Consider the following 144,179-nt stretch of genomic DNA (forward strand, 5'->3'; position numbering starts at 1 on the left):
CTAGAAAAGCCCACTCAAGATCAAGTGTCTTAATTAGTTTCTCAGTGTACTTTGAGCTAGTAATGATAGAGATCTAAGCTGAATGTAGTTATGGTTGCTATTGATAAATGGAGATAAATATGCCACAAATATTCTTGAGAAATATGTATGAAAAAGAGCCTAATGGATAAGGACATCATCTTGTATCTTGAGATATGAGCCACCTATGTTGGGTATGACTCCTAAGTCCTCTCATATATGGTTTTCATGAGTTATCAATTGGTGGTCTTGTTCTATACAGCTCAATCCATGACTGAATATATGCAAATTTGGTGACATTTGTAGTTTCAATTAATACCAAATGTGCAATTTCCTAATTGTGCAGGCTATAATGATTCTGATTTCATCCTGATAGTTTTTGTAATGATTTAAAGTAATTTTCAATTTTTATTGGATTGTCATATGCAATTGATTTGAGATTTTAAAACTTGAATCCTATTTAGCATCCATATTTCCTATTCTAAAATGTTATTCTAGCCTATATATTTTTGGAGTATTGTACCCTGTTAACACTAGCAATCTTGCAGGTCCGCAGGCTTAATGAATTATAGTGATCAAAGATGCCAAGTATGTTAGTTACAAAGTTCAAACTCCGAAGGTGCAATGCAATGATCAAGAGCTACTCGAGACATTACTAGAAGGTGGATCAAGTATTAACATAGAATACCATAATTCACGTACAAATGCATGAATCACTGGCGTCTGGATCTAACCCCTTTCAAATGAATATGTCAAATTAGCAAAAAGCTCAACATTAGCACAACTAATCACTATCTAGGGCGTGCTAATTTTATAATCCTTAAAATGGAGAAAGGAGATTCACCACATCAATGCTTTTAGGAAGACTGTGGTTCAAAGCCACCCGTGTCAAAAAAGATTGAGGTGCATCCAAGCCTGCTATTTAGAGTAGGAAGAAGAAGTTGAAATAAGATAGTGTTCAAGAAGGAAGTATGCCCGTTGATGGCTCAAGGTGTCAACATGATGTCAGAATGTGATGGTGGTGAGGAATATCAATTCTTAAATGCCAATAAATCCATTTTTTGAAGTTGATGTGAGCCAAATCATTCAACAATACATACGGGGGGGGGACAAAAGCCAATTTATGTCGTTGTTATTTCTGCTATTACTTCCAAACAAAAACGGACAAAAATAAGAGAACAAATGGTGGATTCAGAACTAGACTCTACTAGCAAGGAAGTTTCACATCATAAGAAGTGGAATGAGGATGTCATAAAAAAAGTTAAAGTATGAAGAACAAATGTGGAGAATATAGAGTGTCAAAGAGGATCATGTCCACGCTCAATTTGGGTATGGACAAAAATCCTAGAACTATAAAGATTAATGTTCATGTGTGTGGAAGGACAGCTATTTCGGAATATCCTGATAGCAATGCTAAAGAAATTTTGTGACACTTTTATATGGGAATACATAGATATGAAGGGCATCGATTTGAATGTGTGTGTGCACTAGATGAACTTAAAGAAGGATGCGATTCTTCTAGTCCAACAACAAGATAAAATGAATCCAAATTTTACCAAATATATCAAGCAAGATATTGACAAACTATTGAAGGTTGGCTTCATTTACCCTCTTGAGAAAGTAACATGGCTCTTACCCATCATAATCTCCCAAAGAAGAAAAGAAAGTTGTAGATTTGTGTGGATTATAGAAGACTTAACATGACTACAATTACAAAAAAATTCTTGCTTCTAAATTTGTGATACATTGCTTGATGCTATCACCAAAAGGGAAGTGTACAATTTATCGGATGGATTCAGTGGCTAAAATCAAATTCAAATGGTGGAAGAAGATGAAGATAAAATCACTTCTGTGGGAGAGTGTGGAGTGTTTGCTTTTCATATTATGGGTTTTTGTTTGAAGAACATATCTTTGACATTTTCAAGATGGATATACAAAAAGTATTCACCCCATTCTTGACAACTTTCATGTGGGTCTTTCTAGATGACTTTAGTGTGTTCAGAAAAAGGGACGACCACATTGATCAACTCAAAATTTGTTGCCACATTATTTGCAGAGATGGAATGGCAATTCATCCTAAAAATATGGAGGCCATTCAGGGTTCAAAAGAACCTATGAATATTAAATATTAAATGTAGTGTATTGGGTAGGTGAAATGGCATAACAGGTTTCTCCAGTAGTTGGCATATGTTTTCTAGCAACTGGAAAAATTTGCAAAAAAAGGACATTCCATATGTTTAGACAAAAGGATAAGAAAAGGCATTCTAATTACTCAAGAGATGTCAGTCATGGCCCCAATATTGCAATTTTTGGACTAGAACTTGAAATTCCATGTCTTTATTGATGCATGGAATATTGTAGTCAGAGTAGTGCTGATGCAAACAAGATAGAAAAGATGGTATCAGCTAGTCTATTATGCAAGTTGGTGCCTTGACACACTGGTAGAACATAATTACTCCATTCTAGAACCAAAATGTTTGGGCATGGTGTATGTGCTTAGCAAGTTCCATCACTTTTTGCTTGAAAATAGGATAGTGTTTCATGTGGATCATCAGGTGATGTCATACCTCATGAATAAGCCCTAGCCCACAGGGAAACTTGCATGATGCATCTTATTTTACTATGGGAATTCAATTATATAGTGGTTCACAAACCAAGAAACCAACATTTGTTTTTGGATTACCTAAGAAAGCAACATTTGTTTCTAGATTACCTAAGCTACTTGGATTCCAAAAAGGTACCAACAAAAGGCATACTCAATGATTTATTGAATGTAGAATTATTTTTAGTGGAGGCTATCCGTGGTATGTACTAGCATTATTAGATGTTGCAATTCCTTACAGATGGTATTTTCCCAAAAACCATGTCAAGAGATCAAAGATCGAGACTTGCCTTGAAGAGAAAGATATTTATAGTGCTAGCAGGAGTATTATACAAAAGTGGTATCGAACAGGTACTCCAACACTATGTTTTGACACATGAATAGAAAGCCATACAACAAGAGGCACGTCAAGCCATTTCAAGAGGCCACTTTTTAGGTGAGGTATAATCCAAAAAAATATCTCAAGAAGGTTTGTGGTGGCCTACATTAATCAAAGATGCCATGAATTTGCAAAATAAGGTTGGTATTGTCCAAGAGAACAACATCTTGTGAATGTAGATCAGATGCCACAGAATCCAATGTTACCCCTGGAACGTTTCCAAAAAGGGGGAGGTTGGATTTTGTAGGATCTTTCAAACCAATTGAAAGATTTATTGGTAGCAAATACATTTTGGTCACAATAGATTATTATACCAAAGTGGGTCGAGGAGCAAGATCTTAGAGATAATTCTATGGAAAGTGCAGCAAAGCTATTGTGTTGGAATATGACCTAATTTGGATGCCCTATCAAATTAGTTTTGGACTAGGGTGGACATTTCCTTAATAAGGTGATCAAAAATTGTAGGATATGCATATGATTTTGCATATTAAATCTACAACTTTATCAAACAAAATTGAATGGTCATGCAAAAAGTATTAACAAGCTAGTGAAGATATTTTGAAATTAACACTTTTTAAATATAGGAAAGATTGAGATATGAAATTGCATTTTGCTTGTGGGTGTTTTGCATAGTTTTCAAAGTCAGTATAGGAATGACCCCCTTCAAACTAGTTTATGAAGTAGAAATGAAGATGCCTATGGATTTTGTATCATCCACTATATGGATTGCAGTTGAAAAACTATTTTTAAAAGAATTGGTGGAGTTTTGATGATAGTAGTTGTTGTAGTTGGAGTAGTTGGATGAAGACATGACTACTTAGTCAATATATAGCTCAAGTTATCTGGGAGAGGAGAAAGGCTTGGCCGAACCGTAGCATTAAGTTTGAAATATTTAAAAAATGGAATTTGTTTTTAATGTATAATTCTAGATTGGGAATATTTTTGGGCAAATTGAAACTCTAATATGATGGGCTGTTTTCAATAATTTAGGATCTGGGATAGGGAATATCTCGGTTCAAGGAGGGGACATCTCGGTTCAAGGATCTTAATGGTAATGTGTCGAAAAAAACAATGAACAAAATCATATGTTAGGATCTATGAACTATTACACAATCAAGGCCTATGGTCGGATGTGTGTATGTGATAAGACATTGATCATATTGTTATATTTCATTAAATGACTAGTAACATGTATGGAGAAGCCAAACTAGACGTTTGAGTTTAAATTTTGCCCAAGGTCAGTGTCGATTTTGATTTGTGTATGTCCTCACCCTCATTTTTATGGTGCAACCAGTTGAATTTCTACTAGCTTTGTCATGTGACCTATCGAATTGCTACTAGCATTGTCTAATAAGAGAGGAGTAATCAAGATGTTGTTGTGCTCAAAGAATCATGATCAAAGTGAAGCTAGATGTAACTCATAGAATCATGATCCAAGTGAATTTAAGAGTAACTCATCTAGCAGGGAAGGACCTTATAATTCTATAATGCTTTCACAAATCAGGTGGTGAACGACAATGATGCAATTGTGGAATCGAGCCACCAATTGGCAAAAATGCTAGCCCATGATGATACAAATCACTCTTATGACTTCAAATTTCATCTAGATAACAACAATGCACAAAACATAATCTGGTTGAGGAAGATTGGATTGCATGAATATAGTTCTTTACCTTGGTGGAAGTGTAGTCAATCTATAGGCTACAACATAGTTGTGTGTTCTATGAAATGTTGGGGAGTTTCTAACTTCATAAATTTATATTACTTAAGATATTATGTAGAATTTTTCAAATTATCATTATTCCCTGATGCTCCTAGTCAAACACCCATTAAGTCTACACAAGAACTAATGACGATTAGGAAGATTGGTAGAGTGGTCAATGCCTAAAATTATTAGTTATCAAGAACTGTAGAAGTACCAACAAGACAAAATAGCTATTGTGGTACTTGGAGAGAGTTTTACTCCTCAAAAGTATGACTATATGTCTATAGATAATGATTCATAATTCATTACTTTATATAGAAAACCAAGGGGGGAAATCCAATTGGGTAAAAAGTGCGCACTCACATATTCTATTTGAGATACAAGGGAAGGATAAAAGAGATCAATAGAAAGTTGAATATGTTGCTCTAAGGGAAACATAAAGGGACCTCTATAGAAATGGTCAAGGAGGTCAATAGTAAACTTGTCAATAACAATCATAAGTATAATCAGTACATGGAATCAAAGCTAGAGAAGGTGAAAAATGAAAATCATAAGCGGTGAGATGCCTTACTCACTTACATAGGGTCTCATTCATCTTATTCCAAAAGGCAGTTGCAAGAATTTAGTGTCCTAATGGAGACCTATCACTCTATTGGGCACTCTTTATAAGATTTTGGCAAAAGCATTTAGCCTTCATTTGCAGCCCATACTTCCAAACCTCATTCATGATTTGCAAATGGGCTTGTACATGGCAAAAGCAAATTTGATAACATCTCATTTTGGGAGAAGCTGCAAATGGGCTTGTACATGGCAAAAGCAAATTTGATAACATCTCATTTTGGGAGGCTTCTGAGTGGTTCATGCATAGTGGTACAAGGCTGGCCATTATACTTCTGGACTTTGAGAAAGCTTTATGACAAGGTAGATTGGAGCTTTCTGGAGGGAGCTCTTCTTCGTTTCAAATTCATAGATGCTTGGATTAGAGAGGTCTCTACTCTCTATAGATCAGCCCACCATTAGGTACTTATTGGAGGAGTCAGGGGAGACAGGTTCCGGATCTCTAGATCAGTCCACCAGGGATGTCCTTTAGCCCCCTTTCTTTTTTTGTTTGTGGCTAATGCTATGAGTATGTACATTAGATCTCAAGCTAATGTTGTTGGGCTGAGACTTCTATTAAGACAAGAAGATGAGATTTTGGGTAGTGAGCTGGCATCTATTTTTTTGGATGTCACACCACAGACGTTCACTTCTTTCAGGAAAGCCTTGGATTTGTTTTGCATGGCAGCAGGGGCACATATAAACTGGCACAAATCCAATGGATTTTTTATCAGAGATGAGGACACTCTAGACTGGGGAGCTGATTTTGGTTTCACATGGATTTAGAGGGATGTTTTTTTCAGATATCTAGGATGCCAGGTAGGTGTGGGCATCTCTCCTACACAATAGTTTTCTCTTGTGCTAGAGAGCATAAGGAGGAAACTCCTCTTTTGGAGTTCGGCCAAATTGGACTTGACTTCTAGGGTTGTGGTGGTCAATCAGGAGTTATTGGCCACTGCTTGGTTTGTATGTCCATGCTGGTGCCAATCCATGGATAGTATCAGTTAGCTCAAGAGACCTATAAGAAAATTTTTATGGAGTGGACAAGATGGTATGACAGATGCCATAGCCAGGGTGGCTTGGGAGATCCTCATACTCCCCACTAGGGAAGGGGGGTCTCAATATCATTGACCCAAACTTGCAATGCAAGGCTCTTCTCTATAAGATGGTGGTGAGAGGATTGATGCTTGGACAGGAGCCTTAGAAGGACTTTTTCATACGAAGCATACAATCTTGTACTCCCACCTCGGGAGGAGGCTGTATGGACAACATTAGATGGATTTTTACTTTAGCCTTGCTCAGACCTCCCTCCTCTCCTCTTATGGCTGCCATTATGAAAGCTTGGGATAGCTTCAGAAGTACACTTTGGAGAGTTCTACCCTCCTCTCATGAAGAAATTTAAAGGTAGCCCATTATGTGGTATGAAAGCATACTTGATGAGCATGACAGACCACTAGGCACTTCGCACTATATGTAGTGGTCCAGATGGGAGAGAGGCCTTCCATCCACTATGGGATCTTGGAAAGCTTTCAGAAATGTTCCAAAGCATTGGAGAGTTTTATCAATGGGCCATCTCAAAGGGAGTGCAGGGAGGATTCAACATATTAATGCAACCATTCTAGTGGAGTGGATGGATACAGATGATATGCCCGTTATGGATTCCACTTGGTTGGGTGCTTTCACTGGGATGGGTATTCCTATTCAGGTTATTGCTTTGAGGGATGCACATGAGGATGCCCTAGTTTTTGATATTCGGTTTGGAGGGAGGCTACATATGTCTTCTGATGATATCCTCCAAGGGGTTCCCTTCCAACCGGTCAGGATTGTAGGGTAATGGAGCAGGGTACAAATTCATAGTGGTACCTAGATCCAGACCCTATTCTTCTAGCTCTGGGTTCATGGAGACTTTGGCTCTATGGAGGTATCCCTATCATATCTTTGAAGTGGGACCCTAGAAAGTGGAGTGGATTGATGAAGGGCACTAAGAGAAGATCATCCCCTTCTTTCGTTACATGGTTAGAAATGCCAAGAGATTTGTAAAGGTTGGAGGCCCTCCAAATGTCCTCATTGGGACAACTTTCACATTTCCGTAGATGTGTAGAAAAACTTTTGGAGGAGACTTTGGAAATCCTTAGGGATAGAAAAATCAATCTCTTCTTTTGGATTTTTATTCAAAAAGGGATCACAGTGAACTTGTGGAGGTACATGTTTGGGGCTGACCCTACATGTCCTCATTGCCATTCTGCTATTGAGATAGGTCAGTATTGTCTTTGGAGGTGCAAACAGGCGAGGACGATCTGGAAGGGTGTTGCGAGGATCTTATGTACTTTCCATACTTCACCCTTCTTGATGACCTAGGGCTCAATGGCTTGGCTTTCTCTTACAGGCCCTCAAGACTTTTTCAAGGGACATGATTTTGATGGGGCTTTTTTGGTTCATCAACTTTTAGTAGAGTCATGTTCCCTACTACATGATGTTGCATTTACTCCTTTTAGAGCTGCACATGCTTTGGTAGACACATCATTGGAGATTCTGGCTAGTATTACAACTTGGCATATTTGGAAATCCAAGTGTACAGAGGCATCGGATGGAGCCCTCTCAAACTTTGGCTAATATTTGGATTGATACTATAAATACCTTGATGGCCATCTAGGCGAGCATCCATGGGTCATCGAGAGCAGCCTGTGCTAGGAGGAACGCTTTATTTAGAGTTTGAAGGAGATCTCCTTGCTTTTTAGATTATGTTTCAGGGTTGACTTGGCATTTTCAGCCTAAACCCTGGTTATTTGCTAACTCTTTTTGAGCTTTGATTTCTCTCATGTATTTATTGGCATGATGTACTCCCGCATTGAGCTTGCTCTGCAATTTTCTTTCATAATAGAAGTACTTATTTGCAAAAAAAATAAAAAAATTAGTGATTGTTTAGTGAAAATCAGAGAATAAATTCTGAAACATGATTGAAGCTAGAAGAGGATCAAGTTATGATCCAATAAGAAGAATTTAGAAAGTAGTAGGCCAGTTGAGAATGCACAAAACTTGCACGGTAAGCTAGAGTAGAGACTAGTATGTTGTCTAAAATCAAAGCACGGTTGGATGATACACATGATGGTTTTTTTTTAAGCGAACAAAATTAGGCAAAAGAAGGCTGAGACAATGTCAAAAAAAAGGTTGTTAAATGAGAGATACCGAATTCTAGATAAGAAATATGGCAGATGATGAAAGCCTATAATTGAAGGGAAGTTTATACGTAACACAGAGTTAGTAGATATGCAATAACAATTGTGTACTTACATGAAGAATATATGGTAGAATATGAAAAACATATTGTTGGACCTACATAGAAAATCATTTGAGGTCCATCTTAGGGTGGAAGTCTTTGAAGAGCCATATCCTACAAGACTGGTTGAACAAGTTCAAAAAGAGTTGTATGAACAACCTACTATAAGTGAGTAGGAAGGTTTGGATCAAAAAGCTCAAAGAGATTGTCTAAGTTTTCTTATACGCTTCACATTAATGTTAACTCTAAAATTTGTACTTCTTTCTTAGTTGATGCTACAAGTGAACAAGACACAAATTCCAAGATTGAGAAGCATGTTGTAGTTGAAGTGTTAATGAATTTTTCTAATCAACGAAAAGAGGTTCCAAATACTATATCTGAAGAAGATGAGTTAGTTGCACAAGGTCAAGTAGAAGAACATGTTAATACAATTTTGGACAAAAGATTCTCACATAGGATGAAGAAAATAAATATCTAAATAATGTAGAATTAGAGGAGAGATTAGGAGCCTTCAAGTTGGTGGACTATGACAATTTTGAAAAGACGAATTCAACAGATGGGTCTTTATGAATTCCATTACTTACAGATTTATATATACATAAGGAAGTAAATTAAGGCCTAAATGTTAAAATACAAAAGGGTAGTGTAAATTAGAAGCTTGAGAGAATCTCCCAGCATGCAACTTGGACATTTTCAAAGTCTTTAGGAAGAGTGGTTTATGTCCTGTGATGTAAAATGAACCCAAAACATTAAAGAAGAGTTGAAATCCCTACCTTGGATTGTTGTGGTGATATGTAGTTTTTACCTTGTGTCAAATCACCTAAAATTTTCCTCTTACATTGTCTTTATAGGAAGGCAACATCCTTTATTATCTAGCCTAATTTTGAGTAACAAACTTTTATTCCTTATAGGATAAGAGGTAGATGATAGCGTTTCCAAGCAAGAGGTAGGTAACATTATTTAGCATTATTTATTAGTGACATAAAGTTGTTAAAAAAGGTTTGAGGTCATAAGAGGGAACTAATGGCAGTGGTTTGTTTCATACAATAGGATATTAGTGAGTCAGAGCCTAGGGAAATTCCACAAGGAGAAGACAAAGCAAGTATGCCCCTAGAATGTAATGGAGGTGTAATGGTCCTATAAGAGAATTGGAGAGACTAGATGGTTTGCCATCTTGGGTGGTGGGGTGGCTTCTCATTGGTTGGAACCACACTTTGGTGGTAGTGGACCCTCATTGGTTAGAGCCACACAACACTTTCACCTTACCTTTATGCACCTTAAACGAGCATTAAACATTAATGAATGATGGGTTTAAAATACACCATACCCACACCATGATAATGTGGTTTAGACTCAGGTATTGGGAACCTTGGTTTTCTTCAAGCTCTCCTATCTACTTTCTAGCATAGTCTTGGATTGATTGGATGTTTACATCATGAAAAGGTGTCTACTCATTTCTAGTAGCTCCCAAGCCACCCTGGCCACAGTATCTGTGGTGCCATCTAGCCCATTCCACAAAAAATTCCTTATAGGTCTCTTGAGCTAAGTGTGCAATTCTTAGAGTTGTACCAACAAGAGCAAACATACCATGATGTGGCCAGCAAAACCTGGTTAAAAACCACCCTGTTTGGAATGAGACGAATGATACCCTCTATGAGTGCAGGGTTAAGGTAATGTGATCCCCAATCTTATCCCAACAGGCAATAAAGAATGATGGTGAAAGCCCATCTAAACCCAAGCAATTGCCCTTGTGAAGAGCAAGTAAAGCAGTCTTGAATGGAAGGCAAATCTAACAAGATCCTCATATCTTGCTTCGTTTTCAATTGATGTTATCACACATAAGCATCTTTGTTCAAAAATGTTGTGGCCTTCAACAACACACTACTAACAACATGTTCAAATTGCCCAGATAGTCTCTTGACTTCATTTTACGATTTAACATCCCAATTTGAAATTTTATGTGTGCATTCTTCTCTTTGTGTATCTTGGAATGCTTGCCATCTATGACCTCTCAAAGCATATAAGCACTATTCTTGTCTCTTTAGAAGATGATATTAAATCAGCTAAAGAAACCTTAGGATAAGATATTGTTGGAGATCATGGTGGAAAAATGGCAACAATGGAAGTTTAAGGGGGTCATAATAGAAGCATTGCTAAGAAGAAATGAGAAAGAGGGAGTGGTTATAATAAGAGTCTATATATGAAGCCTGTGCACTCGTGGTTATAATAAGAGTCTATATATGAAGCCCATTTTTTATGAATAAAGAAGTGTGTTATTTTGTGTAAACGCTTGTGCACTCCCTCACTCTCAATTCACTCCTATGACCAATCTCTAAAGTATCCAAACTAGACCAACTCAATCACACACACATCACAGCTATCATCACTCATGTACATTCATACATAAGAACTCATAGAGCTCTTAGAATTCATACCTAATACATAAATTTTTCCAACATATCCCCCTCAAGTTGATGACCTCAGCCATGGCAATAGTCCATGAGAAACATCATGGTTTTCCCACACTTCTAGTGATAACACGCATCATCCCAACCTAGGACTCTCTAGTTGCATCAATAGCAAACTCATTTGGATGCTCTTGCTCCATCGTGGTCTCACTCTAAATTGGTCTATTGGTGTACATATACTTAGAGGATGACGAGATGAATAGGGATGAGCTTTGAGCCTAGTCAGTTTTGATAGAGTTGGCCTTGATGTTGGCCTCAACACAACAACTAGTTCTACTTAGTATTCATTGTTCAACAAGGTTTGCAAAGAGCCTTTTCTTGTTGTACGAATCCTTCTAGTAGTGGTCTATCCTCCCACAAAAGTGACACTTCATGTTGCTTTTATACTTTAAGATAGACTTCCATGTAAATCCTTTAAATGTTCTCTTGGTGAGGTAAGGCCCATCATGATTATAATAGTACCCTCGTCATTGTCAAACATTATTCTCTTCTTCTACGAGAGATCTAATTATGTCCACTAGCTTTGGTAAAGGAATATTAGTGTAATAACAATGTCTCAATAACCTTCCTGAGGTAAACTTATAGCAGTACTGCTATACATACATCTTCCATTTCACACCCAAGAGGTGGGTGGTTATAATTGTCATTTGATTAAGATGGGCAGCAAGAGAATACCCCCTTTTTAGGCTTAGCTCAAAGAATTACATAAGGAGTCTTATCTCGGAACTCTTGGCTTGAGTACCATTTTTTTTAAAAAGCTCTTCCCATGCTTCGAAATATGTCCCCTTTCCATCAATGTGATGAAGGAACAATGAACTCATCACTTAACCCCAAATAAATAATGGCAAAAGAGTTCTCATCGTTGCAGATCCATATTGATTTTGAGTCTCCAGTTGTAGGCTTATTCTCCTTGGCCATTTGCAATATTCCTGAATCTCTTTTTCTTGAGGGTAAATTTGACCTTAGTTTGCCATGTATGGAATGAATTGCCATCAAATTCTTCTACCTTTACTCAAGTATCCATGATAGGAAGGTCTTATCTTTGAGAGTGTATTCTCAAGGCAGTGTCTAATCCCTTATGCTTCAGTGTGCACCATGACCATATAAGTGCAAATTATAACTTAAAAAATCTGAAAATAACAATGATACTTGGTTGGCTTGGTCTTGATCTTTTTTACTTTTAAGGTACTTTGTGTTTGAAGACTCACATGAGGATGACATTGATTGGAGTAGGTCTTACTGCTTGATTTCAAAACCAAGGGCATTGTCTAGAACTCCTTCGGACCATACAAGTGTAGAGTTTTGCTCAAGAACCAAATAGCACTTCTCACATTAAAAATGCCTCAAAACATAAGGATAAATATAACTAACACTCCTTATATCATCAAGAAACATTGCTTAGCTTAGTGGTATAAGCCCTTTGTGTGAAGGGATGGATGCAATGTATGAATCCCAGTAGGAGCAAGAAAAAACCTTTTTTTTAACCTTCACAAAACTCCACTAGCTATCCGATTGAAATTGCTAGAATTTAAAAAATATTGTTCATCCCACTTGTAGCTATCTACAAGTCATAGTATCTCAAGCTACCTGGATTCAACAAAACAATTATGCTGACATTGAATATTCTCTAGTATTATCCTTTTAGTGCCTGCATGCGATGAGTTTCAAAATTTTCAATTTCTTGTACGTGACATATCTTCTACCACTTCCATGCCAAAATTCAGCCGGTAGCTCTGAATATCTTCATCACACTATCTGCAGGTTTCAAAAATTGCATCTTCAGTCCAGATTTCTATTCCCATGAACATAGAAAGAAGTCGTCTCTGAGTCCACTTCTAGAAGAAGAACTTAACCGACATCCATTCCTCTCACTCATTAAGCAAGAGTATCTCTTGTCCACACAGAGAATAAAAACAGCCGAGCCCTCAGCCGAAGGAAGGAGGCTTTGATACCATGTTGAAAATCATGGTAGAAAATTGCAGCAGAGCGAACTGATAATGTAAAAATACCCTTGCTCATCCTGCCAATCAAGTATGCAATAGCATTCTTGATTTTCATTGCCTCCCTGCAGTTCCAAATGCAATGCTGAATGGACTCTCTCCCTGCAAAACATCAGTTTCAGATTGAGCGTGTTTAGAAAAAATGGTTTAACTTGCAAAATCTCTTATGATTGTTCTTCCATCTGGTAAACAGCCCATTTCCCTTGCTTCCCTGGCTTCTTTGACTTTCTCAAGTTCCATTGGTTGAGAGAGAGGGAGCGACAGGTGTTCTAGTATCAGCTGCTAAAGAACAAAATGCCTATAAACATGCCAACTATCTGACATGGCTACAAGATATTCTTGTTTGCTCTTTGATGAAAAGATTGAAACGTTTTAGAAAGATACAAGCCCCAAGCTATGATTGTGTTACACATGTTTCCGTGTGATTTGTAGTTTGATATCTGACCACCCTCATAATTCTATTATCAATGTTTGGCTATATAAGATCATCTTAATACAGTTGCATCGAAGTAGGCACAAAAGAGAATCCACGAGAAGGATCATACCTGGGGAGAAAGGATTGAACAAGAATCTGAATGGTGTTCAGGTGCGTGACTCGCCAGAACATTTCATTTTACATCTTGAAACGTTAGTAGATTTAATAAAAATCTTGTACACTAATCCATAATTTTCAGATTGGAAACAATGCTGGACCTTTTACAATATTCTGACACAAGCTTTGAGAATAAGGAAGAACTATCTTCAAGAAGGCTTGCTGGTGAATTGTATTCTGCAATTTTCCCTACGAGTTGAAAACATCAACAGTTGGTTACTTATTTCAGGAATTAGCCATAACTAATAATCCAATCCATTCAGAATATACGGGCTTAATCTAACTCCTCAATTAACTTGACCTTTAGAGACTCCATTTCATGAAAAGATGTATTTTGACAAGTCTAGGGCATACCATCATTCAATACCAGAACCAAATCACTGTCTATCACAGTTGCAATACGGTGGGCAATTGTGATGACTGTCTGATCTGCAAATTCTGTTTGTATTGTGTCCCGAATAACACCATCAGTGATAGTGTCCACTGAAGCAGTAGCCTCATCTAGCACTAATATCTTTGTGTGCCTTAATAAAGCACGCCCAAGGCAAATCAGCTGGCGCTGCCCAACACTCCAATTCTCACCATTTTCCTTTACTGCATGCAATTTGCATTGAAAAAAGGGAAAATAAGTCCAAAGATGATTAGTGATCTGGAACTGTTTTTACACTTCCTTATGGTGCAGGATAGTTCCTGAAGCATGCACATCCTTTAGGAGTCAATTTTAACAAGCTTCAGCGAGTGTCTTAAACAGGACAAGACAATGCTCAAATCTTTGAAGCAAAGGGACAGCTCAGCGATTTGGTGATAGGAGATCACAATTTCAGTAAAATTCTCCGATAAACTTTCTATGTTCATTTGATGTACACCCTCCTTTTTCAAATCATTATAGCATGTATAAAAAAGAGACATCTTTGCAGTATTAGGAAGGAAATTCCACGTAGGCCTTGAAAATTTTGAGCAACCACCAAAACCTTGGCTCTTTTTTTGGGCATAGAAGACCTTGAGGCAATCCATTCCCCCCCCCCTTCCCCCCCAAAAAAAAATCATACCTTCTATTGATCCATTGAAAACAATACAAAAGATCACCTACTATCCAGGAGGAGCTAAAAGAGGAAAATCTGGCTTCCTTGCCTGCTACTTCTCTGAGTCCTAGCTCATTGCATGTGATATCCCCAAAACACGTGCAAACATCCACTGTGGTAGAGTTAAAAACCAATGAATTCCTTGATCTATGAAAATATTAAATACCCATATGCCAAGCCTTGCAAAAATGCTCTCCACACTGAGATCTTCCTAGAACTATCTATACGTTGCTCCCAAATTGTTCAGAAGTTGTAAATAACGTCCAGCCATATGTTGACAAGAGTGGTAGCAAGACATACCCCTGTCCATATGTCCAGCCATATGTTGACAAGAGCGGTGGTGGCAAGACATACCCACAGTCCCCGAATCACCAAGATGCATTGTGCCACCCAGATCTTCTAGGCAGTGATGTTGATAATCGTATCCAAGACGCTGTCATTGGGGGAGAAATTAAGGCCCTATCTGGGTGGGATGGGGTGTCTTCATGGATCTTCTAGATTAATTTAATGATGGGCAAACAGTGAATTCAAATATTATATGCTTAAGAGACAAGATTGGGTCAGGTTGACTCCCAACTTGAACTCCCACTAGGAAAAGTTAGAACCATCTTAACATTTCAAAGCATGAACCAAATATAAATTCGTCTTAATTTGATCAAACAAGGACCCAAAGACAAGTTCATCTTAAAATCATGGACGTCCCAAAAATCAATTTGTTAATCCCGTAAGACACCCCAAAAGACAAGTTCGTCATAATATTCCAAAAGACGCCCAAAGATGTTGTCTTAAATTGCCAAATGCCCTACTCCAAATGAAAAAGGCAACTTGTCTTAAAATATTGAGAATCTCCAATGACAATACCGTCTTCTACTACCATATTTGCAAAGACAAGGATACTTTCTAGAGGTCAAATATCTTCAACATCCATCGCACAAACTCGTCTTCTACCTTAAGTGAACTTCTTCACCCTCTTTGGATCTGTTTATTTTCAGTCTTCAGTGAATGCAAGCTACTAAAAGCAAGCCACATCCAAGCCATAATTTGTCCATCATTCTCCATCGTTCGCCTCCCTAGCATGCATTTCAGTGTCATCTTTATTCTTCTTCTAGTCATGGGACATGGTATCAATATTCCATCTAGGTACACAAGATATTTTATTGCTAGATGGACGCAAGGTTGGTTTCTCAATATCTATGCACCCAACAACAGAGGAGGGGGCAGCCTCTTTTGGAAAGAGTTGCTCTCTTGCCCTTGATTCATGGCTTATTTGTGGAGATTTCAATAAAGTGGAAGAACCCACAAATACGAAAGGAAGAGGAAGGATGCATTCACTCTCTTGAGACGGCCTCTTGGGATTCACCTCAAAGGTAGAGATTGTTGGTTTGATGATGTTTTCATGTCTACGACCCCTTCCTCATATTTTCATGATTAAATAGGACACTACACAACCCATTCATGTATGGATTGACAGCATCAACACTGATAATTAGGTATTGATAGAGGTGGAGCCATTTATAATGCTCCAAGTGTCTCTGCCTTTGATCACTTTCTGGTCATTCTTATGCTTTTTGAGCCCCATATCTCCTCTCACTTGACTACTATCAAGATTCCTAAAAGCTTTTAAACAGACGAAGAGCTCACAATGTCAATTCTTCGGATTTGGGGTTCCTACTTCTAAAATGATGCCTATTTTCTATATGATTTGGCAGCAATACTCCTTCATATAAGTGATTCTTTTCATTTTGTTTAAGGACGTAGGAGACTGGATGCTATTAGGAAGGAAGTAGGATGTTATTAGGAAGGAAGTTGCCATTGACTAGTGGCCTTATATAGAGAAGAGCAGAAAGGACCTATTGATGCTTGGGTTCAATTGCGCTTGGGTCTGGACAAGGCTCATTAGTAGTCATTTTTGGAGCAAAGGGCTAAGTTCTCTTATCATGCACAAGACTCATTTCGGATTAAGATGGCAAGAAGAGTCAATAAACACTTTTACTTTGTGAGTTATGCAAATTTTTAGTGAGTACTATGCCTCTCCTCTTCTTATCGTAGACCTTGATTCCCCAAAGGACAAGGCACGCCTGAGGGTCTGGGAGATCATTCTACTATCTGTCACTCAAGATATAAATTTGGTCTTGATGCACCTTATTTATAGAGGAGGATAAGGAGGCGTTTTCGCTCTTCATCAGGTTTCCCGAGCTCCCCCAAGTCTACCATTGCCTTCTTCATGTGATTGGGGAGCACTTTGGTATGGTCATTGAGATCCCCCCCCTCCCTGGGTCGCCCTTGACAGCTGCAGGCAACTAGGTCTAACGGGGTCCCTAGAGTTCGGATCCTTACGGAGCACCCTAACATTTTGGATGATCATATCTTGCTTCAATGCCTGCATGGGTCTATCTTTCGGCAGAGAGTGGAGGTTGTAGGAAGACAGGACCAGTGCAGGATCTGCAGGACCCTTGGGCATTTCGCCAGGGATTGCCCCAAGAAGAAGAAAAGGCCCAAAAAGCCTTCTGGTATAGCAGCTCCCCTTTGACCAAGGGGTGGGACAGTGGGACAGCTCTTGCGCCTGCTCCCCGACCTCAGCAAGGTGGTGGAATTGCTCTTCCACGACAAAGCGCTACTCCTCGACAAAGTGTCCCTTCGGTATCACTGCCTCCTGCCTCTGGTGTCTCGCGTCCTCCAGTAACACCCGCAACACTTCATTGGGTTCCAGTTCGTACGCAGCCTCCACCCTCGTCAGTTCAGGAGGCCGTTGTGATTCCACGTCCTTAGGAGCTTTGGAGTCTCCCGTTCTGGTTGTTCCCAATGTTGCACCTCACGCTATCGGTTGCAGCGTCAGTTGCAGCTCCTCCCCCGTACCCTTTGGTCGCCCCTCTCCCACTCACAAGGGTAGCCCCTCTCCCTGACCATGCACATTCTCTGGTTGGAGAGGGCTCCGCAATTTTTTAGACACAGTGTTCTTAGGAGCAGTCTTCAGCTACCCTCTTGGATAGAGGAAAGGGGGTTGGGTATCGCGTTATTCTTCAGCTCCCCTCTTGGATAGAGGAAAGGGGGTTGGGTATCGCGTTGATTCACTTCCCTCTAAAGGGATCCTCCGCACCCCTCTGTCAGGCATGATTCACAGGAACTCCTTTTCAGCCTTGGCAGATTTCTCCGAGGAGAACTTTGTGCCCTCTTCTTTTGGTGAGGCAGTGATTGGAATTCCTATTGATAGGGCGTCTTCTTCTTTAGGTGGCAGGGTGTTTTCTCCTGTTGAGTTTCCGCCACTTGGTTCCATCCCTCACTCTTTAAGCAGGAGGTCTTCCCTTGTTGAGGGGTTTGTTTCCGCCACTAGGTCGGGTAAGATGTTCCATTTTACATCCTCCCGCTGATGAGGATTGTTAGGTGGAACAATCAAGGCCTTGGTGTCATCCCTCATCGTTGCCGTAGACAACTGATTCAGAATCAGCTTCATCCAGGTGTTACTAGTGGCTCTATTGATGTCTTACTCTTGCAAGAGCACAAATTGGATGCTAGTGATTGTACAAAGTCAGGCAAGCTACCTTCAGGTCACGCCTTTTGGTCATCACCTACCTTTGGTACTACGGGAGGTACTTGTATTTCAATTTCGGATTCTTTTCTCCCCTTGGTTGTTGGACATGGTGTGATCTTACCCTCGAAAGCCTAGTGGATTCGTCTTTTGATTGGGGGTCGCAAGGTTGGACTCCTCAGCTTTTACACCCCCATTAACAAAGGGGATCATTTACTGCTTTGGAAGGAGTTGCTCTCCTGGACCCCCATTGCACATTTAGGGGTCATATGAGGGGACTTCAACATGGTAGAGTTACCCTCAGATAAAAAAGGGGACAGAGAGGGCGGCATCCATTCTTTGGAGAGGGCAGCTTGGGATGCCTTCCTCTTCAGTTTCAATGGCAGAGATGTTTGGCTTGACGATGCTTTACACACTCAGTCACAGTCATTCCTGTATTCTTGGTCGAACAGGAGGCCGCACATGCTTATCCATGCACGAATTGATTGATTTTATGTTGATGATTGGGCCTTGGATAGAGGAGGATCGATTTGCATTGCCAATGGGATTTCCACTTCGGATCACTTTCCAGAGGTTCTGATGGTTTCCAAACCGTATTTGAGAGGACGGTCTACCAGCATTAGGATTCCTGATACCCTTTATGCAGAGGACCTCTTTGGAGATCTGGGTTTCTCATATGCAGGGTGGAGTGCCCTCCCCTTCACATATGGCAACACCCCTCTCTGATATTAGCGACTTTTATAAACTAGTTGCTAGTTACCAGGAGACGTGAGATTCTTAGGCGAGAAATTGGTATTCGCCACAACAGTTGGCAACTTTGCTGAGGGAAGAGCAGAAGAGGCCACTTGATGCTTGGATTCAGGAGGGGCTCATCAGCAAATATTGTTGGATTAGAGAGCTGAGTTTTCCTTTCATGCACGAGAGTCCTTCTAGATACAGATGGGAGGTAGAGTCAATAAGCAGTTTTTCTCTACTCATGGCCCCAGACATAGTAGAGAGAGTCTCTCAACTTATTGACTAAGACGGAGTTTTGCAGTCAAATCCAAATGCCATCATGCGCATAGCTACCTATTTTTATGCCACCCTTCTTTCATCAGATCCTGGTAGTGTGGCTGCAGATGATGATGCCAGAAAGGTCATTTGGCAATATAACTCTAGGTTGGTGAGTCCACATATGAGAGTCTCTCTTGACACACCTTTTACCAACCTAGAATTCAGGACTGGTCTTCTTGCCCTTCATCATGGTAAGTGGCAAGGTTCAAATGGGCTTACATCCTCCTTTTTATTGACCTTTTGGGATATGATTGGGGATCACATCACCTCAGCCCTGCAGAGCATTTGTGACTCCCGTGAGATGCCTGGCTCACTTACGGAGGGTCTCATACATTTAATCTCAAAAGGGAGGTGCAAAAATTTAATGTCGCAGCGGAGATCACTCTCTTGCTTGTTACAAAATCCTAGCGAAAGCAATCTGCCTGCGGTTGCATCCCTTACTCCCTGATCTTATTCATGATACACAGAAAGGGTTTGTTCATGGCAGAAGCATTTTTATAATATATTCTCCTTTTGGGAAGCTTCTAAGTGGGCCATGAAGAGCGGTCAAAAGCTTGCAAATCTACTCTTGGACCTAAAGCCCTTCACAGACACAACATCAATTGCACACCTCAACATCGACTATCATCATGTTCTATTCATCGAGAGGACGGTGGTTGATATTGGCGAGGGAACTGTTCTAGGATACAGAGATCATCCAAGACTATCTAGTGGACTGGCGGACAAGATCACCTGGTTGTCCCGATCAGGTGATGGACATGGCCACATCGATGACATGGTCATATGGATGACATAGTCACATGGAGAACATGGTCACGAGGATGACACAGTCACATGGAGGACATGGTCACGAGGATGACATAGTAACATGGAGGGCACGGTCAAGAGCAGGACATGGTCACTTATTATCCAAGCAGATGACCATGCATCAAGGATCTTCATCCACCTCCTGTCAGACTGATAGGTGGCACACATGCTTCATCCATCGGCTCCTTGTCAGAGATAGGGTGGCAGTGCACATGTAGTAGTTACGATGCACCACCTCGGTAGAAGCTAGCCAATTTGTAGAAGGCATGAAGAAATGGAGCGGCGGGATGGCTAAGGGGGGGACAGCCAATAGAAGGAGGAAGGAGAATTCCGCTAGAGAAGGTGAGGGTGAAGAGGGGATGGGGATTCATTAATCATTGTTCGGGGTTTGAGAGAGAGAGAGAGAGAGAGAGAGGGAGAGGCTTGAGCTACGAGCTCGCTCCATCTCTGAGGTGGATTGGTGTACATGGTTCTATTTTCATTCTATGATATGCATCTAGTTCATATTGTGCCCTCTATGTCGACTGTTTTTGTAGACAAGTCTATCCTACACCACCAAATCATTGTGTGAGGGCATTTTGTTGTGTAGTACTTGGGCACTATATATACCAAGTACTTGTACTTCATTTTCATTGAGCATTCTATGGGATTTCTATGTGACCACTTCTTGCTCACTTGTGTTCACAACCTCTCTCCATTTTGTTCCTTCATGTGGTATCAGAGCCTCTCTCACTAGTATCTGGTTCCTGCCTTGCTTTCTGTTACACAACAAGTTCACCGGTGTCCGGACCTCCAATTTTGCCTATTCTTCTCGTCAAGGTGAGCAAGCACTTGCCACCCAAGGAAAGGGCAGATTTCAGCAAAAGGGAGGTCATTTTCAGAAAAAGAACAGCCATACATATCAGCCCAAGAATGAGGGGAATGCAAGTACAAATCAAGGTCCTAAGGTGAAGAAGTACAAATGCAATTATTGTAAACATCCAGGTCATTATATTGCAAAGTGTCACAAAAGGATTGCTAATGAGAAGAAAAGGCCATGCACAAGCAGTAATTTTGTTGCTGATGTCTTGTGATGCATCATTTGCACATGTAACCTGTTTGCCATGAACAAGCGAGATTTCCTCAAACCACTCCTTTCTAGGAGCCATGTGCTTAGTAGCACCACTATCCAAATATTTATCAATGGCACCAAAAGAAGCATCAATAGACTGAGCACGTGCACTAGAATCCCTCCTTGGCATCAAAGCTGTCCTAAACTGCAGCAAACCAAAAATCTTTGTCCTCTTGTTCAAAGTGTGCCTGTGGTGGAACATTTGCATTTTCAGCTGCATTGGTATGTACCAGATTTGAGAAAGAATTTATTTTCAGTTTCTTCTATTGCCCGTGATCAACACATGCTTGTTGAGTTTCAAGATGATCAATGCAGGATCAAGGATCGCAAAAAAGGGAATGAAATTGTGGCAACGTGGACTTATGATAAAGGACTATAGAAGCTTGATGCTCAGCCCTATGTTCAGCATGCTTTGGCAGTCCTTTGCTTCTCCAAGTGATTTATGGCATGCCAGGTTTGGTCATGTTCATAAGAGGGCATTGTCCTACTTGTACAACAATGAAATGGTTCATGGAATGCCAAAATTACAGCAGCCAGATAATGAAGCCTATGAAGGGTGTGCTCTTGGCAAATTGCACCGTCTTCCTTTCAAGAAGGATGGCTCAGGTTCAATGAAAGCCACTCAAGTTTTGCAAATTGTATGTGTGTGTGTGTATGTGTGTGAGTGATGGGGAGAATTTCAGATCATCTTCGGCTCCGTTTCCGGAGTCACAGATTTGGGAAACATTTTTGGTTATTTGGCAGATTTATGAGGTCTTTGTCTCAATACTCACTCTTTCTCTCATGGGTGAGATATTGGGCTCTTTGGACAATCTGGAATGAGCATAATTTGGCATACTTGGGCCGGCAGATTCACAAGTCATATGAATCTTTCCGAGCCTCATTGCGGCAATCCTTATATGATGTCTGCCATGAGGGTGATCTACATGCTTCTTGCATAGAGCTTTTCTTTTTATTCTTCTGATCTTTGGGATACTCTCCATTTTGGAGACTTTCCATCTTGTAAATTTATGAGAATATAAATATAATGCACTAGATTTTACCAAAAAAAAAAGTGTGTGTGAGTGATGGGGTGTGAGAGAGAGTGAGAGAAGCCTTCCCCAACAGCTCTAGACCCTCCCCCAACCTGCCCATGAGCCTCAGCTTCCTGTTGCACTGCATCAGAGCTCAAAATACGGTGATTTGGAGGATCTACTATCTGCTGTACAGCCCGCCACAGCCCCGTACAGATTCCGTACAGGTGTACGGCCTATACGGACTGTTTTGCCTGATACAGGTTGCTGCTGCCAGTTCATCTCCGGCTCTTGGATCTATTTTATACAGGGTTTTGCTTGCGGACTGCATCTATACACTGATTTTGAAGGCTCTTTGCTCCCGTTTCTCTCCTCTTGGGTCTTTGGATCCAGTGCACCTTTTCCATCGCCAAAATCTTCCCTCTTTCTCTGAAATATAGTTCATCTGGGAATTTTTGCTGGTTTTTTCTCTCTTTTCCTCTATAAAACTGTTTTTTATCTTCTCTCGACCTCTACATCTCTCTTTCCCCTTTTTCTCTTTACAAATACACTCTTTTTCTCTTCTTTGTGGGCTTTTTTTGGGACTCTTTTTTTTTCTCTACTATCACTTTACAGATACCTCCTTTCAGGGTTCCACCTTCTTCCAAAAATATGGCGGAATATTCCTTTGAAAAAACTTTTCAAAAGGATCGTTCAGTTCAATGCAAGAAGCAAAAGCAGGCTGAGGGTCAGCATGACCCGGTACATAATTCTGTTGAGGCACAACTGGTCTATGATGTCATGCATGAAGGATTTGCAGACACAAGGAAAGAGTGGAAAGACTCGGTTCCATCGGTTGGCCTCATGGTTGAAGTGGATGAAATTGTGGATCCAGTTAGAGAATATGCCAAAAATGCAGTCATTTTATTTTTCCCAGGTCGGATGCCATCTGCTGCAGAGGTAGGCAACTGGTTGACTCGCACACTGGCTGGCTCGTTTGTTCGCAAGGTACACTATGCAGCCAGGGGTTTTTTTAAGGTCATTATGGTAGATGAGATTCACAAGCAAATGCTTTTGGAACATTCGCCCCTCTTTTTTGGGCAACAAATGGTGGTGCATGTATTGCCATGGTCTCCCACAAGGGATTTTCATGCTTTGATCCGACACCGATGTCCGGTTTGGGTTGAAGTTGTAGACTTCCCCCAATGTATGGCTTCACTCTTGCCTAAAATTGCAGCGACTTTAGGCAAAGTGGTTTGCCCACCGTGGCCTAATGGCAACTCGAATCGATTTTGTATTCTCTGGGATACTGATAATCCCACACCAGACTCTTATTCAGTCACGGTGAACAATGTCGACATGGGAAGTGCTTTTTATAAATTGAAATGGGGATTATTTGCAGGGACTTGCTTTAACTGCAAAAAATTTGGACACATGGCTTCACAGTGTCCAATGAATCAGCATAAAATGCCTGCTGCTACTTTGCCTGTTCAAATGCCTACTAAGGATGCTCCTACCTCTATTGGAAACAAAAACAAAGGTAGTAGACAGTTTTTTGGAACTCAAGATAAAGGCAAAGCTCTAGTGGTTTCAAATGGGAATGTTTCTTCACATTCACCTCCTGCTATTCAACCCTCAACAAAAGGACCGAAACCTCCAATTGATGGATGGAAAAGTCCAAGAAAATTTATTTCTGCTCGAAGACTTCCACCCCCTCACACTTGGAATGGTGCGTCTTCTAGTGGAAACTCCCCAGAGGTCAATACAGGAATTGGGATCACATGGGCTGCAGTGACAACTAGCAGAACACTCTTCCCTGAAGAAGAGGTTGCTGCTTTGCTGTCTACCCCTCAGGTGGATATTTCTTCTAAGGGAAGATGCCTTGACCCTGAGATCGAAATGCAGGGTTGACATCATGAAAATTTTATGTTGTACATAGCTGTTATTTTACTATAAATATCTGTAAATATGACTGCTCATATCAAATGTTTTACATTTAATGTCCAGGGGATGTGTGACAGTAGGAAATGGAAATCTGTGTGGCTGTATATCAATCGATTTCAGCCTAACATAGTGGCATTACAAGAACACAACCAACATGTCTATGCAGGAAAGACAGGTCACTACTGTGGCTATGATATTTTCTATGCTGGGGAGCACTCTTTCTCAGGGGTAGTCTTTCTGATCAAGCATGAGCTTCAGCCAGTTATTGCTTTAAATGACAATCAAGGCAGATGGCTTATTCTTCAATGCATCATTCAAGGAGAGGTGTTTGAATTCGCTTCTGTCTATGCACTTCAATCCTCTCGAGAAAGAACTGCAATTTGGGATGCCATGCAACAATATCCATGGAGATATCATGCCTTTATATGTGGGGATTTCAATAATGCTCCACAACAGGGTGACAATACCTCCGGACATACTCATATGTTAACCCCTGAAAGGCATGCATTGTCTCAATTACTGATGCATCTTGATTTGGTTGATCTTTGGAAGGAATTGCAGCCTTTGTCACCCAGATACACCTTCCAACATAATGCCCTTTCTTCTTATCAGGCACGTTTGGATCGATGGTATAGTGTAGCTCCGCAACAAAATGGTGATGTTACATGCAAAATGTGGATTGACTATGCCTTTGTGCATTCAGATCATGCACCTCTATGGTTGAGGTTATCCTTTTATGATAAGCCAGATGATAGATTGCCACAAAGGCGACATCTGATAGTGAACAATAGTTATTTGCAGCATGCTAATTTCAAGGCCATGGTTACTGAAGCATCTCATTCTCTGTCTTCTCACAGACATATTGATATTGATAATGCATGGGATTCTTTTGTTTCCAAAATGCAAGTTTTGATTAGAGGTTATGGTAAGTCTTACATGAAGACTCTGAGAGAAACTATTGCTCACGCCAAATTCACTTGTCAGGACCTCACCGAACTCGGTCATCTTCGTTCGTTGTCCCTGCATGAGCAAACAACACTATGCCAAGCTAGACATTGTCTTCAACTCAATGATCACAGGAAACTGGTTAAATGGGAGACTAGAGCAAGACAAAGAGCCTTCACAGATAAAGGCTGCTCTTCCAAACAATTTTTCAAAAGCTTGCATCAGAAGAGATTAAAAACAGAAATTTGCACGGTGCTTTTGCCTGATGGTTCATGGACTATCTCACACAAAGTCACAGCTTGCTTCTGTTTGTGTGCATCATTTCTCTCAGCAGTTTGGTTATGCAGTTCCTCCCTCGTAGCAGGTTCTGACTGCAAGAAATTTACTGTTACAGCATGTTTCTCCTATTATTTCCACTACTCAAGCTTTGGAATTGGAGGAACCTTTTTCTGAGAGGGAATTGTCAGATGCAATCAAATCCTGTGGTAGATGGAAATCTCTAGGATGGGATGGTCTTACAGTTGAGTTTTTTCTAGAATATTGGCCTCTTTTGAAGCATACATTGCTGCATATGGTGAACGCTGCTTGGCAAAATCAGAAAATGCCAGACACATGGAAGAGAGGTCTTGTTAAACTCCTTCCAAAAAAGCAAATTTGTGAATCTTTGGCTGACTAAAGACCTATCACCCTTATGCCAGTCATTTACAAAGTTACTACCAAAATGATTGTCGATCGGCTAAAGGGGTTTTTACATGATGGGTTGCATCCTGCGCAATATGGACTCTTGGTTGTTTTGTTCGGCAAGGATGTCCCCTAAGTGCTTTACTTTTTGCCATAGCCACTCATCCAATGCTTCAATATCTGGACACCTTTTGGACACTGGCTAGTTGCACGGCTTGGAGATTCCTGGCAGCCGTAGCATGATCGCTCAAGCATATGCTGATGATTCTTTCTTTACCCCAAAAAATACTCGGAGTGATCTGTCCATGATTATGCAGGCTCTTTCTACATATGGATTGGTTGCTGGTCTTCGGGTCAATTTTCAGAAATCAAAATTGTTGCCGTTGCATGCTCATGAATGGCATAGTCTTTTGTGGCCTCGGGAAATTGTTCCCACTTCTCAATTGATTCAGCATCTTGGCTATCCTCTAGGTTGGGGACTCACCCGTTCTCAACAAACTGATTGGGTGCTCACAAAGTTGAGGGCAAAACTTGAATATTGGAAGCTTGCAACTTGGCCATTACATGCTCGTTTGCAAATAACACAATCCATTTTGATAGCATACATACAATTTTATCTACCTCTCATCATGTTCACTAAGGCAGATCTGGTTTCCTTTTTGTCTGCTATCATGGAAATTTTCTGGTGTTCAAAAAATGGCAAGAAAAGTTTCAGATTACTCTCTATGCATCGTCTCTGCTCTCCAAAGATGCACGGGGGTCTGAACATTCTCAATATTCAAATGCATCTACTTGCTCACAGAGGGAAAATGATTTTGCAGTTTATGAAAGGAGATCAGCCTTAGGCTTTCATGATCCGCTCTCTTTTATTACATATTGATACTTCTGCTTTTGGGCATTGGCAACCTACCCAGTGGGATTTCCTATTTGGCTCTATCCAAGGCAAGATTAGAGGCTGCCCTTTTGTCTCTCATCTACTTCTTGATTGGAAACATATTTTATCCCACTTGGAATGGAATGGCAGGGATTCTTTGTCGGGCAATTCTTTGAGGGCTGAGAATATTTATTGGTCTAAAGTATTCCACCCTTCTTTGGCCATACAAGAACCCAGACGTTCTTATTTTATCTCTTTCAAAGGCATTTCTTCTATGGCGGATGTACTTCAGGATGATGGCACTCTTTTATCCTTTTCTATGGCTGCTAGCAAATACGGTTTGGGAGCTCATTATCGTCCTTTATGGCATCAGATTTCAGCAATGCTTCAACTGTTCTTGCCGGTACCTCGTTTGGAACTTTTGAATAGGCTTGAGGATTGGACTTTACAGTCTTCTTCCTCTTCAGCCTGTCCTTTGAAGCTCTCACATATCACAGTGTCATCTTTGTATAAAGTGTTATTATTTCCGCCTTGGATTTCTGACAGAGCAAATTCTGTTTGGCATATGGATCGCCCACTAAAGTGGTGGAGAAAGCGACTGCGTCTCCTTTGGCATTATAAAGTCCCTCTTCAGCAACAGCTTTTCCTTTGGCGAGTCCTACTTGGCATTTTTCCATCTGGCCAATTACTCGCACATAGACATATTGCTCCGGCTATTTGCCACAGATGTCTACACTCTGCTGAATCTGTGCTTCACATCTTCTGGCACTGTCCACACACTTGTGATTTCATCGCTCTCATCTGACAGAGGCTTCGAGCGAGATTTCCTACTGTTACTTTTGGCAGGTTCTTCTGGTTGTTTGGTTTTCATCCAGCTAGACAGGGTTTTGATCTATTTTTTGTATGGGTACGCTACTGGGCACTGTGGACTCTATGGATGGACAGAAATCATAGAGTCTTTGGTGATCCCCTGTTTTCATCTTTTGTTTTTTTCAAACAATCTCTGCAGCAATCATTCTATGATTGCGTTCAGCCTCATTCGTTTGATCAAGATGTATATACAACTTATACTGAGATTTTCAGTTGAGTAGTAGTTACTCTACTTTTGAAGTAACTATGAATGTAATTATTTTACAGCAATAAAAGATTTCTTCCCACCAAAAAAAAAAAAGTGTGTGTGAGTGATGGGCTCTCCTGCTCCCTCCTCCCTGCCCGTACCCTTGTCCCCCCTTGTACCTCCTCATCTTTCCTCTGATCCCTCCCCGTACCTGTAGTACAGCCTCCTCTTCAATCCGTACACATTCCTCCCGCCGTACAGCCCCCGTTTTCTCCCGTATAGCGTCCGTACAGTTTGCTTGCCATGAAAAAAAAAGTCAAAAATCCGTACAGTCAGAAAATCCGTACGATTTTGTCCGTACAATCAGAAAATTCCGTACAGTTTGCTTGTCAGGAAAAAAATAAATCGTACTGTCGAAATTCCGAACGATTTCGTCCGTACAGCCAGGAAAACACCGTACAATTTTGTACGTGCTGTGCTTTCCTCCTTGTAAAGCGTTGCTGCTTCCAAGTTTTTTCCTTAACTCGAACGGCGGATTATTCCTACGAGAAAACCTTTCACAAAGACAAGTCGGTTTCCAACAAGAAACAAAAACAGGTGATGGATTTAGATGATTCCCTTCATGACTGTACTGAGGCTCAGCTTGTTTATGAGGTTATGCATGAAGGGTTTGAAGACACCCGTAAAGGTTGGAAAGATCCACTTCCCACCACTGGCATTATGGTGGAAGTGGATGATATATTTGATCTAGTTAAGAAGTATGCAAAGCATGCCATTATAATTTTCTTCCAAGGACGGATGCCTGCTGCTGCAGATGTTGGGAATTAGTTGACTCGAACCCTGGGTGGTTCTTATGTCAAAAAAGTTCATTATGCAGCGAGGGGCTTTTTTGAGATCATCATGGCTGATGAGGAGCACTGTCACGTTTTGCTGGAGCACTCTCCTCTTTTCTATGGCCAGCAGATGGTCCATGTTCTGCCTTGGTCTCCCACCCGGGATTACCAGGCATTGATTCGGCATCGTTGCCCTGTTTGGGTAGAAGTTGTGGATTTTCCTCAATGCTTGTCTTCTCTTCTACCTAAAATTGCAGCTTCCCTCGGTAAGGTGGTATGTCCACCACGACCCAATGGAAATTCGAATCGCTTCACAATGCCCTTCCCGAGCTCCACGGATGCCAGTGCAAGCTGAAATGGTTCAACCTTTGAATAAGAATGCAAATGCCTCTTCTGTGGTCAAAAACAAAGGGGTCAAACAGTTTTTCTCTGTTCAAGACAAAGGCAAAGCCCCGGCTGTCTCACATGGTAATGCTTCTTTTCCTGTGCCTTTGTCCTCTCCACCTCAAGGGAAGGGGGAAAAATTTTTGACTGATGGATGGCAAACTCCTCTCAAAGTGATCTCCCCCAGGCGACCTTTGCCTTCTCGGACTTGGAGTGGTGCATCCTCTCATGGGAAAACACCTGCTGAAAACTCTGGTGTTGGCTTGACCTAGGCTGCTGTGACTGCAAATCGGACCTTGTTTCCTGAAGAAGAAGTTGCTGCACTTTTGTCCTCTCCTCAGGCTGATGCTTCATCCCAGGGCAGAGGCCCAGTCATTGAGGTGGAAATGCAGATGTAGACAGCCCATTAGTTGCTGTACATACCTGTCCCATAACTGTAAATATGCTTGATCATCTGAAGTGTGTTACTCTCAATGTACAGCGAATGTGTGATGGTCGCAAAAGGAAACTGGTCTGGATGTATATCAGGCAATTGCAGCCTGATATAATTGCTTTGCAAGAGCATAATCAGCATATGTATGCTGGTCAAATAGGCCATTTTGCTGGTTATCCTCCTTGAACACTCCCCTTTGTTTTATGGGCAACAGATGATGCATGTTTTTCCCTGATTGCCCACCAAGGATTATGAGGCTTTAATTCGCCATCATTGTCTGGTATGGGTGGAAGTGGTTGACTTCCCTCAGTGCTTGGCTTCTCTCTTACCCAAAATTGCAGCATCATTGGGTAAGGTGGTGTGCCCTCCACGGCCAAATGGGAACTCCAACCGATTTTGCATTTTGTGGGATACTGATCATCCCACTCTTGACTCTTATTTTGTTACGGTGAATCAGGTGGATATGGGCAGTGCTTTTTACAAGCTCAAGTGGGGCCTGTTTGTAGGTGCATGTTAGAAGTTTGTCCACATGGCTTCTCAGTGCCCTCTTGTTATGCATAAAAGGCCTTTGGAAAATATGCCTTCTCAGATGTCTACTAAAGAAATGATGGGTCAGCCCATTCTCAAACAGAAGGGTGTCAAGCCTCTTACTCCAGCTCAGGAAAAAGGCAGGACACCTGTTGTGTCCAATGGGAATGCCCCTCCCTCTATGCCTTCCACCTCTCAGCCCAAAGGGAAAGACAAAACTTTGCAGGAGGTTTGGCAAACTCCCAGGAAAATTGTCACAGCTAGATGACCTTTACCTTCTCACACTTGGAATGGTGCATCCCCGACTGGTCGTACTCCTGAAGAAAATTCAAGAGTGAGTATTACATAGGCAGCCGTGACGGCCAGTCGGACTCTCTTTCCTGAAGAAGATATTGTTGGTTTGCTGTCCACTTCTCAACCAATTGTGATACCTCAGGGCCGGGGTCCGGATCTTGAGGTTGATATGCAGGCCTGATTTCAGTTCTCCCTCTGCTGTACATAATCTGTAAATATGCTGTCGAAACTCATATGTTTGACACTTAATGTACAGGGTTTGTGTGATGCTTCTAAATGGAAGACAGTCTGGGGGTATCTCAATCACTTACAGCCAGATGTGGTAGCTTTGCAGGAACATAATCAGCATGTGTATGCTGGACAGCATGGTCATTTTCACGGTTATGAGATTTTCTATGCTGGACAGCATTCCTTTTTGGGAGTGGTCTTTCTGATCAGGCATGATCTTCAGCCCTCTGTGACCTTCAATGATTCACAAGGTAGATGGATGGTTATGCAATGCATTGTATAGGGTGATATCTTTGAATTTGCATCTGTCTATGCTCCTCAATCCTCCCGTCATCGAGGACAGATTTGGGAAGATATGCAGAGATATCCATGGAGGAAGTATGCTTTTTTTTGTGGTGACTTCAACAATGCTCCGCAGCCAGGGAATAATACATCTAGCCATACACATACTAAATTGTTGCTTGATTTCAATTTTGCTGATCTTTGGACAGCATCTTATCCATTGCTGCCTGGGTTTACTTTCCAGCACAATGCTCAATCTACATATAAAGCTAGACTGGACAGGTGGTACAGAGTTGATCCTTAGCACTCTGATACTTTTACTACTACCTTGTCAATTGATTATGCATTTGTGCATTCTGCTCATGCACCTCTATGTTTGAGGATTTCTCTACATGACATGCCGGATGATCGGCTTCCACACAGAAGGCTCCTCATGGTTAACAATAGTTATTTGGATCATGATCATTTTAAGGCCATCGTGTATGATGCATGTCAACCTCTTTCACCTCTGAGTTTTATTGATACTAATTATGCCTGGGATGCATTTGTTGCTCGTATGCAATCAGTTATTCGGGATTATGGCAAAAATTATCTCAAAACATTGAGGGCTTGGGCAAAATCTACCTGTCAATCGTTGACTGAACTGAGTCATTTTCGGTCTTTGTCTCTTGAAGAATGCACATCTTTATGGCAAGCTAGACATTGTTTGCAAAGTAATGATCATAGAAAAATTGCCAAATGGGAGACAAGAGCTCGTGAGCGAGCTTTCTTGGATAAAGGTTGCTCGTCGAAGGGTTTTTTTAAAAGCTTACATCATAAGCGACAAGCTACCAATATTTGTCGTACTCTGCTTCCTGATGGACATTGGACTTCCTCTCGAGCTCAACTTGCTGCAGCTTGCATTCATCATTTTTCCAGGCAGTTTGGACAGGCTGATCCTCTTTCTCCGGCAGTATTGGCAGCCCGGACTCAATTACTACAGCATGTTTTCCCTATTGTTTCACATGCACAAGCTCTTGAGCTTGAATGCCCTTTCACTGAAACAGAATTGACCACTGCTGTCCGATCATGTGGTAAATGGAAATCTCCGGGGTGGGATGGCCTTACAGTGGAATTTTTTATTGCATACTGGGATCTTCTCTAGCCCATTTTGCTGTGTATCGTCAACCATGCCTGGGAACAACATATGCTAGTTTCTTGGAAAAAAGAGCTAGTAAAGCTTCTTCCCAAAAAACAGATTTGTGAATCATTGGCTGATTAGAGACCCATTACTCTTATGCCTGTCATTTATAAAATCATCACCAAAATGGTGGTTGATCGTATTAACGGATACTTGCATGATGGTTTACATCCTACACAATATCGTTTTGTTCCTCGCAGGCATATCATTGATAATATCGCAAATTCTTATGTTGGAATTGAGTATGCCAAATACACAGAGCAAGATGTTCTTTTACTCCAAGTTGATATTGCCAAGGCTTTTGATACTATTCAATGGGACTTCATCTCTCAAACAATGCATGCTTTGGGATTTGGGCAAAAATTGCAGCATATCATATACTGGCTGTATAGTGACAGTCAAGCTGCTTGTATTCTTTCTGGGGATATCTTTGAAGCACAGACTCTTCATTGCTCGGTGCGTCAAGGCTGTCCACTTAGTGCGCTCCTGTATGCTATAGCCACCCACCCCATGCTTCAGTATATGGATCATCTCGTAGCTATGGATAAGCTACATGGTTTAGAAATTCATGACAGTAAACCATTGCTTGCTTAAGCTTATGCAGATGATTCTTTTTTCACTCCCTGCAATACAAAGCAGGATCTTTCTAAGCTAATGCAAGCTCTTTCTTTATATGGTTTAGCTGTTGGGCTTCATGTAAATTTTCAGAAATCAAAATTGTGGCCTTTGCATTCCAAGGAATGGCACTCTCTTTTATGGCCTGGAGAAATCATCCCACCAACTCAATTGGTTCGTCATCTTGGCTATCCTTTGAGTTGGACACTTTCTCCTCATCAACAATCTGATTGGATTCTCGCAGCTCTCAAGAAAAGCTGTAGTACTAGAAATTGGCAACTTGGCCTCTGGATCTTCGTCTTTGAATTGTGCAATCTATTCTAATGCCTTATATTCAATTCTACTTGCCTCTTATTATGTTCAGCAAGGCTGATCTTGCCTCTTTTATGTCTGAGGTGCTGGAAATCTTCTGGTGTTCTCGCCATGGCAAAAAAAGCTTGCGTTTGCTTCCAGTACAGCAGCTTTGTTCTCCAAAGACGCATGGAGGTCTTAATATTCTTAATATCCATCTGCACATTCTTGCCCATAAGGGGAAACTCATGCTGCAGTTTTTGCAAAGTTCTCAACCATGGGCTGCCATGATTTGTCATTTACTCTTACATGTTGAATCTCCAGCTTTTGGTCATTGGCAGCTTTCCCAGTGGGAGTTCCTTTTGGTCTTGTGACAGGCAAAATCCTCGGCTGTCCTTTGGTTTCCCATTTGTTGATGGATTGGAAACATATCCTTTCTCACTTGGATTGGCATGGCAGTGATTCCTTGCAAGGCAACTCTTTCAGAGCTGAAAGTATACATTGGTCTAGAGTGTTCGCCCTTCCTTTGGCTTTGCAAGAGCCTCGACGTTCGTATTTTCTGAGTCTCAAGGGGATTCGTTTGGTTCAGGATGTTGTTGATGATGCTGAAATTCCCCTTACTTTTCCTCTGGCCGCTGCCAAATTTGGCCTTGGAATGCATTATCGTCCACTTTGGCAGAAGATTACTTTGATGCTCCAGCCTTTTCAGCCGTTTCCTCCATTGCATCTACAGGATCGTCTTCAAGACTGGACACTTTCTTCTGTGGGCTTGTCATACCGTCCTCTGCAGTTTGCACATATTACTGTCTCTTCTCTTTATAAAGTTCTACTTCCTCCGCCATTTATCTCGCAAAAGGCAAATCAGCTTTGGCATCTTCATCATCCTGTGAAATGGTGGCGGAAATGTTTGAGACAGATTTGGCATTCTAAGATTCCTCTCCGTTAGCAGTTTTTCATATGGAGAGCTTTGTTGGGTGTTCTTCCTCATGGACAACTCTTGGCACGACGACATAATGCTTCCTCTATTTGTCACAAATGTCTGGCTCCGAGAGAGACTGTGCCTCATCTCTTTTGGCATTGTCCTTCCTCTCATGCTTTCTTGGACTTCCTTGGGCAGATTTTGAGAGCTCGGTTTTCTCAGATTGCTTTTCGCAAGTTCTTCTGGCATTTTGGTGTACATCCACCCAGACAGGAGTTTGATTTCTTTTTTGTTTGAGTTCGGTACTGGGCACTCTGGACTCTCTGGAAGGATCGTAATCATAGGTCTTTGGTGAACCTATTTTTTCCACTTTCTCTTTCTTCAGACACTCTTTGCATCAATCGCTTTTTGATTGCTTGCAATCTCGTGTCTTTGATCCATAGTTACTATGGAACGTGAACGGCAACGGAACGTCGACCCCCTGCGGAACGGGAACGCCCAAATCCTAGGGAACGTGAATGGGAAGGGAACGCCACGTCACCATACCCATAAACAAACATACTGTTCTATACATTAGAAAGCTTAAACTTAGAATCCAAGACTCAAAAACATTGCAATTGCTTTTGAAATTTGGAGTAAGCCTTAAGGACTCAAGACTCAAGACATAGTTCACGAATAATCATTGATAATAGAATCTAGATTAATCATTATAGCTTGCCAATGGCATACAAAAGCAAAGTCCATCAGAGACAAGGCACAAACATATGAGATTATCTTGAGTCTTGGAATCTTGAATTTGGATGCAAGAAAAGGAGAGTGACACCTCCTACCACTGAGGCTCCTAGAACTTAAAAAACTAGCTGCTACATGCATGATCCACTCAACACTGTCAACATCAATGATCAATCTAAATCTGCAGCATTGTGGTTGCTGCCCTCTTCCTCCTCTTCATCATCCCATCATCTGGATGATCTCCATCTTCTTGGTCATCTCCAACATCATCCATGGATGCACCTACCACAGGAACAATTTGCTGGCCTGTTGCCTTACCATTCTTCTCCTACCATCCAATGAATTCCTCACGGCTGTACCCAGCATTCATCTTCTGAAGCAAACGTAAGTTTGCATGCACAAACACAAGGTCACTTGCCTTTTGTGTCCCAAGTCTGTTCCTCTTCTTTGATGCAATGTGCCCAAAGCTACTCCACAAGCACTCACAAGGAGAGGAACTTGCTCCTTGACTCAAAATGCGGATAGCCAAGTTTTGCAACAAAGGTGTATCAGCCCCATAATCCTCCCACCATAGAGCAGATCCCACAATATACATGTCCCTTTGTACATCCTCAGAGCCACACATTCCATATTTCTTCCTATAAAAAGCCAACTCATCCTTTACTTGCCTTCATTCTTGTGCATCTGGTACCATTTGCTTCAGTATCTTCTCCCATCCTCACATCACCTCCTTATCCGACTCTTGCTTGTTACCTTGAAATTCTGGATCCAACACATAAGCTGCAGCATGCAAGGGTGAATGATAGGAGTTCCACCATCCCCTCATAAACTTTGCCAATGCATGGCTCATCACTATCCATAAGCCTCATCAAAAGGATGATGGGCTTCACTATTTTCACCATATGATTGACATCCTCCCAATAGGCATCAGATAAGCATAAAGACTTGCATTCCAAGGCATTTGCACTCTCTGATTCCTTCCACGCCTCCCATTCATTACACACAACAAGCTGCCTTAGAGCATTTTTTACCTCTAGAAGACGCTCCAACATGATGAAGTTGTATGCAAAACGTGTCTCTGAATACTTCAAAAGGTCTTTGGAGGCAAGCTTACAATACACTGCAAGAATGTAGTGGTGTCGTGTGATAAGACCAATAATATCCTTTGCAAAATCAATTATTGGATGAACCCAAGCAAGCTTCCCTATGTCCTTCAGCAAGTTATTCAAGCAATGTGCCATGCAAGCACTAAAAGTGAGCTTAGGATAACGTGCCTCCAAAATGCGACCTGCTGCCCTGTTGGAATTCTCCCCATCTGCTATGAATTGAATGACATAATCAGCCCCCACCTCATTAATAGATTCACTCCACAAGTCAGCCAACCTCTCTGCTGTCTTTCTGCCCTCTGAGTTATCAATGGACTTCAAGAAGCATGACTTACCCCTGCAATATGCAACTATGCCCTGAATAGATCGACTACATGTGTCACTCCATCCATCACCCATCAAGGTAGCACCAAATGTCTTCCATTCCTCTTTAACAAGCTTCAAAGCCTGCTCTATGATGTGCTTCTCTCCTTCTAAAATCTTGGTTCTCAAGGCTTCATAAGATGGCAGTGTGTAAGAGGGACCAAAAGCTGCAATAGCCCTCACCATATCCACAAAATAAGGATTGTGGGCTTGATTCAAGGCAATGTCACCACTATAAAAAAAACGCCCCACTGCATCATCTACCTCTGCCTTCCTCCCAGGGTGCCAAGTGGCAGCTAAGGAAGCTTGTTTCTTGCCCTTCCCAAGATTGGAAGTAGCAACTGAAATGGAAGGCATTGCTGAGACTGGAATACTTGTAGACACTGCACTTCCAACAGGCATAAAAGCCGAGCACCATGCTTAGATGCATTTGCCAATGCTTTTAAGCGTAAAAGAACATTTTCTGGCACTGAAGGACATATGCTAATGCCTTTGTTCTGCTCTCCTAAGCGCTTTTAGGGAGGCCTCTTCCTGTTCCGTGACAAGAGTTTTTGCAAGCTTCCCGTGATGTTCGCCTTTGCGTTTTGTGCAATATGATGCAGCCCGTGCCATCTACTATGGATCTTGATTCGGGATTTTCCCATCCGATGCGCATCAGGATGCATTTTGCTTCTTTTCCCACTACATGTTATCAGTGCGGACAGGTTGGTCATTTTGCACGTGATTGCCCTTCTGCATCCAGACCCACTCCTCCTGCTTCTTCTTCAGCTCTCAAGGTTACTCTCCCTTCTCCTCCGATTTCTACTATGGCTTCATTGGAGAAGCCTTCTTCTACTGCTCCGAAGCACTACTAGAGGAAAGTAGATAAATCACAGGCCAATCTTTCTCTTGCTGAAGAAGCTCAGGATCACACCCCTGTTGAGTACCATCAGTCTCCTTCTCCTCAGGATATGGATGTGCCCCTTGCAGAGGGGATTTTACAGGATGATCCGCATGCTCTCTCTCAAGTTGCTATCCCAACTGAAGCTGACATGATGAGTCCTGATTTATCTGATGCAGCTCTTTTGTCAGATGCTCCTTCTTCAGAAGTACAGATATATTGATCCAGCTCCTATGTCTGTGAAGACTGTGCCGGAGTCTCTTTTTGTTCAGGATGTAGTAAGGCAGATCTTACATCTTTCATGTCTGTCTTTATGGAAATCTTCTGGCGATCCAAACATGGCAGAAAAAGTCTTAGGCGGCTTTCGATGCATCACATTTATTCTCCCAAGATGCATGGTGGATTGAACATCACAATATTCATGTGCATATTCTTGCCCACAAGGGAAAAATGTTGCTGCAATTTTTGCAAGGTGATCTGCCTTGGGCTCTTATGATTAGGACTCTGGTCACTCATATCAGTATTTCTGTGTTTGGTCATTGGCAACTCGATCACTGGGATTTCTTTTTTGGCTGCACTGATGGCACTTTGCCTGGCTACCCTTTTGTCTCTCGCTTGCTTCTTGACTGGAAGCATGTTACTTTCTCATCTGGAATGGAACGGATGGCAATCTTTGCTTGGGAATTCTTTGAGAGCTGAAAGCATTCACTGGTCGAAAGTCTTTCATTCTTCCTTGGCTTTACAGAAACCTCGATGTTCCTACTTTGTCTCGTTTAAAGGCATCACCTCGGTTGCTGATGTTATAGATGATGCTAATACTGTGTTCCCCTTTTCTCTAGCAGCCACTACATATGAATTGGGCTCTCATTATCGTCCTTTGTGGCCACAAATTACTTCTATGCTTTCGCCTTTTGTTCCGATTCCTCCTTTGGAACTCCAAGACCGGCTGGAAGATTGGACTTTGACTTCTCTAGGGTCCTCTTCTTGTCCTTTGAGGCTATCTCAGATTACTGAACCTGCATTGTATAAAATCCTTTTGCCTCAACCTTAGGTTTAAAAGAGAGGTGATTCTGTTTGGCGAATGCATCGCCTAGCCAAGTGGTGGAGGAAAAGATTACAGCAACTTTGGGCCTATAAAGTACCGCTTCGGCAACAGGTTTTCTTTTGGCGAGTTCTTTTGGGAGTGGTTCCATCTCGACAGCTATTAGCTCATCGACACATTGCTCCTGCACTTTGCCACAGATGTTCTACTTCTTCGGAGACTGTGCCTCACTTATTTTGGCATTGTCCATGCTCTCATGAGTTTTTTTATCTGCTTCGAGAGCGCCTGCGAGCGAGATTCCCATCTGTTCCGTTTGAAAAGTTCTTCTGGCTATTTGGGTTTCATCCATCCAGACCGGAGTTTCATCTTTTCTTCGTTTGGGTTCGCTACTGGGCACTATGGACTTTATGGACATATAGGAATTGTAAAGTATTTGGTGATCCTACTTTCTCTCTGTTTGGCTTTTTTAGGCGTTCTCCGCAGCAATCTTTCTTTGATTGCTTGCAAACCCGCTGCATAGATCATGAGGTCTTTTTGGCATATACTGAAATTTTCAGTTGATGTAATTGTGGCACCTTATTTTGAGGTTGCTACTCATATAATATAATCAATCAAAGATTTCACCCAAAAAAAAAAAAGGGTGTGTGTGTGTGTGTGTGTGTGTGTGTGTGTGTGTGTGTGAGAGAGAGAGAGAGAGAGAGAGAGAAAGAAAGAAAGAAAGTTTATTAAAGTCTTCGGGAGACCGTGAAGGTCTATGAGACTAAAGATAACTGATACAATGAGCATAACGGTGGTGGTCTCAAAACGGGCCAACCAACCGTTTCTACAAAAAAGAGGTTATGAAGGACTGTGTGTCTAGTCTTGATACAAAAAATATGTGTCTACCTCCAGATGATACAAAGAAGAAGAAGGGGGGGGCACCAAAAATGGGGCAGAGGGGGGAGATACAGTATACATGTGCAGGTGGTGATCGTCAGAGACCAATCATAGAGGGGCCGTCAAATGGGAGGTCGGAAAAAACCCTGTGATAGATGATTGGCCTCTGACGTCACGCGGCCTAGTCGAGCTCGATCGTCGGGGGCGGCGGGTGGCCCTGTGGATGAGGGCAACGGTAACCCCAGTGGGGCGGAGACGAGATGTCATGGACCTCGATGTGTGAGTCTGTCCGCTGACGCAGCTGTCGTGGCTCTGGCTCTCGCTCACGTCCACGTCGTCGGCTAGACTGAGAAAAGGTATCCTGTGACTAAAAGAAGTCAGTGATAGGCCGCTGGGTGTCCTCACGCTGTGTGTGCTGCTCGTGTCGCCGTGCTCGGAGAGAGGTGGCGAGTCATCTCATGTAAGAAAGCGGCTAGGCATCGCTGATCCGGGAACTGCAGCATGTGTGGGAGGGAGCCGAATCCGTTGCGGAAGAGGCAGTGGTATCGGCCTCGAATGGCATGATAGATATGACATCTGAAAGCAAAGTGCTCCTCCGACTCGATCTCCTGCAAGTCGCAAAGTGGGCAAAGGCGGTCCTCTCGTGGGATACCCTCTGCACGTCTGCTCTCGATCCGTAATCAGTGTGACGAGACCCTAAACTGACCGAGGGAGATTCGGAGCGCATGTGGTAGGAGTGATGTCTGACGTGCACCTGTCCTTGCGTTGAAATCCCCAACTAGGAGGACCTCTCCGTGTCTAGAGAACTCCACAATATCTGAGTAGAGATCTAGATAGGGGGATACCCCCGTATCCTCACGAAGCATCCGTGCGAAATGTGACGTCTCAGGAGGAAAATAGCAGACTGCAATAAAGAGGTCGCATGTGGAGGGGCGTCGGAATCGGAGCCATAGGTAACGGGCATGGACATCCCATCTAACCACGGATGTCAAGCTCGTGAGCGCTGAACGAAGGAGTACTGCAACTCCGCCTGACCCTCGGACCCCCCCAGTATATCTGGTCTCCTCACGGAGAGAGAGAGAGAGAGAGAGAGTGTGTGTGTGTGTGTGTGTGTGTGAGAGGGTGAGAGAGAGAGAGTGTGTGTGTGTGTGAGAGAGAGAGAGAGAGAGAGAGCTAGCTGCTGGTGAGAGAGGTGTGCACGTCGCATGTGCATGTACCTGTACCTGTGGTGCGATTTTCTGCTGGTGAGAGAGAGAGAGAGTGTGTGTGTGTGTGTGAGAGGGTGAGAGAGAGAGAGAGAGTGTGTGTGTGTGTGTGAGAGAGAGAGAGAGAGCTAGCTGCTGGTGAGAGAGGTGTGCACGTCGCATGTGCATGTACCTGTACCTGTGGTGCGATTTTCTGATGAGCGTAGCGGCTAATGGTGTAAAGCAACGACGAGAGAGGGTGTGAGGTGTACGCCGCTCTGCTATTCGTCCTCGCCACGAACCCTGCGCAGCCCCGTCCGTACATCTGTATGGTCGCCGTACGGCGTCCGTACGTCAGTACGATTCCGTGCGTCGGTACAAATATTTGCATCGGTTCTAGTTCTCCTCTGCAAAGCCCCGTACATAGCCCTGTACCTTTTGCATTGTCGTCCTTTTTCCTGCAGGTCTTTCCGTACATTTGTCCATCCTTCCGTACAAGCCAGTCTTCCCGTGCCTTGTCCGTATTTCCGTACAGTCAGACTTCTCTCCGTACAGCCCGTGTGTATCTCAGCACAGTTCAGCGTCGTCCGTACAGTCTCGTACTTTTTGCCGTACAAGTCCTGGGTTTTTTGCTCCGGTGCTTTCCCGTATAGTCCTGTGTTTCCGCCAAAATCTTAGCTGTCCCTCTGATATCTCCTTACCAACTATACTCTTTTTCTCCTCTCTGTGGGCTTCCTGTGGATATTTCTTTGGGACTGGTTTTTTGGCTTCCACTACCCTTTTACACGTACTTCATTCCTAAGTTCCCTTTCTTACAAAGTCATGGCAGAATATTCATATGAAAAAACGTTTCAAAAGGAGCGCATTCAGTTCCCTGCAAGAAGCAAAAGCAGGTTGAGGGCCAGCATGACCCGATGCATGATACTCTTGAGGCTCAACTGGTATATGATGTCATGCATGAAGGATTTGTAGATACGAGGAAAGAGTGGAAAGACTCGGTTCCTTCAGTTGGCCTCATGGTTGAGGTAGATGAAATTGTGGATCCAGTCAGAGAATATGCTAAGAATGCAGTCATATTATTTTTTCCAGGCCGGATGCCACCTGCTACAGAGATAGGCAACTGGTTGACACGCACACTGGCTGGCTCGTTTGTTCGTAAAGTACACTATGCAGCTAGGGGCTTTTTTGAGGTTATCATGGTGGATGAGATACACAAACAAATGCTTTTGGAACATTCGCCTCTCTTTTTCGGGCAGCAAATTGTGCATGTATTGCCATGGTCTCCCACAAGGGATTTTCAGGCTTTAATCCGACACAGGTGCCCGGTTTGGGTTGAAGTTGTCGATTTCCCACAATGTATGGCCTCACTTTTGCCTAAAATTGCAGCATCTTTAGGTAAAGTGGTCTGCCCACCACGGCCAAATGGCAACTCAAACAGATTTTGCATTCTCTGGGATACTGATAATCCCACACCAGACTCTTATTCAGTCACGGTGAATAATGTGAACATGGGAAGTGCTTTTTATAAACTCAAATGGGGATTATTTGCAGGGGCTTGTTTTGAGTGCAAAAAGTTTGGACACATGGCTTCACAGTGTCCAATGAATCAGCATAAAATGCCTCATACCACTTTGCCGGTTCAAATGCCTACCAAGGATGCTCCTACTCCAGTTGCAAATGAAAACAAAGGCAGTAGACAGCTTTTTGGAAGTCAGAGTAAAGGCAAAGCTCCAGTGGCTCCCAATGGGAATCTCTCTTCACATTCACCTCCTGCTATTCAATCCTTGACCAAAGGACAGAAACCTCCAACTGATGGCTGGCAAAGTCCAAGAAAAGTTATTTCTGCTCGAAGAATTCCACCCCCCCGCACTTGGAATGGTGCATCTTCTAGTGGAAATACCCCAGATATAAATACAGGAATTGGGATTACATGGGCTGCGGAACAGCCAGCAGAACACTCTTCCCTGAAGAAGAGGTTGCTGCTTTGCTGTCTACTTCTCAGGTGGCTACTTCTTCTCAGGGGCGAGGCCTTGACCCTGAGATAGAAATGCAAGGCTGACCTCATAAATTTTGCTGCTGTACATAATTGTTATATTACTATAAATATATGTACATATGACTGCTCATATCAAATGTTTTACACTCAATGTCCAGGGGATGTGTGACAGTAGGAAATGGAAATCTGTGTGGCTGTACATCAATAGATTTCAGCCTGACATAGTGGCATTACAAGAACACAACCAACATGTCTATGCAGGCAAGACAGGACACTACTGTGGATATGATATTTTCTATGCTGGGGAGCACTCTTTCTCAGGGGTAGTCCTTCTGATCAAACATGAGCTTCAACCAGTTATTGCTTTAAATGACAACAAAGGCAAATGGCTTGTTCTCCAATGCATTATTAGAGGAGAGGTGTTTGAATTTGCTTCTGTTTATGCACCCTCGTCCTCTAGAGAAAAAACTGCAATTTGGGATGCCATGCAACAATATCCGTGGAGATATCATGCCTACATATGTGGGATTTCAATAATGCTCCACAAGAGGGTGACAACACCTCCAGACATGACCATATGTTATCTCCTGAAAGGCATGCACGGTCTCAATTACTATTGCATCTGGATTTGGTTGACCTTTGGAAGGAATTGCAGCCTTTGTCACCGGGCTACACATTTCAACATAATGCTTTTTCCTCTTATCAGGCACGTCTGGATCGATGGTATAGTGTAGCTCCACAACAAAATGGGGATTTTACATGCAAAATGTGGATTGACTATGCCTTTGTGCATTCAAACCATGCACCTCTATGGTTGCGGTTATCCTTTCATAATATGCCAGATGATAGATTGCCACAAAGGAGACATCTAATCATAAACAATAGCTATTTGCAACATGCTGATTTCAAGGCAATGGTTACTGAAGCATCTCATTGTCTATCCTCTAGCAGCCATATTCATATTGATGGTGCCTGGGATTCTTTTATTTCCAAAATGCAAGTTGTGATTAGAGCTTATGACAAGTCTTACATGAAGACTCTGAGGGAAACCATTGCTCAGGCCAAATCCACTTGTCAAGACCTCATTGAACTCAGCCATCATCGTTCGTTGTCCATGCATGAGCAAACAACACTATGCCAGTCCAGACATTGTCTTAAACTAAATGATCACAGGAAACTGGCCAAATGGGAGACTAGAGCAAGACAAAGAGCCTTTACAGATAAAGGTTGCTCTTCCAAAAAATTTTTCAAAAGTTTACATCAGAGGAGACTCAAAACAGAAATTTGCAGAGTGCTTATGCCTGATGGATCATGGACTACTTCACGGTCACAGCTTGCTTCTGTTTGTGTGCATCATTTCTCTCAGCAATTTGGCTCTGCAGCTCCTCCCTCGCAACAGATTTTGCTTGCACGAAATTTACTGTTGCAACATGTTTCTCCTATCATTTCCCCTACTCAAGCTTTGGAATTGGAGGAACCCTTTACTGAGAGGGAACTGTCAGATGCAATCAAATCATGTGGCAGATGGAAATCTCCAAGATGGGATGGTTTAACAATCGAGTCTTTTCTAGAATATTGGCCTATTTTGAAGCATACATTGCTATATATGGTGAATGCTGCATGGCAAAATCAGAAAATGCCGGACACATGGAAGAGAGGTCTTGTTAAACTCCTTCCCAAAAAACATATTTGTGAGTCTTTGGCAGACTGGAGACCTATCACTCTTATGCCCGTAATTTACAAAGTCACTACCAAAATGATTGTTGATCGGCTAAAGGGGATTTTACATGATGGGTTGCATCCTACTCAATATGGCTTTGTCCCGCCTAGGCATATCACAGATAACATTGCTAATGCCTACGTTGGAATTGAATATGCCAAATACACACAGCAGGATGTTTTGTTATTGCAAGTTGATATTGCCAAAGCCTTTGATACTGTTCAGTGGGATTTTATTTCATCGACTATGCAGGCATTGGGATTTGGCACAAAAATGCAGCAAGTCATCACTTGGCTATATCAAGATAGTAAAGCTGCCTGCATACTTTCATGTAATATTTCTCCATCCTGGACTCTTGGTTGTTCTGTCAGGCAAGGATGTAGTGTGAGTTTGCCACCTTATGATGATATTCCTTTGGATATAATTCAGTTTGAGGATCATGATATGGGTTCTCCAAAGGATACTCCTCCTTCCTCTCATACTTCAGCTAGTTTGCCACATGTTGAGGGTGATTCTCCCTCAAATGTTCCAGATGAGCAGCCAGCTACTGAGGGAAAACAGCCCAATATTTGAATACATTACCACCATCGTGGAGTCAGTCAACCTCAGGATACAACTCCCAATGGTACAGCCACCGGTACAGCTGAAAAGTCCATTCCAAAATGGGCAAGGTTGACCATTCAGGATGTAAAGGATCAGCCTACTTTGGGGAGAACCAAGGCAAGCACAAAAAGTGCTCATGGCCAGGTCAATTTTGCATTGATGACCTCCATTATGGACGCCGTACCCACCATACAGACTCGACGTACCCGCCGTACACTGTACGGATCCGCCGTAGACTGTACGGATTTACCGTACGTTCAATTTTTGGCACCTTCTGCAGCCTGCTGGTTTGGGTGACGAGCATCAACGTTGGAGCTCAGCCTGCCTTCAGGTTCACGTTGTGCATCGTTTGCTTCAGCCTTCTTTTATCTCGTTATATAGTGCTGTTTTTGAAGGCCTTGAAGGCTCCACTCTGCATCTTGCTTTCTCCTTTCCCAAAAAATTGGGGCAATTATGGGCTGATTCCTGAAAGCCCTAAGAAAGTTGGCCCCCTTATGGGCTTGTTTCATATAAGAGCCTGCTAGTATAACAGTAAATTTAAAGGGGGCAAAGTATGGGCTGAAAGCCCTAATTAATTTGGCCTCCTTAGGGCTGCATAGCACCATACTAGCATTGCTTATGCCTTATGCATGAGACTTGTTACTGCTTAATGCTTGAGCCTTGAAGCTTCTATTGCAGCTTGCTTGGCATGTGCATTTCTCAACACAATTAGTCTATAGATTGCAGTTTACTTGCTTGTTCTACTTCTCCCAAAATTTATATTGAATTATGCTCGTGTGCATGCCAACATGACAGGTCGCAGGTCATAGTAGCAGAGAATTACAGCATAGCAACAGAGAATTACAGCATAGCAGCAGAGATTTACCATGCCTAAACCTCCAAATCCACTTTGGGGGATCCATACCACTATGATAAAATGTTAAAACTTAAAACTAGCAGCTAGTCATGCTACCAAGTTGTACTTATACATACTTATATTTTTAAATTTAATATTTATTTAATATTATTACAACTGGAAAACGTGTCTTACGTGTCTTATCTTTAAGACACTTTAGACACTCGTGTCTAAAGCGTGTCTAACGTGTCGTGTCTTACAACTATGGTGTTTTCCAAAAATGAATGCAATAAATCATGTGTGTTGAGTCAATAAAGGTCCTCTGCCTTGGATAGTCCTCCTAAAATGATGTATTTCTTTTATATTTTTGATGTGTGGCTCCATGTTCCTCATTAGTCTTTGGAGCCAGGTGGGGATGCACTGTGCGAGCCATGTGTTTTTGACTTTGATAGGTCTATTTGTTGGTGCATTGGTCTCCTAGACCTCTGAGTTGATCATGCATCCATGCATGATGAGCCTCTGAGCCATGCTAGATGAGATTTCTATGTTATGCTCACTAGCCTCTGAGCCATGCTCACTTGCCTTTGAGATTGTGTGGGAGCCATGTCTAGTTCTAGACCGGCATGTACAGTTTTAATGACCATCATTGTCATGTTCTGTTCTTGGTTCCATTCCAATAGTCCCTCACCTTTCCTCCATAGGGTGTGTTAGGAAATGGAGTCAATTTGAGTGATTTTTAGTGTGTTCTAGAGTAGTACTATACTACTTTATATCCTAGAGTGCCATGTGTCACTATGGGACTTATCCCATATACATTTGACACTTAGAGTGTGTGTGCCTATCCTATAAAGGCATTGTACTTTCATTGTCATTTTCATCAAGCCTCATGCCTTTCTTGATCATGTAAGTATTTTGCTTAGTTGTATATTTCTTTCTCGCATTATTTCATTTCCATTATGCTTTCCTAGTCTTGCTTTTCCTTTCCATTCCATTCCATGTCTTGCATCTTCATGTGTGGTCCAATGTGGTCGCCTAGCTATCCTGATGAACAAGTGCCGGTATCACTCCTATCGGTGGTGCCTCAATCTGGTAAGCATGGAGGGAAGGTCCATAGCCTGACCTATGCCTCAACCCACCGGGGAGCCTGACATGTCTTTGGCTCTGGTCCTCGGATCCGCTATCTCCCTAAACCCTATTGGGCAATGCTGTCTGGATGGAAAAACTTAGTAATCATGCTCTGAGTGGAGTATGGTTGTAAATCCTTACGTTGCCTATGTGTCTTGAGCAAATGTTCCGTGTGTGGGATGGCTTGATGGATGAAAGCTGCCAGGCATATCTGATTTGGGTAGGACACGAGACTGAATAAAAATCTGTAACCATCCCTAAAGAGACAGTGATAGAGACCTCTGATTTCATAGTATACAGGGCATCTGAAAGCAAAGTGCTCCTCCAACTTATCTCCTGATGATTGAACATTTTGCAGATGCAACCCTCTTAAGGTGTGCCTTGAGCCCATTCACTTGTGATGTAAGAGTAGGGGAGGTGGATCCGCTTGTATCTTGGTGGATCAATTAAGCCCTCTGCTCAAATCCGCAAGCAATGGTCTTTGTAAAAGTTGAGCTTCACAGGGATCTCGAAGGGTGCCAACTAGGTCCTAAATGTGTGTACCTATAAGAGATCCTCTGGATGACCTAGTTCACCTTTTGATATGTGAGTGAGATGGAGGGAGCCTCAATGTTATACTGGAAGAGAGGTAATCTATCTATGTTGAGCCCAAGGCACTCGAACCGCCTGCATGTATGTGCATAACAATATTTCTGGTCACCCTCGGATGCCAGTGCCGTGGATGAGGATATGGCCTACGACGGTACCCTGTGTCGACTTGTTGTGCAAGAGCTAGACTCCCTAATGTTGTAGAGATATGTGATACTCCCTAATGTTGTAGAGATATGTGATAACCTGGAACGTTGCATCAAGCTGTAGTGGGGATGCTCCAAACTCAGCCAGGACTATTTGATGTGGGATTGAAGGCTTACTACAGATCATCTATGATAGCATAAGAACTTGAAGCCTCTCAACTCAAGCTCAATTTGTCTCTGATAGGTCTGACTCCCAATAGGGGCTGCCATACATACCCACTCGGTGGACCAATTAGTCAAAAAGAAGAGTATGGGTCCATGGATTTAGAAGTGAGAAAGAAAGAAAGAAAGAAACTATGCTATTGTCCACAGGAGACCAGTACATCAGCTTAGGGAGGGTAGCTCCCAGGGAGTGCATAAGGCAGCTCCAATTATTTAGAGTACCTACATTATGACTTGGAAAAAACATAATCGTCCATACATCAATTTAAGACTGAGAGTCTTTTGGCTTGGATTTAAACTCTTTAATGAGTGCTACGCCCTCACGGTACACTGCCCATTTTCCATCATTCCTAGAAGCCTTGAATTCTGTTGCCTTATTTTTCAATTGAGCTCGTGTAAGTTCTTCAACTATCCATATCTTATAAGGTTCCTTTCGACTTCTAGGATTGTCAGAGAAACTTGACCTGTAGATCCAGTGAGTTAAGCATAATGATAGCATGACCTTTAGGCTGGAAGATACAAGTTGCTCCAAGTTCATCTTCATCATCAAGAGCATCATCCTTATCAACCGTCCAATCTATATTAGGCATGGCTGCTTTGACATGCACTAAGGTGTCGCTAAAAGAGGAGTCCTCTTTGTACCATCCTTCAGGGAGTCCCCCTATTCTAATCTTCAAGGCATTATCACGCCTAGCTACATGTTCTTTAATCTCTTCCTGAATGTCAGCCTTAGTAACCTTTGTATCAAACTCCACAATCACTTCCTCTCTTTCTTTTTCCTAGAAAAATGTAACTTCTATTAATACTTTAAAAAACCATACAACCAGCTTCCAAAAGGGCTCTTGATGTAAACAAAGAAAAGAAACAGGTTGCCAACTATAAGAATAAACACCCGTTTCCAGATCTCATGGCTCATCACCTATAGAGATTTCAAAACAGAAGCTAGTAACCATGATGGTGGTCTATAAGCCCAACGATTACCCCTCGCAGAAAGGGTGTAGAAAATGCATGCCGGCCATGTCTAGTGGAAGCACTCCCGCCTCTCGATCAATCACTTCCTTCTTTGCGGTCTGTACTTCAGTGTGAATTAGATCTTTGATTGTGGAGATTAGCTGGGGGGTAGGGGGGAATCCTTGCAAGATTTTAAAACCTCATGATAACTGCCTGCTTGCTAGGTCCTTCTAGAACCTGAAGTCTAGCTACTGCATCTGCCAGTCACATCTTTAAGCCTCTTACCTGATCTTGTAGATTAAAAATCTATTCATGGTGCCCAATGATGGGTTGGTCCAGACCTCCTCGTAGGTATGTATGTGCTCACGGAGAGGGTGTCATAGCTGCAACGGTGGCATATCGGGTCTACTGCTTGAGCTGGTTGGGGTTGAGAGGACTTCGAGGAGAGCTGGCCATGTCTGATGCTACGCCTTGGCTTAGCTAACCCCCTGGCTTGGGCTGGGGGTTCAGCCTAGCTAGGGGTTAACCCCTGGGTTGGGTTCAACTCTGTCGAGGTTAGGTTAGGTCAAAGTTAACCTAGGTTAGGTTAAATTAGGGTTTTTGAGGGAGGTTGTTGTCGACAAATTTAGAGTTGGAAAGGGGGGGATTCGAATGTCCTGGTTGCTATCGAAGATGCTGACTACTCCTGTCAGTGGCTAGAGGGCTAGCGAGCGTGTTGGCGGCTAAGGCTTGGCGACAGCGACTAGAGCTAGCAAGGGCTGGACGGCAGCTAGGGCTTGCGAGAGCTGGCAACGAGAGAGAGAGAGAGAGAGAGAGAGAGAGAGAGAGAGAGAGAGAGAGAGAGAGAGAAAATGTATTATTGTCCATTAAAGGCCAAAATGGGCCCATGGGACATCAAGAACTCTGCATACAAGATAGCACAAAATCAACGTGCCACAAAGAAGAGGCATCGTCAAATATCATCTAAGTGCTACGCAATACAATGCAAGTGAAAGTGCATAATGTCAAATCTGAGCCTAAATACAAAGTAAACTAGATGCAAGAAAACCGCCCCTGGGTGCAAAATGGGGGGATGAGTACAATATGCCAATGCAAAGATACAAGTCCAGGTGTCACGGAGTCTGAGAACCAAAATAATACTGGAAATCCTGTCCATCAACTCTGCCTCCTGCTATGAGAGTACAAATTTGAGCAAAGGTGAGGTGAGCGGCTGGTGGGGCGAGATCTCCATGAGTAAGTCTCCTCCGAAAAGCTGCCATCATCCTAGATCGTCTGGAGATGAAGCGGTGAGTACGTCCCCTATGTAACAAGATCCTGCGGCGTCTACAAACCATCTCATATGTACATCCACAAGGTGGAGGCATGTGTCCTGTGTGAGCTCTGACCTCCTCGTGCTCCTCCTGGTCTCTGTCCTCTGGTATAGCGTGTGCCTGAGCTCTATCAGGCTGGGCTCTATCACGCTCCGGTCTGTGCTGATGGTCTCTGAGGTAGTGTCGTCGAAGCATAGTGGCCTCCCTGACATAAAGAGCTAGGCAATGCTGATCCTCATAGTCCATCACTCGTGAGAGAGGTCCAAAGCCATCCGTGAAGAGACTGTGGAATCTACCTCTGAGCTCATAATATAGCGGGCATCTGCAAATGAAGTGCTCCTCTGACTCCACCTCTCCCATGGTGCAACAAGGGCAGATCCTGGTCTCTCGGCCTGGTCGCCGTCCATCCTCCATGCGTCGCATCCTACCAGCCTCTATCTCGAGCTGATGCGAAGAGACTCTAAGCTGGCCAAGGGCAATCCTCAGTGAGTGGGACATGTGGATACCTGTATAGCCTGGTGGAATGACAAACCCATCCTCTCAGATCCGAAGGAAGTGGTCACGATATGTGGCCATCTTCGTCGGAAGCTGCGTGGGATAAATCCAAGTGCGATACATATGAAGCTGCAGCAAGTCTGCTCTCGTGACCTGGCTAAGCTCGCGGCGAGTCAACTCGAGATGAGGGGCATCCATGCTGTATCGAAAGGGAGGCAGTCTATCCATGTCTAGTCCAAGAGATGTGAGCCACCTAGTGAGTCTGAAGTACCAGCAGTATCGGCCCCAGATCGTGCCAACTCCATAGAAGATGCAAGTGCTAACCATGGCAACCGAGCTATGCCTGCTGCTGAGTCTCCAAACTCCCTAACCCTGTGCAAATACATGACCGACTGAAACGCTGCATCCAATGCAAGGGGAGTAGCTCCAAACTCTGCTAGCATGATCTCGTGCGGAGCTGTAGCCTTGGCCCTTATGAGCCGAGAGAACATGATGATATGTAACCTCTCTACTCGTCTCCAATCTGCAGCGCCGAGGTCTCCTGCCCAGAAAGGAGCTGCATACATCGCAACTGGTCTCACCAATGTATCAAAAAGCAAGGATTTCGTATCGGGATGCTGAAAGTGGGACTGAAAGCACTGACGCTCAAGATGAGCCAACGAAGCATACCCTTTACTAATCCTATCTCGTGCTGCATATGTCATGGTGAAGACCGGTCCCCTGAAAACTGCCCCCAAATAAGTGTACTCTCTAACAAGCTCAATGGGCTGTCCGTCATAAGTGAAGCAAAACTCATCCGTGCTGTAAATAGGATCAGAGGTGTTGAAAACCATAACCTTCGTCTTGCCAAGGTTTACGGTCAACCCCCTGTCCTGGCAAAACCTGTGGAGTGCCTCAATATGTGCCTGGAGGCCCTGAGCAGTAGAGGAAATGAGAACCACATCGTCCGCATACAGGAGGATAGGAATGGAGGATCCTGAGAGAGTAGAGCCCACACCGCCTGTCATCTGTACAAACATCTCTAGCTCATCAATATATAATCCAAAGAGAGTAGGAGAGAGCGAGCAACCCTGCTTCACCCCAATCGTGCTGCATACCTCCTCTGAGAGCCCCTCACGTGTCCGAACCCGACCAGTGACCCTCTCATACAAAGCCATGATAGCCCACTGTATCTCTCCACTGAAGCCCATCTGACGAATCCTCTGAAACAATCTGAATCGCGGAACTGTGTCAAATGCCTTCCTGAAGTCCACGAAGCAACAATAAAGCCGTTGCCTTCGTGACTTCGCCTCCTCTACCAGTGCCCTGAGTATGAGGATGTGGTCAAGTGTCGAATGATCCCTGCGAAATCCAGCCTGCCCTCTGGCTCTGAGTCCTGTCGTCTCGGCATGGTCATTTATACGGCTTTCCAAAACTGATGCATAGATCTTGGCCATAACGTGGCCAATCATGATGGTCCTGTAATTCGACGGCTCCATAGGGTCCCCCGACTTGTGGATAGGTACTATGGTATTGCCTAACCAGGACTGTGGTAGGCTTGTACAAACAGACTCATTGAAGAGACGGGAAAGAACAAAATCTAAGGCATCAATCCCATGGATTACATACTCCGCTTGCAATCCATCATGATCCTTAGCTCTCCCGTTCTTCAATCGGTGGACTGTTGCACGGACACTCTTTGGTGTGAAGAGACTAGATGAAGCTGGCCTAGGGGTATGGGATAAATCGATGGCTGGCTGATCTGGAACATCGTATAGAGCTGAAGTATATGCAGACCAGACACGTGGATCTGTGAGGGGGCTCTGAGACTTCAAGCGGAGGAATTTTCTCCAGAATTCCTTGGAGTCACAGCTGAAAAGCAAGCTTCTCAGCTCCTCATTCCGGGCTAGAAATTGGCGTTTCTTGCGCCTAACCAACCGCTTGTAGTCTCTCTTGGTTTCGGCAAGGAGGGGAGACTTCTCCTTGGTCTCAAGGTGAAGTTTCCTGCAGAGTTCCTTACACTCCTCGTCATACCAACCGTTGCAAGGAACAAGACCAACCGGTGGGGGGCTAGACGAATGACATGTGGCAGGGAACGACATGTGAGCGGCAGAAACGAGTGAAGTATGTACAAGTTCCCACCGGTCCTGCGTGGATGGTAGAGCATCTAATAGATGAGGACGGAGTAGGCGGCTGAGGTTCTGGCTATATACATCATCGAACTAGTGGTCGAAATGAACCTCATAATAGGGTTGGCGGTCGTGATAACGAGGGGGGGGTGGGTCATGGGAGACATGAGTCAAAGTAAAGTGGATGAGTGCATGGTCGGCAGAGGGCATGAAGGGGCTAACAGTAAGGCTATGGATGGAAGGGACTAGAGTCGGGGGACCAATGATGTAGTCGATCACGCTAGTACCACGCCCAGAAGCAGAAGAAAATGTAGGCATGGAAGACTGTGGCCACCTGGACAAGCCGTTATAAATGACCATACCGTGCGAGGTGAGGAGCTCCAGTAACTGACATCCCTGATCTATGGGCTGTACTGTGCAGTCTGATGAAGTCCGACAGAGGCTATCATCGTGAAATGCTAGGAGTATGACCGGATCCTCCATGAAGTCATAAGTGAGGGCCTGTCTGTCTGAGGTCCTCGCGTTGAAGTATGACTTCTCCGCAATGTGAAAAATCTGCAATGTCAGCTGAGAGATCCTCAAATATGGACTGGCCTGGTCCAGTGGAAGAATAGATCGACTGCGCCGGGGGCAAGTAGCAAACTGCAATAAAAAGATCTCGCTGAGGGGCTCTGCGGCGGATGCGTACCCACAAGAATCGGGCATGTGAATCCGCTCTCTCCACTGTGATGATCCGATCGAGATGCTCTCTGTACAAAATGGCCACTCCTCCAGATCCTCTCACTCCAAATGTCCGAGTGTGCTGCCTGAAAGCAGATCTCCATGTATACCCTGTCACTCGTGGCAAAGGTCTCTCTAGACTCTCGTGTGTCTCCGTGAAAAAGATGATATCTCTCCCAAAGAATGCCCCCCGTAGATTGCCTGGCTGTGCTGTAAAAGAGCCATTGCAGTTCCATACAGCGATGCGTAGACTATCTGACGGGTGGTGTGTCCCATGGGCCCTGTCCCGTCAAGCGGTCGGCGGAGCAGGAGGTGGAGGTGGGGCTATATCTGCTGGTCTGCCATCTCTAAGCACTGTGGGAGCACGCCTCAAGGTGCCTGTGATGAGTCTGCCATCCCTAATCACTGCCCACTTGCCCTGAGCTCCGGGCTGCATCTCTCTGAGGCATGAGCGCCTTGCGCTCCTCAACCTGTATCTGAGAGAGAGAGAGAGAGAGAGAGACTCCAGCTACGACAGACGACGTGAGGGCTACGACGAACGACGGGAGAAGTACAACAAATGATGAGGGGAGGGGCTGAGAGGACCTCAGAGAGAGAGAGAGAGAGAGAGAGAGAGAGAGAGAGAGAGAAAGAAAGAAAGAAAGAAAGAAATTTTATTAAAGGTCCACAGAAGGCCATACATGGCCTATGGGACACAAAATCATCCGAAAGGAAAATACATCATCAACGATGCACCAACTAGGTGGCCTCATCGTAATACAGCTAAGATGCCAAAAATGGCTACCAAAATCCTAGATACAAAATGAAAGAGAGAGAGAGAGAGAGAGAGAGAGAGAGAGTTTATTAAAGTCTTCGGAAGACCTCCGTCTCTGTGCCCTGCCCTCCTCAATAACCCCTCCGATTGTGAGTATGGGATCCATGGTCCCGTGATCTCAACAAAAGTTCGCCTGTTCCCTGGCTCTTGAGTCCTTGAAGCTTTGGAAAACGGCTAACTTTTGTGTCGAGCACTGATGCATAGAATTGGACATGACATGTCCGATCATAATGGTCATGTTATTCTGGGCTCAGGGGATCTCTTGCCTTGTGAATGGATAGTGCTAAGGATGCAGGTGTGAGGAAAACCAATGCAAACCGCTTTGTTAAAAAGCTTTTCCAAGATTGGGGATAAGGTATGTATTCCATATGCAATCGAACCAATACCTAGGTGTTGGAATATGAAGCCAAAGTGAGTCAAAAATGTGTGTTCTAGGTAGTCCAGGTGGTGTTTTATAGTCTAGTGAGTCCTAGACGTGCCACGTGTCATATTGGGAGATATCCCATAGACATTGTGACTTTCTAGAGTCTAGTGTCACACTATATAGTGTTGTACTTGACTATTGTCTACAATATATCAGTCAACATCAAGCTATCAATACATTGTGAGTATTTTGGTTATTGCCTTGCACTTGTACTTTCTTTCCTTTCCATTCTGCCTTTCATTATGCTTTCCATATTTCCATTCCGTTCCTAGCTAGCTTCCATGTCTCTTCATATGGTATCAGAGCTAGCTTTTCTCAAGGAATGAGGAGGCCTTGAAGCCCATCTCAGACCTATGGAGAGGCTAGCTCCTTCCACTCTAGTTCCACTCTCTTCTCCTCTCCTTCCTTGAAGCACTCCCTCTTCTTCCTTTGCCTCTCCACCATGAGCTCCTCTCCTCCTACCCAAGCCTCACCATCAACTGCCCTTTAGCCTCAGGATCAGCGTACAACAGCCCGTATCGGCCCGGACCTATGCCTCTCCATTGACCTGCAAACAGGCCGTACAGTCAGCCGTACAGACTGTATGGATTGTTGCGCCGTACAACAGGCCTGCTGTCTGTACACTTCTGCAGTACTGCCCGTACAGCCAGCCTCAAAATGTGCGCCATCTTCTGCCCGCAATGCTGCTTCTACTGCCTGCCACACTCTCCCATATGAGCTGCTGCTGCTATCCACGCACCTCCTTGCTGCCCACACTGCTCCAAACGTAGCTCTAGCTGCTGCTACTGCTCACGCTTCTCCTGTTGCATATGCAGCCCCCTTGTTGTTGAGCTGTCCCACAACTCCCAGCTTCTCTATCTCCTCGCCATTCAAACTGTCACGTTGCACACATATGGTGTGTAGACTCCTACTTTAGCAAAAAAAGAAGCAAGGTAGAAGTGGCACACTAATTTGCAGCAAGAAGATATAGAAAAATGATCTTGATGTGAGGTACGGTTACTTCCTGGCTTCTCCGATTACTTCTCAGATTGCCCGTGGTGCTAGGCTTGCACATTGAGTGACTCTACTAGTCCTCGTGGTGCCTGAAGCTTCTACTTCGACATTGGTGACTCTCCTTCCGGCATTTTGAGAGTTCGAGGATGTTGGTGCATTGGTCTCCTAGACCTCTGAGTTGGTCATGCATCCATGCATGATGAGCCTCTGAGCCATGCTAGATGAGCTTTCTATGTTATGCTCACTAGCCTGTGAGCCATGCTCACTTGCCTCTGAGATTGTGTGGGAGCCATGTCTAGTTCTAGACCGGCATGCAAAGTTTTGATGACCATCATTGTCATGTTATGTTCTTGGTTCCATTCCAGTAGTCTCTCACCTTGCCTTCATGGGGGGGTGTTGGAATATGAAGCCAAAGTGAGTCAAAAATGTGTGTTCTAGGTGGTCCAGGTGGTGTTTTATAGTCTAGTGAGTCCTAGACGTGCCACGTGTCATATTGGGAGATATCCCATAGACATTGTGACTTTCTAGAGTCTAGTGTCACACTATATAGTGTTGTACCTGTCTATTGTCTACAATATATCAATCAACATCAAGCTATCAATACATTGTGAGTATTTTGGTTATTGCCTTGCACTTGCACTTTCTTTCCTTTCCATTATGCCTTTCATTATGCTTTCCGTATTTCCATTCTGTTCCTAGCTAGCTTCCATGTCTCTTCACTAGGCCCTCATGATCTTTTACTTGACTGTTGTGAAGCTTCAGGGCTGAATTTTTGACACTTCTGGCTTTGAAAAGTGCGCACGATGTGGGGCATGGTGCATGCGAGAGATCAGATGCTAGCTGGTTTAGGGGCATCATGTAGTGTGCATGCGTAGTTGGTGGAGCACATAAAACTCACTCCTCCTGAGTTATTATAAGCATAGCTGTATTCTAACTATCATAAGATGGCCTGAATAACATCGATTTAAGATGAGAGAGAGAGAGAGAGAGAGAGAGAGAGAGAGAGAGGGGGGGGGGGGGGGAGAAATTTATTAATGTTTGTAGCAGGTTGAAAAGGCCTATGAACCCAAATCAAAGTTACATCATGAGAGAGAGAGAGAGAGAGAGACCGATTGCATCCAGTTTCTGATATTTAGTTTGCACCACTTCCCCGAGTTGACTTTTCCCAAGAGCCTGGAATGGCAATGTCCACACAAGTGTCATCCCATAGGCTGATTGAGAATCAGACTATATGCTCAAATCACCAGCACTTTTTACAATAGAATTTAGGAAATTGCATTAAATGCAATGTACTATATAACTTCATACCTCCAGTAACTCTACCTCTGTGTGTTCTTCAAGTGGATCAAGGTTGGTCCTAATTGTGCCTTCAAACAATGTAGGTTCCTGAGGGATGATACTCAAATGGGAACGCAAGTCATGCAGTCCGATTGTAGAGATGTCCAATCCATCTATCAAAATCTTTCCTTCTGTTGGCTCTAGCAAACGGAAAAGTGCTTGGACAAGAGTTGATTTTCCACTACCGGTTCGGCCTACAACTCCTATCTTCTTTCCTCCAAAGAAGGTGCATGTAATACCATGGAGAATGAAAGGCATATCTAAACCATACTGCACCTGCAAAAATCCTTTGTTATTGTCAATACCAAATAATATCTTTGTACTTATGCAAGGATGCTTGATGAGAAATATCCAAAACACCGTACCATAATTATTACTTTGAATACAGCATTCCAAAGAGTAAAAATATGGTCCTGAAAAACAGATTCAGGACAGTACACCTTAGTGATTCTGGTTTGAGTAAATGCCCAACCTTCAAGTTATCAAAACTAATGGTCCCCTGATGAGGCCATCCTTTCGGAGGACGAGAGTTGACAACAATAAGTGGAGCCTCATTTGGAATTCGTGTATATTGCTGAATGCGTTCCACTGAGATTATTTTATTCTCAACATTACAGAGATTCCATGTGACCCATGATTGTATTGTGCTCAGATTCAAGCCATACGTCACTGCTAGTCCAGCAACACCTGCATATTATTTTCAGTATGTAAATAGGACATCAAATCTTGTTACATTGTTGACAGTTGAAGCCCTTGTAATTACAGGTAGATACAAACAATATACTCATATGAGCACTGAAAAATACTAGCCATGAACACTTCTGAATGCAATCTCCAGATGTTAGTATATTTACAAGAAGAAGGAAGGATTGATTTTTCGAATTAATTTGTGATTCTCAGCAAACAGAGAACACACGTTTTTTGTGGAATTCAAGAAGCATACTAGATCATACTTGCATCAATGGCACCCTCAGGTAAGCTCACAACCACCAGCAAGCAGGTGGCAAAGACAAAGTTTGTTAACAAATCCAACCGAAAACAAAGCCATTCCATTGCTGCAATGTTGTGAAAGAGAGGTCTGGAATAACAATCAATCAGCTGCACATTTTTATCCATGAATTGAGCCTTCTTATCAAACCCTCTGATAGTAGCAGCTCCAGAAATGGATTCCCCAAATTGTTGTAAGATCGGAGACTTCTGAATTCCGACCAACCTTGCTAGCTCACGAGCAGATGCTACATAATAGCGCTGGCATAGAGACAATTCAAAAATAGTCTTTGGTGAGCTTATATTATAGAAATTTAAAACTGGCAGACTTGCATATTTAAATAAACTTTTTCTAAATCTCAATCACCTTTGTAAGGCTTCATATAATCTACCCAGAAAAAATGGGGGGGAAATGTATCCAAAGAAGTACACTCAACTGCAAATGTTTAATCAGGTCTTGCAAAAATGAAGCATGTGAATGCAAGCCCCAAGTTGACAGCACAGCCACACAAAAGGCAGCGACCAAACCCCCTTCCCAAACAGTATCTCACTCCACTTCAGCCTCTACACCCACCTTCACATCATCATCATCATCTTTAGGTTCGCCTTCATCCCCTTTGTATCATCCTTGGCAGTGACAGCGCCCATATTGAAAGTACCTAGGGCAGCGTCAGAGTCATCACCCGTACTCAGATTAGGAGGGGCCCCTCTCAGCCCGACTCACTAAACACACAATTTACAGTGTCATCGCCCGTACTCAGATTAAGAGGGGCCCCTCTCAGCTTGACTCACTAAACACACAATTTGCCTCCTTCCTATCACCCCTACCACTCACCCTGCCATCTTTCCCCCTCACAGTCAGCCCTTGCACACCTACACTCCAGATGTTGCCCCAATTCCGCCCCCCATCATCCAGCCCCCTTTCACACCACTTCCCTACACACTCCATGGCCACATGATCCCTCAGACTCTTGGGATCATGTTCTTCTAGAGATACACTACCTTTGCATATGAGAGGCAGAGCAAGATCGTCTTATCCACAGTTTGAGCCAAGAGATATCACAGCTTCAGAAGGAGATGGCCGCCGCAACAACTACACACAGTGGGCCATCCATAGACTGTTGAGGCACAGATAGCCACCATGCAATCAACCATTTGCAAAGACCTCCAAGTGGGTGGATGTTGCAAAACAGCGGGAACTGCGAAGGCCACCGTTTTGGCCACCATTTTGGAGCAGTAGAAGAGGGCCAGTAAGGCTCTCAATGTCAAAGTACATGGGATACCTCGCACAGCTATCACCCCCATCGATGACACAATTGGCTTCGTGACTTCCACACTTGGGGTTCAGGTACACAGGATCGATGGAGCATGGCATATTGGGAGGGATCTCAAACACAAGCAGCCTCTCATCATTTGCTTTAGAGATGCCCAGGTACGCCTCACCGCACCATGCAGACGCTCAATCTTACATGCTCACCAAGAGATCCACCTAGATGAGGACCTTACGGCCCTTCAGGTGGAGGAGGGGCACACCCTCCTATAGCAGTGGGATGAGGCCTACAAGGAGGGGAAGTGGGTAGTGGTCCAAGAGGGACGGCTCTTGATATGTCCCTGACATGCATCTAGTGGCCCTCCTACATAAAGGGGTGGGGTCGAGATTCAGAGTGCCAAGAGTCTAACTTGCAGTGTTTGGAACTGCAAAGGTACTTTATGATCAAATCCAGAGAATTTCTCAAAATCATACACAAGTTGGGACATAGCCTTGTACACAGAGACACACTAGAGCCCAGAGTGCACTTTATCTATAGTCAGTGGATATACATGGGAGACAGCATATCACGAGAAGACCCAGGAGACATTAGGAGTGCTATATCAATCATCTATGGTTGGGACAATCTCTATCGAGAGATGATACATGCCAAGTTCCCATGGATTCGGATCAGACGACCTCCCAACCGAGACCTTTTTATTGCAGTCTGTTACTTTCCCCCCCCATCCCGAGACCTCACATTTCACCAAGGACCTACGTGAGGAAGTTGAGATCTCGCCATACGCAGCCCTCTACTCGGACATCATGGATTTCTCGAGCCGTGGGGAAGTTCTCCTTGTTGGAGACTTCAACGCAAGGAAAGATACACGCTAAGTATCACTTCTAGATTTCATGATGATTCTATCATGTTACCAGATGTTAACATAGATGAATCTGCGATGTCTCGAGTCTCCATGGACAGATGGCACGCCCTAGTCATAGCCTATGGGCATGCACTACTCGACATGGGCAGGGTACATGATCTTATCATCTACAATGGCCTTCCTCGGGTGGGTACACGTGCTTTCCCCATGGAGGAGGGTCTAGCATAGTTGACTACTTCATCGGATCTACTACCTTCACTATACACGTCACTGATTTCCTATCTCACCACCACCACTAGGAGCAGATCACACTTTTCCGTTTTTTGGTATCCCCACTCCACTGCCCACATCACACACTACGTCATCACTTGCACACGCTACCTACCATGACATACACTTTCACCACACACTCAAGCCTGCATACTCCGCTCCCCTTGCCAACCTGCTTAGAGACATACATCACATTCTGCTCTTATAGGATTGAGCCGCCTCAATCACATGGTCCCTCCATGAGGCTTCTCTATGCACCTTTCCACACACCACTCGATCCACATGCCCCCCACCTCTTGTTTTGGTACCTTGCAATAGCTAGTACGACGACAAGTGTAAGCCTTTACACTGACAACTCTGTCTCGAAACCAAGCATCATCTTTCAGGAGAGGTAGAGACACTATGTGAGTATCGCCACCTAGTTCGCTAGAATAAGCAGGCCTTCGTCCGTCGGAATGAAGAGGAGTTACTAAAAATTTTGTTCGGTAACAACTCCAAACATGTTGTTTAGTAAGAACATCCCCTCTCACAGACACCAAAACCTGGCACTCCTACGAACGCACATTATACGATGTACCTAACCAACCAGATCCCGACCTCTCACATGTACCTCGCCCCACTTTGTTTCGGTCTCTACAAGATGCTCATTCCTTTGGAGACCTTCCTCAAGTCCAGTTGGAAGTTTTTAATTACTATTTTGAGTTATGAGTAGTAGCTGTCCCACTTCTTTTTTTTTGCAAAAAAATTAAGTATGAATGAAAGCCGCAAGAGCAAGCTCAAATGCAAGAGTACATCATGTCATGCATGAAAGAAAAAACAGCTCAAAAAGAGCTAACAAAAATCCAAGGTGAAGGTTGAAAATGCCACCTCAACCTTGAAGAAGACTCAGACAAGAAAGGAGATCCTCTCCAAACTCTAAAAAATATGTATCTCCTGTCTGTAGAGCTGCTCTGGAGGATCCCTGCATGCTCGCCCAGATGGCCATCAGCGTGTGTCTATATAGTATCAGTCTGGCCATAGATTGGGAAGGGTAAACCTGTGAACCCTCCATTGCCTCTATACATCTGGCCCTCCAAATATACCAAGCTGCAATGCTAGCTAGAATCTCCCAAGCTGTGTCTACCGAGGCAGCTATCCCACTTTGGGACAGCTATGACCCCCAAAAAAAAAGCTAATCCAAGTACCTTGTTTTCCGGTGTTCCAAAACCTCTTTCAAGAAGCTTCCTAGATTTTGGCTAGCTGCTCAGCAGATGTTTCAAATTATGTATGTTGCCCCATAATTTCCTTTGATGTGTGCATAGGCTGTGCATCTTAAGAGTACATGCTGCTCATTTTCTACCTCTTGCAAGTCCTTTCTTCTCTGGGATCCTAGGTCTTGCCCACCTACCCCTCTCCACCTTGCGATCATGCGAAAGCGGAGTATATGCCCTGTAAATTTTGATATGTCTTCCCGAAGGTGTTTATGCGTTCTCTCGCTGCCCACTAAGTTCCTATTTGTATAGCTGCATTTTTGTTCCCCAGTTTTGCCATAGTTTCCGTAGCATTTATACGTCACTATCTCCATGATTTCACATGCATCTTCAGGTATATCAACAGTTGTATATTCCATGATTCCATCCACTTCATTCCCTCTCTGTGCCAACCTGTGATTTTCATAGCTTCCATCACCTTGTGTGGTATCCTACTCGCCTCCATCTTCTCAAATTTGTTGAGGTAAGCCATGAATTGGCATAATGCTTCCCCTTCTAGAGGCATCGTACCATTTATGTAAAGTTTCTATTCTCTCCCAGTACATGCTAGAGAGTCCGAGTCCTCAAGCTAGGCGTCCATAAAGGATTACTGTTTGCACAAGCATAGTGTATAGAAACTTTCTCATTTCACAATTCCACATATATGCCTTCCCGCATTTATTTTGGAAGCTATGCAATCCTCCCATCCTCCTCTTCACACAAGCATTCCATTTGTAGTTGTCCGTGAATTGTAGTCCTAGATATTTATATGTCTCGACTATCCAGGTGTTTGAAAAACATCAAAAATTGTCAAATCATAACCCTAAAGTCATAACCTGTATGAGTGAGGAGAAAAACTACAAGAGAGAATAGTCATTACCTGCATCCATATACAAACACTCACAACTGGAACAAAAAGTATGATCAACTGCCAGGCAACTTGAGACATGACTATGACAATGCCGATGAGTTGTATGAATGAAAATGCAACACCTCCAAGCCTGAGTGGCACCTCCAAATCCAGAGCACTTTGATCTGTTGATGCCTACATAGAGTTCACAACGTCATAGGTAAGTCTCAGTTGTTGCAGCTTGATTTTTTGAATTAAAAATAAAGATGGCATTTGTTCTGTAAGTTTTAAATGTATTCTAACTTCCCTTTTTCATTTGCCAATATGGATATTGTGAACAAAATGATGAAATTCAAAAATCTTGAAGGTAAACACGTCTCCGTCAAAGCTATATCCTCATCCTTCTTCATTCTCTCCTCTCATGTCCACTTTTTCTCTTCCACTTCCACCTAGTTTCCATTAGCCCCCTATCCTCAACTTCAATTCTTTCCCTCATATATCCCATTTCCTTCATTCTGACTTCTCCTTGGATCCTGCTCCCCCTCACTTTTCCTCCTTTCTTTCCTCTCTCTGTTGGAACTAGTGAGAGGGCTTTATCCGTTAAGGGCCACACAATTTAGCCACACATAGGTGCCTTGATCAAGGAGTAGGGCATATGATATAGAGACCTCACGTCCCCACCAATGTTTCTACAGGATGAGGACTTTTGGGAGTGGCTAGGTGATCAAAGAGTGGGACCTTTGACATGTCGCTTTGTTTGGGCGGTTGGGAGATTCCTAATGAGCACTCACCTACATTGATGCATGGAGCCCAAGCGTGGATTGGTACATACATTGCCTAGCCCCTTAGATGATAGGAAGCAGAGCCAAAGAAATCCCTGTCAACAAATTTGTCGACAAAGTGACCACCTCTAGCATTTGATTTTGGTAGGAAAAATGGCACATGCAATGTGGACTGGCACACATATCTCCTGGCCCCTTATATGATAGGAAGCAGAGCCGAAGAAAGTCCTGCAAGATAGTTGGTTAGAGAAGAACCAGAGATGCATGGTTCCCCAAATGGAGGTAGAGCAGTAGCTCAGAAGACTTGGACCCCGAAAGAGAGAGCCAAGTCATTGAGGGTCATAAAGAAGGGGAAGGGGGCAAAAATGCTCATAATCCTAGCAATCCCTTCTTCCCACCCTTCTGCCCTCCCGCCAGCACGCCCCCCCCTGCCATTCTACGTCCTCCCACCTCTTCTCCCGCCGCCTTCTTTTTCTTGTCTTCGTTGCAGACAAATGGGTCACCTCAACAGAGATTGTTGTCCCCATGGCCACCCTCGTGCGCCTCCCCCCCCTCCTCCACAAAGCAGGCAGAGTCAGCAGGCTTGAGTTCAACGCCCTCTCAGGCAGGAGCAGCAGGAGTCCCAGACCCAATGGGTTACCCCCTCTGAAGGGAACTGGACACAGGTTAAAAAGAAAAAAAACCCAAGCAAGCTTGCGCGCAAACGCCACAAACAGAGGGCCAACCGTAGGGAGAGGGACAGAATTGATCGAGAGGCCCCGAAAGAGGAATAGCAAGAGTCACCTCCCCCAGCAGCAGAGGCCATTGTCCATCCAATTGATCCTTCAGCTTCGGAAGTTCATCCTCCGCACCCACCCTTGCAGCAACAGAGAGCCCCAAGAGCTCCAGATGCGGCAATGGCGGAAGCTGCAGATGCTAGCCCGACGTGAAGGAGCCGACGATCCAGAGCCCCGACGAGCCTAATCAGCAGGGGGGGCCTAGGGTTGCTCTTTTTCCTCCTCGTCCCGCTCCTCCCCCCCCCTCCCCCTCCCCCTCCTCCTCTTCACTTTCCCCTCCCTCCCCAAAGTTCCCCCTCCCCCCCCCCTTCAGCCCCCCTTCTATGGTCACCCTCATTACCTGCCTCCCCGCCCTCTGTCCCCCGTGTCCCTACCTCTCACTCTCCCGCCGCCCCCCTCTCCACTTCAGTAGCAGCCTCTTCCGCTTCGACACCCCTGCCATCAAGCAAGGAAACGACTACGCCCCCTTCTGCTTCCGCATCGCAGCAGCAGGTCCGCTCAGAGAGGGATCTTGAGGGACGAGGCTCATCTTCCCGGCCAGTAGCTCCCAACTTCCAACCTGGGCGTCCCTTTCCGCGGGACTTCTGGAGGTTAGGACCCTGGAACTATCTAGAGATTCCGGACTCTTACCCTTTACCATTGGAGGTCACACTCATGGTCCTTCAGCCCCGAAAGAGGGGTTCGATCAGTGCAGTGGGATCTCAGACACACCCCATTTGGAGATTTCCGTTTGCCTCCACAGGGTTGGAGAAGTGGTCCCCGGAGATGTTTGATGCTATTTTGTGGGTAATCAGATTATGCTCATGATGGACGAGTGGATGGGACCACAGGGACTAGATCTTTGGTACGCCCATGGCGCAGAGGTGAACTTTCAGCTGAGCTTCACGTGCGAGGAGCAGTGTGTGGTTTGGCGACAGGAGTTATCAGATTGCCGATGGAGGCAAAGGTGGAGCAGGCACACTTATGGCCCCTCTAGACGTGCGCCGAGTTGCTCGGGGTGGAAGCCTCCTTCATGATGAAGTGGGCACGAAAGATCGGTATTGAGCCGGTATACATCCTAGTACAACACCGCACAGACATTGACTACTCGCCCTCCGCACCCCCGACAAAATCACACAAGGCAATCTTTCTAGGACAGGCACCCACCTGTTCCCGATTCCCCCGTCCTCATGAGCTGGACCATAATGAGCCAGAACGTACACCTCCACGACCGTGTTCGTAGTCAGCCACAGTATCTGTTGCTCCGGTAGGAGTTGCAAAGGGCAGTGGTAGAGCGAGCAATGGACATCCTTATGATTCAGGAGCACATGTTTTCAGCAACATCAGACGACGCCATCACCTTCTCCCAAGGAGAGGTCCAGAGGGGTCTGCCTCTCAGTCTCACAGACCTTGGCTTCAGAGGTCTACGATCAGTGCGAGCTCATTCCAAGACGGGTAGTTTGGATGGGAGTTCGGACGGGAGAGTCCAAGATTGGAATCCTGAACGTGTAGAGGAGGCTGTCAGAGTGTCTTCCGGATGTTGAATGCTGGATTGTTGGAGGGGACTTCAACAACCTGCAGTTTGCGGAAGACAAGTAGGGCGGCGCCTCGTTCTCAGAGATGCCAGCAGCAGAGCGTAGCACCTAGGAGCAGTTCATTTTCATGATCAGTGGCAGAGACCCGTGGAGAGAGCCAAAGTTCAACAGGACTCCTAGCAGCCTTCTCTTCTCCTTTGGATAGAGGAGACACGATGGATTGCTCGAGAGATTAGACCGCTTCTATGTTGGCGACTGGGCATTACACAGAGGCGGTTCTACCAGGATTCTGACAGGTACCATAATGTCCGACCACTCTCCAGTGGTACTTCACTTGGATCAGCCCCGCCGAGGTCTCCCCCAGAAGGGGGTCCGCATTCCAGAGGACCTCTTGCAGGACGAGGAGATTCAACAGGTTATGGCAGAGATCTGGGAGCACTCAGAGATGGCACCGAGTGAGGGCTAGGCTGCATGGGTGGCCGATGCGATTCAGAGGAGCAATGTGGAGCTGCAGGCTCACGCCCTTAAGCGCAGGAGGACCCTTCAGGAGCAAGAGCGGGCTTTGAGGAGAGACCTCGCCTCCATCGAGAGGCTCAGGGAGCAGGACTCAGTTTCTCAGTGGCTTAGTGATAGATTGGAGAGCGCTCGTCTCGAGCTTCAGGACACAGAGCTGTGGCGGGCTGAGTTCTCCTACCATTCCTCCCGGGCCCGATGGCCGACGGGTACAGCAGGGGGACAAAATGACGAAGCAATTCTTTCAGACCACTGGGCGACCGGCACACAGCTACAACGTCTTCGGGACTCGCAGGGGATCATGCACATTGACCCGCAAAAGATTCTTGACATGACCACCGAATTTTATAGCCAGCTCTTTCAGACAGAGAGGATGACCCCAGTTGGTCTTGTGGCCCGAGAGCTAGTTTGGGATCATGTTCCAACAGTAGTCTCGCGGGACATATGCAGCAAACTTGAGGAGCCCTTCACAGATGAGGAGCTCTGGGAAGCCCTCAAGGCTCTCCCAACCCAGAAGTGCCAAGGGAAGGATGGCTTGACTCCGGCCTTCTTCTGGAACTTCTTGGAGATTATCTCTACCCCCTTCCATTTAGCTTGCGAGGAGATTTTCGACACAGGCCTTCTTCCTCAGTCCTTGTGCAGGGGGTGGATCTGTTTGATCCCAAAAGGGGGAGATAGGTCAGATATTCGACAGTGGAGGCCGATCACTCTGCTTGATACTGCATACAAGATCCTCGCCAAGGTCTTGAGGTTGCGGTTAGGGCCTCATCTTACCGACATCATCCATGACACACTGACTAGGTTTGTCCAGGAGCGCAGCATCCTGGACAACATCTTCACGTTCTGGGAGGCAGTGGATTGGTCCAAGGAGGAGTCACAGCCACTGGCCATCCTTCTCTTAGACTTTGATAAGGCCTACGACAGGATGGAGTGGTCTTTCCTGGAGGGCACTATGAGGAGATTGGGTTTCTCTGACAGATGGGTCAGAGGAGTTTCAGCGCTATACGCAGGGAGCTCTAGTCAGATGATTATCGGAGGACACACACGCGAGGCCTTTCCTCTCTCTTGCTCGGTTCACTAGGGCTGCCCACTAGCTCCCTTCCTCTTCCTATTTGTAGCGGAGGCTCTGGGCTACTTTTTGAGATCACAGGCAAGAGGAGGAGCTCCTTGACTCGGAGTTTGCAGACGACACGGCCTTGTATGTTGAGGGCACCACAGCGAGTCTAGAGAGAGTCAGAGGCGCCTTGGCTATCTATTGTGAGGCCTCGGGGGCACAGATCAACTGGACAAAATCCATAGGCTTCTTTACGGGCTTTGAGAAGACACAGGAGATCCGTGAGTGGGGGAGTGACTTTGGTTTCAGATCGATACCACGGGGCCAAACAGCGAGATACCTCGCATGCCAAGTGAGTATTGCCCCGGTCCTTGAGAGTGTTCGGGGCAAGCTTCTCTATTGGAGCTCGCCCAAACTCTCCCTCGCAGGTTACGCCTTAGTGGCAAACCAGGTCCTTCTTGCCACTGCCTGGTATATTGCCTCCTGTTGGTGCTTTCACAGAGGATGCATTGGGCAGCTCCGACAGTTGGTACGGAACTTCCTCTGGGCAGGTTCAGAGGGCACGAGGAACACTAGGGCCTGAGTAGCTTGGCAGACGGTGATCATGCCACAGACACTGGGAGGCTTGGGTATCATTGATCTGGAGATGCAGAGCAGAGCCCTTCTGGGCAAGCTGGTGGTTCGTGGCCTCACCCTAGGTGCCGAGCCTTGGAAGCTCCTCTTACAGACAGGGCTTCTGAGGAACACCCCACGCACTAGGGGACAGTGGCAGCATTCACATAGATGGATCTTCTCAGAGGCCCCCCTTACGGGGAAGGGCTTTGCCCTGATGAGGAGTCTTCACAGGGTTTGGCAGATACTACCAGGGGATATCATCTGTGCTTCGCCCAGATGCAAAGAGGAGTTCGAGCATCAATCCCTTATGTGGCACCCAGAGGTCAGAGATCACGAGGGACGTATGCTTGGGCAATGGACTCACATTGGTTGGGCACATTGGGACAGTGGTCCAGTAGGGTCTTTTGGTCGCTGGAGCAGACTACCTATGGAGGCAGAGACGAGAGGCTTGTTGACGCCCTAACGCATCTGAGAGGGGTAGGGCAGCGGATGGACGAGATCGACTTAGCCATTCCTGAACCTGGTGGGAAGGACTTCACATCTGGAGAGACAGTAGGTGGCTAGGGCAGTTTTCCTGTACCGGGGTTCCCTTGAGGATTTTGATGCAGCACGGCAGCACGCAGCCCGGCTTCTTCGGTGTAGGACCTGGAGGCCTACTGCAGCCCCTCACTAGGAGTGACCCTGAGATGGATGGAAGTCTTGATGGGATACACTGGTAGATGATCAGAGTGGTAGGACTTTAAGGGAAGGAGTGGCACATCGATCCTCCCAGTATCTCAGAGCAGAACGCCTCCAGATGGCGCCTCTGGCTATGGGAGGGTAGACCCCTGAGGGAGGTCCCCAGTGGGACCCCGGGGAGTGGTTTTGGCCCTCCAGGGGCGGCCTAGCTGAGACGATAGATGAGGTGCCTTTCTTTTCCTACACCACACGGATTGGCAGGAGACTTCAAATGGACTTGTCGAGATGGACTCCTTCGAGGGAGAGACACTGGGAGACCCAGAGAGTGCCCCGGATGTTCGCTCCAGGTTTTGGACGTGGTTGTGGTCTAGCTTGCGGCGGAGGAAGATTTCTTACTTCTTCTGGCTGGCAGCCCACGGAGGCTTGCAAATCGGCCCGTGGTTGGAGCAGATGCGTGTGGAGGGGCAGTGCCATTGCTGCTCAGATGGTGTCCTGGAAACTATCTCACACTGCCTATGGAGCTGTCGTAGCGCAGCGAGGATCTTGATGAGAGCCCTCACGATCATGACACGCATGTAGAGTCGTCACAGAGACTGGCTTGGTTGACAGAGGGAGGACACGCGTTCTAGATTGATGAAATCTCCCCAACCTACCGGATACAGGGTCAGAGCATTTAGAGGATTGCACTCCACGAGGCAGCCCCCCCTGACGCCCTAGCTCCTCCTTCCCTTAGGGAAGATAGTGTTTGGGAGGTGGTAGCCAGCATCACGGCTTGGAACATTTGGGTGGCTCACTACAGTCTCGTGATGGGAGAGCACCTGGTTCCACCCTCAGCTACCTTGGTTGCCATCTGGCAAGATATCATTTATACTCTACAGTCCACCTGGGAGCGTGGGACGCCAAGCTCCAGGGCGACTATTGAGAGGCTTGCTCGTTTCTGCAAGGCTTGGCCTGCAGGTGTTTTCTACATCTTCACTCTGCGAGGGATTCGCTGGCTGTATAGTCCCCCCACTTGGCTGTTAGCCCAAGTTCCCGAGATCCCCTAGGCAATTAGCAGGGCTTCTCTGGAACACGCCGGTTTTTCTTTCAGCCTTTTTCGGTTTGTCAACTCTTGCATAAATGGAATTCCTCTGCACGTATCAACCTCGGAGTCAAATTCGTTTGAAGAAGTTCGAAGAGCAAAGGTTTCATACAACAATGAAGACCCAAGTCAACCATTTGGCTTTTTATACATGTCACCTTTTGAAGGGAGGGCCAACCCTATTTCTTATACCACTCTTTTGTGAGGATGCTTGAAGTGTTCCGAACGAGCTCCTCACTCCCGTGCTACTCCTTGTGGGAGCATTGCGTAGTAAAGCCTTCACTCGTGTCACTCGAGCGCCTACAGAATCATTGCAATGGAGTTTTCACCGAGAAGAAGGGGGTGAGAAGAAGAGAGAGGGAGAGGAGAGGGGGAGGAAAGGGCCTGGTAAGCAGGCAGTAATTGATGAGGCTGCAAAATCTTGTAAGGATTCCCCCCTACCCCGCAGCGAGTCTCTACAGTCAAAGATCTTGTTCACATTGAAGTACAAACTGCTAATCAAAGAACACAAAGCTAGAAGTGATAATGCGCTAAAGATTAGAATAGGGGGGCTCCCAGAAGATTGGTACAAAGAGGAGGACACATATAGTGAAATATTGACAAAGATCAAAGCAAGCTTGCCGAACAGGATGATGACGACTCCAAGCCAATTTCTATTATGCACTATAAAGGTCATGCAATCCTTACACTGAAGTCAAAAGATATGTGGATCAAGCTTCTTCGACAATCTTACAAGCTGAAGGGTACCAAAGTATGGATAGCAGAGAAGCTTACACAAGCTTAACTCAAGAATAAGGCAACTGAATAGCTAAAGTCAAGGCTGCCACAAAAGATGGAAAATGGGCAGTTTACCGTGAAGGCGTAGCCCTAATCAAAGAGTTTAAATCAAAACCAAAAGACTCTCAGTCTTAAACTGATGTATGGTTGTTTACTCTTTCAAACTATTATGTAGGTACTCTAAAATAATGTGAGTTGCTTTTTGCACTCCTTGGGAGGTGCCATGTGCCCTCCCTAAAGTAGATGTACTAGAGGGTTTCTTGCTGTCCCATAGACCTTTTGGGCTCCAGTGGACGTTAATAGACTTTCTTTCTTTCTTTCTTTCTACCTACAGAATGACAGAAGCCCACAAATGGAAGCTACCCTCTCCTCCAAGGTAGAGCTCCCTTCCCTTAGCTTCACCTTCGGGAGCTGTTGGAGCTGATCTACATTGATTGCCATGCCATTTGTTGCTGCGCATTGCCTTGGAATGCCTCTCCATCAGCTACCCCTTCAACCGCCCCATTTGTCTCACCATTAGCCTCGCCATCAGTTGCCCGTACCCAGCCGTACAGGCCGCGTACAGCCAGCCGTACAGGCTGTACGGACTGTTCCAGCCGTACAACAGGCCATACAGGCCTGTACCAACACTTGGGATTGATGCTGCTCTTGCCTAGCATTATCTGCACGTACAATCTGTCCGTATCAGCCTGTTTTTGCTCTCGGAATGCGTACCATTTTTGCTCATTGTCTCTTCTCCTCCATGTGAGCTGAGCTGCCCTCATTTTGCCCACAAATTGCTGCTCCAAATATCTCATGATGACATCTCTATCCTCCCCATCTTCTGCCTTCAATTCCAGCCCTTAGTTTCATCTCCTAAAGTGCTGAGATTGAAGTTTCCATTTCCCGAGGTACACAAATTAGTTCTCTTTCTTCAAACTCAGTGCTCGTGGAGAAGTTAAAGGGGAAAGGATTCCCTACTTGGCAAACTAAGGTTCAGTTGCTCCTCATGAAAGAAAATGTATGGGATGCTATTGAGGATGACACTCCCACCAACGGATCCTTAACAACTCAAGACATGGAAGCAACACAACTCAAAACCTATTGCTATCATCGGACTTTGCCTCGATGATACTTTGATTAATAATATCGACTTCAAATCAACGGCCAAGGCGATATGGGCACGCCTTGAGAATCTTTTTGGTAACAAAATCACAAACTCCAAGGTTTTCTTGAAGTTGCAATTTTATAATTTGAAAATGGAGGATAGTGATACCTTGAGTGCACATTTAGCAAAAATGCAATCTCTTGTGCAACAACTTTCCAGCCAAAGTATCCCTAAGACGACGAGGACAAAATGGATGTCATTATGAAGAGTATGGAAGGAGTCACTCGCTTTGAGCATACTCTTGAAATACTTAGGCTTGTCACGACTAACTTTGATGATATGGTTAACTTTGATGATATGGTGACTCTTCTTCTCGAGAAAGATCACCGGAACAAAGATTCTCTGATCTCTTCTTCAGATACTATAGATGTTCTTGCCTCCGCTAGCAAATGGGAACCCAAGCCTACACCAGCACATGGAAAGTCAAAGCCATTCAAGCCTCTGAAGTGCACCTTTTGTAACAAGCTTGGTCATACGGAGGACAGATGCTACCAAAAGCTTACCAAATAGCAAACTAAGGACCATGCCAGTTGAGTTGCAGCCTCCACGAGTGACGATGAAGATGACAACCCTCTGACACAAGTTCATGCTCTTACTGCTGAAACCTGATCTCTCTCTTTCCCTCCAGAGAACGATGGAGATGATGATCCATATATTTTCTAAGCATGTTCTATTTTGGGTACTCTGCCCTGGGTTGTTTCCAAAAATGAATGGAATAAATGATGTGTGTTGAGTCAATAAGGTTCTCTGCCTTAGACAGTCCTCCTAAAATGATGTATTGCTTTTATATTTATGGTGTTTGGCTCCATATCCCTAATTACTCCCGGGAGCCAAGAGGGGGCTGTATTGTGGGAGCCATGTATTGGCTTTGATAAATCTATTTATCAGGCCTAGCATGTGAGTTCCAGGATGTTGGTGCATAAGTCCCATAGACCTCTGAGTTGGCCATGCATCCATGCATGATGAGTCTCTGAATCATGTTAGTTGAGCCTTTGAGTCTATACAATGCTCACTAGCCTCTGATCCATGGTCACTTACCTTTGAGTTAGCATGGGCACCATATATTGGCTTTGATAGGTCTATTTATCAGGCCTAGCATGTGAGTTCGAGGATGTTGGTGCATTAGTCTCCTAGACCTTTGAGTTGGCCATGCATCCATGCATGATGAGCCTCTGAGCCATGTTAGTTGAGCCTCAGAGTCTATACCATGCTCACTAGCCTCTGAGCCATGCTCACTTGTCTTTGAGTTAGCATGGGAGCCATGTTTAGTTCTAGACCGTCATTGCACAGTTCGATGACCTTTATTATCATGTTTTATTCTTGGTTCCATTCCAGTAGTCACTCACCTTTCCTCCATGGGGAGGTGTTAGGAAATGGAGTCAAGATGAGTCAGTTTGGTGTGTTCTAGTGAGTTCTAGTGTGAGTTCTAGTCTAGTGTGTCCTATGGATGCCACGTGTCACATTGGGAGCTATCCCATATGCATTGGTGTTCATATGTGTGTGTGTGTGCTCTATGTACTTGTCTAGTGTCAAATTAATCAAGTATTGAACCTACAAATTATTTGGTCTACATGTGAGTACTTTCATTTGTTCATTGCTTACTCATTTCATTTCCATTTCATTATGTCTTTCTTTGAGTATCATTATCTCTCTCCCTAGCCTACCCTCTCTCTCCCTTCTCCACCATGTGCCTTCAGGCATGGGGTCCTCCTCTTCATTCCCGACTGGCGAAAGGTCGATGGGCGTAGGGATAAAATTTGCTGGCCGCAGTAGTGTATTGAGAGCTTTGTCTGGGAGGTCAACGGGAGCGTTGGAGGAGATGGATTGGGAGGTCCCGTACTGTGCAATGTTAGTGTTGAAAGTGTGAGAGGAGTATTCGGATTGGTTTGTGCGGGGAAAAGGGAACGGAACAGGATTGGCAGATTGTTGAGGAGGGTGGGCGGGATCTGCAGGGTGTGTGGGATCTGGTTGCAAAATTTTTTTTGGGGGGGGGGAGTAGAGTTAAAGATGGAGATGGCTTCCTGACCCTCCTCCTTGGTGACAACTTCGGGGTATGCTACATGACTTGTTTCAAAATTGCTTACCAAGTACTCGTGTGAGTCCTGGAGAGCTTGTAGCACCCGATTGAACAAAATGATGATGCCAAGGGGACGGTAGGCCGTGGAGCGATATGCAACTAAATACCCTTGCGTTTGAACTGCAGAAGCCCAGCCATAGGTCTGGATCCAGTCGATGTCGGCTTGTATGTTGTCGGGAGTACAGACCTATGGGCTCAGCTCGTCGGGCTTAGCTAGCTGCATCACATCATCGTCCTATGGATAATTTGTTGACTCATGATTACTCGACACCATGAGTGGAAATTTAGGAGGATGGGGTGGGCAGCTAAGGTTTGAAGATCAGAGGGACAGATGAGGGATAGGTTGGCAGACTGAAGGTCTAGGGAGAAGTAAGACATAGCTAAAATGGGGCGACAGTGGTCGGAATTGTGATGGAGGATAGTCTGAAGTGTGTTGGGCCGGAGAGAGGCGTGTAGGAGAAATGGGGGAGAGACAAAGCTGAAACTGAAACTGAAATGAGAGCAAGACTAGAAGGAGACACAAAGCATAGAGATACCTTGAGATGAGTGTAGACAAGACACAAGATTGATACATTCATTGATGTAGGAGAAATGGGGGAGAGACAAAGCTGAAACTGAAACTGAAATGAGAGCAAGACTAGAAGGAGACACAAAGCATAGAGATACCTTGAGATGAGTGTAGACAAGACACAAGATTGATACATTCATTGATGTGACACCCACAATATATAGGTGAGAAGTACAAGATAGAGTAGACTCACTGACTTATGGGACAATTATAGAGGTGCTACATGGCACTAGACTAGACTAGGAGAAGTACACCTAGTGTGCACTTATCTCCAACACCCTCCTTAAGTGGACACTAGAAGGAAGACATAAAGATAAGACTATGACATGACAAAAGATAAGACCAAGACAGATAGACTAGACAAGGACTGAGAGACAAGCCAGAAGACAAGATAGACAAGATCTTGAGACACCCCGCCTCAAGTGATATCCTCATATGGGTCCACAAGGGTAGGAACAAGAGTGGATCATAGACAAAGAGAGAAAGAAAGACAATTAGCCAGTAGAGAGGTCCCACAGAGAGAGAGACTATCAGATAGACATGAGAGAGTCTGACATATAGAAGATAGATGGGGACATAGACAGAGCATGCCAAGAGAATGTGGGTAGCTAATCCACAAAAGATAGGCATATAGACAAAAGACAGAGTGTCAGAGACATGTGACTATAAGATCACACAAGACACATGAGAGTGAAGAGAAGACTAACTGATAGTAGACAGACTGGACCTTGCAGACAATCCCTCCTCAAGGTCAACCCTCTTGCTAGAATGTGTGATGCAGGGGTGCCTCTTGGATAGGGACAAATGGAGGTCCTGAAAGCGACTGACTGAGATAGACAGAAGATGAGATGGGAAGGTCTTACCATTCCTGGCAGTGTCTAATCCCGTACATGAGAGACAGATAGATGAAGGGAAGGTCTTACCACTTGTTGAAATGCAAGGGCAGTGTCTAATCCCATGAAAACTGAAAATTAAATTTTTATATTTTGAGTTTTTCAAAAGTAGAAGACTGAAAATTACATCTAGATATCCTGATTTGATTACATCTAGATATCCTGAAAATTACATCTAGATATCCAGCTTGAGCAGGTCTTCCCTCTTTCAAAACCATATCTTTGACAGTCTATCCAGAGGGGTAAACCATGAATGCTGAAAGTAATCATGAAGCATGAAGAACTTGCTAGTCGTGAAAGTAAGTGGGCATTAGGGCCAGGCTGAGGATTGTTAAACGAAGAGCATCCATACCTCAAAATTTGCAGAACCAGGAGCAGCCTGATAAACTAAAGATGAAGGGGCTGTCCCATGTGAGAAAACAATAGCATAACATGATCCAATGAGGATTCAGGACCGTAGCAAAGTGTCGAGCTGATTCTGACCATAGGTGAGGTATATCCATGGAGTTGTGCAGCCATGAAGTGAGTGGACAAGTTGCTGGAATTAAGGCAACAAAAATCTGAATGTATGCGGGCTGCTTCATGAAGAAAGGGAGCAGCAAATGAAGGCGATGACAGGCTGACTGAAATCGCCCTGAGGATGCCATGAGATGAGGCCCAAAACTGACGGCAAGCTGATGTAGAATGACGCGGAGCTGAAGCTTGAAAGCCACGAGCTAAAGATGAGCTGTCATGAGGAATTGCGCCACACTTTGAAGCTGAATATGAGCTGCCATGAACTGAAGATAGTTGTCGGGGTGAAGTAGAGTAACCACGAGCTAAGAAACGTTGAGGAATGAGGTGAAGAGAGCTGAAGTAGAAGCAGAGAGCTGAGGCGAGTTGAAGCGGATTGAAGTGAGCTGAAGCTTGAGGCAAGGATGAGGGGAGCCAGGATAAACCTGCTCTGATACCATGTAGGAGAAATGGGGGAGAGACAAAGCTGAAACTGAAACTGAAATGAGAGCAAGACTAGAAGGAGACACAAAGCATAGAGATACCTTGAGATGAGTGTAGACAAGACACAAGATTGATACATTCATTGATGTGACACCCACAATATATAGGTGAGAAGTACAAGATAGAGTAGACTCACTGACTTATGGGACAATTATAGAGGTGCTACATGGCACTAGACTAGACTAGGAGAAGTACACCTAGTGTGCACTTATCTCCAACAAGGCGGTGAGATCTGTGTGGAAGATGAGGTTTTGGGCGCTTGAGTGCGTCGAAGTGCATTTGAAGTATTTGGGGGACAATGCGTGGGGATAGGGTGTAGGTGGCGAGTTGTGCGGAGACCTTGTACATCATGAACTCTGCTGCTCTTTGTCTTTCCGTGTCGATTCCTCTGGGCAGCCAAAGGTGCGCAGTTGCTCTTTGTTAGCTTGCACGGCGACGGTGAGGGATTGCTCTTCTGCGAGGAGATCCTGAAGGGTCTGGATCTATTGGTTGGATCCCTCCCTGAGCCAAGTGTACTTGTCCTAGGCCTATGCCCTTCGTTCTTCCGTGGTACGGAGGCTGGTATCTGCCTTGTCCAACTGGTCCATCATGGTTTGAACCTAGGATTCACTGGCAGAGAGCTCATCCTTGAGCTTTGTAAGAGCGACCTCCAGCTCTTCGTCCTTTGACCTTTGCTTTCTCAAGGGTGGTTTGCCCGGTAGCTTGTGCGGCGACCATGAGGGTGTGGCTGTCGTGCGCCCTGACTTGTGCTTGTAGGAGAGAGGAGGATAGCTGGGAGGCATAATCTTGCCTCCGCTACAAAATTGTGCGCAATACCTGATGGAGCTGGGCCATTGCACCCAACAGTTGGAGCTCGATGTGCTCTACTTGCAATAGCTGTTTGGCCAACATGTCATTGTAGCCTCCAAGTGTTTGGTACTAAGGTGCGCTGCAAAACTGTAGGGCTTCTGTGAACCCGGCCCATGGAGAAGAGGAAGATCATGTGACAAATGAAACGGGCTCTTGGGGCTGTACTGGGGTAGTGGCTGTAGTCTAAGGAGCAGAGGGGGTGGGGGGAATGCTTGTTGCCGTGGGATGGAGGCCAGTATCGTCCCCGTGATACCTATCCACATCAATGGGGTCTTGGATGGTTGTCTTGCCTTTAGGGTGTCGGTGGAGGCCTCGAGGCATTGTTGTCTCCTTAAGAATTCCCACACTTGACGGTCTTCGTATTGCTCCTGCAATTGACTGTTAAGTGGTTGTTGAGCGGAACGGCTGAGGAACTAGCGCTTGGGTCAATTCGGAGCATTTTGGGGGTGGCCACGACTAGCTCTTCTTCTGTTGGGACGTCTCATGTGGCTTCTTTGTCGCCCAACCCATATCCGATTGGCAATTACTGCTGAAGAGACATGGAAGCTAGCTAGGAACGGAATGGAAATATGGAAAGCATAATGAAAGGCATAATGGAAAGGAAAGAAGGTGCAAGTGTAAGGTAATAACCAAAATACTCACAATGTATTGATAGCTTGATGTTGACTGATATATTATAGACAATAGACAAGTACAAAACTATACAGTGTAACACTAGACTCTAGAAAGTCACAATGTCTATGGGATATCTCCCAATATGACACGTGACACGTCTAGGACTCACTAGACTATAAAACACCACCTAGAACACACATTTTTGACTCAATTTGGCTTCATATTCGAACACCCTCCCATGAAGGCAAGGTGAGAGACTACTGGAATGGAACCAAGAACATAACATAACATAACATGACATGTATTGTGGGAGCCATATGTATTGGCTTTGATAGGTCTATTTGTTTATCAGACCTGGCTTGAGAGTTCCAGGATGTTGGTGCATTGGTCTCCTAGACCTCTGAATTGGTCATGCATCCATGCATGATGAGCCTCTAACCATGCTAGATGAGCTTTCTATGTTATGCTCACTAGCCTCTGAGCCATGCTCACTTGCCTCTGAGATTGTGTGGAAGCCATGTCTAGTTCTAGACTGGCACGCTTAGTTTTGATGACCACCATTGTCATGTTATGTTCTTGGTTCCATTCCAATAGTCTCTCACCTTGTGTTCATGGAAGGGTGTTGGAATATGAAGACAAAGTGAGTCAAATATGTGTGTTGTTTTATAGTCTAGTGAGTCCTAGACGTGCCACGTGTCATATTGGGAGATATCCCATAGATATTGTGACTTTGTAGAGTCTAGTGTCACACTATATAGTGTTGTACTTGTCTATTGTCTATAATATATTAGTCAACATCAAGCCATTCAAGTGCACTTACTGCAACAAGCTCGGTCAAACGGAGGACAGGTGTTACTAGAAGCTTAAACAACAATCGTAGGATCATGTCCTTACAGTCTGTCTCCCGCATCTAGATGATGATGGAGATCATGATTTTGCTTTCTAAAGCCTAATGAAAGGCAGATTGGAAAGGAAAGAAAGATTAAGTGCAAGGCAATAACCAAAATACTCACAATGTATTGATAGCTTGATGTTGAATGATATATTATAGACAATAGACAAGTACAACACTATATAGTGTGACACTAGACTCTACAAAGTCACAATGTCTATGGGATATCTCCCAGTATGACACGTGGCACGTTTAGGACTCACTAGACTATAAAACACCACCTGGACCACCTAGAACACAAATTTTTTACTCACTTTGGCTTCATATTCCAACACCCCCCCATCTTTTTAGGAGGACTATCCAAGGTAGAGGACCTTTAGACTTAATGAAAACCAACCATTCAATACATATCATTTTAGGGGGACTACCCAGGGCAGAGGACCCCAAAATACATCAAGCTGTTGTAATAAAAATAGATCTCTTAGGAGTAAGAGATGTCCTCCAAGTAGCCACTACACGTGTGTGCACATCCCTGCAAGACGATGACGATGTCGAAGAAGCGCTAGGCAGGAATGCTCCAAAAGATGTGTCGGTGAAGTCCATGGGATAGCTAGATTGAGCACTCACATGGTGACTCTCAAAATGCCAGAAGGAGAGTCACCAATGTCGAAGTAGAAGCTTCAGGCACCACGAGGACTAGTAGAGTCACTCAATGTGCAAGCCTAGCACCACGGGCAATCTGAGAAGTAATCAGAGAAGCCGGGAAGTAACCGTACCTCACATCAAGATCATTTTTCTTTATCTTCTTGCTGCAAATAGGTCTGCCACTTCTACCTTGCTTCTTTTTCGCTAAAGTAGGAGTCTACACACGGTATGTGTGCAATGTGACAGTTCGAATGGCGAGGAGATAGAGGAGCTCGGAGTTGTGGGACAGTTCAACAACAAGGGGGTTGCATATGCAACAGGAGAGGCATGAGCAGTAGCAGCAGCTAGAGCTACGTTTGGAGCAGTGTGGGCAGCAGCACTACGTGGGCAGCGTGGAGGTGCGTGGACAGCAACAGCAGCTCATACGGGAGAGTGTGGCGGGCAGTAGAAGCAGCGTTGCGGGCAGAAGATGGCGCACATTTCGAGGCTGGCTGTACGGGCAGTACTGCAGAAGCGTTCTGTGGAGGAAGACGAGGCCGAGGACATTCAAAGGGTGGTTGGGAGACAATATGGAAAGAGGCAGGGAGCTATGGAAATTCTGGCAGAAAATTGAAAGAGTTTGATTGTTTTTGCTAAGGCGAGTATCGGGGGGGATAAGGTGCCTTTTTATAGTTTTCAGTATCCCAACAGCCGGGGGGATATCATTAAGGCGACGGGTGGGCAGGATAGGAGTAAGGCGACGGGTGGGCAGGATAGGAGTAAGGCGATTGGTTGGCGGGATAGGAGTAAGGCAACGATCCGGCAGGATAGGAGTAAGGCGATGATCCGGCGGGATAGCTCTAAGGCGACGATCCGGTGGGATAGCTATAAGGCAACGATCCCACGGAATAGAAGTAAGGCAATGGGTCGTCGGGTTGACAATTGTCGAAGTTGTTGAGAGGAGAGGACAAAAGAAAAAGGGGGCATTGTTGATGTTGAGGGTGCTGCCCGGAGGGGAAACGTGGTGGACAGTCTTGGTGATGCATAGACTCGTGAGGTCAACGTGCAAGGATGCAAAATATGAAAAAGCAAAAAGGTAAAAAATGTACTGGCCATATTCACCTAATGTTGACCATGAATGTGAGTGGGTGCATTGCAATACCAAGGACTTGTGAGCTGCTGGTGCATGTGGGTGATATTCCTACCGTACAGACTCACCTAGAAGAATATTGGTTCTAACTCCATTTTTTAATATCCTAATTAGGAATATTGGTTTTATCTTAATGTGGGTATTCCATTGACGAAGTATGCTGCTGTTCGGCATTCAACTCAATTGCATCCCACCTTATTGGCCCCCCAAGGTGCGCAATCATCAAGTCAGATAGAGCATGTGCTGAGTTTGTGCATCATCCTGGTTGTCAGGTGTGTATCGACGCTGCAGTGTTCACTTTGATGGACCTCTCTCAAAATAAGGCATGCGGGTTCTTGTGTGGCCGTACCCGAAGCGAGGGCAGGTTCTTGTGGTACTACAACATTTGATTTGACAAGCGAGGTAGGTCCGAGTGACACTACGGGTGCTCCCCTAAGTACGGTGACTTCTGATGGTGTGCGCACGGGCCTAAGGAAGGTTCTTGTATAACTACCGCTTTTAGGGGTCAATTCTTGTGTTGCTTCCTCAATGATCTTGGTGACTTTCTCGTTGAGTTGCACTATACTTGGAATCATGACATTCCTTGGCCCACATAATTGTTCGTTGTGCTGGGCTTGAGGGTAGGTTCTTGTGGGACTGCATCAGGAGTTGAAGCAAGTTCTTGTGTTACTACCTTATGAATCCCAGCAGGTTGAGGTCGTGTATTCAGTATCGTTAGAAGCTTTGGAACCAAAGTATTACTCCCCCTGACAGTAGCCTTGGGCTTCCAGGAGCCTTGTCACAATCCACCATTTGTGAAACTTCTACCTGTGGAGTGTTGGAATTTATCCTTGCAGGCGAGGCAATTGGCATCGTGGGGGTGTGTTTTTTAAAGGAATTGCTTATGTTGGCGCTGAGCAAGGAGTGCACCCGTTGTTCATGGAATTTCTGAATAGGGCCCCTGGCATTGGACGTGGGGAGTAAAGGCGAGAGAGCAGTTTGTGGCAAGGGTTTGCCTTAATCGAGATTAGGACTTCGAACTGCATTTCTATGGATTTCCTTCTGAAGATAGGACTAGGGGGGGCTGGAGGCCTCTGGAGCTTTTTTTTTTCCCAAGAAAAAGACTAAGAGAAAAAACCCGCGAGAGCAAGCTCAAAGCGGAATACATCATGAAATCATAAGGATAAATAAAAAACCCCCTCAGAGTGAGGTGGAAAACAACCAAGGCTGAGGCTGAAAGTGCCACCTCAACCCTGTAGTAGTCTCAGAGAAGAAAGGAGAATCCTTCCATAAGAAGAAAGAAGCCCTCCTAACTGAGGCTGCATGGGAGTCTCCCTGCATACCCGTCCATACGGCCATCAAAGTATGTACGGTGTCTGTCCAGATGTCTGTCCAGATACTAGCCAATGTGTGCGAGGAATGAACCTGAGTACCCTCCAAAGCCTCTGTGCATCTGGCTCTCCAGATATGCCAGGATGCAATGCTCGCTAGAATCTCCCAAGAAGTATCCACAGAGGCATGTACAGCTGTAAAAGGAAGGTGTGGTACCACATCCAACGAACAGGACTCAATCCGATGATGTCGAACCGAAATGGCCCGAGAGGAGTCAACTCTCTCATAGAAAACCTGAGGTCCTGTAAGAGAAAGCCAAGCCACTGAGCCCCATGTCATAAAAAATGGGGAGTGGGCAAAGTGACTGAAAATCCTGGCTACCCCCATCCAAATCATCCTCGCCTCTCTGCAATCCCATAAGCAATGTTGAATAGACTCCGAAGCAGAAAGGCATCGAGGGCATGTAGGGCGGAACCTGGACCTCCAAAGGTTCACTGCAATCCCACCATGGATAGAAAGCCAAAAGAAGATAGTGATCTTTCTATTCCTGTGGGATTTCCAAAGTCTCCTCCAGAAGCACCTCTACAGATCCGCAGTGATATCAAAAGTCTCCCAATGAGGAGCTCTGGAAGGTCTCCAACCTCTACTACTGAGCTGATATCTCCTGGCATTACTGACCGTGTAACAAAAGAAGGGGATGCTCTTCTCTCGATGCCCTGCGTCAATCCACTCCCACTCTCCGGGGTCCCACTGCAAATACCTGATGGGAACTCCCCCATAGAGCCAGAGCCTCCAAGACCCGGTGGAGAGTAGCCGAGGGTCTGGGTCTAGGAACCACTCTGAATCTGATCCCTGCACCAAAAGACCTACAACCCTGATAGGCTGAAAGGCAAACTCAAGCAAGATGTCCTCTGTAAACCTGAGCAATCTGCCACCATCCTAGACACTAAAAACCAAAGCATCCTCCTGTGCATCTCGAAAGGCCAAAACCTGAAGCGGAACACCGCCTCTCGAAAAAGTACCTGCCCAAGTGGAGGAAGTGAGCGGCATATCATCTGTGTCTACCCAAACCTCTAGGAGGGCTGCCTCAATCTGCAAGATCCTCCGAGCACTCCCTCTGAGATGTCCTGTCAACCTCGATTTGGTCTCCTCTAGAAGCCTGCGGAAAGCTTTCCAAGACCCCCTAGAAGATGCAGGTCCCCTCTCCCACCTGGACCAGTGCATGTAGAGTGAGGAACCCAGTGGTCTGCCATGATCATCTAAAATACTGTCATTCCACATGATGGGTTGCCTATCAATCTCTTCCCGAGAGGAAGGAGGAATCCTTAGAAGAGTGCTTCTGAAACTGGCCCAAGCTTTCAGAATGGCATCCATGAGAGGGGACGAAGGTGATCTGAGGTGTGTTGTGGTGAAGATCCACCTAACACTGCTCATCTAGTCTCCTCCTGAAGAAGGTGTGCACCTCTGTATGCTGCTGATAAAAAAGTCCTTCCACGGTTCCTGCCCTGGCATAAGTCCCCACACCACCATCTTGCAAAGTAAAGCTCTGCACTGTAAATTTGGATCAATAATATTGAGACCCCCTTCCTGTGTAGGGAGGATGAGGGTCTCCCAAGCCACCCTGGCTAAGGCATCTGATGTGCCATCAAGCCCACTCCAGAGAAAGTTTCTGATCGGTCTTCTGAGCTGAATGATGCAGTCCCTAAAACGGCACCAGCATGAACAAACAAACCAGGCCGTGGCGAAGAGGACCTAGTTAACCACCACAACTCTAGAGGCAAGATCCAGCTTGGCTGAGCTCCAAAAAGAAGCTTCCTTCTGATGCTCTCCAAAACGGGAGCAAACTGCTGCGTGGTAGAAATATCCAAGCCGACCTGGCAGCCCAAATACCTGATAGGCTCACCCCTCTGAACCCAAGTGAATCCTATGTCAAGCCCCCAAAGTGGAGTGTCCTCATCACTGATCCAAAAGCTATTGGATTTATGCCAATTTATCTGTGCCCCTGCCGCCAAGCAAAATAAATCCAATGCTGTTCTGAAAGAAGTGAGCGTCTGTGGAGTGGCATCCAAGTAAATTGCTGTGTCATCTGCCAACTCACTGTCAAGTAGCTCCTCTTCCCTTCTGATGGGAAGTCTCAGCCCAAAGATGTCAGCTTGAGATCTAACATAGATACTCATAGCTTCGGCCACGAACAAAAAAAGGAAAGGAGCAAGGGGGCATCCCTGACGGACTGATCTCGAAATCTGAAATCTCTCACCCCTTACCCCACCAATAAGTACCTGGCTGTGGGCTGATCTGTACAAAAAGGAAACACCTCTGATCCAAGCATCTAATAAAGCCAAAGTGTAGAAGGGTGCCCTCCAAAAAACCCCAATCTACTCTGTCATAAGCTTTTTCAAAATCCAAAGCTGCCTCTGTAAGGTCCTCCTCTGTGTAAAAGGCATCTGGAATCCTGATGCTGGCAGACCGGCCTCTCAAGTGAGGCTCTGAGATAGCCAACACAACAGGATAGTGGTCTGAAGTGGAAACCCCAGCAGCAATGCATACCGATCCACCTCTGTCTAGTGCCCAGTCATCTACATAGAATCTGTCAATGCGTGCATGAATAGGCATCTGCTACCTCCTGTTCGACCAAGAGAACAGGAGGGACTGTGGCTGAATAAGAAAGGCATCATCACACCAAGTATCTCTGCCACAGAAGTGAAAAAGGAAGGCATCCCAAGCTGCTCTCTCCAAAGAGTGAAGTCCGCCTTCTCTACCCCCTTTTTTGTCTGACGGTAACTCGACCATGTTAAAGTCACCTCCAATCACCCATGAATCCACAATGGGGGCCCAGGAGAGCAAAGTCTTCCACATAAGGACACGTTCCCCTCTAATGTTGGAGGCATACAGGTTAAGGAAACCAACCTTATGCCCTCCAATCAAAAGAATAATCCACTGAGCTCTAGAGGGAATAATTACTCCGTGTCCAACAACTAAGGGGAGAACCGACTGCGAAACTGAAATAGAAGTGCCCCCCCTGGTGCCCAAGGCAGGCGACCAAAAAGTATGGCCAGAAAGCAACTTGCCTGACTTGGCACAATCTCTAGAATCCAACTTGTGCTCTTGAATAAATAAGATATCAATGGAACCCCCAGTAACACCTGGATGAAGCTGATCCTAGATCAGCTGTCTACAGCAGCGATGTGGGATGCCACCTAGGCCCTGTATGTTCCAACTAATAATCCTCATCGACGGGAGGATGTAGAGTGGAACACCTTACCCGACCTAGTGGCGGAAACAAACCCCTCAACAGGGAAAGACCTCCTGCTCGAGGAGGGAGGGATGGAACCAAGTGGCGGAAAATCAACAGGGGAAAGAACCCTGCCACCTGAAGAAGAAGCCCTATCAACAGGAAACCCAATCACTGGCTCCCCAAAAGTAGCGGGCACAAACTCCTCCTCTGAGAAATCTGAACCATCTGCTAGAGCTGAAAACGAGTTCCTATGGAGCAAGCCAGACACCGGAGTGCGAAGGATCCCTTCTGAGGGAAGAGGATCAATAGTGTAAACCATCCCCTTCCCCCTATCCAAGGGAGGAAGTGAGGACTGCTCTCTATCCTGTGTCTACCCAGCCCCGGAGACCTCTACTGCCTCAAGAAGAGCGTCTAGCACCGCTGGATCTAGGGAAGAATCTGCAACCGGGGAGGAGGTCGAAGCTTCAGCGTCTCGCACTGTGCAAGGTGAGACTGGAGGGACAGCTCGAGGTGAAGCAGAGTCTACTAATGTACCCTCGTGAACTGAAGGAGGGATCTGCACACGTGCCGGAACCCACTGGAGAGCGTCGCGTGCACCTGAGGTAGGTGGGGGTCGAGGAGCAGGTGATGGACCTGTACCACCCCCTGTCGACGCCGAGGAGCAGGTGTTGGACCTGTACCACCACCACCCTGAGGAGGACTGCCATGCGAAGGTCAAGGAGCACCCTCTGTCGAGGCCGAGGAGCAAGTGTTGGACCTATACCACCCCCCTGTCGAGGCCATGGGGCGGTAGCTGTACCAAAGGGCTTCTTGGGCCTTTTCTTCTTCCTGGGGAAATCCCTGGCAAAGTGTCCAATGGTCCTGCATATCCTGCACTGGTCCTGTTTGCCTGAAATCTCTACTCTCTGGCGAAAAAAGGAACCATCCGGGCGTTGGATCATAACATGATCCATCTTGAGGTTAGGATCCTTACAGAGGACCCTAACTCTAGGTACCCCATCAGCCTTGGTTGCCTCTGCTGCAGTCAATGGCAACCCAGGGAGGGGTGGGATCTCAACAACTGCGCCAAAATGCTCCCCAATAACAGAAAGAAGTCGATGGTAAACCTGGGGAAGCCCGGGGAATCTGATGAAGAGCGAAAAGATTTCCTTATCTGCCTCCACTGGGTCGAAACCAATATGAAAGGCTTCAAAGAAGATCTTCCTGTGTCCCAGGTGTAAAAACTCAGCCTTGAGCACAGTGCTCGCAGCCTCTGGAGTGTCAAAAACAACCTGGAAAAAACCTCGTCCCAGAAGACGAACATCTAACAATCGTGGAGTGAGGTCTGGGGGGAGAGCCGCAAGCATCCAGTCTCTGGCTTGGGACCTGGAGGGGTGAGACCCGAAGATGCGTGCTAGCAACATGGTAGAGCATTCAATCTCTACATCCTTCTTGAGCTACTGCAACTCGTCTTTAGAAAAGGTAATAGTTTTCGCGGCCGGTGGAGGTGGAGTAGGATTGGCTGATGGAGTATCCATCGCCAATCGAGGTGAGGAGGCCGACTCTAACAATTTTGAGGCTCCTTCCGCTCCAAAAAAAGCTGCGGGAGAAAGGGGGGTAGAAAAAAGGGAAAGGAGATCAGGAGGGAGCGGGGGGAAGGGGCGAGAAGGGGAGGGGTAAAGGGGAGAGGCTGAGAGGCTGAAGGGGAGGGGGGCAGGCTAAGAGGGAGGGAGGGGGCAAGCTAGGAAGAGGAAAGGGAGAGGAAGGAGATGAAGGAAGGGGGCGGGCTGAGGGGCAGGGAGGGGGAGGGCTGAGAAAGAAAGAAAGAAAGTTTATTAAAGTCTTCGGGAGACCGTGAAGGTCTATGAGACTAAAGATAACTGATACAATGAGCATAACGGTGGCAGTCTCAAAACGGGCCAGCCAACCATTTCTACAAAAAAGAGGTTATGAAGGACGGTGTGTCTAGTCCTGATACAAAAAATATGTGTCTACCTCCAGATGATACAAAAAAGAAGGGGGGGGCACCAAAAATGGGGCAGAGGGGGGAGATACAGTATATATGTGCAGGTGGTGATCGTCAGAGACCAATCATAGAGGGGCCGTCAAATGGGAGGCTGGAAAAAACCCTACGACAGAGAGGGAGAGGAAAGGGAGAGGAAGGAGAAGTAGGGGCAGGGAGGGGCAGGGAGGGGGCGAGGAGCAGGCTGAGAGGGGGAGGAGAGGGAGCAGGGAGTGAAGGGAAGGGGGAGGAGAGGGAGAGGAGGGGGCGGGCTGAGAGGCAGAGAGGGGGCGGGGGAGCAAGCAGGGAGGGGGCGGGGGAGCAAACAGGGAGGGGGCGAGGGAGCAGGCAGGGAGGGGGCGGGGGAGCAGGGGGCGGGCTGAGAGGAAGGGAGGGGGCGGAGAGGCAGGGAGGGGGCGGGCTGAGAGGAAGGGAGGGGGCGGAGAGGTAGGGAGGGGGCGGAGAGGCAGAGAGGGGACGGGGGAGCAGGCAAGGAGGGGGCGGAGAGGCAGGAAGGGGGCGGGGGAGCAGGCAGGGAGGGGGCGGGGGAGCAGGCTGAGAGGGGGAGGAGAGGAAGCGGGCTGGAAGGGGGCGGGCGGAAGGGGAGGAGGGGAAGGGAGGGAGCGGCTGAGGGAGAGGGAGGGGCTGAGGGCAAGGGAGAGAGGGAGGGACGGGCTGAGGGAGAGGGTGCAGCAAGAGAGCGGGGAGGAGCAGCAGCTCGGACAGCGAGGTGTATATCCAACCGGCCTCTGGAGCTTTGGAATTGCTTTCATTTGAAATTTCCTTGCCTCTTGCAGGTGGTTGTACTGTGGGGGAATTGGAATGAACTTTACAGAGCGGAATTACTGCGGTTCTTCCCCTGTACGTGAGAGTTGCGGTTCTTGCTCTCCAGTCGATTTGGCAATTTATGGCATAGCACCAGGTCCTTCCCAAGATCATTTGTTCATCGATCATCTCTGTGGGAAGAACATAAAAACAAATTCTGTACCACCTGGCGGATAATAATTAGTTTCAAGTCTACATACCCCAATGTACTTAAGAGTTGACCGTTGATAGTCCGAACTGAAGCAGCATTAAGGGTTAGGGGTACTTGTAGCGATTTCCATACTTCGCGGGAGATAAAGTTATGGCTCGCTCTCGGATCCACGAGTGCCTCGATGCTTGTACTTGGGCCCTACAATTGGACACTCAACCTAGCCGGATCTACTGTTAGTTCATTGATCGGCCAGGTGTTCTATTGTTGCTTTAAACAAAGCCATTTGCTTTCGTTGTCTGATTTTGGCATTACGTGCCTTAGCTTCTTCAATGGCTTGGCATTTCATCCGGGCTACCTCGACCTTGAGCTCCTTTTCCCTGTGTATGGCCTAGAGGGTCTGTAGAGTGAGGGGGCCATAGTATCTTTTCAATTTGTTACCATTGAAGTAGTCATCCATCTCTACTCCATCTAGGGTGGCTATTCGGCATATGCCTTGTGGAGTAATCTCCACTATGCTATAGGGACCCATGCCCCTATATTAAGTTTGTGCTTAGTGTTATGGACGCTATAGAGGAGTGCTACATCCCCCTCCTCGAGCTCGTTATTCTTGAGGTTGCGGTCAAATCATTTTTTATGCCTTGCCTTCTCCACTCGAAGGCAATAGGTTGCATGCAATCTCGTCTCATCTAGCCGTTCCAGATCGATTAAGCGCTCTGCCAAAGCATTTTCGGTGAGCCTTTCCTTGACCGTGATGCAAAGGCTGCACACAGCATAACTACTTCCACCCCAAAGGTTAAGCTGAAGGGGGTGAAGTTCGTTGCCACTTTGTAAGACGTTCGGTAGGCCCACAATGCTACAATGACCTTGTGCTTCCAGTCGGTACGACTGGCTTTGACTGTGCAAGTTATAATCGTGCAGCATGTTTTGTTCGAGCTCTCGTCAGGCTGTTTTCCCTAGGATAGTATGGCGTTGATTTCCTATGTATGATCATGAATTCACTAGTTAGGATTGCTAATGGTTTCATTGAGGAAATGAGTTCCTCAATCGCTGACTTATTCCAAGGGACACCCGAACCGTGTAATGACTTGGCCATAAAAAAACTTAGCTGTGGACCGTGCATCAGCTTTTCTTGTGGCTCGTCCCTCTACCCATTTGGTGAAATAATATGTGGCCATGATATGTATCTGGCCCCTGTTCCTTTAGCTGCTGGGCTTATAGAACCAATAAAATCTGTCCCATTTCTCAAAGGGCTGATCAGTTAATATTTCCGTTAGAGGCATCATATCCTCTTTATGAGGGATTTTCACTCTTCGGCAAGGATCGCATCGCTTGATAAACTCAGCTGCATCTCCAAAGAGAGTTGGCCACCAGAGGCCTACCTGTAACACTTTACGTGCCATAATGTCACCTGCTCCCACTATGTCACATGCATAGTTATTTCCAAGATGCACACAACCCGTCTTTCCATTGTCATAAGTGGAGAACCATTCCCTATGGGGAGTAACATGGAATGAAGCACCAAAATCCAAAATCCAAAATCCAATCCTAGGAATATGCATCATCTGAAGTGGTAAGCAAGTCTGCAAGTAGACTAGACATGAGCATGTCATTGTCAGTATTATCAGTGACTGCATTGATCTCTTCGATCTTCATTTTTCCTTTGTCCTTCCTTAGACTCTCTTCCTTCTTATTTGCACTCCAATCTGCATTCTTTTTCTTATCCTTTTGCTCTCTTTTCAGCTTATAGCAATCCTTTTTCATGTGGCCCTTCTTACCACAATGGTAACACTCAATGTTACGTGCCCTGGATTTGCTATGAGACTTCCCTCTTTCTTGGGACTCCAAACTATGATTTGTCCCTTTGCACATTTAAGGCTGCATCCTGCTTGTTGCCATCAATAGACTTCTGTCTAATCTCCTAGTCAACAAGCTACTCAACATCATCAAACTTCAGTACTCCACCAGGTGCAGAGTTATTGACAGCTGTATGGAGCTTCTCTGAAGGGAAATACCAATACTAAGATTGCTCCTGGATATTATGGCTTTGAAGTGATCGTTTGCTATCCCTAAATGGGCTTCTTCAAGCACGTTGATATTTTCGTGTTCACACACACACCTGCACATGATGCCATCCTTGCCTATGCGATAGAGTTGGCCTACAATTAGCTGGTACGGTGCTACGTCTTTAATGAGTTTGCGGGCTTTGTCCCTCTTGAGGGCTTTGTCCAAGGGTAACCCATTTGCTAGGTAGTGGCCTATTTCGGCTACCCATTCCAAAATTATGTCAATGAGAAATAGGGGAGCATCTGGGAGGTCATCCTAGACTCCCGTTGGGAATACTTGAGAGGTGGTCAGCTAGGACATGGGTCTTTCCTTTACGCACCGCAACTGTGAAGTCCAACTTCTAAAGGATTAGCGTCCACCTCGTTATGCGTCCAGTCATGCAAGACTTGTTACTAAATATAGTAATGCTTGATGATCAGCAAAAAAGACGAACTTGTTGACTAGCAAGTAATGCTTGAATTTCTTAACTACGTAAACCATGGCCAGGCCTTCCCTCTCTATTGTAGTGTAATTAACCTCAGCATCGTTTATTTGCAAGGCCCGTAATACCAGTGTTGTGGCCAGAATTAGCTTGAGGGTTTCGAAGTATTTCTGACATTCCTCGGTCCACTCAAAGACTACTAACAGCTTGTATAATGGCTGGGCTATGTCTGCGTAGAATAGGATGAACCTTCGATAGTAACCCGTATGGCCTGTAAACTGCTGCACTCCCTTGGCATTCGTGGGGGGGTTAACTCTAGAATGAGCTTGATCTTGTGGTAATCCGTGGAGATGCCATTCGTCATGTTTGACTCATTATTGACACTTGAAAGGATTCCAGGTTCAGGTATCTCAGATGATCATCCCCTGTCGAATTCACGCATACATGTAGTGGTCGTGCCTTGTGGCGGCATTGACCTTTTTCAAGTCTGCACATACTTGAATCTTTCCATTCTTCTTCAAGACTATCACAATGGTGGGTGACACCCAGTCTGTATGCTCTATCTTATAGATGAATCCCGCATCTATGAGTTTTTAGATCTCCTCCCTCACACTGAGCGCATATTTGGGATTCATAGGATAGAGATGTTGTTGCACTGGCCCGAAGTCATCTAGCATGGGTATCGTGTGCTGCAAGACCTCAACGGGCACACCCTTCATGTCTGTGTACTTCCAGGCCATGCAGTCCTTGTACTCTCAGAGAAGGGCAATTAAAGCATGCTCCTCGTTGAGGGTGAGGTCATCTACTATGTATACTAGTCGTGGCTCCGCCCCTTCCGGTGCCAGGTTTACTTCCTTGACCTTGGCTAGGCCGTCGTACCCTTGGAAGCGCCCTTCTTCCTGGGTTCTCTTGGCTTGCTAGTATAAGATCTTGCGATCCTCGATCGTGTTAAGTCTTACAATGGAAAGGTACCCGTGGTGGAAGGTCCTCCTTTTCTTCATCCTCCTCCTCCACTCCCTTTTGGGTGGGCCCTTGGTGGGCGCCTTCGGGCTTTTGGAACTTTGGAGCTTCGGACCTGAGGGGGGCTCCTTCATGGCACTTATGGAGCCGACTAGAGAGGTAACTTTACTCAACCGAGATCCCCAATTGGAGGAGAACTCATAGTGAGCAATAGTGGCACCCACATATGTTAGCCAATGGAGGTCCGATTTGACCCCCCCTGCTCACCTCGCAGGGTTCAAGCAAGTGCATTGTAGCATGCCTTGTCCTTTGCCTTTTACCCTTATCCTTCATTTGCTTATTGTCTTTGCACATGATCATTGCAGACTTTTTGACTCCTATCGCAGCAGTGGCCTCAGACCACTGTTAAGACATATGCAAACCCCACCATTGATAAACACAATACAAGAAAGATAGGAATTGTCAAGCATACATTAACTTCATACATATGCACCACACCTTGAGCCCACAGTTATGCTGAAACGCGTTTCAGAGCCCAGCCAGGCCTGAAACGCCGTTTCAGAGAAGCCCCGTTTCCTGAAACACGTTTCAGAATATGAAACGTTTCAGGACCCTGAAATGGCTGGCTGAAACGTTTCAGCCAGTCTGAAATGTGTTTCAGAGCGCTGAAACGGGCCGTTTCAGACAGCACAGGCTGCTAGGTCTCCAAAATGACGCGAAATCCGCCGCCAGCCCCGTTTTTGGTCTTTTTGCTTTCGATTTTGGCCTCCTTACACTCCTTCAGCCTCATACTCTCTCCATCCTCAAGGTTTTCCAGCCCTCCTTGAGCCCCATTCACTCCTTTCCTCTCCTCTCTCTCCTGCAAGCTGCTTTAGCCCTCCATCATCATCTACTCCCCTCCAGCCCCCTCCTTCAGCCCCCTCTTTCAGCCCTCTCTTTCAGCCTTCTGTTCCCTCCTCTTTCAAGCCCCACTTTCAAGTTTCAGCCCTCTCTTTCAACCCTTGGCTCTCTTTCAAGCTGTAGGCTGTAGCATTCTAAATGTGTGTGTTCTCATCTCAAAACTCCCTTTTCTAAGCCCCCCTTTGCTGACGTGGTGTTTCCCCATTTCAGCCCTCCCAAAAATCCCGAAACGTTTCCGTTTCCGTTTCCGTTTCCGTTTCCGTTCCCCCTTTCTGTTTCCCCTAACTATGCTTGAGCCTAAACTCACAATAGACCTAGAAAAGAAACATCATGAAAATATAAATAAGTGTGTCATTCCCATTCAGCAAATCTCACAAAACACAACTTTCACTTTGAAGATGTTAGGATGAGCCTCTATGTTTATTGCTCTTACACGGTTCAAAATACGCCCAGTTGGTGTAGAGTCAAAGAATGACATTGGAGCACGAAAAATACAAGTAAGCATCCTCATGAAGAATATCTGTGATGTTTTTAGTGTGACAGTTGCCATGAGAACAGTCCTGATCAAAACACATACTGCACTACCACAAGACAATAAAATATATACTAGGAGTATTTGACTGTTACTGATAACTTGATCATCAGTAGAAGTTGCAGGGGTTGCCCAAGCCATCCAATAATTGCTTGCAATTTGCAACAACTGGAACATAATTTGAGCTAATAATATTATGGGAACAAGTGCACCTCCATATGCAGCCCTCATAAAGGACCAATAGACTGAGATATTAACTTTTCCCATTTCCCTCTCTTCTTCTTCCACAAGATGTGCCATCATATTTGGGTTTGCGATGTTCCCATTTGTGCTTTGAACCATCTGCACCTCCCCACAATAGTCCTCATCCTGCTGTATTCCATCATCTATTGTATCCTGATGGATTCTCTCAATACAGTCCACATCACCTTTATAAAATTCCATAAGATTGATGGTTTCCAAAGACTTTTCATGCGCACCAACTAAGGTGTGAAGCCCTGTACCAGCTCTCTGAAGGTCATTATATCTTCCAGATTGAACAATTTTCCCATTTTGAAGCACCTACAAAGGACCCACAAACTGTCATTTCATTAAGAAGCAGCTAAGTGTGCATTGCAGACATCCTTAGAAACTTAGAATTACCACACTTAACTGATTTATTGCACAATTATTTTGATAGGTAAGCCTAATTTCACATCATATAACTAAATTTCTGATCAGAGAACATAACAATGTAGATGCTCTAAGAAAATATTCCAGATCCTTGATGAAAGATAAACTTACCAAAATAAGATCAGCAGGAGGCAAAAATTCCACTTGATGTGTCACATATACCACAGTCTTCTTTGCCAAGGCACCTAATAAACATTCCTGCAGAAACATTTTTTACTCTCAACCCTGGTCGCAATAAAGAAGATTCTTCCCAAAGCGAACATTTCTGCAAGTGATTTTGAAGTTCACGAGAAGCTCCCCGCCCCATGAAAACTCGTTGATTTTTGTGTGCACGCGTGCGTGCATGTGTGTGCATGTGTGACCTGTGAATGCACATCTAGGTATTAAAGCTCCTTCGAAGAGAACATTTCTTGTAGCAAGCCTACATATTTATGTAGATAATGAACCCTGTTCACCAAGATTAGCACATTTTCCAAAAATTATGATATAATTCAGTTTGGATAACAAAAATGCATAGGAAGGGAAGGCCAAAATTAAATTGGTTCTGCCCTGTCAAATCACATATGATTATTAACCTAGGGAAGTGGTTCATGAGATCACTTATATCAAACTCAAGAAAATTAACTTGATGCTGCAATCTCTCACCCCAATCAGTCATTCCTTGGCTGTTCTACAGACATCCAGGCTTCTTCCTCACAAGCTTTGAAGAATGAGTGTGCATGATCTCCATTAAAAAATGCATAGCATGAAAAACAAAATACCCCGAGTGGGGAACATCATCCAAAGAGCATGACTCAACTCAGTGTCCTCAAACCGAAGAGCCCAAGAAGAGTCATGCCTCTCATAAAAGACTAGGGACCCCAAAAGAGAGAGACAAGCCACCAATTCCAAGGTCATGAAGGAGGAGGGAACAAAAGTACTCAAAATCCTAGCAATCCCCTTCCAAATTAGCTTCCTCGAGGGAAGAAATAAAGACAGTTTATGAAAGACCCAAGAGTCTATGAGACTGAAAAAGAAACAGATACAATGAAAGCATGGGAGTGGCCTCTAAGAGATTCAACCAATGGGAGACCAATAGGACAAGTATCAGCTAGTGGATGCGACCAACCACGATGAAGGCAAAGGTGGAGGGGAAAGAGAGTATCATTGAGGAGAGGAGAGAAGAGAGGCTTGAGCTGAAAGCTCGCTGTTTAGTGTTGTGCTAGTGAATGTGACTGACTTACATCTTTGGAAGCACTAGTTCTGTATTGCTTGTAGGTTTTGTGGTACGTTCTTCTCTCTGTTTGTTTTCTCACTCTTGCACTCACATCCCAAACCCTTGCATCCTTTTTGTGCATTTGTAGCACAGCATCCTTACACTCCCACACTCCTATACTTGTCCGCGTCTCACAAATTATATTGCATCGCTCTGTATTCCTTGGTGCCACAAAGTACGACATAGTCTCATTGTACCAATGACCTTAGGCCTCCGGTCATACTTCGAGAAGAGAACAAGGCCCATCTCATACATCTCTGGCAATCACAGTGGGATGAGGTAAGGAATGAAGTAGTGTCCTAGGTCTTAGGGGAGAGAGATCTTATGCCGAGCAGTTCTAAAGACCTTGAGGGATCTAGTGAGAGAACCATAATGTATTGAGGAGAGTGGAGAGAAGCTTCCTGCATACCAAACCCAATACCACAAGCAGTACATACAACAAAATATTGGAAAGTCTTAAAGTCAGGCACAAAGCGAGCCTATTGGAGCAGTTGCTAGAGCTACCAACTTCATCGTAGCTCTTGTTGACTTGGATAAGCACGAGCACTGGTGGTCGGATCCAAGCCATGACTCTAAAGGGGAAGAGTAATTGCAAAGCAGAGAGTAGGTGAAAGAGGAAGGTAAAGAGGATGAAGCTTCATCTGAAGCTCACAAAGGTCAAGAGGACATCCTCTCACCTTCTGCAACGATCAATTGCCACTTCATGGGGTTGGTAACCACGTTAGCACCTGACTCAAACTCTTGCAGCCAGTGCTGCTATTACCTACTCCATGATCTACAACCCCGGTTTCCTGTCACTTCCAATTTCTACACCCACTGCAACCCTTGGTTCTCATTTTGCTTTGGTCACTCCTTTGCACAGTACATGTACTTTCCAACTTCTCTACCATCTTCTGTACATGTCCTGCTGTGTATGTTCTTTCTCACTGCTTATGCATCGTACATGGCTTCTACTCCATCTCTATCTTTCCCAACTCCTCTCGCATTCTCGGTGATTTCAGAACCTTCCATTTACTTTGTATTGATAGTGCCTTCGGCACCTTCCATGTACTCTCCACCTACATTTGCATCGGTGGTGACATCTATAAGAGTGCGGTCTCCCCAGTCATCGTTGCCTCAACAATGGCCTCTACAGCATCTGTCCCCATGGCACCTGCACTTATTGTCATCCAATCAAGGGGCACATCAACCACTTGGGCCAAAGTAGTGGAGTGGGTAGAGGGGTTTTTCCCTCCCCTAGAAAAGGAGACTTCTATTAAGTGGGATTTCTCAGCAAGTTCACTTGAAAATTCAGAAGTTGAAGGGGCAATTACATGAGGATGCGGAAGCACATGTGAGAAAGTTTGTCACAGCCTGCAAGGGCAATGTACAATCAAGTGGAGGGTGGATTGAAAGGTCTAGAAGCAAAATTCTACTAGTTCCACTGAGTGGAAAGGACTAGCTCCCAAAATTATCCTATCACATATAATGACTATTTGATCACTGTAAAAGCTGTCCAATGTGGCAACCCTCATGCAAGGTCCCACCACCATAGCAATGATGCTGTAGGAAAATCCTTTTGACGAACATGCGTGTATGAAGATGATAACTTGTCAGGATGTGAAGTCTTGTATCAGAACTCACACGAAGTAATCAGTAGCTTAAGCACATAAACAATAATAAATATGAAAGAAAATAGAAATGGATTTTATAAAACAATGTGTGGTTTGTCATACCCAGTCCAAAGAGTGAGACTCTATAAGTAGCAAAATTGAATAATATGAAACAACAAGCAATCAAGGGGCACATTAATCACTTGCGCCCAAGAAGTGGAGTGGGTAGAGGTGTTTTTTTTCCCCCCAGAAAAAGGAGACTTCTGTTAAGTGGGTAAAGGTATTGCGTCAGCCATTGCAGTTCTCAGTACCTTAGAGAAACGAAGACTTCTCAAATTCCTCAGCCAAGCTCACTTGAAATTTTAGAAGTTGAAAGGGCAATTACATGAGGATGCGAAAACACATGTGAGAAAGTTTGTCACAGCCTGCAAGGCCAAAGGTGTTTGATGGACAATCAAGTGGAGGATAGATTGAAAGGTCTACAAGCAAAAGTGTTATGGTTCCACTGAGTGGAATCCATCACATGGACTAGCTCCCAAATCATCCTATCACATATAATGACTATTTGATCACTGTAAAAACTGTCCAATGTGGCAACCCTTGTGAAAGGTCACACCACCATAGCAATGATGGTGTAAAAAGGAAAACTGCAAACCATGTCAAGGAAAATCCTTTGACGAAGATGTGTGTATGAAGATGATAACTTGCCAGGATGTGAAGTCTTGTATCAGAACTAACTGACTCACACAAAATAATCAGTAGCTTAAGCACATAAACAATAATAAATATGAAAGAAAATAGAAATGGATTTTATAAAACAGTGTGGGGTTGTCATACCCAGTCCAAAGAGTGAAACTCTTCTGGTAGCAAAATTGAATAATATGAAACACAAGCAATTCCAGACGCCTTGTTTTCCAATAATATGAAACAACAAGCAATTCCAGACGCCTTGTTTTCCAATATATGTTTTTAATAGGTGCAACCATGTGTGACCATCAACAGCACTAAAAGGATCTTTAGTCAAAATAACACGGAACAGGAAAAACCAATTTCAGACACCTTATTTCCAAAGTTTACCTTGAATAGATGCACCCCTGTGTGAGCATCAACAGCACTAAAAGGATCATCAAGGAGGTATATATCAGAGTCCTGATAAATTGCACGAGCTAATTGAATTCTTTGTTTCTGGCCACCACTTAAATTTATGCCTCTCTCACCAATCTCTGTTTGATCCCCATGTGAAAATAATTCAAGGTCTTTTTTTAATGCGCATGCATTCAGCACATCTTCGTATTTATCTCTGTCCATAGGGCTTCCAAAGAGAATGTTATCAACAACCCTGCCACTTTGGATCCACGCTGACTGAGCAACATATGCTACCTTTCCATTCACCTTAACCGTGCCTGAAATCTTGGGAATCTCGCCAAGGATGCATGACAAAAAGCTTGATTTTCCAGAACCGACCATCCCACACACAGCCACTCTGGCCCCTCTTCTAATGTGCAAGTCTGGCACTGTCAAACTGGGGACCACAGAAGTGACATCCCAGCTAAATGAACTACTTTGAAACTCAATGGCCATCTCTTCCGTGCTATCCAAAGAGTGGTTGACAGCGTCAACTTGTAGCTCTTCCTCATTAAGGAACTTCCTGATTCGATCCAGCGAAACCTTGGTCTGAGCCAGCATTGATAAAAGGTCTGGAAGATTGCGTATTGGCTCCTGCATAATCCTCAAAGTGGCCAATGCAGAGAGAACTCTTCCTGTTGTAAGAGGTATGCCCATTAGCACACACGAGCTGAAGGTTACAACAGCAACTAACACTGGTGCCGCCCAAAAAAGTCCTAGGGAGGCTGACTGTGTATAAAGGAACTTCAAAAGCCACCCATATTCTTTAGTCCTCAATGCTTCTAACTTTTTAAGATACCCCAACTCCCACGCCTGCAGTTTCAGAATCTTCATGCTTTTTAGACATTCAGATGTGGCTTTCATCCGTTCATCCTTTGCCTCCATTATTTTATTCTGAAATTTCTCCTGAAACCTTGAGAAGGGAAGATTTGCAAGCATGCTAAAAGCTGTAGCTCCTAACGCTGCAAGAGAAGCCAGACGCAGATTTATGTAGAGAATTGAAAGGGATAGAAAAATATGTACAGGAAGCAGCCACGTGTCATGCAGATACAATGAAAAGTCACCAATCCTCTGTACATCAACGCTCATATAATTTATTACTTCCCCACTTGCGTGAAGCTGCTGAGATACATTTGACAAAGACAAGCCCTTTCTATATATCATGGCACTTAGTGCTGCACGTACACGCAAACCCATTTGCTGTACACTGAAATACCAGTGCCGCTGTGCCAAACTTTCCACTAGCTTTGCTCCAAAAAACACACCAACCAGAATATAACCCTCGTGAGGAAGACGCTTACTTCCTGCCAAAAACTCCACAAAATCGTCTATCAGATAGGGACCAATATATGAAGCACATGTATACAACCCTGCAAAACAGCCATTAATAGCTGCTGTTTTCCAAAAAGAATATACAAGGCACTTGACTAAGGATGGACTCTTTGAAGCATTCTCTTTCTCAATTCTTTCCCAGTTTATTTTCATATGCTGATATGCTTCATCTGCACAATCCACTTGTGCCAGCTGAGGAATGTCATCAAGATCAAGAGGCTTCCTATAACCAAGCAAGAACAAAGGATCCAGCCAAGAGAAGGTGATAAGACCAAATGGACCTGCTGTTGCATGCCAGGTCATCTGATCTGACAATCGAATTTTCTTGTCTCGCTGAGTACTGATGAGTGATTCTTGAACGCCTTCCGGAAACAGGCTATATGCATCTGTCTTACCATAGATGGCCATACTGCAAAGATACATGCAAATAGGAAGTGCTAATATTTCCATCCAAGCATCCATCTTTACCTTTCCTTGTTTTGTTAGCAAGAGCACATTTGAAGCAAAAGTCCAGAAGGCTAATAGACCTGAAAATAACCACCAACTGCGCAGCAGCCATGAAAATTTCTTGCTCCCTTTCCTTCTTGCATTTATAATCAGAGCACCCATTACAAAAAAGCTGGCCACTTGAACAACCCCAGCTAACTCCAGAAGACCAACTGTTGACCATCCATTCTTCATGCCGTAGTTTAAACCCCATACCAAGACAATCAAGTGACCCAAACAAAGGACAATGCATGAACCAAGAGTTACCTTGTATAGCTTTCCCACCCTTTTTGATCTAGATGATTTTTCCTGGATGGTAGTTTTTCTACAGACACTTGCTATGGCAATGGATAACAAAAAAAAAAGATGAATTGAAGAGACCACTATGTGCTGCAGAAATGAACCCAAAAAATAATTTGATAGATGCACAGCCCGAGTCTCATTCCCATCCCAATCTTCTCTGAGGCAGAAAGTTGTAACATTGCATTCTTGAAAGGGAAAATAGGCCATCCAATATTGAGGCACTGCAAAAAATATATCCCAATAAGCATTGCCACTCTACGTAATGGAAACAAAATATAACAGTAATTCAAAATGGAAAACAAGGAAAGGTATTGGAAAGTGTCGAATAACCAGGTGAGAAATAATATAAATTCAAAAAAATGCCCCTAGAGTACCTACTCTTTTTCCAGAGAAAAGAACCACCCAGTAGAAACTTGAGAAAAATGATACAGATCTCACACCAACCAAAAGAATTTGCTGAATGGGATGAAGCCTGCCTCTCAGGACCAGTTCACTGCCAGGGTGTCCCAGGAGGAGGCACTATGCCCACCTTTCAGCAGTCTTTTTGGACCGCTCGCAAATAGCTCACAGAGTATGGATGATATCATGCCAGATATTGACAAGGATAGTTGTAGGTTGTACCTGCTCTCCCCCCATCACTAAGCTACAACATGCTACCTATGTCCCAAGCAGCGATGCTGGAAAATGTCTCCCAAGCACTATCTTCTTGTGGCTCTCCCAGGATGGCATGACAGAGCTTTGAATGTCCTGAATGATGACACTCAATCAATCTATCCTATAGGCCATGGAAACCATCTCCATGGGATAAGCATATCGCCCCTCTGTCAACCATGCAGCCACGCTCCAGGTAAAGACTTTGTGCATCCTCCACATCTTGGCCACAATCCTGAGGGAGCACTGCCATATCCTCTGTGCCACGGAGAGCGTGATCATCTCAAGATCACTTGCTGCACTGCAATGCAAGTCCAATCTATCCTCATCTTCACCACCCAGGTCCAATGGGAAGGCCACACGCCCGAAGAAGTATGAAATCTTCCTTGGTAAAAGGCTAGTCCTTCGGGACCAAAACTTCATACAGACCTTATGTGGTATTGATGCTCCAAGCAGTGATTCTCTCACAAAGGGCTCCAATATGAGGCATCCAACTGTGACTGTCTGCAATTGAGGGTGTGAAAAGAAGGCAATTCTTTCTAACCATGCCTTGTTTTATCTAATCATACCCTGCTTTATCTAATCATAAGCGTCAGGCCTACTTAAGAGGAACTCTTTCTATCCTTTGGCAGATTATGATGAGAAAGAGTTTGTGCCTTCTACATATGATGACGCAGGTATTGGCATTCCTATCAGCAGGACGCCAACTCCTACAGGTGTAAGGGTTCTTTCCCCACTAACGTATGATGACACAGCTATTAGCATTCCTATCAGCAGGGCGCCACTTCCTACAGATGTAAGGGTTTCTTTAACCACTAGAATTCCCCCCTCCCTTCTCTGCAATATTCCAGAAGATCTCATACTCAGGAGGGAGCTGCTTCTTGGGTAAGGTGTTCCATGCTACTTCCTCCCATCGATGAGGATTGTGAGCTAGAACATACAGGGCCTCAGTGGTGTACCGCATTGAAGCTGAAAACAGTTGATTCGTAATTCATTCAGGTATCACTAGGGGTTCTATTAATATTTTATAAATCTAGAGACACAATCTAGATGCTAGAGATTGTGCAAAGTCAAGTAAGTTGTTTCCACGTCATACCTTTTGGTCATTGGCTTTGGGCACTACGGAAGGAACCTGCATTTCAGTTTCAGATTCTTTTCTTCCCTTAGTGGTTGGACATGATATCATCACACCCTCTAGAGCACAGAGGATTATTCTTTTGATTGTGGGACGTAAGGTTGGTCTCCTCAACCTTTACATCCCCAACAATAGAGGGGATCGTGCAATTTTTTGAAACAAACTTCTCTCGTGGTTTCCCATTTTAGATTCTTGGATCATTGGAGGTGACTTCAACATGGTGGTGTTTCCATCAATTAAAAAGAGGGGAAGAGAAGGTGGCATTCACTCACTAGAAAGAGTAGCTTGGGATGCCCTTCTATTTCAGTTCAGCGGTAAAGATGCTTGGACAAAAGATGCCTTTTACACTTTGCCTCATTCACTCCAGTTCTTGTGGTCAAACAGGAGACTGTAGATGCCTATCCATGTGCGGATTGATAGATTTTATGTGGATGATTGGGCGCTAGATAGGGTTGCATATGCAATCCACCACTGGGGATTTCTACCATCTGACCGTTTTCCAAGGGTTACATGGTGATCTCTGAGCCTCATAGAGTTGCCTCTCAGCCAATATTAGGATTCTAAATGCCTTTTATGCTAAGGAGGGCCTCAAGGAGAATATTTTACATATTTGGGTGTCTCACTTGTAGGGTGGAGTGGCATCTCCTTCTCATGTAGCACCAGCTCTACCTGATGTTAGTGATTATTATCATACTATCGCTAGTAGCAGAAGAGCTGAAATTCTTAGACAGGAGATTGGCCTTAGACAACATTAGCAGCCCTTAAGAGGGGAGAGCAAAAACGGCCTATAGATGCTTGGATTTAAATGTGCCTTAGAGTATGCCTTTCATGCACGTGAGTCTTTTTGGAGGTAGAGTCAATAAGTAGTTCTTCTTTGCTTAGTACTCTTGGACCGACACATGATAGAGAGAGTATTTCTCAGCTTATTGACTCAAATTGGTGTTACAATCAGATAGAGATGCCCTCTTGCGCATAGCTACAAGTTAAATGCCTCTCTTCTTCAATACATACGGACACACCTGCTAGAGATGATGCTAGAGATAGACTTTGGCACGGTAGTCCTGCACTAGTGAAGCCAGATATGACTTTGGCAGGATAGTCTTGCACTAGTAAAGCCAGATATGAAAGCTTCAATTGATGCATGCTTTACCAACCAAGATTTTTGGTCTGCACTTCTTGTCTGTCTAAGGGCAAGTGCACGGGCCCAAATAGTTTGACATCACATTTTTTAATTGCTTTTTGGCACATGATTGGGAACCATGTCACTTTGGTTCTACTAGGCATTTGGGACTCTAGGTCTGCACTTCTTGTTCTGTCCAAGGGCAAGTGCACGGGCCCAAATAGAAGTTGACATCCCGTTTTTTAATTGCTTTTTGGCACATGATTGGGAACCATGTCACTTTAGTTCTATTAGGCGTTTGGGACTCTAGCATTATTCCTAATTCATTCACAGAGGTGCTCATTCATCTTATCCCAAAAGGAGGTTGCAGAAATTTGATATCACAATGGAGCCCAATTACTCTTTTGGGCACCCTCTAAAAGATTTTGGCCAAAGCTATCACTTTGCGTCTGCAGCCCATCCTTCTAGACCTTGTTCATGACACGCAAATGAGGTTTGTTTATGGCCAAAGCATCTTTGATATATATTCTCATTTTGGGAGGCTTTGCCTTGGCTATGCAAATTGGCCAAAGACCTGTCATTCTACTCTTGGACTTCAAGAAAGCGTATGATAGAGTAGCTTGGGGTTTTTTAGAAGGTACCCTTCTACGCTTTAGATTCTTGCATGCTTGGGTTAGAGCGGTTTTCTCCTAGCACGGATCAGCCCATAACTAGGTGCTAATTGTGTATGAAAATAATAGAACGTCTGTGCTCAATAGATAACAGGATCTCGTACGCAAGAGAGAAAACAAGATAGTATGGAGAATCAAAATTTTGATTACTGTAGAACTGATACAATAGATGGCGCTCCTCCCAACCGTGCGCTCCTGTGAAAGAAGCTTCGATGGCGTGCTGGAAACAGTAGAAGACGGAGGCTGAATGCTAAGAAATCAAGGTTGCTGCAGCCAGTGATGAAATGGGCTTCATGGGCTTGCTCTTATATAGCCACTAGTCGTAGTCGGTTAGGCTCAATTGGGTGACCGACCCAGTCCGCCCAAAACGGTCGACTGGGGGTCAGTCCCAAAATAGGCCACCGACCATACGATAGAACCGATGCGCAAAACAAAGCAACTAACCTATGATTACCGTTCGGCCCACAGCCATCCGAGATCATCTGAGGCTCCAAACGGGCCCCGCAACCCGAGAGTGGGCTGCCCCGAGAAATGCTCCGTCTACCCTCAGTGCGGTCAGTCAAGGGATGCCTTCCCGCACTTGCATGTAGCCTAGTTGGCGGTGTGCCAACTCTATCTGAAGCCGTCCAGCCATCAGACCACACATGGCCCCCATCTGGTGTCCAAACCAGGTCCTACCGGATAACCGAGCTACTCAAATGCCTTCTCCTCATATGGGGGGCTTACAAGTAGAGTTAGCTGGTTCCCGCGTAGTTACATGAGAGTGGAGCATTGATATCTAACAAATTGGAGGGGAGAGAGGTTTCAGATTTCTAGATCAGTTCGCTAGGGATGCCCTCTTGCCCCATTCTTGTATTTATTTGCGGTCGAAGCCATGAGCATATTTTTGCGATCTCCAACAAATGTTATTGGGCTGAAATGTCCCGTCAAATAGGCTGAGGAGCTCTTGGATAGTGAGCTGGCTGATGCCCGGCTGATGATACTGCTGTTTTTTTGGGGGGGGGCAAAAAAATGACTTCCATTAAGTATGAGCAAAACCCGCGAGAGCAAGCTCAAATCAGAAATACATCATGCAATGCATGAGAAAAAACACTCCTCAAAAGGAGGTGGAAAACAACCAAGGATAAGGCTGAAAGTGCTGAGGGCACCATGCAAAGATTGAGTTTCTTAGAGTGGTGGATGCACGAAATTTCAGCCTTTTATGCTGGTAGCTCCAACAAAAATTTGACATTAGGGAGGCCTTTTTCCTATTCCATTTTGTGGTAGAAGCCCTAGGCTATTCTCTTTGATCACAAGCAGCTGCCTATTCTCTTCAATCACAAGCAGTGCCTAGAAGGGTCCCGCCTCTCAATTTGGCAAGAGAGAGAAGTTTGAAAATTCAAATTAGGATCCTAGATGAGTGTCAGAGGACATGAGACCATTCACTTGAAGTGTAACTCCGATGAGAGTAACACGAACCGTCATGATGTGAACTCTGGAGTACCAACGATCATCAATGAACGCCAAGTGAGAAGGTGACCAAGGGTCACCAGGGCTGTTACACCCAACCAAATGCCCAAATTGGAAGGAGAAACATTACCCCACAACCGTGCGCACCTGTACCTCTTGTATGAGTTCATATGGAGTAATAAAGTGCAGCATCTTGCTGCTCCCATCAGTCCAGCATTGTGTGCCAAAGTGTGTCCTTCCACGGAATAGTTTGGTCTGGTAGTTGACCCAAGATGTAACTATGCTTCAACCTAGTAAATACAGCGGGTACCAAAGGACTCTTCGAAATATTTTGCGAACTACTTAGCTGAGAGCTTGTCCAAATAAACTAGAACAAAGCTCATGTATGGCGCAAATCAACTTAGTAAGTGAAGAGTTGGGGAAAACAACCTAAATTTGATAATTTTTAAAGCTTCACCCTTTTCTGGACTTCGTGAAGGGGGGCTTAAAAAAAGAGTGCGATCACTATCTGTACTTCCATTTTTCTGAAAATTCAAGGTGAAGTTCTGCTAACATCAAGCATAAGCCTGTAGTCTCTGCTTTAGATCTAGCGCACGGCTTTATATCTGGAAAAGTTCAACAATTAAGTCATTATTCGCCCTTCCAATCCTTCTTAATGTTTCCAACCTGCTAAGACGGATACTTGATGTCTATAACTTTTGCTTTCTTTCAATGCAAATAATGAGTTATAAACATTTCTTAGATAAAGCGTGAGCCGTAAGCACAGTTGTTTTCCTTACTTGCAAATAAAACGGGCGCAGCCGAGCAGCTAGATGCAGAAATACTTTGGTGTACGGATGCCAAAGGAAACTACACGCGGAGCTCTACGTCCTTCCAAAGGCCCTAATTTTTGAAACGAAACAAGTTGGGCGACCAGTCAGGGCGCCACCCAATGCGACGTAGTGGAGCGGACAGGCCAAGTATAAAACCACAGTAGCAAGGATTTTGTTTCAGAGTTTATACTAAGCCCGGGTGACGGGAGGAAGCAGCAAAATGTGGTTAAGAAAGGCACAAGGAATAGATCCAATATGCAGTCGATCGACGAGAAGCAATTGCAAGATACAGATAACGATCACGGCGCTGCGCGCAGGACGCGAGGGCGGGCGGAACGACGCGTCTTCAAAGCAGCAGGTGGTGCTTGGTCCCGCCTGATGAGGTACCATCGTCGTTTCGTTCGGCAGAAGCGATGCATGGATCCAGATGCGTGATGGATCTTCCTGCAACGAAGTTGGCAATGAGCAGCTGCTCACTGCCATCGCTTTCCAGTGGAGGTCGACTCTCCTCAGGTTCTCACGTTCGCATGGACTCTGGAGAATTGATTGAAAGCTGTGCCACGGAGCCTGCATGACTACGAGCCAAAACTAAGAATATTCAAGTGTCTCGAGATTCTCTCTGTGCATGTGCCGCTGACATCGACGCATGCAACACTCTGCGCAAACAGTTCTCTCAGCGTCACTTCCTCCTGAGCAAAATTCAAATCCATTGTTGTACAGCAGAATATTTTGCGATATTCATCTCAGATCTACCGTGCACGGTCTCGATATCCTCTCACCAAGGCCAAGTTCCAACACCCACATGTTGTTGCTCATGCTCCATCAACTCCCATGGAGAGGCTCTAGATGATAACCACCTCTTTCCATGGAGGCAGGTGCAGTATTGGTTTGGTGGATCCAAATGTTTGAACAAACGGCAACCTCATGTGGGAACTCATTACTTGAATGGGGGCATTTAGCCCTGTGTGGAAATAGGTAGTAAGAGCCGCACTCCACACGAAGCCATTTGAGCATTGCTGGTGATTTGTTAATTGATTATGGCCCAAATTGGCCGAAAGGTTTGGAGAGGCGCAAATTCGAGTGCCTCAATGCCACCAAGATTGCATTTTTGAGCTCCAGGGTGTGCATTTGAGCTACAGGGTGTGGAGAAGGGAGCATGACCAAATTAAATGGTGCGTGAACAAAATGACTCAAAACAAGTGAAAGAAATGAATGACTCTTGTCATTCATAAGGCCTAACCAAAATGTAAAACAAAGCAGGTAGTGAATGGACAGAGAGACGGAATGACAATAAAACGAGGGAAATGCTCACTCCCAAACTCGTCTCAAAGCCATTAGTGCACTTAACTCCCACGCCAATCAAAGCATCACACCTATTTTAGAAGCAAATTAATCCTAAAAATTCAAAAGTTCTGCTTTACAAAATGAGAACAATTGCTAAGGCTACCCAGATGGCAGGCCAAAAAGGACTTTGTTGCAACTCATCTAACTCTCCCCTAGGTTGTGCACAAGCCTGTCACTCCAGCTAATACGTGTGCACTGGCTCTAAATGAGGTGGAGGCATCCTCGTGCTCTGATCCATGGCTCCATAGCTCTTGCTCTTCTAGACTAGTTGGTATCGTTTCAAGACCAGTTATTTCTATCTAGCACCAACCACCTATGGTACTGCAAATCACATGCCAGCTTCATCATCAATTGCTTCATCCACGAAGTCACCATCTTGTCAACTCCACAAGTGTCAAGGCCACCATTTGTCTAATAAACTCCCCCTCTCAAAAAATAAGGAGAGCTTGGATCCTGCAAAGCCTAGACTGTTCTAAATTCAAAGTCCGTTGCCTCGTGGGTTTATTCCAAAACCCAAAATTAAACCGGCACCATCCATGTCCCAGTCCTTGATTCCTCACACAATGAGATCCGTGTGGGTACTCCAAATAGGACCCTAGCCCACTAGTAGGAATCCCTCGAGGTATCTCTGGAATAATGCAGCTACCTACTACTAGTCTTCCACGAGCATGATCATACTGCCTTGATCTTTTAGGTCCCATGTGTCCACTAAAAGGGCTTACCATTTGGTCCTTCTAGCATTATGCAACTAGGCCTACCTAAAGAAGCCTATTAATCACCTCCATTAATCAACAGCTCAAATGTCTCAACATCTTTGTCACTAAATTCAAGGGAAATCTTGCAACATATGTGAAAAGCCTCCGATGCAATGAGAAATCACCCTATGTCTGGACAGAAGGCCTTTCACTTCCATGCTTTAGCCATCTAAAAATTCTTGTACAAACAACAACCACAAAATTAGGAATCCCCTCAACTTAAAGCGCCACTCGATGAATGGAAAGGAACCAAAAGCACAAGAAGATGGTGACACCAACTAGGTACAATCTTCCCCTCTTAGATGAGTAGCTTACGCTTCCTCATCTAAAGTATTCAAGATCTTTCATTAAAGCACAAGGAGCCAAAATTATCCCTTCTCTCCACAACAGTAAGGGATGCTTTTGTATAGTCTCTTGGGGCTTGATACATGAAAGTGATTTAACAGTATTGAGGATAAAATGAGAACTATTGCATCGAAAACAAGATATAAATGGAATATTCCTTTTTATACCATTAAAAATTGCCATTTTTTAATCGCTTTTAGAAACATGGCTTTGTATCATAAGTCCAAAGAAAAAAACCCAACCACTTTCAAGTAATATCGCTCTCCATTCTATGATGTCAAGAGACTTCTAGAAGATGATCCTACATTGAGTGAGGTCACATTTCAAAAGCACAAAGATTTTATCAAAGCCTTTGAAGACTTCAAAGAGAGTGACTTGCCCATGCAAACTGCTTGTAGCAGAGTAGATACGGGAGTGACATTGAGTTTATATGCTGGCAAAAAACAAGTTATTGGAGAGATGCACGTTTGAGCCCATTGATGGGCAACACTTTTGTGATTGTAGGATTGCCCTTGATGAGGGATTAAAAGGAAATTTGCCACAATTTGAGTGGATGGAAAAGTTTCAATGGGTCATTTGTTTTGTATGCATATTTAATGATGACTCAAAGTAGATTCTAGAAGCAGAAAGGGAGTTTTTAATTTTATTGAATCGTCTTATTCTCATAAAATTTTGCACATTCTCTATTGAAGCATGGTACACACATGCAAAGAAGTGAAAATGATCTTGATTTTTTTAATACCATCATATCAAAATGAAAGAAGCAAATAATATTATTCAAAATACACCTTTTGTACAAATCATCATGTATTGCATGCTCATCTGTATCCAAACCCCTAATTTCCTCACTTTTAACATCATCATCACCAAGAGATGAAGTTGAAGATCCATCCTCCTATGCACTATCAACAAGCACATTGCCATCATCCATATGCAATCATAATGTTGCTTCTGATAGCCCTCGAGTAACTCTCTTAGAGGTCCAGCTTCATTAATGCAATTCTTAAAGGGCAACTTTTGCTTAATGATGCCAATTGTTTCCTTGTGAAGATGTCTAGGTTAATTGGAATTCTTAAAGAAGAATGTCAACCTTGTCAAGAAGAAGCACACTTACACGAGGTTGATTTTTTGCCCCTCTTTGCTTACCCCTAAGCACGAGCATTTGCGACAATTTTAGGGGTGTACTTTCCATTGTATGCATCATGATTCTTGGTTCAAACAAATGCAATTGGAGGGAAATAGTATCTCCAAATTCAAATTTGATCAAAGCAATCACCTTTGCTATCCAAAATAAATGGCCATGAGGATCATCCTTTGCAAGCGTTGCAACCATGAAATCAACATTTATGTCTTGCACACTTTGACTCCACATTTCTCAAGTTGCTCTGAGTCTTTTATGAGAGCTCCGTGCACCCAAATACATTTCTCTTGCATGTGCATTAATCATTTCTTGTAATTCTGTAGGAAGAGAAGTTGTATCATTTGCAACCGGAGTCACATTAACTGATGGCCAATAGAATAAACACTTGGAGTTACATCATTATGCTCAAACCTAGAAAGAATTTGGGATCAGTCTTCAAAGAACTCATTCCACCATCTTGCATTCTGTGGGCCTTGTCAATAAGATCCTTCTTCCTTGTATGAGAACATTGCACCTCTACTGAAACCTCAATTGGATCTTGCAAAGAAGAAAAAATTGTATGATCAGGATTGAAAGATAGAAATAACAATCCATTCTCTGGTAGCCATTTAGTAGATGAAGAGTATTGCTTGTCATCCATATATGTTTTGCCATCTCTCTCCTTTATGCAAAACTGATATTGAAAGGTTAGGTCATTTAGCTTTTGAATACATGTCTCTAATTAATTTGAACCATTCAAAAACTTTCTAAAGTCACATGTCTCTTTCAAATGTAGCACATGAGGATGCAGCATAGATGCTTGAATTATAAGTGGAATCATTATTGTCAAAGTGAAGAAAATGTCCTATCATGCTAGCTTCTTTAAGAAAGTGCTAAACACCGGATCAATTTGATCATGTGTATGATCAACCAAGAGAAATTCAAGTTCAATCTTAGTAAAGATGCCTTTCCACACCAAAAAATTCAAAAATGCAAGCAAACTCTGATTCTTATTCTCTCTAGTTGTGTTGTCCAATTGCAAATATATGACTAAAGGAAGAGGCCCTCCCCATGTTGTAAATATATGATGAAGGATGGTGAATGCTAGGTTGGCATCATCATGGACATAAGGTTATGTCAAAAATACTAACTATAAAGGTTGGTTGTTCTATATGAAACATCACACAAGATGCATCTGCACACAAAAATACTCCAAATCTTTTGTAGTAGGTACCCCAACAAATGCGAGAGATTGGTATTTTTTTGGTCCATGCCATCAATAACAATCCCCAAGTATTTGTCTAGGTTCTTAAGGCACCTCTTTCTATGTTTTGTAAGCTTTGCTTGGTCCAACACTTGTTGTTCTCTATGGACCTTCACAAATTCACTTACTTGATTTGAAAGCACAATTTTGATGTTGAGAAGAACCAATTAGTTAAGATTAAAAACATGGAGAAAACATGAAATATTAAGCATAGATATTACCTCTCTCATTCTTTGATCTTGCATTATGCCTTTTGCTCTTCAACTTTGCAAATATGCTTCATATCCCCATTCTAACCTTCCTTGGGATGGTCACATGGTTGAATAATTTTTCCCACAACCTTGTGAAATGATAATAGCTCGTGTGTTGCTCATTACTACTTAACATCTCCTCTTTGTACATTAGAATACCTCAAATCCTTATGTAGTTGTCTATCAAGTTCATTTTCTTTTGGTTGGCATTACCTCTACATGTGTCCTAAAATAACTTTCCATCCATGACACATCAAAACTTCCACAAGAACTAGTCAGCTTTCCATAGCGACAATTGCTCCATAGACCATCCTTCAAAGACAGAGATTGAAGATGCTACAATCTATTGTTTCCTAGAGTGAGTGCATGCTTGAATGCTCCTCTACAAGCCAGTACATGATCAAGGTAGTATTCAAACACCTCTTTTGTAGTTCACATGATGGATCAGCATAGATAAGTGTCTTGCTCTTCACAATTAAGGCTAAGATAATAAGATATGATGGACTTGAGCTTTCCAATTCCTAGATGTCTCGAGCAACCATTTGGCAACAATACACCTTAGATGCCTTGGAGAGTTGAGCTACCGATAGCAATAATCGTTTTCTCCTCCTACCATAGCTATAATGTCTTCTAATGATGTTAATTCCGTACATTGTGTGTGATCGTCATCACTATCAAATCGCAACCATTGTACTCCGTTGACATGCTTCAGTAGCTAGTGGTGGACTCTTGGACATAACATCTACATTCTCGGGTGATTGAAGGCCCGCATCAAGTTGAGGCTCTAGTGATTCTACATATGATTTCAATGATGACTCAAAGAAAGACACTCCCATTTTTATTTTGGTAAAGAGCAAGGAGACTAAATATATGATTCCAATGATGACTCTCGTTGAAAATGGTGGCCATTATGACTTGTTGTAGGCATATGACATTCCACATCGGGTGACAAAAAGTTGGATTGGACATGGCTGACTGCATCTTTAGGTAAAGGAGACAACATATGTATGAAGAGCAGACCCATGATTTTGAGATGAGATTGTTGGAGTACTAGATTTGTAAGATGGGATAGAACTCATGGTATTGTCCATTGTTTTGGGAAATGAGGGAAATGAGGTCAATGCATACAACTCAAATGCGCATAGACAATGCATACAACCCAAATGAGAGATATGAGGACAGTGTATACAACTCAAATGTCATAACCCTTAAACCAATTTTAGCAACCCTAGAATCCAAAACTTTAAAAAAGTAAAAAATAACGCAATTCAAATCCAAAGACTATATATAATGGAGATCCCACAAGCACATTCCTCATTTTGCAACTTTGGTTAGTGAGGTTGCTCATATCAAACTAGAAACATGATTTTGAAGAAACTTTGAGGAGTCAATCAAAGTGTGGAACTGAACACCTCAGGAAGACAAGAATGGCCAGGTATGTATTTTCTATCGAATGTGGGAGATTCTATATGGAATTAAAATATCCATTTTTCAAACGTATATGATTAAAGGGTATTGCTTTTTTAACCTTTTGTTTATGAATTGAATCCAATTCACATACTGTTGATGAAGTTATGATAATACTTGATAACAACATCAAGTTGAGTCATAAATCATGATATAAATCAATGATGTTATCTAGATTTATCATAGCTTATGACCAATCTCGATAACATAGTCGAGTTGTATCATGTGTAATGACTTAACTCATGACACAAATAGACAATGTTATCAAGATTTGACATAACTTATGACAAAACTTGATAATATCATCAATTTTTATCATAAGTTGTGGCTCAACTTAATGATATTATGAAGAAGTTATGACAAATGGTGATAACATCATGAAGTTGTGTCATGGGTTATAACTTACCTCAATCATGTTATCAAGTAGCTTTTTAATTGATAACATACATATCATCAAGTTGTGTCATATTTACATTCAATAGCCAAACATCACCTCTTCATTAATACAGTAAATTATATAGGTAAAATACCCGTTTATAATAATGATCCAAAGGTCATGAGAGTAGGCATAATGATATAACTTGATAATAGCATCAAGTGTAGGCCTAACTCATGAAAAAACTTGATGATATTATTGAGTTGTGTCATAAGTTTTAATTGAGCCATAATAAGAGCTATATGATATCTAATTATACAAAGATTATTGCTGGCTACTAGAAGGGCCTATGTGTTGGTTAGATACGAAATAAGAAAGTAGACAATGAACAGATTACGTTTTCAGCAATTTTTGAGTGTCTTTTGCTTCGAATTTGAACAAACTATCTTGGGCAAATGAAGCTCTGCTCTAAATTTTGATCCATAAAGCTCCAAAAATTGGGTTAAGGTTCCAAATTTACACTCATTTTACTATTTCATACTTTTAATAGGAAAATTCTATCATAAATTATGACACAAGTCCATAATAGCATCGACCTTTGTCATAACTTATGAGACAGAACTCGATGATGTCATTAACTTTTGTCATGATATGACAAAACTCAATGATATCATTAGATTTTGTCATAAATCATGACATAACTCAATGATATCATCGAATTCTATCATAACTTGTAAAATTTTTGGACTTTATCTTGCAATTTTTTTGTTCAAAATTTATTTTTTGGCACAAAAATTGATGTGAACAAAGTAGTATTTTAACATTGTAAAGTAGTTTTTTTTCACAAGCTTTTTCCCAAATTACAAATCACTTGCAATCTTCCAAGCTATAACTCTCATCTCCTTTGCATCCAAGCCACAATCTTAAAGCATTCTTTATCTCAAGCCACAATTTTCATCTCTTCTAAGCTATGTGGTTTCCAAAATCTCCTCTCTCTTAAAAAGTGCCTTCTTCTACTATCTCCTATGTTTGCATGTGGTTTAGGGAGAAGAAGAACATAGACACATAATTTTTGCTTTTTCCTTAAACATGTCTAGGTACTTTGTCTCCTCCCAAATCAACAAATATATATATAAAATCTTGAAGATTTGTTATAAGTTATGATGCAAATTGGTAATAGCATCAACTTTTGTCTTAACTTTATATAAAAAATTTATTGATGACTTTGGTCTACTAGTTTTTGTAATATTTCTCCGGGCTAATGTCTATGAGGGTATTCTCATGGTTGGGAGTGAATCCATCAGCTGCATCATCTCTATGGGTTAATCTAGTGATACACATAGGCAGAATCTTCCCATATATTATCTCAAATGGTGTTGTTCTAGTTGCTAAATGAGGTGTATTATTGTAGGAAAATCTAAGAGATGAATATACTAAGCGCTAGTATTAGGTTGGCTTCCCACATAAGCTTTTAGGATACAGTGTTACTTCAGTTTGTCCATTTGGTTCTAGATGGAAAGTGAAAAAAAGACTAACCTATTTCCAAGATTCTAAAAAATTAGAACCTGAGTTAGACATTATTATCTTCAACAAGCCATGATGCACAAAGATATACTTGATGATCATTGTCTACTTCTAGGCTACGTTTCTCCATTCTCTCCTTGTATTTCTTCATTCTCTTCTTTCAAGCTGCTTTTTTGCAGTCTCTCCTTCCTTGACTTTTTCGTAGTTGCATGGCAAAGTCTCCAAGAAGATTAAGATGGAATGCTCCTCATAGTTCCACCTCTCAAGCACTTTTTTGTAACAAAAGAGGACTTTCATGATGAGTATGGGTTGAGCTTGTCAAGGATGAATCCTCGAGACTTGACTAGCAAAGATGTACTCGATAAGTTATGGCTAACAATTTCCTAGGAGATCAAAAGTGGGAAAGCAACGCCAAATTTTGTGACATCAAGCCAAACTTCTTTGAAGACATGTGGTTGCTTCAATTTAGGGTGTAATAGGAAGCTTCTCAAAACATGCAGCTGACCCTTTTCTTTGCAAGAAGGGACATTTTTTTAATTTGTCAGTAGTAGCATTCCAAAGGAACAAATAAAAATTGCATGGGCTAAGTCTGTTCAGATCGCCACTTCAAGGCTAATCAAGGAAAACCCTGATTAAAAAATTCAGAGGTGGAATGAGCGATGCCAATAAGCATAGGGTGCCATAGTAGATGAACAACATACTGAGGATTTTCAAACATCGTCCTTACAAAGTGAACCATCAGATGTTAGGTGGAGTAGGCCTATTAGATTTTGGGAAAATGGTTGACCACATGCTATGGAATGTTCAAAATGTTAGAGACCTCCTAGATTGTCAAAATTCCAAGATGAAGGAGACCTTGGAGGAAAAGTTGAAGGCATAAGTTCTAGTCAAGGAAGTCAAAAGAAAGCTTTATCAAAGCGAGGGAGTCTTTTCATCCATAAATAATTTGGAGAAAATTGCATGACATAAGAAGGACTTGCAAGAGGTTAGTTATATCAATGAAGCATCAAAGCAAAACCTCTAGGTTTAAATTGATATTTGTACTTTATAAAGAGTTGCCTAATGGAAGAATCTAAAAGCTTGGACCTTGACCTAGATCTTGCTAATGTAGAGGTATGTATTGCATGATGGTTTATCTATAGTGTTTGCCTCAAATGAGCATATTTTAATCACAAATAATTATAATCTTTTTCTTGTAAGAAATCAGTTGTTCATACATCAAGTGTTGGACATTATATAAGTGCACTTGGAGAGCTGATTCTACATATTCCAAGACTCGTTGATGATAGGCCATGCATCTTTTTCTTTCTCCTATTTTGAAGATCCCTACTTACAACACCAAAGTTGTATTGGATATTGCATGCCATGGTTGTGGATTTGGCTTCAGAGATGATGATGTGGTGGGTGTTTGCGTGTAACAATTGCCATGAAACACTCAAGAAACACCCTTACCATATCATGTATTTTGCACTGATGTGTATGACCAAAGATTCCAATCTAGAACCAGCATGGATTCATAAAATCTCCAATGCTACAATACTCAGACTAAGAACTGTGTTCATTTTTTTCTTTAGTTTCATGTTCAAACTACTTAGAGACTAGGAGTGGTAATGTTCTACTTTAGCTTCATATTCAAAATGGTTAGAGTAAAACAACATGAAATGCTATTGTGCTTGTGCTTTTATTAATGTATCAACTTACTGGTGCACTAAGTATTGACATAGGTGCACTTACTACTACTAATTAGTGACTTGGTTACACCACACCTAGTGAGCTTGTGCACTATTTTGTGACAAGTCTACACTAACTAGTAAACATCAGTGACTCGAGAGTACTAAGTAGTGAGTCTAAGCACTAAGAAGATCAACATTGAATAGTGCTTAGATCACTAGTCAGTGATCCTATGTACTAATTTTTGAAGTGGGCGTAGTGACTGGTGACTTTGTGGACTAAGTAGTGAGCTTGAGCACTAATGACCTAGGTTAATTGATTGTCACACATCACTTGTTATTGTTTATTTGTGATGATCCTTTGCACTCACTAGTGAACGATATTGACCCTAGGGATTAACTTGTGCCCTAGGTTTACTAACTATTCACTAAATGAGCTAATCAAGTAACTAGGGAAGTGGATGTACTGATCAAGGTCACTAGTTAGTAGGTGTACTGATCAAGGAACTAGGTGTACTGATCAAGGTCACTAGTTAGTGACCATGCCACTAACTAATGACCATATCACTAAGGAGGATGACCATTTTCTGAGCGAAGGAAAAAAGAGAGCTTCCAACTATGTAAAAGTATGGCAAAAATGGATTAGAACAAAACATAGTTTCACTTAAAATATGCAAAGTATTATAAGAATGCCTATTTCGTACACAAATATTTACATGAATCTTTGGGGATGGTGAATAACATAATGGGATGGCTTTTAAAGAAACCCACATGTAGAGTAGATTTCTCTATGAAAATTCCCTTATGATCCTTCTTACAACTTTTAGTTAATAGGGGGGTGACATTGAAAACCCTCTCTCAACCTATCTCATGAAAGGGTTTCTCTAAAGAAAACTCATTGAAGCAAGACATCCAAGGTAGTTTTGCTAGTGAAACCTTATTGTAAAAATAAAAGTGTAAAAATCATGTTTCATAAAGAAATACCATTTTTAAAATCTCTTGAAAAACACGCTGGATAAGACTGCTCATAGGTTTCTGCTTGTACAAATGATGCACTCTCGTTTGTGGGAACATATCACTAAGAAGTGACTAGGAATTAGTAATTTACTAGTGATAGGTATAGTACTTGTAGCTACTTTGGTCACAGGCTACTAGTTTGTGGGTCACTAACTATATACTTGGGCACTCACCAGCTAAATGGGTCACTAACTAACTGAATGGGTCACTAACTAGCTATATAGTTGGCTGGGTTAGTAATTATGGAAGTGATGGCTATTGAAGTCACTAGCTGCCTATCCAACTGGGTCACTAACTAGATGATTAGGTAGTTGGTCACTAACTAGGTGCCTAGCTAGCTGCGTTAGTAACTATTGAAGTCACTAGCTGCCTTCTCCACTAGAAAACCACTAAAGTAGGAGGGAGTCCAAGTGCATTCCTTACAAAGCAAAAAATGGAAGTGGAGAATGACATGCTTCCAAAAGATAACTCCAACAAAGATATGCACCCATCTTGTTGCTGGGAAATGTGAAAGAAACAGCTATGGAATTTTCTAGCATGATATTGAGGGTGTATTTGATGTTTAGGTAGTCCAATTGGCATCTCCTCATGTACCCAAGCAAAGTGAAGTGTTGTTTTTGGTTGTATATGATGATGAAACACTAGCAACCTATTTTGGATGATGTTAATATCCATCCTTAAATGCTAAAGCAATAGTTGTGTATAGCTATGATGAGATGCTTGTAGCTACTTTGGATGGTAATACTGTAGAACTCAGTCAAGCTAGGTACATGAAAGATATGCTAAGATAAGAAGAAGATGGGATAGATGCAGATGCCACCAAAGTTGTTGCACATTCACATAAATCAAAGGAGTTGAGTATGTTGTACCGTCATAAGATGTTACACCTCCACATGATGTGATAGGAGTTGGGGATGCTACCCCTCCTACACCTCCACATGTCATGATAGGATATGGGAATGATTTAGCTCCTTATGAGATGAGCCAAATATATTTGTAGCCACCTTGTCAAAGGACAATAGGGCATTGATTCTACACTAAATGGCACGTTGCTATATTTATGAACAAAAAGCATGAGAAAATGCTTCCATTCTTTCAAAATATCAAGAGTGTAGAAACACCACAAGAGAAATGGATCATGCTTGTCATTTGACATGATGCTATAAGACTTTTAGAGTGATGTTTTTTGCACTTTAACGTGTCTATTTAGACTTTTTGTGAATGAAGATATAGGCATTGTCATTGTTGCAAGATTGCTTCCAAATTCATTAGCATAGGTTCCATGGGGTGTACTCACAAGAGAATTGTATGAAAAGATCATGCATTTGTGATTAGGTCTCAACAGAAGCATGTGTTCTACAAAAAATTGACAACCAAGTTGGTAGGGTAGCCATACTAAGATGAAAAAAAACTATCTCGTTGGATGATAGTGGTCACAAGTGTTAATGGAATCTAGAAGGCACTTGCCAAATCCTAGAGACTCTATGCAATCAAGATACAATATAGTTTAAATGTTATCCTATTGAAGATATTGCTAATTGACTAGTGTCATAGGAATTCCATATGCTCGAGTATGTATCGGGGTATTTCATGAGAATGAGAATGTGAATAAGCTAGTGTGGTCCATTTAGAATAAAATAGGGAAACGTGGATAATGTGTAAAGGATTCTCAATCAGCCATCCTACCACATATATAGACCCATGTTAGCAATAAGGAAGCTAGGCAATAGGTCAATGGCATGGAATTATAAATTGTGTGAGAGAGGTTGAGGTGGCAAGAATCTTGTGTGAATTGTACCTTTAAGAATATTTTAATGATTGAGTAGTGATGAGGTGGCAAGGGCATATTTGTGCTAGCCCTCCCATAGTACTATTTTAATAGGAAAGGCTCATTTGATAGACTAAGATATTGAGGCTTGATTTTTTGTGTGGACATCATATGCCAAGTTTGTCACATGCAATTGATAGAGCTTGGATTATTTATTCACAAGGATGGTCCTCTCATCACACTATGCATGTGAGAAGGACAATTTTTTGAGGAGACCTTGGCCTATGAAAGAGGATCACTCTTTGATGGGGGAGAAGCCTATACATTAGACACCTTTCCATGTTACTCTTGCCCTTAGCCCCCTCTTTATATATAGCCTTTATACCTTGGATGAATATTATGATTCTTCTTACTATTATAAGAAGAATTTACCAAGAGAATGTGATATGAAAGGGTTATAAGTGTGGATGTGGTAGTAGGAGTATACTATATTGTGTGCTTAGGGCCCAAGTTTGAGGTGGAAATGCATGTTCATGTGCCACCCTTCCAAGTAAGAAAACCCATAGGTTGTTGTGTGTATAGTCCAAGGCAATAATAATAAAGTATGCAAAAGGTGGTTGAGGTGGCAAGGCATCTCCATGTACCACCCCTTCACATAGGCAGTCCCATGGAAGCATTGAATGAGGTATGGCCCAAGGTCAAAGGGACATACAATATAGAGTAGGTGTGAGAGGTGGAGGTGGAAAAAAATCTTGGACCAACCATTTCATGTGGGGTAGAGTGGTATTGTATGGTCCAAGAGATACTATTTCAATAAGGAGAAGAGTAGGATGAGGTGGCAAGCATCTTTGTGCCAACCCTCAACTTGTCCTCCTAGATACTTATGCATATTATTAAATTGAGAAGGAACCATGGGGTATCTTAGTCTTAGGTTAAGATGGTTTGATTTTTTAGATAAGGTATTGTCGCATGCTAGTAAGAGTGCACATCCTCATTGCTCACATGGGAGATGCCTCTAGACTCATGCTATGTGTGTGGGGGGAAGATGCTTTGATTGGGAGAGCCCCTCCTCTTGGTTATAAAATGAGGGGGCTATTGCTTGATGCAATCCCTCATCATTCTTGTATAGCCACCATGCTCATGTATTTAGACATATTTCCATTGCTTCTCTTTCCATATGTTCTACTCCTCTTCCTTCTTCACTCCAAATGCTCCCTCTTGCATGATGTCCATACTATTCCCCCTCCACTTCTACCTTAATTTCCATTATGCTATGTCCCTTGATCTACAATGTATCCCTCTTCCCCTCCACCCTCTCCTCCCTAATTTTCTTCACCCATGTTAGCACTCTCTTACCTCCTCTCTCTTTTCGTTTTGGGGCATGATGGTGTGTTGTGCACAGTGGCTCGTAGTGCTTTCAAAATCCCACAATATTACACCTCCATTCCTTCTCCTTTTGCCCCTTTGCTTCTCCTCCCCTTTCCCTCTCTCCCCATGTTCCCATGCTCCTCCTTTTTTTGCAGAGCCTTCGCTTCATGCAACTATGTTTTGTGGAGAGATGGATTGCTATGTGGTGGGGGACCTAGTAATTGAGATTTTGAGTTGTGAATGGATTGAAATTCTATCCACTTTACAATTTTGTTGCAACAAGCGTGGAAGTTTCCAATTAGCTTTAGCTCTAGATTTTGCATCTCTGTGGTGAGGAATTATCCACTTCCTTGTTTTTTTTTTCTCTTGAGGTTTTTTTTTGGAAATATTTCCTTCTTTTTAGTGCTTCTTGTTTTGACAAACAAAATTGATTTCTTGCAAAACTCTTTCTCTCTCTCTCTCTCTCTCTTCACCCTCCTCTCTTCTCTGCTACAAAAGATCGCTTGGCCATTATTCATTGATTTCTTCTCCCTTCATGGCTCTTTCTTTCCCTTCCCTCTCTCCTCTCTCTCCTTGATATTGCTACAACCTTTTACCCTCACCTTATTTCACTATCTAATGCCCTCCTCACCTCTCACACACCCCTTCTCATCACAACCTTGTTGATGCTCACTCCCCACCGGCTAGCTTACAAGTGCTTTTGTGAGCTATTAACCAAACCCTGTGCAGTGCTCAAATGAAGATGTAGTCCTTGATGAGCTATGTATGTGCATGCTCGACTGTGATGAATATAAATGCTCACTATTATAGTCCTTGGAGAGCCACATATGTGTGTTCTTGGGTGTTATTAAAGCATATGCCAACAAAAAACTCAGAGGTCAGGGTTGCTACTAAAGGGGAAACCATATGATGATGGGGGATTGAGTTATATAGACCAGTTGAAGTAAAAGCCACACTTGTATCAAACATGTCTACTATAACCAAGCCAAACTGAGCATTTAGTAGCAAATTCCTAACCTAACAAGCCAGGTGAGAGAGAGATTTTGTGAACCACACCATGTGACTCTGCTCTCTTCTCCCACTTACAATGCTCCTTCTAAGACTATTGCAACTTCTATAGCTAGTAAGCTCGGTTCATTGTACAACTACTTACCATTAGTTGACCACCCTTAGTTCTAGGTTGCCTCTGCTTTAGATGTGGGGTCACTGCTTCTTGTTGTTGATGCTTGCCATTCAAAAGCTAACTAATGACTACCACTTCTTGTTTGTTGATGCTTGCCATTGAGAAGTTAACTAATGAGATGCTTTGTCTTCTCACCAATCACGGGCCCTTCCCATGTTGTAAATATATGATGAAGGATGGTGATTGTTAGGTTGGCATCATTATGGACATTAGGTTATGTCAAAAATACTAATTATAAAGGTTAGTTGCTGTATATGAAACATCACACAAGATGAATCTGCACAAAAAAATACTCCTTGAAATCCTTTGTAGTAGGTACCCTGAAAAAATGCGAGATTGGTATTTTTTTGGTCCATGCCATCAATAACAATCCCCAAGTATTTGTCTAGGGTCTTAAGGCGAGATTCTTCCTATGTTTGGTAAGCTTTGTGTGGTCCAATGCTTGTTCTTCTCTATGGACCTTCAAAGATTCACTTACTTGCTCCATAGCGACAATTGCTCCATAGACCATCCTTCAAAGACTTAGATTGAAGATGCTACAATCTGTTTCCTAGACTGAGTACATGCTTGAATGCTTCTCTACAAACCAGTACATGCTCAAGGTAGTATTGAAACACTTATTTTGTAGTTCACATGATGGATCGGCTAAGTGTCTTGCTCTTCATGATTAAGGCTAAGATAATAAGATATGATGGACTTGAGCTTTTCAACTCCTAGATGTCTCGAGCAATCATTTGGCAACAATACACTTTAGATGCCTTGGAGAGTTGAGCTACTGGTAGCAATAATCTTTTTCTCCTCCTTCTATAGCTATAATGTCGTTTAATGATGTTTAGAGGCACTTCATTCTATACATTGTGTGTGATCATCATCACTATCGAATCGCAACCATTGTACTCCATTGACATGCTTTAGCAATAGCTGCTGGTGGACTCCTAGACATAACATCTACATTCTCGGGTGATTGAAGGCCTGCATCAAGTTGAGGCTCTAGTGATTCTACGTATGATTTCAATGATGACTCTCGAAGAAAGATACTCCCATTTTTATTTGGCATAGAGCAAGGAGACTGAATACATGATTCCAATGATGACTCTCGTTGAAAATGGTGACCATTATGACTTGTCATAGGCATATGACATTCCACACTGGTTCATAAAAAGTTGGATTGGACATGGCTGACCACATCTTTAGGTGAAGGAGACTCAACACATGTATGAAGAGTAGACCCATGATTTTGAGATGAGACTCTTGGAGAACTAGATTTGTAAGATGGGATAGAACTCATGGTATTGTCCATTGTTTTGGGAAATGAGGGAATGAGGACAATGCATAAAACTCAAATGTGCATAGGGAAAGGAGGACAATGCATACATCAATCTTGAGTTTGCGCAAATAGTTCTCTCAATGTTACGTCCTTCTCGTGAGCAAAATTCAAATCCATTGTTGTAGAGCAGAATATTTTGTGACATTCATCTTAGATCTACCATGCACCAGTCTCCAAGTCTTGCTGAGATCCTCTCACCAAGGCCAACACCCACATGTTATTGCTCATGCTCCATCAACTCCCATGGAGAGGCTCTAGATCATAAGAGACACTCCACACGAAACCATTTGAGCATTGTTGGGTGGCGATTTGTTCACGCATTTTAATTGGTTATGGCCCAAATTGGCAGTAAGGTTTCGAGAGGTGCAAATTCAAGCACTCAAAACCACAGATGGCATTTTTGAGCCACATGCAATCTTTGAGCTATAGGGTGTGCATTTGAGCTATAGGGTGTGGAAGGGAGCATGACCAAATTAAATGGTGCATGAACAAAATGACTCAAAACAAGTGAAAGAAATGAATGACTTTTGTCATTCATGAGGCCTACCCAAAATGTAAAACAAAGGAGGTAGCGAATGGAGAGAGAGACAGAATGATAATAAAATGAGGGGGCCTAAGTCTTGAATGCTCATTGCTAAACTCATATCAAATCCATTAGTGCACTTAACTCCCATGCCAATCAAAGCATCACACCTATTTTAGAAGCAAATTAATCCTAAAAATTCAGAATTTTTGCTTTACAAAATGAGAACAATTGCTAAGGCTACCCCAATGGTAGGCCAAAAAGGACTTTGTTGCAACTCATCCAACTCTCCCCTAGGTTGTGCACAAGCCGTCACTCTAGCCAATACATGTGCACTCGCTCTAAATGAGGTGGAGGCACCCTCGTACTCTAATCCACGGCTCCATGGCTCTTGCTCTTCTAGACCATTTGGTATCGAGACCAATTCTTTCTATCTAGCACCAACCACCTATTGTACTACAAATCACATGCAAGCTTCATCATCAATAGCTTCATCCATGAAGTCACCATCTTGTCAACTCCACAAGTGTCAATGCCACCATTCGTCTAACAAACTCCCCCATTCAAAAAATGAGGAGAGCTTGGAACAAAGCCTAGACTATTCTAAATTCAAAGTCCATTGCCTCGTGGATTTATTCCAAAACCCAAAATTAAATCGGCACCATCCATGTCCCAGTCCTTGATTCCTCACACAATGAGATCCTTGTGGGTACTCCGAATAGGACCCTAGCCCACTAGTAGGAATCCCTCAAGCTATCTCTGGAATAATACATCTACCTACTAGTCTTCCATGGGCATGATCATACTATCTTGATCTTTTAGATCCCATGTGTCCACTTGAAAGGCTTATTGTTTGGTCCTTCTAGCATTATGCAACTAGGCCTGCCTAAAGAATCCAATTGATCACCTCCATTAATCAACAGCTCAAATGTCTCAACAATTGTTGTTACTAAATTCAAGGGAACTCTTGCAACATATGTGAAAAGCCTTCGGTGCAATAAGAAATCACCCTATGTCTGGAGGACAGAAGGCCTTTCATTCCCATGCTTTAGCCATCTAAAAATTATTGTACAAATAGCAACCACAAAATTAGGAATCCCCTCAACTTTAAGCACCACTTGATGAATGGAAAGGAACCAAAAGCACAAGAAGATGGTGACACCAACTAGGTACAATTTAGATGAGTAGCTTATGCTTCCTCATCTAGAGTATTCAAGATCTTTCATTAAAGCACAAGGAGCCAAAATTATCCCTTCTCTCCACAAAAGTAAGGGATGCTTTCGTATAGTGTCTTGGGGATAAAGTGAGAACCATTGTGTCGAAAAGAAGAAGTAAATGAAATATTCCCCTAACACCAACATACCTTTTTCCATGTTTTTAGGCACAATATGCCTATCATGCCATGCTTTCCTTCTCCTCTAAATCACTTCCTGTGACTAGGTTGCTTGAAGGCACAGTTCATTCAGGTCTTAGCTGATGCAATCGCCCCTTGATTGCCTTAGATTCACCTAAGTGATCTTCAGCTGCCACTCAACGATTGGGAAAAACACAATTCCAAGTTCCAAACCAAAAGCCATTCGAGACGGAGTTAAATTGGTTGTGGCCTTAAACGTAGTTCTATAAGCCCATAGAGCAGCATGAAGCTTAGTATTTGAATCACTCTTATTAGATTGCATTGTCTTGGTCAAGATTAATTTGAGTGTTATATTTTTAGATTTAGGTTCTTAATTACCTCATGCATAATAAGTTCTAGAGACTATGTGCACAATCTTGAATTCATCCTTCAGCAATTGCATGACTTCACTAAGAAACCCTTGATCACTGACAATTTGTATTACGCACATATATTTGCAAATGACATTTTCAAACACAAAACTAGTTGTGCTTTGAGCCGAGTTATCTTGAAGTGCCTTAGCTTCTGCCCATTTTGGAGCCATTTGGTAGCATAATCAATACTAGCAACCACAATATACCTATTCTATGTAAACTTGGTAGGCTTGAAATGACCAACAAAATCTAATCCCCATCTTTAGAATGCTTCCCAAGGATGACTAGGGTGTAATGGCATAGATTTATTTGGGAAAAGATGGCCATACACTCGGTCTAAGTATCCTTGAATAAAGTTGCCCACCATAGTCCTGCCTGCAAGACTTTTTGAGCTATTAACTCACCCTAGAAGTGTCCACTGGATGGGCTCAAGTGAGCTTCTTGCAAGACTATAGCACGTTCATGTGGAAAAACCCATCAATGCATAACACCACCTACACATTGACAATAAAGATGCCCACCAATTAAGGTGAATTTCCAAGCGTTTGCATTTTTCTCTCAACATATTGTCAGAATGTTCCCCAAGACTATAAATCCATCAATTTAGCATACTTAGGTTCATAATAATCAACCGCAAAGAGCTCGAAATTTGGAAGCTCAGTACTAACTCCTTGAGTATCTTTAGCAGTAGGTAGTCAAGACAAAAAGTTCTATCCCAATGCATTTTACCAGGCTTACAAATAATCTTAAAATTGAACTCCTGTAACAGCAACATCTAATGCGCAATGTGCCCTTGAATGATAGTCTGGTAAATTAAATAAAGCAAGACTCAATGATCAACATGGAAAACAAAGGGATTGCCAAGGGAATAATGCCTTAATTTTTGCACAATGAATATCATGCCTAGAGCTTCACCCTCGGTAGTGCTATAATTAGATTTTGTAGATCTCAAGAACCAACTGGCATAATACACAAGTAATCCAATCGACCATCTAGTTGTGTCAATATAATTCCTCATGCATATCCAAAGGCATCAACATGCACATGGAAAATGATATCCCATCTAGGTTGCCTCAAAATGGGTATAGCTGTAGCTTGACTTTTCAAGTCATGAAATACAACTGACAATTGAGTAGTCCATTCAAACTTGTCATCCTTCTTAGTTATTTCATATAATGGAGCAGCAATCCTAGAAAATCTTTGATAAAACACCTGTAAAAACTGATAAAGCCCACAAAATAACATAATTGGGTTAGATTCTTAGGCTCTAGCATTTGCTGAATGACATGAATTTTACGTGGTTTGGTTTGGATACCATCTTTTGAAATCACCTGCTATAATGATTTGGTTGTATCCACTGTAACCATCCATAAATGAATACATTTCATGTCCTGCAACTTGATCTAAGATCCTACCTGTAAATGGAATTGGAAATGGGTCAGGAACAGTTTGAGTGCTCAGTTTTCAATAATCCACACATAGTCAGAGTATACCATATTTTTGGGGTACTACCACAATGGGAAATAACCAATCACTATGGTCAATAGCATAAATGAATCTTGCTTGAAGAAGTTGATCTAATTCAACTTTCACTTGCTTAGCATAATCCAAATTCATTCTGAAACTTTGTTGCTGGATTGGTTTGGCATCTGGTACCAAAGGAATTCCATGTTGACATTACTCAGCGGGAACTCCCCAAAGATCATTATAATTCCAAAAAAAACATCTTTGCACCTAGTGAAAAGTTATTTAACATGATGTACTCCCGCATTTGAGCTTGCTCTTGTGGTTTTCATTCATACTTAATGAAGTAATATTTTTTAGGAAAAAAAAAAGTTCTTTAATAATTTGGAGTTGTGATTGGCACTTACCACAATAGTTGTAGGCGTGTCATCCATGCCAAGATTAAGTTCTTGTGTTGGCTTTAGAGCTAATTGTTTAGTTTCAAGCTGAGCGATAGTGACAAATGTCTCTACCAGTGCTCTTTCTCCTTCAATATCTTTAGTGAAATTTACTCAAAAAAAGATCTTTCCATTTGTAGATCCTTCTTGTTGGTGAAATTGATATTTTCCCAAGTGGTTGCTCTTCAGAGATTCTCTTTTGGTTGGAATTCACCTTCAGTTGCTCTTCAAAATTCCTTTTGATAAAGCCTTGGGACAATAGAAAATGATGTATCTTGTGATACCATGCACAAGGTGCTTGTTTGAACACATATAAATGTTTGCTAATCTTGCACACCTTGTGCTCTTGTCCCTTTACCACAAATCCTGGGGGTTGCTGCACATACACCTCTTCTTTGAGATCTCCATTCAAAAAGGCAATCTTAACATCCATCTGATAGACTGGCCAATCATAATTTATAGTAAGAGAAATGATACAACAAATGGTAGTCATCTTGGCTATAGAAGCCCCAACCAAAATTTGTAGCAAGAGAGATGATACAACAAATGGTAGTCATCTTGGCTACCGAAGCAAAAGTGTCATCATATTCAATTCCCTCTTCTTGAGCATACCCCTTGGCAATAAGACGGGCCTTGCATTATTCCATAGTACCATCAAAATGATACTTAACCTTATAGATCCATAATATGCATTGCTCTCCTGCTATGTGAACCATACCCTTATTTTACAATTTTGACCACACAATGTATGAGCAACTCCTCATGCACCAATTTTCATGTATTTTTGGCTTTGGGGCGCTACCCTTAAATACTTTCCAAGGGGGACCTAATGCATGTCATTGGCCCCCTTGGAACCCCTAGGTGATAGTCCCCCTACCCCCCCCTTTCATAGAATGGGTATAACCACACCTGGAACCAAAGCACAACCAAAAAAACCTCAAAAAAAAGATTAGGCTCCACACACAACACTCCCTTGCTCACCTTATCCTCCCTTATCCTCCATGAGCATCTCAGCCCTTTGCTTTGTGCATGTGTTGTTCCATGCCACAACGACAAATAAGTATACAACTCACTTGCCAATGCATAAAGTCTTTACTCCTTTCTATGCAAGCATGAATTTGCAAAGTCCCTCACTGGTGCCACGTTCCTTTCCACATCCCGCACCTGTGTTTTTTGTTGGCATAAGTTCAAAGTAGTTCATAGTGGAGGTCCACCATACCAAGCAACATAGATTGGCTCCACGCCCTCTATGAGGGCAATCAGTAGCTTTTGGTGACCCTAATGTTACCATCACATCTAATGAGGACCACTTATAGAGCACACCAGTGCCGAACTCGCCCACCTCGTCTCATAGTGCATAAGGGGCTTCTAGTTTTGACCATGGTGGCTCCAACTAGAGAATCATGAAATCTTGATGATGGTACATCCCATCACACCCATCTTATTTCTCTAAGCTCAAAGTGGTATTTAAACCCTTCCTCGAACCCTTCCTCGATCCAAATTTCCCAATCTTCTTTGTTTTATCAGCATCAAAGATTAAGACACGATCCCTGACAAAGTTTGAAAAGGTGGTCTTCCCACAAGTGGATGGACAAATTTGCATCATATTCATTAGGTCCTATGAATTTGATAGTGACACATTTGAGTTTCTTGGATCACATCATACTCTTATGTCCACTTTGGTATCAACATACCTCCATCTTCCCACTCTATCAATGCAGCCCACTTTTGGTGACTCTTAATTGCTTTTTTCCTTTCTTACCCAATGCAAATCACATAGACGAGGACATGACTGTTGTAAGGTCATAGATGAGACCAATAAGGAAGCCATGCTCATACAATATTTCTTCACATGCCTTTACTTTCCATAGGCCATTTCTTTATCATCAAAGGTATTCATCCCGCCCTAAATTCACTTCTTACCATTCAACCATATGACTTTGCCACCTTCTTTTACTCCCCTTTCCATCGCACTGTGCATAAATGTCGGGGTACACACATCTTTACATGTGGCCCCCACTTGACTTATTCTTACATTAGTGGTGAGAAGCTTGACCTTCCCCCCCAATAGGTCGACTCCATTTCACTCATAGACATCCTTCTCCCCTTAGTGTTACCACCTCCCTTCCTCCATCTCCTAACCTCCATGTTGCCACTACAATCTCTATTGCACCCCTTCCTCCATCTCATACTCTCCATCTTGCTTCTAGAGTCTTTACCAAGCCAACCTCACCTAGCACTTTGTGCAGGGCTGGCATCAGTTACTATCTCTCCAAGGGTGAGAGTCTCATTAGGGTCAGATAGAGCTCTCTAGAGGTGATTGATGTTATTGACACTCATGACGTGAAATGATCACTTGGTTTAGGTAAGGTTCCAAATAGGCTGGCCAAGTAAATAGTCATGGAGTACGAAGGCTCGGGAGGCAGGTAAGTTAGATGCTTGAATATCCGTGTCAAACTATGATGGGTATAGAATAATGGGCTACAACTGGGTAGAAAGTACGAGGAGGGTCAATAGTAAAGGTATAATTTATCACTAGAATAGGCTTTAGATTTACCCATTCTAATAGGTTTTAGTTCTAACTGATCTACTAGTTTTTAGATTTAACCAATCTAATATAGATATAATTAACCATTCTAATATAGATATAATTAACCATTCTAATATAGATATAATTAACCAATCTAATATAGGAGAAATTAGAAATTTATAAGGAAATTTATTAGAAAGGTGTAAACAATTTAGGGGAAAAAAAGGGGGGGAAATAAAAGAAAACAAAGGGAAATTTTATTATAAAATCAAGGAATTTAAGAGAAGAGTAAGGAAAAATAAGAGAATTGGAGGAGAAAGGAGATTGGGGGGGGGGAAGTGAAGAAGAGAGAGAGAGAGAGAGAGAGAGAGAGAGAGAGAGAGAGAGCATAGGGAGAAACTAGGGGAAAATAAGGTAGATTGAGGGAAAATTACGAAGAACGTAAGAGACCAATTAAGGGAGAAATAATGAAATTTGAGGGAAAATAAATTAGGGGGATTAAGGGAAAATAGAGCGGGTAAAATAATGGAATTTAAGAAAGATTACTGAATAAAGAGAGAAATTGAAAGAGGGGTTTGGAAGGGGGGGTTGTCGGGGGGAGATCTTGTGGGGGTTAAAGGTCACTGTGCCTTTACCCCGGTTATGTACAATACTCAAACACATATATAAATGAATGAAAAAGAAGATTAGGGTGGTTCTGCACCCACCAAAACTTGTGTGGCTCTCTGTCTCTCTCTCTCTCGCTCTCTCTCCCTCTTCCGTTCTTGCTTCCGTTGAGAGCACTCTCAACTGGTATCAGAGCTCGGGTGATCTAGCTGAGCGTGCGTGAATGCTTGGAAGCTCAGCAGCTCTGTGAGAGGAAGGAGAAGCTTTGTGGGAAGCTTTGTGGGTGACTTTACTTGCATCCGATGTGCAGAGACCTTGGAGGAACCTTTGGAAAAGTCACTTTGGCTTTACGAAGTGGTTTTGAGAGCCTGTTAAGAGCTTTCAAAGAAAAAGTCGTTTTTTGAGCTTTTCCATGTTCCGTTCGATGACAGAGACTCCGTATTGACTTGTGGAGGCAACTATTGCTTGCTTTTGGTGTCCACATTACTTCAGGAGCTTGGAAACACCTTCATTCTTGAATCTGAGATCATTTCAGTGGATTTCTGACTCATTGTGTCAATTCTTGCGTTTTTTTGCCCGGGTGTTGGAACTCAAGTTTGGAGCAACCATTTGCAGATCTGTCAGTTCTGGTGGACTCAGGAGGTCCTAAAACTTCTATGTTGCTCATCATTCGCACTCCGGTGGAGTTTACAGATAGCTCTGTTTCCAAAAACGTTTTTCAGTCTGTGTGTTGGACCCAGTGATTGAGGCCACGGTTTCCAAAACCGTCTGTCCCATTGCATTCCGGATGCCCAAAAACCCCTACCTGTCAGTTCTTGCGTGATTCGGTGGAGGATTTTCAGAGTTATAAATCTCTGTGTATTCGATTTCGTCTCTCTGTTATGCATTTTTCATACTAAGGTTTTGAAACCTTAGATTTATGCCACATGGCAGTGGATAAGTGTTGACTCCCATTTCTCACTCATCGGTTGGGATTTTGGAGTTCTGGCAGAAGAGAGATATTTGCAGATTTTCTTGCTGAGTCCGATTATGCAATGGCGCCCATGTTTTGAAGCATCTCAGGTTCTATTTTCAGTAGCGCTCATTACCGTGGGACTATGATTTCTTGAGCATACCTTATGCAGATCACTCTGGTTGTAGTTTGAGCAGTGTGCGCTCATTCGTGGTATGCATTGGGTTGCAGTGGATGATTTATAGGCCATTTGGATGCATTGCGGTCCTTGTTGGATGCACTGATAGGCCCAAATTGCCTTGTGGGATGCTATTTTTTATGGACGCTTTGCACATGGATGCTATTTTAAGCTGAGGGACAGCTTTGACACATTGCAGGTGATGCACTGATAGTGCTATGCTCTCTTGGATGAGACATTATTGATGCATATGCCAGTGGACAGTGTTTATACTTGAGTCATTTGGCACTTATTGGCATTTTCTTTTGGGCCAGATTTGCTCATATGGATGCATAGTATATGCACATGAGTCAGATGCTTTGAGTTTTGAGTTTTGGTGATATTTCACTCTATTGTGGCATACACATTTGGGTGCACCTGGTATTTGGTGTGATTCTCTCTTGCAGGCACTAGCATTTGGGATTTTGCTTTATTTGCATCATGGCATCCTCTTCCATGCCTGAAAAGGAGTTTTTCAGCATTAAAAAGTTTGATGGGACAAACTTTTCTTTGTGGAAAGAACAAATAAGGGATGTGCTTATTCAAAAGAAGCAGATTAAACCCTTGGCAGGGATTGAAGCTAAGCCTGCAAATATGTCTGAGGATGATTGGAATGAGTTGGATGCATTAGCAAAGTCTACTATTAGACTTCATCTTGCAGAGTCAGTTTATTTCACAGTAGTAAATGAGCAGACTACGGAAGATTTGTGGAAGAAACTGTGTGCCACTTATGAAAAGGAAACTGCCTCTAATAAAGTTTACCTCATGAAGAGGTTGTTTGAGCTGCAGATGAAGGAAGGGGTCTCCATTGCTTCTCACTTGAATGAATTCAATATTATTTTCAGCCAGCTTCAGGCTCAGAAGATAAATTTTGATGCGGAGACTAAGGCAATATTTCTCTTATGTTCATTGCCATCCTCATGGGATACCTTCCGTACAGCTGTCAGTAACTCTGCACCTGGTGGAGTACTGAAATTTGATGATGTTGTGGGTAGCTTGTTGGCCGAGGAGATTAGACGGAAGTCTATGGATGGCAACAAGCAGGATGCAGCCTTAAATGTGCAAAGGGGTAGATCACAGTTCAGGGGGAAGTCCCAAGAAAGAGGGAAGTCTCGTAGCAAATCCAGGGCACGGAACATTGAGTGTTACCATTGTGGCAAGAAGGGCCATATGAAAAAGGATTGCTACAAGCTGAAAAGAGAGCAAAAGGATAAGAAAAAGAATGCAAATTGGGGTGCAAATCAAAAGGAAGAGAGTCCAAGGGAGAACAAAGGAAAAGTGAAGATCGAGGAGATCAATGCAGTCACACATGATAGTGACAATGATGTTCTCTTCATGTCTAGTTTATCTGCAGAGTTGCTTACCACCTCAGATGATGCATATTCCCAGGATTGGATTTTGGATTCTGGTGCTTCATTCCATGTTACTCCCCATAGGGAATGGTTCTCCACTTATGACAGTGGAAAGACAGGTTGTGTGCATCTTGGAAATGACTATGCATGTGACATAGTGGGAGCAGGTGACATAAAGTTTTCTTTTGCAAATGGGTCTGCATTTGTTTTGAAACATGTGAGACATGTGCCTAAGCTGACCAAGAGTCTTATTTCAGTGGGTCAGCTAGATGATGCTGGTTTTCACACCACTTTTGGCTTTCAGAGTTGGAAAATTCAAAAGGGCTCTATGCTTTTGGCTAGGGGTGCCAAGTGTGGGACTTTGTATCGCTTACATGTATCAGGGGTATTTGATCATGTTGTTGCAATAACCGAGCAGCCAAGCACTTCTTTGTGGCATTGCAGGTTGGGGCACATGAGCCAGAATGGAATGAAACTCTTATGCCGTTTGGATTATGTACCGCATTTGAGTTTCTCTGATTTTGAATTTTGTGAGCACTGTCTCTATGGGAAGCAGACTAAATCAGCCCATAAAAGAAGGGGAAAGAAAGAGTTTGAAATGCTTGATTTGGTGCATTCAGACGTATGTGGTCCCATGCCTACACGGTCATTAGGCGGGGCTGAATACTATGTGACATTCATTGATGATGCAACTAGGAAAGTGTGGGCTTATGCTATAGCTCGGAAGAGTGATGTGTTCCAGGTATTTCAGAAATGGTTGGCCTTGGTTGAGAATCAGTCAGGTAGAATGCTTAAATGCCTACGGACTGACAATGGTGGAGAGTATCTCTCTCATGACTTTCAGCATTTCTGTGATACACGTGGGATTAAGAGGGAGCTCACATCCCCTCGTACTCCAGAGCAAAATCCAGTTGCAGAAAAGATGAATCGTACCATTCAAGAAAGGTTGCAATGCATGCTTTCCAATGCAAGTCTTTCTGGTGGTTTTTGGGCTGAGGCAATGAAGACTGCAGTGCATGTGATCAATAGATCACCTAGTAAGAGTTTGGATGGTGGTATTCCTGAAGAGGCATGGAGTGGCAAGAAGCCCTCTTACTCTCATTTGCGTATATTTGGGTGTGAGGCATATGCACATGTGCCAAAAGAGCTTCGAAAGAAGCTAGATCCTAAGTCTAGGAAATGCATCTTTCTAGGTTATGGTAAAAGTGGAGAGATGGGCTATCGTCTCTGGGATCCAGAAGCAAAGAAGATCATACGCAGCCATGATGTGGTCTTCAATGAGAAGAAGATGCATAAGGCACCCATGAGGGATGTGGAAATGAGGAGAATCACTTTCCAGGATGTGAATCCACCTGCATATGTTGATAGGCAGCAAGCTGTCCATGCACCAAATGTGCCAGAAATGGTACAACCAAGTACTCCCACAGGTATACAATCAAGGGTAGATGATGGATCATCTATTGGTGGAAATGATGAGCCAAATGTGGCTGATATGCAAGTGGGACAGCAAGCTGAAATGCCCTTGAGAAGATCATTTAGAGTGTCTAGACCGCCTGATAGGTTTGTTCCAGGGGTAGACTATGTGATGCTTACTGATTGCGGGGAGCCTTCTTGCTACAGAGAGGCTATGATGCGTGAGGATCAACGCAAGTGGGAGTATGCTATGCAATCAGAGATGAGTTCACTTATGAAGAATAAGACTTGGGACTTGGTTTCTTTGCCACATGGAAAGAAAGCATTGCCATGTAAATGGGTCTACAAAATGAAGGTCACAGGTGATGATGTGCCTAGATACAAGGCCCGTTTGGTTGCTAAAGGGTTCAAGCAAGAGAAGGGTGTGGACTTTGATGAGATATGCTCTCCGGTTGTGAAGATGACCACACTTAGATGCATGCTTGGACTAGTGGCAGTAGAGGATATGGAGCTTATGCAAATGGATGTCAAGACAGCTTTCTTGCATGGGGATTTGCATGAGGACATCTACATGGTGCAGCCGGAAGGCTTTGAAGAAAAGGGCAAAGAGCATTTAGTTTGCAAGCTGAAAAAGAGTCTCTATGGTCTTAAGCAAGCACCTAGAGAATGGTATCAGAAGTTTGATGCTTTCATTCAGTCCCAGGGTTTTAGAAGGAGTGAAATTGATCACTGCCTCTACACTAAAAGGGCTAAGGATAGTAGCCTGATAATCCTGGCACTATATGTGGATGATATGCTATGGCTAGCAAGAATACTTATGAGCTAGATGCATTAAAGGCCAAGTTGCATGAGGCCTTTGATATGAAGGATTTGGGATTTGCAGGTCATATTCTTGGTATGCGCATCATGCGTGATCGGAGTAGGAAACTCCTTTGGCTTTCACAAAAAGAGTATGTTACAAAAGTATTATAGCGTTTCAATATGGAGGGGGGGAAGGCAGTGAGTACTCCATTGCCTCCATATGTGAAACTGAGTCATACAGATAGTCCCAAATCAGATGAGGAGAGGGCCATGATGGCCAAGGTTCCTTATGCATCAGCAGTTGGGAGTCTTATGTACGCTATGATAGCTACTAGACCAGACATTGCATTTGCAGTGGGAGTTGTTAGCCGGTATATGGCTAATCCAGGAAAGAGGCATTGGGAGGCAGTTAAGTGCATCATGAGGTACATGAAGGGTACCAAGGAGATGTGCATTTGCTTTGGTAAAGGAGACATGCGTGTACTTGGGTACACAGATTCAGACTATGCAGGGCATGTGGATAGTAGGAGATCCACTTCTGGTTATGTGTTCACCTTTGCAGGTGGTGCAGTGTCATGGATGTCTCGTGCACAGAAGTGCGTGGCTTTGTCTACCACAGAGGCTGAGTATGTTGCAGCCACAGAGGGTTGCAAGGAGGCTATATGGCTTGATCGACTAGTGAGAGATTTGGGGATCCATACAGGTGTACCGACATTGCATAGTGATTCCATGAGTGCTATTCAGCTAGCACGGAATCCGGTCTTTCATGCAAAGACCAAACACATTGAGGTCAGGTACCATTTCATCAGGGAGGTACTTGAGGACAAGCGCATAGAGCTTGTCAAGGTTCATACAGATGATAACCCTGCAGATATGCTGACGAAGAGTCTACCTAGTCAGCGATTTGAGTATTGTCGTGTATTGATGGGCATTGGATAGTATGCTCACTGGTTGTTCTCCCTTAAAGGCACATTGTCCTTTGAGTGGGAGGTTGTGGGGGTTAAAGGTCACTGTGCCTTTACCCCGGTTATGTACAATACTCAAACACATATATAAATGAATGAAAAAGAAGATTAGGGTGGTTCTACACCCACCAAAACTTGTGTGGCTCTCTGTCTCTCTCTCTCTCGCTCTCTCTCCCTCTTCCGTTCTTGCTTCCGTTGAGAGCACTCTCAGATCTAATGAGAAAGTGGCCAAACTAATGGAGGTAGGGATAGTAAGTGTGTGTGTGTGTGTGCGTGAGAGAGAGAGAGAGAGAGAGAGAGAGAGAGAGAGAGAGAGAGAGAGAGAGAGAGAGAGAGAGGCACATGGATTCCTATGGATTGTGATGCTATTTTGATTCATATTCTTTGTTTTAGTTTGAAGTTATTCTATAGTTCTTTAGATTTAATATTTGTAAATTAATGATTTTATAAAAATACTAATGGTTTGCTTATTGCAATTGTTAGGATGCATCAAAATTTATCATTTAGGGATGCAAGCTTTGGGTACACAACGCTTTTGGAATGGATATGTCATTAACAATTTTTCAAACCAATTTACATTGTAGTAGAGAAATTGCAGAGGGATTTAGAGTCATATGCCAAGCACTGCTACAATATCTATGAGAAGCAAATTCATGGTCACAATGGTGCATTGCTTACAATGATTGCTATTTCTTCTATAGATCAAAGAGTTATTGTATAGGCACATGGATGTACTAGCAATTTTCATTGAATGGAAGCATTGAGCATCCATGCACATTGGCTAGATGTGCTTTGATTTAATATATCAAGCAATGTTTTCTATAACAATGGATATCTATATTTTGTTCTATAAATTTCATATGTATAAGAGATGCTTTATTTTGGGAAAAGTCTATATGAAAGAGGTCTAGTCTTTTTCAACTAGCTACAACTTTGATACTTTGTAATTTACATTCTTCAACCATTTGTATAGGATAATAATGGCATGAAGATTAGGAATAAACACTTTAGATTGTTTTTTCTACTTGGATTTTTGTGCCCAATTCTAAAATGTAGGTTTGAGGCCTAAGATGATGGATTTGACAGAAAGTAATGATGACCAAAGTTGTAGTGAATCAAAAGACACTTAAAGTCATTCTATTGATTTTTTTACAAATTTCGATATGGTCCTCCAAATAGGGCTCTTTTTTCCCAATGTAAAAAAAAAGAGAACTTGCTAAATTACAACAATGGCACTATTTTTTGGAAAGCTAGCCAATCGGGTTTGAGTTTTGGGAACGGGGGGGGTCTGGATGGAACTTTTTCTTGAATTTTTTTAAAGAATTGGCTATTTAGTGCCATGTAGAGACATGTAGACACATCGCAATGCTGTCTAGCCCATATGTGTAATTGCATGCACACATAGGGCCTCCTGAGCCTTTTTTTGGGGGGGAACGTCTCTTGGGCCCAAGGATACACATTACACCAAAACAAATTTGGAAAAAAAAAGGGCCAGAGACCCTATGTGTGCACCGGTGCATAATTTTTTTTGGGGAACGTCTCTTGGGGCTGAGGAGAAACATTCCACCAAAAATATTTGAAAAAAAAGGCTTGGAGGCCCCATGTGTGCATGGACATGCATATGGGCCAGATGGCATACCTGTGCACACATGGGGCCTCTAGGTCATTTTTTTTCAATTCTTTTTGTGTGGGGATAGCTATTGTTAGACCCAAGATCCATTACCACAAAAGAAATTTGAGAAAGCATGGCTTAGAGCCCCATGTGTGCATGGGTGCACATATGGGGTAGATGGCATTGCCATCTGCTGGCCCATATATGCACACGTGGGCACTCTGGGCCATTATTTTTCAAAATTATTTTGGGGAGGGACTTTTTGGAACCATATAGGACCAAGATGGCCTTTGGTAATTGGCTATTCAATACCATGGGAGGTCAGTTCAATAAAAAAAAGCTTTTTAGTGTAATTGTTATTTTTTTGGGGCCATGGAGCACCAATACCCCAAAAAAAATTTAGAAAAGGAAGCCATTTGATCCCAAATAACATGAATAGGTAAAAAATTTGATCAATACTATAGTAATCCAAATTTGAAAATTTTGGGACAATGACATGACCATTCTTTAAGAAACTTTTGATTGGATGTTTCCCAAGAAAGGCTAAAAAGAGAAAAGAATTATCAATTGAGCATTATGTTAGTGCTTTTCTTAGCCTTTACCATGAATTCTCCCACTCATCCCCCCCCCCCACACACACACACACGTGCAAACTTTTTTGTTGGTCTATAAATCTTATTTGAAGTTGTAGTAAAGATACTACAATACAATATTACAATAGTTTTCCAAATTACTTAACATACACCCCCTATACACATACCCATATGTAAAGCACCCATACACATACATATACAATGCAAAGTTCAATGTGTACGGTACTCGTTTCACTTCTTATTGGCAAGATATTGACAATATGGTTAGAAGAAGAAGGATTTACATTGAAACGTAACTTAATCCATTTAAAAAAAATATGATATTACAAAAGAGGGGGAGAGCAGGCTCACCAAACCTCTACATATAGCCAGAATACAAGATAGGGAGGAAAAATATAGGTTGCTCTCAAATTTCTCAAGAAGCCACTCTATGTTGAAACCATAGATAAATGCTAAGGTGAGAGAGTAACTCAATACCTACCATCACAATAAAGACCTAAAGACTAGAAAAAATAGCAGTTCCTAAAAGGTATATACCAGCCTCTCTCCAAAGGCTCGAGCGATGATGAATCTTTCTCCAACATGAGCTAGAAAATCCTTAGGGCGCCAATCAGTCCTCCAACCTACACCAATCAAGGGAGCAAGCTACTAGTGACACAATCAGGACAAGGTTTTATCCTCACATAAGCTTGCCCAACAAGCATAAGAAATGGCATCAGTAATAGGAGGAGGAGAAGACGGAAACAAGCATCAACCCAGAGAAGAAGAAGGATTTAGGGGTTGGGAAGTGATTTGGATACATGGGAATGGTTTGAAGGAAGGCTCGGAAGGCTTTCAGGCCTTTTTTGGCACTGTTGAAAAAAGTCAAACTTTTGGGGGAAAAGGTGGTCTCGAGATATTTTTAGGGGTTGGAAAGTGATGTGGGTGCATAGTAATGGTTTGGGGGAAGGTTTGGAATAATTTCAGAGCAATTTGGGCACTTTCAAAATTTTGGGGGAAAAGGTGTGCACAAGATACTTTTTGGGAATGAGGACCACTTGGGTGAGTAAAGAGGGGCAGGTGGGGGTCCCTCCAAGTGGGAGAGGGAGGTGGACTTTTTGAGACACAATTGGGGACCACCAAAGCTTAGGAAGATGTACTTTTTGGACTCACATGGGGGTGATGGGACCCTTATTAGGCCTTGTTAGCCCTTAATCAATTTTCCTATTCCACTCCTTATGAGGCCCTTTTTGATTACCAAATTACCCTAATGAGCACTTAAATATGAGCCAATATGCCCTATAGTATCATAGACTCCTTGTGCATTAGTTGCATTGAATTGCTCCAAAAATTGTTCATTGTTATCTTTCATTTTAGACTTTTGAATTTGGGATGTTGTATAGAAGACTCCAACATTTTTTTAATAAATACTTCACCTAGAGCACTAGAGTGTTCATCATAGATAGACATGAGTTTTTAAACAGTCCTACAAGCTTTCACTTGACGCTTCTAGTGACCACTTTTCTTGGATATTTCATCCATTGGATGCAATTTCCTCTTATGAATCCTTGGACCTACAGGATTATCCTTCATGAATGCTAATATTTTTTCCAATTTCCTAATCTCATCTTTCAAAGTTATGCCGTCATACCATTTTTCTTTCATAGCCATCCAAACACTTGTAGCTTGCATAGATGATACTAAATGTTGATTCTAGGACTCTAACATTCCAATCCTTTTGTCTCTTTCACTAAGAAAAGATTGGTAGTGGGTGTGAAGGCTACTTACTGCATGAGCAATCAACCTCTAGCAATATCCTAACAAACCATCCTCACCCTTACACAAAAAGTTTATTCAGCTAGTTGACCCACAAAATTGAGGATCTTGACAAGTTTGTGGATGTGCTGAATATATTTTTCCATCTAACCACAAATTCATATGTGTTTTTCCTTGATTTTGAAGAGATACTCTTGTTGAAGAGGATTCATTCCTCTTTAGACGTGGTGCATTCTCCACATTAATTTGAAAATTGATGTCCACCCTTTTTTTTCTCATGGGGGCCTCCATGGTGTTGTACACTTTACACCTAGTATAATATAATATTGTTAGAAATGTCACTGCCCCAGCCCTCGATTGGAGGATACAATTGGGCAAGGAACTATAGAGGGATGGGATTGAGGGTACCCGACTTTTAGGAGGTAGCACCCTACATGGAATTGTGCCAGCAAACATGGGAGAGGTTGGAGTAGCATGCAATACACTTGGGGGCTTGGCATTAGTAGCCTAAAAGGACCACAGAGGGGGCCTATTTATAGGCCAGATCAGCATGGTTTGGTCGGCCCAAATTCATCCCCAAAATGGGCCCTAGCCTAGTCGATACAGTTGGCTGAAGTTGACTTGACAAATTAGCCAGTTTGAGGGCTCCAGGCCCTCCTATAAAAAGCCCCCCCACTCCCCCTTCATTTCTCATCACCTGCAAGGACAAGCCTTGCATCGGCAAGTGTGTAGGGAGAGGAGTAGACTCAAGATTTGGTCTAGTATCTCTTGCTAGTTTATGCTCAACTTTGAGCTTTTGTCTACCCACATCTTGGAAGAATATATATCTGAGTTTTCCTATCTTTCTCTCAAAGACTTCTCTTTGAGTGTTGTTGCAATCGAGAGTGTGAGGAGTGAGTGATTCTATCCTCTACTTTCTAACATGGTATCAGAGCTAGGTTTCCAGCTCTAGAATGGAGTTCCTTAGCAAGAAGGCGACTGCAATCAACACTTAGGTTTCCTGTGTGGTCAAGTTCTCTACTGTAAATTCATTTTTCAATTTCTTGTTTGCTATTACAGTAAGGATGGAGGACAACGATTCAATTGTTGCCTCTTCAACCCCTTTTCTTTATTCCTCCTCGTCCTCCAGATTTCTCTCATTCACCATCCTGAACTTTGGAGAGTCAGGGAAACTAGATGGATCAAACTACCCAATATGGAAGGTGAAAACCCGGAGTCATTTAGTGGCTTGGAAGTTGTGGAAGTTGACAATGGGGGTGGAGGCAAAGCCGAAAGATATGTTGGACAACAAGGGGAAGATTCTCATTCCAATAGATGGAGAGGAGCTTGAAAATTGGGAAGACAGAGATGCCCACTCCCTAGCATTAATCATAGGGACCATGGTAGACTCTGTTCTTTTGCACATCTAGGTGGCCGAGACGTCTGTAGAGGCATGGGCTATTTTGAAGGATATATATGAAATAGACAACACACATCTCGTAACTTGCTTCTTCAACATCAACTGTACAATCTAGATATGAATGAGGGGGACAATATTCATGATGATCTGACAAAAGTCAAGGTGGTAAGGGACCATCTAACTACATTAGTCAGAAGGTAAGACTCAAGTCATCTAGCATTGCTGACATTACACAAGCTACCTTGTAGTTTCAAGAATTTTGTGACTGTGGTCACTGCAAGACAAAGGACCAAGCCTCTCACCTTCGAGGAGCTTGGCCCTTTACTATTGCAAGAAGAGAATCAGGAAAAGTTATTTAATCAATCGGACGAGAAGGCTCTCATGGCAAGGGGCAAGCCCAGCGAGGGTAAGTTCAAAAACTCCAAGATCAACAATAAGACCGAGGATATTGTAGAGAAAAAGAGGCAAATGACGTGCTTCTATTGTGAGAAGCTTGGTCATTCTGCTAAGGAGTGCCACAAGAAGAAGGCGAACCTGAAGTGAAAGAAGGGGTCCAAATCCAAGGAGGAGCCAAATACCAAATCAATAAACGTCACGACCAGGGCCCTCTTCATCATCACTAAGTACTGCTCCACCTATGCAGTTAGTGAAGGAAAGGAAGGTTGGTACGTGGACAGTGGAGCTTCAAAACACATGTCCAACAAGAAGGAGAGGTTCAAATTCATGGAAGGTACACATCTTGATTCCAAAGTCATTGTGGGGGATAATTGGACATGCCTTGTGAAGGGTGTTGGTAGTATTCCATTCATCATGAGTGCAAGAAATGAGGAGCTACTTTCTGGTGTACTGTATGTACCAAATTTGTGCAAAAACCATTTGTCTATCAGTCAGATGGACAAGCACAATATATCGGTCTTATTTGACAATGGCAAAGTCACTGTCACATCCAAAGCAAATGGAAAGGTGGTGGCCCAAGGAGTCGAGGAGCATGGTTCAATGCTCTGTTGGTGCACAAGGACCATGGCATATCCAAATTGTGGCATGAGCAGTTCGGCCACATCAGTTATGGCACTCTCATCGAGATGCAGAGGTCAAAGATGGTGGATAGACTTCCACCGCCGATTACAGGCAATGATCATGTTTGTAGGGCTTGCTTGGAGGGTAGGCAACACACGGACAAGCTCCCATAAGAGGCCTCATCATGGGCCAACAAGCCGCTCGAGTTGGTTCATTCCAACATTTGTGGCCCAATGTCAACAAATTCATTTGCAGGTTCATGGTATTCTCTTTTATTTGTGGATGATTTCAGTTGCATGATGTGGGTATTCTGCCTGGCCAAGAAGTCTCAGGCTTATGAGAAATTCAAAGACTGGAAGGCCCAGGTAGAGAAGGAGAGCAGGGAGGAAATCAAAGCATTTTGCATAGACAGAGGGGGAGAGTTCACTTCTACCAAGTTCAATGGATTTTGCAAGAAGCATGGAATCAAGAGACAGCTCACTACAGCTCGCACATCTCAGCAAAATGGAGTTGCTGTGAGAGGAAGCACAAGACCATCATAAAGACAGGTTTGACCATGTTGCAAGGGAGGAATCTCTCAAAAGCTTACTGGGGTGAAGACGTGAACACTACCGTTCACATCCTCAACAAAACCAAGGCTAAGGTTGTTGATGACAAGACTCCATATGAAGCTTACTATGGTAAGAAGCCAACAATATCTCATTTATGGATTTTTGGTTCTAATGCATTTGTTCATGTGCATAAAGATGAGTGGACGAGAAGCTTGATTCCCATAGCCGAAGATGTATCTTTATGGGATACAGTGAAGAATCCAAGGCCTATCATCTTTTTGACTCGGGAAAGAAGAAGATCCTTATCAATAGGGACGTGATCTTTGAAGAGTCAGAGCCACAACTTGTAGAAGAAGTTCTTGAACTTCTGTCATTACCCCCACCCAAGGTCACCATCCAAGAGGTGGATACGACTAAAGACCTTGAGGAGGAGGAGGAGCATGCTATTCTAGAACCGGTTCCCAAGGCAACTCCGGCAAAGGCACCTCCATCAGAGAAGAAGCTACCTCAGTGGTATTTGAAAACTTCAGCAGACTCACAGGTCATGGACATTCTCGAGAGCAGTTTTAGAGTGTGGTGGTCTCAATGCAACATGAAGACTCCCTCCATGAACTATGCTATGGTGGCTCAGCTTGAGGAGCCCCATTCCTTCCAGGAAGCAACGGACATTCTAGAATAGCAGGAAGCCGTGCACATAGAGATGGATGCCATTTTGAAAAATGACACTTGGGATTTATGCCCAAACCAACCAAACGGAAGGTCATTGGGACTAAATGGGTGTACAAGCTTAAGTTCAAGTCAGATGGGAGCTTGGACACATACAAAGCGAGATTGGTGGTGAAAGGCTATGCACAGTCAGAAGGACTTGACTTCGACAAGACCTTCGCCCCCACAGCTAGGATGGTGACCATTTGGACAGTCATTGCCTAAGTTGCTCATCATAGTTGGCCTATTTTTCATATGGACATCGAGTCTACATTTTTGAATGAAACCCTAGAGGAGGAGGTATATGTGGCATAGCCACCAGGATTTCAGATTCCACAACCCCCATCAAAAGTCTGCAAATTGAAGAAGGCCTTATATGGGCTAAAACAGGCCCTAGAGCTTAGTACCAGTAGATAGATGTTTTCTTTTAGAAGATCGGTCCAGCGGAGTCCATTAGAAGCAAATCTTTATCTCGACACAGAGGGGCATTTGTGGTCTATATGTGGATGACCTCATCATTACAGGGGATCACTTGGGTACTATATATACCAAGTACTTGTACTTTATTTTCATTGAGCATTCTATGGGATTTCTATGTGACCACTTCTTGCTCACTTGTGTTCACAACCTTTCTCCATTTTGTTCCTTAATGTGGAATCTAGCCTCTCTCACTAGTACCTGGTTCTTGCCTTGCTTTAGGTTACCCAACAAGTTTACCGGTGTCCTCGTGTGTTGCTCCTGCCACAACATGCTCGTGGACTTCCGAGCACCTTTGTGGGAACACTTTTGTGGGCTCTTTGAGTTGTAGTATACGTCATGCTCCACCCGCTCTAGCCCGCTGTTCGATTGCATTTGAGTCACGTAAATTGAAACCAGTAGAGCTAAACTATTCCACATATGATAAAGAGTTAGCCGATGTAGTATATGCCCTTAAACTTTGGAAGCACTATCTTATGGGTTCTAAATTACTTTTATTAAGATTGATCACCAAAGCCTTAGACATCTCTTTACTCAACTAGTGATCTTTGATAGACACATAAAATGGACTGCCTTTACTGACCATTTTAAACTGATGATCCAATACCAACCATGCAAAGACAATGTAGTTGCCAATGCACTGAGCCGACGACCTAGCTTATATAATATCTCAGTCATCAAGGGACACCCTTTTGAGCCTATGAAGGATGCCTATGCCAATGTTCGAGACTTTTCAAAAAATTGGCATAAAATTAAGTAAGCTAATGGTACCCCTATGACCTCATATTCCATTCATGATGACTACCTTTTCTAGGAAAAACGCTTGTGCATTAGTGCATTGTTTTGTGGTTTAGTACTAGAAGAGGTGCATCAACCAACCTACATGGGGCATAGAGGTATCACTACAATGTATCAAACTATAGTTCAAGCTTTTGTCTGGCCCAAGCTTAAAGTAGATGTTGCATTGTTTGTTGCACAATGCCTTATTTGCTAGAAAGTCAAGAGCTACAAGGGCAAATATCAAGGTTTGCTTATGCCTTTACCGATTGCTGACAGTCCATGGGAACAAATCTCTATGGATTTCATTACTGGATGTCCTACAACTGGCTCAAGTTTCAATATGATTTGGACTATTATAGATAGATTTAGCAAACAAGTTTATTTTATTCCATGCAAAAAGACTTTGACAGTGGTTCAAGCTGCTCATTTGTTCATTAAGTATATCTTTGTTCACGATGGCCTTCTGAAAGTAATCGTGTCAAACCAAGATAGTAAATTGTGTAGTCACTTTTGGATAGCACTTTTTGATAATCTTAGTATGAAGTTAGACTTCTCCACCACTTTTCATCTGGAGTCGAATTTGGTCCTGGGAGCAAAAACTATATGTAGTGTGCTATGTGTTTGCTCTATGTACTTTAATTATGTACAATAAACTCTGTAAATTAATAGAGAAAGCATGCACACAAAAGTAGTGTTTTTGAAAAGCAATGGCTACGAATATAGAAGAGAATAATTTTACATCAAATACAAGCATGATAACTTTGTAAAGTGATAGAAAAATATGCACACCAAAGTGGTATCATTGAAGCAACTACTAGAAATACATTACCTTCTTCCCGTATCCCAAAGTTGATATCTGCCTTGTGAAGGCATCCATCAACTCATTCTACAAGAAAACGCGAACAATGGAGAGAAAATGGTCCTGTCTATTATGGAAAGCTTGTTGCTTTGTTGCTTCCATGCTCCTATGCTTTGAGCAACATACATTGGACGACATTTCTCATGAAGCTCACTGAGAAATGTGATGTTACTCAGAGTGACACTTATGGATAAAAGATAACCACAATAGATTAAACTAAACAAGTCCTTATGAAAGAAATGTCGATAATTCCCTTAGCCTCATTACAAAGCTCAGAGCATTATGCTACTAGCTCTATCAATTG

At 43.5% G+C, this 144,179-nt stretch overlaps 1 protein-coding gene across 2 annotated transcripts; it reads right to left on the bottom strand.

Annotated features, from left to right (window-relative positions):
- Positions 1-12,549: 12,549 nt before the first annotated feature.
- LOC147901397 (ABC transporter C family member 5-like) lies at positions 12,550-104,398 on the bottom strand. 2 transcript variants are annotated; one of them, XM_087375692.1, is made up of 12 exons: positions 104,289-104,398; positions 96,315-98,704; positions 92,502-92,588; positions 91,620-92,279; positions 61,768-61,932; positions 57,222-57,516; positions 56,741-56,955; positions 56,239-56,544; positions 56,040-56,103; positions 13,993-14,232; positions 13,592-13,827; positions 12,550-13,148 (listed from the first exon to the last, which is right to left on the bottom strand). In XM_087375692.1, coding segments are annotated over exons 1-11 (4,548 nt in total). In that variant the 5' UTR covers positions 104,290-104,398; the 3' UTR covers positions 12,550-13,148; positions 13,592-13,702. The 2 variants fall into 2 exon arrangements, with proteins under 2 accessions (XP_087231818.1, XP_087231820.1); XM_087375694.1 differs by lacking the exons at positions 61,768-61,932; positions 104,289-104,398 and having other exon boundaries at positions 96,315-97,683.
- Between the last annotated feature and the right edge of the window lie 39,781 nt (positions 104,399-144,179).

This window comes from Dipteris shenzhenensis, chromosome 6 (genome assembly GCF_047967505.1).
Source record: "Dipteris shenzhenensis isolate YYH24624 ecotype China chromosome 6, Dip_SZ_1.0, whole genome shotgun sequence".
Taxonomy (NCBI): domain Eukaryota; kingdom Viridiplantae; phylum Streptophyta; class Polypodiopsida; order Gleicheniales; family Dipteridaceae; genus Dipteris; species Dipteris shenzhenensis.

Excerpts from the sequence above, each read along its gene's own strand:
- LOC147901397 (XM_087375692.1), bottom strand. Across the intron at positions 61,933-91,619 it reads CTGGGCGTATTTTGAACCGT|GCATCAACAGATCAAAGTGC; the intron begins GTAAGAGCAATA and ends AACTCTATGTAG. Across the intron at positions 14,233-56,039 it reads TCAGAAACTGGATGCAATCG|TAAAGGAAAATGGTGAGAAT; the intron begins GTCTCTCTCTCT and ends AATTGCATGCAG.